The following is a 118,106-nucleotide window of genomic DNA, read 5'->3' as shown; positions in this document are numbered from 1 at the left end:
TGATCTTTAGTGATAATAAGCACTCTTCGTGGAGAGATGGCTCTCATCTCTCCAAAGTCGGTAGAAGCAAGACAATGCATGTGTTGTGCATGAGAGGGAGACGGATGTAACGGCGAAGCTGTAGGGAGCAGAGAAGACAGATGAGTCTAAATACCTAAGGTCAAAAATCCAAAACAACAGACAGCGCACAAGAGAAGTGAAGAACAGAGTGCAGCCAGGGTGGAGTGAGTGGAACCAAGTGTTGGAGGTGATTTGTGACAGAAGGATAGAGTGAAAGGTTTACAAGATGGTAATCAGACCTGATATGATGTATAGTTTGCAGACGGTGGCAATGACAAAAATACAATAGTGATGGGGAACATGCAGGTGACTGCTGTGACAGAGAAGGATGGTGGGAAGGAAAAGGAAGCCACAGGTAAATCGAAATTATGACTTATTGGCCTAAAGTTTTGAGTTAGTTATCTTAAAATTTTAAGTTACTTATAAATAAGTAACTTAGTAGTACTTCTTAACAAGTAACTTATAAATATTTTGAGTTACTTCTGAGTACCTCAATATTTTGAGTTTTGAAATCAGTTTTACTTACGGATAGCAAAAGAAGCAAAAGCAGAAACAAGCTTGCATATCAGAGGTAAAAAAAATTTAAAAAGTAAAAAAAAAAAAAAGAATACAGAAATAACTAATGAGAAAGAAACTTTCAAATTTAGGAGAAAAATATTTAGAGGAAATTCAGAGAGTCAAAAAGGCAAATATATGGAACAGAAACGGCAAATTTACACAAATAAAACTGGTAGATTTACAACAAATAATAGCTACATTTACAAAAAGAAGTCAAGGAACTTTATTGTTTCACTTGTCAAAGTTGAGTTGGAAAGAAATTCTCATATTTCAAGATTCCAGAGCTTTATTGTCAATACAACCGCATACACAGTATGCATTTGGCATACCCAAATGCTGTTTGACCCCAAGCACCCCGGGGTGCATTTACGCGTATATAAATAATTTACAAAACCCGAGTATATAATTTCTAAGTATATTTTATATCTCCCAGAGATATAAAACTAGGAATTACAAATAAATAACATGCAAAATTTTGGTAAAATTAGGGGACAATTACTAACTATATAATACTATACAGTACTATAATGATAACTGTACAATAAACAAAGACAGGACATAGACAATACAAAGTGGATTGTGCAGTAGGTATTGAATACTGGGTTCAAGTTGTTGTCAGGAAATTGTAGACAAGACAGGACGAAGACATGTGCAAGTTCCAAAATGTGCAAATCTAGTATAATTTAAATGTGTTTTCAGTAACTATGTGACTGAGTGAGCAAATAAGCATATTGCTTCCAGGTCCAGTTTGCAGCGGATTTGTGGAGGCTTTTGTTGTTTTTGAGTCTTTTGGTGAGTATTGTGAGGTGTATTTGTATTTGTAAAGGTGTATGTGTATATCAGTCCTTTGGTGGTAGTGAGCTGAGGGCTCTGACTGCTTGCGGAAAGAAGCTCTTGCAGTGTCTGGTCGTTACAGTTTTGATGCTGCAAAACCGTCTGCCAGATGGAAGGAGGGAGAACATTGCACGTGAGGGGTGGAAAGTGTCCTTCACTATGCTATTTGCACGTCAGATGATGTGTTTGTCATAGAGTTGGGAGTTGGGAGCCTTCTCCCAGGCTATTCGGGCCCTGAACCAGGTGTAGGACTGGACTCCCACACACATCACATCACCACACGCAGTCTGGTTTTTCTTCATGCACACTTCCTATAATTTATAATCTTTTTCTGCTATTTGCACATTTTTACTGTAAATTTCTCAGTTTAATCTGCAAATTTTGTAATAACCTGTAAATTGTAAATACTGTAAAACCACTGTCATCTAATGGTCGGGCATTGCATTGCACTACAAGCATTTCACCTCATGTCATACTGTGTATGGTTGTGTGTGTGACAAATAAAATTTGAATTTGAATTTTGAATTTGAGCTTGTGATATAGCAGCAGAGGACGCTCTCAATGGTTCCCTGGTAAAATGATGGGAGGATGGGAGGAGGGAGACTGGCCTTCTTCAGTTTCCTGAGAAAGTGAAGATGTTGTTGGGCTTTTTTCATGATGGTGATATTGTTCAGGTTCCAGGAGAGGTCATCTGATATGTGCACACCCAGGAACTTCACACTGTTGACCATCTCAACAGCAGATCCGTTGATGTGCAGTGCGGTGTGGGTCATTGAGCTCTTGTTGTTATTCTGACACCAGTCCACCAGGTGTTGTACCTCCTCTCTGAATTCAGACTCATAGTTGTTGGTGATGAGACCCACCACTGTTGTGTCATCCGCAAACTTGATGATGTGATTTGAGCTGTACTGTGCAGTACAGCCATGTGTTAGCAGGGTGAACAGCAGTGGACCAAGCACACAGCCCTGTGGCGATCCTGTACTCAGTCTGAGGACTTTGGAGGTTTTATTTCCTATGGAGACAGACTGCGGCCTGTCAGTTAGGAAGTTCAAGATCCAGTTGTGGAGAGCGGTGTTTATTCCTAGTATGTCCAACTTCTTTACCAGCTTTTTGTTGGTTTACTCTACGAAGTGTCATCCTGACATCTGCTGTGGACAGACAGAGTACTTGGTCATTAGGAGAGGGGGGCATATTTGAGCTCCTGGGCTAAATAACTAATAACAAACATTATAACAAGGCCAACAAAGGCCTTTGCCAGTCTAATCATTAAGGCAGACAATAAACTACAAGCCCATTGTCATTAATATGAGTCATCCTACAGCCTGGACTAACAACTCAGGTAAACAACTTAATAATTCATGAGTGACATGAAACTGAGTCAACTGTCTTCAGAAAGTGCTAAAATTGTAATACTTATTGTGAATTTCTTATATTGTTTGTTCTACAAAGATATACTTCTTATACTTCATAACTCATGGTGTAATTGTTCTTTGTGCATATTTTTTGTACAGCTAGAGTTACATACTCTTCAACCTGAAAACACTACGTCCAGATGAACAGAATCAGTTTTTTAGTCCTTACCTTGATGATTGAGCATGCATCAAGAGATATATAACTGGTCATTAGACTAAAAGGCTCCTAGCCTTAATCTTTTTGACTCCAAGGTTTCTTTAACACTCATAGGTCTAAATCATGGAACTCATCAGAGATTATAACCCTAACCCTGTATTTTTGGGAAGTCCAGAGCACACTTTCTGAGAAAAATCTAAATAGTTATTGATGGGTGACAGTAATAATGTTTTGGTTTGGATTTTTTTTTTTTTTTTGTTACCTGATTGCCAAAACTAATAAAAACATTAATTACATGTTCAAATTGCTGAGGGTTACACCTCAAAGGGTCACTGACATAAAAGTACAGATTGACACAAAAGTACAGGTTGAAGTTGGATCCTCAGTCAAAAGTTTCTGGTCTATAGTGTGAAATTTTTATTACTTTAGCAGTGAAGTATATGTGAGGCATGGTGATGTTGTGGTTCACACCATCACATAACGATTCTGGGTTCAAATCCACTGACTTAGATTGGGGACTTTCTCTGAAGAGTTGTAATGTTTTCCCCATCTATACGGGTACTCTGGGGTCTTCCTACAGTTCACAGACACGCATGCTTTCGAAGTTCCTGAGAAGCACTGAAAGGCGGCAGGTGACATCCTGTAAACGCTTCTGGACGATTCACACCGTTCTTTTCCTCTCACTCAGTCATTCTTTGGTCTGGACAGCCTATATGTCGCAAATGATGTGGTGCAGGTTTCACAATGACTAATTTCTGAAAAAAAAATGAGAAAGGAGCTTGAGTTTTTTTAAAAATAATTTATCTTTTACCCGATCACACTTTTGACTGACCATGTTATTGTCGGTTTTTTTGTAACCTCATGTCCAGTTTGTTCTCAGTTGCTGTCAAGCTGATTTTAGTTTGATAAACAAAGAAGAAAAAGACATGCTAAAATACTTTCCATGATCACATGAGAAAAATAACAGGTTGGCTTAGTGTCATTCAGACCGCCTGCATACTTGCTTTTCACACCTCTGCTACCCCACTGTGTTCATCCTTTGTTCTCTGCATATAAAAGATTATATCGTGACACTGCTGCTCACAGTCTGATGCGTATGTGCAGCGGGAACACACAGAAAGTGAGTAGTCTTACCTGTAGAGTTGCTTGATACATTTTGGGGAGCTTTTTTGAAGATTTTTCAAAGTGCTAAGGAAAAAAATCTAATTCTGGGGCTTATTTTACTTAATAAGATGGCAAAAATCTTAAAATTAATAGACATCTTTCAGGTTTAGACAAATCAAAACCGTGATTGAGTTTAACCACAAATGATATGTGGTCTTTCAGGACGCACTATATACTACAGAACTGCTTCACGTGTCTGTTTATTTACCTGAAATTGTTTCTTTTTCAGCTTTCAATGACACAGGCTCATTAAATAAATATTTCCAGCTCAGTAGCAACATGTTTCACGTGAAAATCTGGATCTGTGCTGGCCTCCTGCTGTCCCTCCCTCACTGCACGTATCAGTCGTGCACAGAAGGGACACCAAAACAGTGCGCCGATGCAGAATTTGCTCCGGGAGCCAATTTGGCCGGGGAGGGCTTTGATATCACCAAAATGGAACGTAAAGGAGCCTTTGTGCTCGACATGAATCAGTGGAAACGTAAAGATAAAACATGCATGCTGTGTGCCAACCCTTTCTTGGAGAACAAAAACCAAAAGCTACCCCTGACAGTGGTGGACTGGAGGGCAAAGCAGTCCTGCAGCGCCAAAGTTTCCACCAAACTTCACAAATCCAGCGAGTCACTTCTCAGTTCCAGCGTTTCTTCTGTTGAAAACAACTGGAAGGTGAATCTAGATCTTCAAGCGGGGAGTAAAAGTGCGTCACTGATGCTGGGTGGTACCAATTCTCATCTCTCGAGTTACTCCATGGAGAAAACCAAGAATGACAAGTACAGCTTCGCAAGCCACAGCATGTCCTGCGAGTACTACAGGTAAGAATACGAGTACTCTGATGCGCTGTCTCTTTTTTATCAAGATAAAAATGCTGAAATGCAATTCTGATGTTTAATTGTTGTTCTGAAATCAGCTACAGAGTGTCCAGTGCTCCAAAGCTGCACAGAGAATTTCGCAAAGCTCTGAAAAAACTTCCCAAAACCTACAGCGCAGAAACCAAACAACGGTTTTACAAACTCATTGATGACTTTGGGACCCACTACATCACCAAGGTGAACCACAATAACAACAGTGCACCTGAAACACAGCAAAATTGTGTCAGTCATTTCTGAGTAACACATGCAAATTGTGTTGGATTATTTGATTCCAGGTGAAACTGGGGGGAAGTATCGAGTCTGTCACCAGCATCAGACAGTGCCAGGCCAGCCTTCAAGGGCTCAGTGCCGAGGAAGTGCAGATGTGCCTCGAAGTTGAAGCGTCTGCCAGTATTAAAGATAAAAAAATAAGTACTGAAGCAAAACACTGCAAAAAGGATATACAGCAGACAGACAGTAAGTCTGCCTTCTCCAGCCTCTTCAATGACAGGTATGTAAAAGTTTTCTCAGATATTTCTGATTTGTTATCTCTTCTAACCCCAGCGAGGTGTCAGACTTGTTCTTCCATTAACTAAACCATAATAATTAACAGCTATATTATGCCTTGTTTCTGGTGGCTTCAGAGTTAAACTCTTTAAAGACTGACTCCTCCAGAGTTGTTATGATTTCTTTCTGTCGCAGCTGTTCAAGCAACTCTGTGCTCCACAGGTTCACAGAAATAAAAGGTGGTCATACCACAGAGCCAGACCTTCTCTTCTCTGCGGACAAAAATCCAGAAGCCTACAAGGGATGGCTGAGCACATTACCACAAAACCCAGATATCGTGTCATATTCCCTGGACTCTCTGCATGAGTTACTACCTAGCACGAACAAAGTCAGAAAAAACCTGCGCTCTGCCATTAGCCATTACATCCTGGAGAAAGGCCTGTGGAGAAACTGCACTGATCGCTGTAAGGCTGGAATTAGAACCGACTCGAGGGATGCCTGCGTCTGCCAGTGCCACAATGACCCTGCCGTGAACCAAGATTGCTGCCCTGTTCGTAAGGGAATGGCACGGGTCATCATAACAATACAGCGGGCTTCTGGTCTGTGGGGCGACCACACCACCGGTACAGATGGATACGTGAAGGTGAATTTCAACAAATTAGAAGTCCGGCGTTCTCCTGTCATTTATAACAACAACAACCCACACTGGGGCATGGTCGTCGACCTGGGCTCAGAGGATATTTCATCAGCTAAACTGAGATTTGAAGTTTGGGATGAAGACAACAAGTGGGATGATGACCTATTAGGAGCATGTGAGCCACTTCTGACTGCTGGAGTTAAAGCGGATCTCTGTAATCTGAACCACGGCCAACTGTTCTACAAAGTGGATGTGCAGTGCGCTCCAAGTCTGAGCGGAAAGTCGTGCACGGACTATAAACCTTCACCTATGAATTCAAGTCTGAAGAAGTTCTATGTGTCCCGTCATGCTCGTCCTATTCCAGAGGCCATCCTGTCAGAGATGGGTGTGTTTGTGGACCAATCAAGTTCAGGGAAAAATGTTGTTGCCGAGAGTCCCAAATATGATGTAATATTAGTGTGATGCGGTGAAGAAAATTGGCTTCGCTAAGACGATGAGTTATCAACAGTTTTATTTTAGTCTTGATGTTTTTGAAACTTCTTGTAATGACTCTGAAAGGTAGCAGCTGAAAGTAGAAGAAGTTAAACTTACGTGTCAAAAAAGCCCATTGGCATAATGCAGACATGTAGGCACTCTGCGCAAGGTCCTACTATCTCTTTAGCTTTATGACGAGGTGCTTCCTTCTTAAAGATTTGCGCAACAGTGTGGCATACAGCAGTTTATTCAGTGAAGTGTGAACAAACATGACTCCCACACTACGAGCCACATGCAGTTCTGATGGCTCAGACTGATGTCATTACTTCAGTCTAGGTGGCTTTTAACCCACTTGCATCTGGCTTTAACGCCTGGCTAGGGAGGCTATGTCTGGGTAGCATCTTGCACCAAGGCTAAGGGTGTGTACATATAACTGCGGTTACAAACTTACATATGGTTCACATGTCCTACTATGTATAAATACGTACCGGTATGTATATATATTTTTCATAAATAAATATGGAAAATGTAGTGAAAATTTTGCACTTTGCTTGCTTGGGGTTGGACCCCTTTTTCCCTTCAGAACTGTGTTGATAACAAAGATTCAACAAGGTATTGGACACATTCCTTAGAGTTTTGGTCTATACTGATGAAATACTATGACACAATTTTGGTGCCGTCCCACTCAAAGTCAACTGCCGTTACATACTTATATATGGTTCACATGTCCCATAATGTATAGACATGTAAAAAATAAATAAATCATATGCACATATGGAAAGTTTGTAGCCTGAGTATAGATTTAAAAATGACAATTTGTTCTTGTATGCCACTAGTAACAAGTGTATTAAATACATAGAAGAAACCTGTTATCCTTCAGTAATAATATTACAATAATAGGTTATATATCCCGGTATTTTAGAGAAATCCAGAACAAACTTTGTGCAAACAATGTAAATAGTTATTGATGTGTGAAACATTATTCTCTTTGATGAATGATTTCTGATTGATAGTGGTGCGTGTCTGCAGTTTGCATGTTTTCTTTCCCTCTCCCTTTGCTCGCCATTTCCCTAGGTACACAGACTGCAGGCTGGTGTCAATTTGGGGGTCTCCAGCTAATTAGGGGAAAGAGGCTTTGAATGGACAAACCTGGAGTCCACACCCTGATAAGGAAACTCACCTGTGGCTGGAGGCGTGTCTCTATTCCTTGTTTGGAATTGTTTGGCACATGTGTAGAGCTTCTCTGGTGCATTTCTTTTGTTAGAAGGTTGTGGTGGGAGTAAAGAGGAGTAGGTAAGTCTGTAGACCCCATACACTTACTGACGTAGAATCTTTACTGTTAGAAACATTAGGTAAGTTGGTTGGTGCCACCCATGTCATTTTTGAGCTTGTTTTGAGTTGAGGATTAGGACTTTTTTTCCCTCCTAGATTTTCGAGGGTAAGAGCTCAGCTAAGTTTTGGTTTTGTCTTTTTTGGTGTTTTTTCTGGCGCAACCTAACTGTCCCTTTCTCCCCCACATTTTTTGGGTCATTGTTTTTTGTGTGAAAGCTGCCATTAAACTTGTCTCAACATATAACACTTGTAATGAGTTTCTGGAGTTGCTGTGTTACCCCCTCCTGCCCTCGAGGAGGCGTAACAATAGGTAAACCCACTAATTCTATATGCTTAAGTGCTTTCTGTCTAACATTCACACAAGTTCATGCTTTAATGCATGCATCCAGGATTAACTTGAGGTTAGTATCTTGCCCAAGGATATTTGGCATGAAGACTGGAGCTGCCAAATGACCTGCTCCATCCCCTCAGCTGAGGGGATGGAGCAGGTGTGAATAAGAGCGTAAATGGTTTCCCCTCTGTTTTGTAGCACTGCAACAAACTGGTAACCTCTCCGGGCTGTACACTGGCTTTTGCCACATGACAGTTGGGATAAGCATGAACCTATAATATGGAATAAAAATTTAAAAAACAAAACAAAAAAACCCCCACAGCTAAATAGTATAAATCACCCAAGAAATGTAAAAGTGGTTTCACAGATCAGCAGGTGTACTTGCATACAGTGTCTTATAAAATGTTTCAAGTGTTGCACTCCTGAGTTGTCAGACAACTTTATATGAGGGCTGAACTGTCATCATCAGGCCAACTATGCTATTATTACTGCACAAAGATAAAGGACGAACTTGGAGTTCTGAGGAGTACTCGAAGGGAGTAGGTGATGTCCTGTAAACCTCTCATTAATGAGAACTGTGGAAGATCTGAACAATTTACACCACCCCTTACCTCTGCAGCCATCCTGTGACATGTAGCAACTACAATCCCACCTCTGTGCAGGCCACATGCGATGCAAATCATGTGGTCCAGGTTTCACTATGACTCATTTCTGAAGAAATGCAATGGAAAGAACAACGTGACATTTTTTTTAAAAATTTCCTTATGTTTCCTTCAGTTCCACTTCTGTCTGAAAAGCTGTTTAACACTTGACCTTTACACTGATTTTATTCTATTACCTTGTGTCAAATGTATTCACAGTTAATGTCAAGCAGATATTAGTTTGATAAAGCTTTTGTACGTGGGAAAACAGTTGCAAGAAATGAAGCATCATTTCCTCTCACCTGTGGCCAGTGTCCACAAACACACGAGACAAATAGCAGGTTTAGTTTGTGGTCACAAACTGTTAAACCAGCCCCCTACTTTTTTTTCCAACAGTATGACCTCATCATTTATCTTCAGTCTTTCTTGTTTGTCTTTAAAACGGTATACTAATACTGATGTTCACAGTCTGATGCACTTGTGAAGCAAAAGCACACAAGAGAAGGTGAGTAGTCTCGACTTTAGAGTATGCATTTAGGCTAATGACCAAATTAGTGAGCCTGAAAATCTGGGGTTACTGAAGCTCTGCAGGGACACTTTTCATGCTCTTTAAATTTATCCAACTTTGTTTTAAAAAAGAAGTAACAATGTTTTTTTAAAGGTACAAATCTGATGTTAAAAATCTGATTATAATTTGAAACCAAAATATTTTAACTTCTGGTTCTTTTCTACTTCGTTAAAACACCTTCAGTAGATTCTGAAATGATATCTTCATAACCTTCTGTACAGACTTTTTTTAAAAGATTATATTTGTATAAATCTTTTGGTGTTTTTTTTATCTATATTCAGGTTAAAAAATTTATTATTTATACAAAACAAACCAAATCTACTGATTATATTGCACTCATTCTCATTCAGCTTAACAGGCTCCCATTCTTTAATGTAGACTCAAGACTGCTGCTCAATACAAGATTTCGCTACTCACCTTCAAAGCTGTCAGTGAATGGGCATCCCCATATCATCTGGATCTCCTTCACCCATACATCACTTTGTGCTTTTCGCTGAGCTTCAGCTGCTCTAATGAGTCCTCGTTTGAAACATGGATCTCGGACCGTTAGCTGTGCTGTGCTTCGTCTTTGGACTCATGATCACCTTCTAGGGGCTATGAATACAGACGCCCAGAAGTTGAAATTTTCAGTTGTATTCAAAATAAAAAGAATGAATATTTAGGCATTTAATTTGACAGATGAAAACCATCATTGACTTTAAGCACAAGAAGGTTGTTTTAAGAAGTTAGAAATAACAGAACGTACTATATACTGCAGAACTGCTTCAGTTCTCTGTTTTTCACCTTAAATTGTTTCCTTTTCAGCTTTCAATAACACAGGCTTTCAATAAATATTTCCAGCTCAGTAACAACATGTTTTTTGTAAACATCTGGATCTGTGCTGGCCTCCTGCTGTCCCTCCCTCACTGCACGTATCAGTCGTGCATAGAAGGGACACCAAAACAGTGCGCCGATGCAGAATTTGCTCCGGGAGCCAATTTGGCCGGGGAGGGCTTTGATATCACCAAAATGGAACGTAAAGGAGCCTTTGTGCTCGACATGAATCAGTGGAAACGTAAAGATGAAACATGCATCCTGTGTACCAACCCTTTCTTGGAGAACAAAAACCAAAAGCTACCCCTGACAGTGGTGGACTGGAGAGCAAAGCAGTCCTGCAGCGCCAAAGTTTCCACCAAACTTCACAAATCCAGCGAGTCTCTTGTCGGTTCCAGTGTCTCCTCTGTTGAAAACAACTGGAAGGTGAATCTAGATCTTCAAGTGGGGAATAAAGGTGCATCACTGATGCTGGCTGGTACCAATTCTCATCTCTCGAGTTACTCCATGGAGAAAACCAAGAATGACAAGTACAGCTTCGCAAGCCACAGCATGTCCTGCGAGTACTACAGGTAAGAATACGAGTACTCTGATGCGCTGTCTCTTTTTTATCAAGATAAAAATGCTGAAATGCAATTCTGATGTTTAATTGTTGTTCTGAAATCAGCTACAGAGTGTCCAGTGCTCCAAAGCTGCACAGAGAATTTCGCAAAGCTCTGAAAAAGCTTCCCAAAACCTACAGCGCAGAAACCAAACAACGGTTTTACAAACTCATTGATGACTTTGGGACCCACTACATCACCAAGGTGAACCACAATAACAACAGTGCACCTGAAACACAGCAAAATTGTGTCAGTCATTTCTGAGTAACACATGCAAATTGTGTTGGAATATTTGATTCCAGGTGAAACTGGGGGGAAGTATCGAGTCTGTCACCAGCATCAGACAGTGCCAGGCCAGCCTTAAGGGGCTCAGTGCCGAGGAAGTGCAGATGTGCCTCGAAGTTGAAGCGTCTGCAAGTATTAAAGCTACAATAAGTACTCAAACAAAACACTGCAAAAAGGATATACAGCAGACAGACAGTAAGTCTGCCTTCTCCAGCCTCTTTAATGACAGGTATGTAAAAGTTTTCTCAGATATTTCTGATTTGTTATCTCTTCTAACCCCAGCGAGGTGTCAGACTTGTTCTTCCATATCTAAACCATAATAATTAACAGCTATATTATGCCTTGTTTCTGGTGGCTTCAGAGTTAAACTCTTTAAAGACTGACTCCTCCAGAGTTGTTATGATTTCCTTCTGTCGCAGCTGTTCAAGCAACTCTGTCCTCCACAGGTTCACAGAAATAAAAGGTGGTCATACCACAGACACAGACCTTCTCTTCTCTGCGGACAAAAATCCGGAAGCCTACAAGGGATGGCTGAGCACATTACCACAAAACCCAGATATCGTGTCATATTCCCTGGACTCTCTGCATGAGTTACTACCTAGCACGAACAAAGTCAGAAAAAACCTGCGCTCTGCCATTAGCCATTACATCCTGGAGAAAGGCCTGTGGAGAAACTGCACTGATCGCTGTAAGGCTGGAATTAGAACCGACTCGAGGGATGCCTGCGTCTGCCAGTGCCACAATGACCCTGCCGTGAACCAAGATTGCTGCCCTGTTCGTAAGGGAATGGCACGGGTCATCATAACAATACAGCGGGCTTCTGGTCTGTGGGGCGACCACACCACCGGTACAGATGGATACGTGAAGGTGATTTTCAACAAATTAGAAGTCCGGCGTTCTCCTGTCATTTATAACAACAACAACCCACACTGGGGCATGGTCGTCGACCTGGGCTCAGAGGATATTTCATCAGCTAAACTGAGATTTGAAGTTTGGGATGAGGACAACAAGTGGGATGATGACCTATTAGGAGCATGTGAGCCACTTCTGACTGCTGGAGTTAAAGCGGATCTCTGTAATATGAACCATGGCCAACTGTTCTACAAAGTGGATGTGCAGTGCGCTCCAAGTCTGAGCGGAAAGTCGTGCACGGACTATAAACCTTCACCTATGAATTCAAGTCTGAAGAAGTTCTATGTGTCCCGTCATGCTCGTCCTATTCCAGAGGCCATCCTGTCAGAGATGGGTGTGTTTGTGCACAAATCAAGTTCATGGAAAAATCAGAGCATTACTACCGAGAGTCCCGAGTATGATAGTGTGATGCGGTGAAGAAAAATTGGCTTCGCTAAGTAGTTAAGTGTTAGGATACCTGGGTGGTTGACCCAGTGTTTTCAATTAATACAGTTTTGAGTCTTGTTTATTCATTATAGTTGCCTTGTATCTTGTGTTTTTTAGTTTAGTTTGCTTACTCTCTTGAATTTATTCAGTATTCTTAGTTTAGGTTGTCTTGGTACGTATATGGTCCCGTTGATGTCTTTGTCTTGTCTCTGTGTCCTTCCCTCAGCTTTGCCCCCATTAAATCAGGCTTGTCTTCATGTTTGCCTGGTTCTCTACTTTCACACTCGTGTTTCTATGTGTGTGTCTCTCTGTCCCTCGCCCTCTCCGGTTCTGTCAGTCTGTGTCTCAGTGTGCGTGATTCTTGTTTTACTTGGTGGTGTGCATCATGTTCAGTTTAGCGGCCCCCTGTGTCGTCTGCTAGATTGTTGCCAGCCGTGTTCCCCAGGTGTTTCCTCTTTGCCCTTATTCCCTCTTGTATTTAGGGTCTGTCCCGCCCCCCAATATCCCTTACTCTCAGCTGTGTGTTCTGCCTGGTTGTCTAGTTTCCAATACCTTCCAGTTTAGTTTTGTATTTCTATAGTACAGCAATAAAACTGCTTTTTGTCATTTTGGGTCCTCCAATCCTGCCCACTTCACACAACACTTGACAAAAAGGTATCTTTAAATTTTTATTTTAGTCTTGATGTTAGTTGAAACAGTTTGTAATGAGTAAATCGAGCAGCCGAAAGAAGAAAAAGTTAAATGGGCCTAATGCAGCATGTAGGCTGGGAAGGATGCCATTGCTTCACTCTAGGTGGCTTTCAACCCACTTGCATCTGGTTTTAACGCCTGACGAGGCGACCCAACCCTGTGTAGCATCTTTCACCAAGGTTAAGGGTGTGTACATATTCATAAATAGCTGTTGTGGTAAGCACCATGACTCAGAGTGGTGCCTTCTCATTCAAAATGAACTGCGGTTACATACTTACATATGTTTCACATGTCCTGTTATGTATAAATACATATGTACATATATATATATATTTCATACATACATATGGAAAATGTATTGGAACATTTGCACTTTGCTTGCTTGGGGTTGGACCCCTTTTTTCCTTCAGAGCTGTGTTGATAACAAAGATTCAATAAAGTATGTGACGCATTCCTTAGAGATTTGGTCTATACTGATGAAATACTATGGCACAATTTTTCAAATTTGTCAAAGGCAGATTAATGATGCAAATTTCCCATTCCACCACATTCCAAAGGTCTTCTTTTGGATTGAAATATGCTGACTATCGATGCCATTTCAGTTCAATGAACTCATTGTCTTGTTTGAGGAACCTGTTTGAGATGAGTGCCTGGAGTGTGCCAAGAAAATATCCTGATATTACACCATCAGCAGGAGGTTAGCCTGTATGAATTGTAGCCTCAGATTCCTGTTCTTAGTTAGCAGATGATCTTCAAAGATCATAGATTATCTTCTGCATACCTTCATTGCAACAAGTCAGTGTTTAAGTTACTTTTACCTTTCTATCTGTTGAAAGATCTCTTTTGACTTGTGGCATCACCAAGGGTTTCAAGGATATTTAAGCACCAACAAACATGCCATCTCCAATGTCACTTCAGTCACCCTTCTGCCCCATTATGCCACATTATGATGCTCAGTTTGCTGATGCATAATTCTAGAATAATATAAAATAATGTAGATAATTATCATCAGTAGGTTATACAACCTTGTATTTTAGAATGTAGAACAAACTTTGTGAAAAAAAAATGAAAATAGGTATTACTGTGTCAGTAGGAAAGATAACTTTACTTTCTCGAGAATTGTGGAACATGGCTTTATACAATATGCCTCATTCACCCATTCATGCAAGCACTTTTTTCCTATACGCTTAAGTGCTTTTGATCTAACAATAACACGCATTCATACTCTGATGGAATTATCAGACGGTAATCTGGGGTTAATGTCTTGCCCAAGGATATTTGACATGCAGACTGGAGCAGCCAGGGACCAGCCTTCTGATAGTTAGGCCTGCTGTTGACTTACTCTACCCCCTGAGTACAGCCACCGAAGGTGTGAATAGTTTTCTGTCTGCAGCAAACTGACAACCTCTCCAGGCCGTATCCTGCCTTTTGACAGCTGGGATAGCCTCCAGCCTACTGTCATCATTGGGCCAACTTTGCTATTATTACTGCACAAAATTAAAGGATATACTTTGAGTTCTCAGGAGCAGGTGACGTCCTGTAAAGCCCTCATGATCGAGAACCGTGGAAGATCTGAACAATTTACACCACCCCTTACCTCTCAACCCACTCTACTGTGACCACCTTGTGGCATGTAGCAACTACAACCCCACCTCTGTGAAGGCCACATGCGATGTTAATCATGTGGTCCAGGTTTCACAATGACTCTTTTCTGACGAAATGCAGAATTGAGAGAAACAATATGACTTATTAATTACAATTCTTTATGTTTCACCCAGTTCCGCTTCTGTCTGAACATCTGTTTAACACTTGACCTTCACACTGATTTTATTCTGTTTTCTATTACCTTGCATCCAACTTATTCTCAGTTAATATCAATCAGATACTGGTTTGAGAAACATTTTGTACATGGGAAAACAGTTGCAAGAAATAAAGCATAATATTTTCACACCTGTGCCCGTTGTTCACAAGCACACGAGACAAATAGCAGGTTTAGTTTGTGGTCACAAACTGTTAAACCAGCCCCCTACTTTTTTTTCCACAACACGAACCCATTAGTTATGTTCAATCATTCTTGTTTGTCTTTAAAACACAGTACACTGATACTGATGCTCACAGTCTGATGCAGGTGTGAAGCAAGAGTACACAAGAGAAGGTGAGTAGTCTCGACTTTAGAGTATGCATTGAGGCTACTGACCAAATTAGTGAGCCTGAAAATCTGGGGCTACTGAAATTCTGCAGAAGCACTTTTCATGATTCAACTGACTTTATTTGAAAAGCAAAGACAGAAGGAAAGATGGTTTTTATGGTACAAATCTGATCTTAAAATATTTTTGGTTTCAAATTAGAATCAGATTTTTAACTTTTGGTTCTTTTCTGCTTCATTGAACTACCTTCAGTAGATTAAAAAAATAATATATTCTTAACCTGAATACAGATTTACAAATTATTTTTATATTTTTTTGAGATCCCACTAGTAAGAAATATTTAAAAATATATATCTTTCTGATTTTTCTCTTTCTGATTGTGGGATATGCAAATAAGTTGTCGTAAATAAAGACTGTAATAATGAAAAAGTAAGTTCCTCTTATTCCTACTGACGTGGTATTAATAGTATTATGATTTATTTTAATCATAATAAATCTAGGTATGAGGAAACAAATTCCGTTATAGGGAAAAAACATTCGACATATCATCGGAAGACTGAAGCTGGTTTCTTAGTGTAAAATTCCTGGTCTAGAGTTGAGAATAGTAATAATTTATTTGTTCTTACAAATACATGTGAGGCATGGTGTTATATTGGTTAGCACCACTGCAACAAGACTCTGGGTTCGAATCCATTGACTGGATGGGGGCTTTCTGTGTTTTCCCCACCTGTGCGGGTGCTCTGGCATCCTCCCACAGTCCGAACCCATGCATGTATTAGGTTAACTGGTCATTCAAATTTGGCCGTGGGTAAGAATGTGAGTATGAATGGTTTTCTGTCCGTGCGTTAGCCCTTCAACAAACTGGCAACCTGTCCAGAGTGCTGACTGGATGCCCTTCCAACTGCCTTGATCAAAGACTATCTTCCTACACTGTAACCGATCATAACTACAAAAATTGAACCTAACCAACTATCGACCCATTTCCAACCTCCCATTTTTCTTTAACGTTCTGGAACATACAGTAGCATCAGTAGTAAACCTTTATGAGTCATTTCAGTCTGGTTTCCATTCTCGACACAGTACTGAACCAGCTCCTGTTAAAATCACCAGTGACCTCCAGCTCACATTCAATGCTGGCTTTCTCACCATCTTCATCGTTCTTGACTTCAGTGCTGGTTTTGACAAGCAGCACTGAAGCTCTTTAGTTAGAACATCTGAAAATAAGTACACAGCACTTAAAGTGGTTTACATCCTACCTGTCTGACAGAAAACTGACAGAAAAACGTATACCAAAAGGATGTCGTCCATCATTTTGGTATACATTTGGTATACAGAACTTCCCCCTCCTGTCCTCACCTCCTTCCTACAGGCCATCATCAGTGGGGTCACAGTCAATCAGCTAAAATTCCACTGGCAATAAAAGTGAAGTTCTATAGTGTTCTATAGATGGATATCAGGTACAAAATTCACATAGTGTCAGAAGTCTTTGAGTCATTTTGGAGAATACTCTCTATCAGTGAGATCTCTCCATCTTTGTAACTTTTCAGGACTTCATCCTTTTCCTTTCTAGTTCATGCTTTGATCACCTGTTCTTTGGAATACTGGAATGCCATTCTCTCTGGCCTCCCAAAATAACGCCATAGTTTGCTCCGCATGGTACAGAACTCTGCAGCAAGCGTCATCACTCAAACCAAGACTACAGACAATATTACTCCCATTCTCATCCAGCTTCCACTCAACGTGGCACCAAGACTGTTGCCCAGTGTGACTTGAAACCTCTCACTGACTTGGCACCCCCATGTCTTTTAAACCTCCTTCAACCCTGCACCCCTTCCTCTGCCTTTCACTCAGGTTCATCTGCTTTCCTGACGCCTCACTTCAAACTTGACACTGTCAGTGCCCGAGCCTTAAGCTGTGCTGCACCTCATCTTTGGAACTCATTATAATTACACCTTCATCAGCTAGACTCTTTAACTCAGTTCATATCACAGCCCCAAACCCACCTTTCTCCATTCTGAGGAGCTGGTGTTAGTTTTAAAGCCGTTAACTGTTAAAAGAGTTGCAACAGATACAATGTTTTCTTCTCACCTTTGATCGGTGTCCACAACCACATGAGAAAAATAACAGGTTCATTTTGTGGCAACTGTTAGACCAGTCTAAACCCCCCTACTTGTATTTGTTTTTTCTCACAAAGTAACACCATCAGTTATGTTCAGCCTTTTTTCTTTGTCTTTATAAGGCGACATTCTGGCACTGATGCTCTCAGTCTGATGCTGGCGTGCAGCGAAAACACATGAGACAAGGTGAGTAGCCTCAACTGAAGAGCTGACTGGTTTGAGTCATAAAGTTAACTGTTTTGAGAAGACATCATCTTATGTGGGCTATAAATGAAGTTAATTAAAATGCAATATTGTGCTAAATAAGGTAGAAGAACGTATTCAAAATAAAAAGAAGTAAATATTCAAGTGTTTAATTTCAAAGCTGAAAACCATGATGGACTTGTGAAAACAAGTATGATGATTTAAGATGTTAGAAATGGCCTTCAGATCTTCTTTTCTACCATTGCTTAAAACCGTTTCACTTGTCTGTTTTTTTACCTTGATTTTTTTTTTCCTTTTCAGCTTTCAATGACACAGGCTCATTAAATGAATATTTCCAGCTCAGTAACAACATGTTTCTTGTAAACATCTGGATCTGTGCTGGCCTCCTGCTGTCCCTCCCTCACTGCACGTATCAGTCGTGCACAGACGGGACACCAAAACAGTGCGCCGATGCAGAATTTGCTCCGGGAGCCAATTTGGCCGGGGAGGGCTTTGATATCACCAAACTGGAACGTAAAGGAGCCTTTGTGCTCGACATGAATCAGTGGAAACGTAAAGATAAAACATGCATGCTGTGTACCAACCCTTTCCTGGAGAACAAAAAGCAAAAGCTACCCCTGACAGTGGTGGACTGGAGGGCAAAGCAGTCCTGCAGCGCGAAAGTTTCCACCAAACTTCACAAATCCAGCGAGTCTCTTGTCGGTTCCAGTGTCTCCTCTGTTGAAAACGACTGGAAGGTGAATCTAGATCTTCAAGCAGGGAATAAAGGTGCGTCACTGATGCTGGGTGGTACCAATTCTCATCTCTCGAGTTACTCCATGGAGAAAACCAAGAATGACAAGTACAGCTTCGCAAGCCACAGCATGTCCTGCGAGTACTACAGGTAAGAATACGAGTACTCTGATGCGCTGTCTCTTTGTTATCAAGATAAAAATGCTGAAATGCAATTCTGATGTTTAATTGTTGTTCTGAAATCAGCTACAGAGTGTCCAGTGCTCCAAAGCTGCACAGAGAATTTCGCAAAGCTCTGAAAAAACTTCCCAAAACCTACAGCGCAGAAACCAAACAACAGTTTTACAAACTCATTGATGACTTTGGGACCCACTACATCACCAAGGTGAACCACAATAACAACAGTGCACCTGAAACACAGCAAAATTGTGTCAGTCATTTCTGAGTAACACATGCAAATTGTGTTGGAATATTTGATTCCAGGTGAAACTGGGGGGAAGTATCGAGTCTGTCACCAGCATCAGACAGTGCCAGGCCAGCCTTAAGGGGCTCAGTGCCGAGGAAGTGCAGATGTGCCTCGAAGTTGAAGCGTCTGCAAGTATTAAAGCTACAATAAGTACTCAAACAAAACACTGCAAAAAGGATATACAGCAGACAGACAGTAAGTCTGCCTTCTCCAGCCTCTTTAATGACAGGTATGTAAAAGTTTTCTCAGATATTTCTGATTTGTTATCTCTTCTAACCCCAGCGAGGTGTCAGACTTGTTCTTCCATTAACTAAACCATAATAATTAACAGCTATATTATGCCTTGTTTCTGGTGGCTTCAGAGTTAAACTCTTTAAAGACTGACTCCTCCAGAGTTGTTATGATTTCTTTCTGTCGCAGCTGTTCAAGCAACTCTGTCCTCCACAGGTTCACAGAAATAAAAGGTGGTCATACCACAGAGCCAGACCTTCTCTTCTCTGCGGACAAAAATCCAGAAGCCTACAAGGGATGGCTGAGCACATTACCACAAAACCCAGATATCGTGTCATATTCCCTGGACTCTCTGCATGAGTTACTACCTAGCACGAACAAAGTCAGAAAAAACCTGCGCTCTGCCATTAGCCATTACATCCTGGAGAAAGGCCTGTGGAGAAACTGCACTGATCCCTGTAAGGCTGGAATTAGAACCAACTCACAGGATCCCTGCATCTGCCAGTGCCACAATGACCCTGCCGTGAACCAAGATTGCTGCCCAGCTCGTAAGGGAATGGCACGGGTCATCATAACAATACAGCGGGCCTCTGGTCTGTGGGGGGACTACTTCACAGCTACAGATGGATACGTGAAGGTGATTTTCAACAAAAAGGAAGTCCGGCGTTCTCCTGTCATTTATAACAACAACAACCCACACTGGGGCATGGTCGTCGACCTGGGCTCAGAGGATATTTCATCAGCTAAACTGAGATTTGAAGTTTGGGATGAGGACAACAAGTGGGATGATGACCTATTAGGAGCATGTGAGCCACTTCTGACTGCTGGAGTTAAAGCGGATCTCTGTAATCTGAACCACGGCCAACTGTTCTACAAAGTGGATGTGCAGTGCGCTCCAAGTCTGAGCGGAAAGTCGTGCACGGACTATAAACCTTCACCTATGAATTCAAGTCTGAAGAAGTTCTATGTGTCCCGTCATGCTCGTCCTATTCCAGAGGCCATCCTGTCAGAGATGGGTGTGTTTGTGGACCAATCAAGTTCATGGAAAAATCAGAGCATTACTACCGAGAGTCCCAAGTATGATATAATAATAGTGTGATGTGATGAAGACTATAAGGTATCAGCAAATTTCTATTTATGTTAGTTTAAACCACATATCACAATATTGATGATAACAATAATTAAAAAACTATAGATTCTTGGCCCTGGATGAGACTCTATTGAAGCTTTGGAAAGAAAGAAAAATTTATCGTGAACAATGTATTCCATATTAAATATCTATTGATAATCCATCCATTCATCCATGGCTGCTGGAGCCTATCCCAGCTGGTTTAGAGTAAGATGCATGTTACACCCTGGACATGTCGCCAGTCTTTCACAGAGCCATTTGCATTCACATTCATGCCTATGTGCAATTTAGAATCACCAATTAGCACAACCCCACCAACTCATATATGAAACTATCAACTGATGATAAAAGAAAACAAATACATCTGTGAAGAAAGAACTGGCTGAACAAAAGATCAGAAAACATATTTTATATCTTTAGTTTTCAGTGAATATGTCTGTGACAACATCTTTAGCAGTTCAAAGTAAAGGTTATACTTCTGCCCACTGGTAATAAAGCATGAGCTATCTCATTATGATCACTGCAGCTGATCATATTAAAGCTGAAATCCAAGCTTAATTAAAAATCATATATATGCATTATTTTAGCAAGTGTTCATTTTTATTTCTTATGTAGAGGCACTTATAACACGCGCTAGCCTGTTTTATTCATTTTAGTTGCTTTGTCGGCCATTTTTATAGCGTGACTCCCATTCCTTAAGGTAGTGAGAGAATGAAAAGGATTCACAGTTAGATATTTTTCATGCAGTGCTGTTGAATTTCATAGGTTTCCTTTGTTTAATAGTTGTTCTTTTTTATATTTGTGCAACTTAGATTTACTTTTTTTAATTACTGCAAAATAAAATGTCTTTTCAAAATACTCTTATGCTGTATGAGGCCTCATTTTCTCTTTCTACAGATTATGTGTGTTTCTTTGTCAGTATTTGCTGCTTAAACTGTTTCCTGTAATAAGCTTTTGTGAGACCACGCCACTTGTACAAAGTAAAGAAACCTTGGTTCTCAGGAACCCACCACTCCCTCCCACCACTTCAGAGAAATGATAGGTTTGTGGTCTCTGGTTCCTCACTGACTGGAAAGCCAGTCGAGCTTTTATGTTGTCACTACTTGTGCAAGTGTGTCTGTAGACCATCGTCTCCTCCCCCTTGTGCTCGGTAAGCTGAAGACCGATAGAGCTATTAAAGCACTGTTTGTTTCCTCTCTGTTCTTTTAAAGACCACTGTCACTTCATATCACACCCCCTCACCCCACCCCCATGCCCTGCTTTTGTGACTCTTATACATTAAGCACTGGTATTCCTGCTAACTGCTGTCAGTTTCACAGTTGCACTGTGAACCATCAAGCTGAAGGTGAGTCTTTGCTTATGTGCTTACATCGATATGATCTTTTTCTTCACTGAATGTATGCAGCAATATGTGTATTTGTGTGTGTGGTGGTGGGGGGGTCATATCATTCTGCGTTCTGCAGCAGAAGCAATCGTGTGGTAGAGTTTAGTCATATTGCATCTTTGAAAGCAATGCATTTAAATGTTCAGCGAGTTGCTATGTGTAACTCAAGTCCATTGCAACACGGAGCTCGTTTAAGCGCAAAAGATGCTAAACCACAGTCGTCATAGAAGGTTTGGAGACTCAAAAGCTCTTTAATGAGGAAAAAATACAATAATTCTGGTTTTTAACAAATCCAGTGCAGTAAAAAAAAGAGATCAATGGGTAAGGAGGATGCCACAAGGTGGAAGAGCCACAACAGATAACGTCTGATCACATCTGCAGTCTGACTGTGCAAAAGTCTTGGCCGACCCCTCTTTATAGTTTGCTGTGAAAATAATAAGTAGATGAAACTGAAGTACGTGCAGACATACATGGAAATGCAGTACTTAAGACAAAAACAGATGTTGCAATAAAAAAATATTCCTTAGGAACTGGTGGGGTACAAGGACTGATTGAAAACCACTGTGAAAGCAACAAGTGTCCAAAGAAAACCTTTGAAAGACCTTCAGAAAGCCTGAAGAACTGTATATTTAGCTCCTTGTAAGTAGGTAAGTAACATTTTATTTGTATAGCACCTTTCAAAATAAAAATCACAAAGTGCTTCACAGAAAAGCTGAAATATAAAAGTAAAAATCAACCAAAAGCAAGTTTAAAAAGCTGAGTTTTAAGCTGTTTTTTAAATGAAACCACTGAGTCCACAGATCTCAGGCTCAAAGGAAGGGAGTTCCAGAGTCTGGGGGCCTCAGTTACAAACGCTCTATCGCCGTTCGTTTTCAGCCTCGTATGTTGGACAACCAGCAAGCCCTGATCACTTGACCTCAGGGACCTGCTGGGGATGTACGGATGTAAAAGATCTCTGATATAGGTTGGTGCAGGTCCATGCAGAGCCCTGAATGTCAAAGTCAATTTTACGGGGAGCCAGTGCAACTGGATCAGCAGAGGTGTAGCGTGAGAGTATTTAGAAGACTTGGTCAGAAGCTTTGCGGCAGCGTTCTGAACAACCTGCAGATGATCCACAGAGGCTTTACATGAACACGTGGACAAAGAATTACAATAATCCAAATGAGATGAGACAAATGCATGGATGACCATTTCTAGTTCTGAGCGTGATACAATGGGACTCAGCTTAGCAATATTTTTAAATGTTAAAAACTGGAGCGAACCAACAAATTAGCATGAGTGTCCAAAGTCAGAGCTGAGTCACCAAGGTTCAAGCTTAGGTTTTTTTGAACCAATAACCAGGGACCTCACCAGAAACCAATGAGGTATTGATAATTGTAAGCACAGAGGGACCGACAGACTGAAAGACATTTTTAAACAAAGATCCAGCTAAAATATCAAGAGAGCAGGAGGACGCTTTCATCGAATTAACTCATTTGAGCAGCTGAGATAAGGACGCAGGTAAGAATCTTTCTAAAAGAACAGGCCTAGGTGGAGTTGGGGCAGACAAGACAGACATTATGAACTTTTTCAACAAAGAAAGAAAGAAAATTTTCACAATCTTCATTCGAGGTAATTCGAAGTAATTGAAACAGCAGGTGGAGCAGGAGCAACAATATCACTAATGGTGTCAAAAAGTACCTTGGGGTTACCTCTGCTCGTTGATACTAGGTCTGAGAAATAGGCAGCCCGCGCATCACGAACTGAAGTGTTAAATGCAACTAAAAGGTCCTTTACGTGAAAGAGAGGAGTGTTTTCCTCCATAGTTGCTCAACTTTGCGGCAGGAACGCTTTAAACAGCAAATGTTGTCATTTATCCAGGGGGACGGCTTAGAAAGAGGAGCTAATCTGGTTTCACAGGACAAACGTTGTCTAAAGTAGAGAGACAAGAGTTCTTAAAAAGATTTGTTAGTAAATCCACATCGTTATAAGGAGGTAAAACTAACTTGAAAGCATCAGAAATTTAACAGAGGAATTTGTAATGCGAGAGCTAACCACATGACGAACAGGAGAGAGGGACAGAAAATATATAGAACGCTTAAGACTTTTACACAGTTCTCTATATTTTTGCAGGAGAATTTGCCCAGAACATCAAAAAAGTTTTGGGATAGAACATACTTGTGCCGATCAATGTTGTTCCATGTGTATAAAAAAAACCCCACGATAATAATAAAATCAGGATCGGCTCTTAGCAAACCTCAAGCAACACAACAATTAGTTTTTAAAAGTGTTATTTCAAAATAATCTTAGGCTGACTCCCAGTCAATTGTGAAGAAACATTTTAAAATGCTGGAAATGTTGGTTGGACTACTCACAAAACCCGAGAGGCTGACTAATATGAAAAGGGTTCTTTCATTCTCAGTTAGCTAAAGGAAACTTTCAGTGCTCTGAAATTTAACATCTTTGGAGCCAAAGTCAGATCTATATCCTTAGTTTTCTCTTAAAAGATCAAAAGTTTTATATTACCCCCCAAAATAACAACCCCCAAAAAACATCATAGCTGACCTTGTTACAAACGTACCAGCCTTATTTATATATTTAGTACTTTCTAAAACTAAATGCAAGTCAAAGTGTACTGAAATAAAACAATTGGTCCTTACTTAAATAGAGCTTTGAGGTAGACCACAAAAAAGAAGTCTCAAAGCAAGATGTAATATAATCAGTCAGAAGTGAAACTGATCCACTTTGATGATAAGATTTTAAACCACAGGGCTCTGCAGACTACTAAAGCACCAGTAACATCCAGCAACATTAAAATAACGCTATCTTGTCTGAAGCCACCAAATATGCTTTATGTAGGAGAAAAACCTGACTGGAACTTTTCAACAACAAATGCTGTTGTAGTCCTAAGCTATAAAAAAAAATCAGCTTTGAAATACTTTAAAAAGGCCTTAGAGAAGTGACCGAATGCACAATTACACATCTGAAGAGGGCTCACGCATTATTATAGATGATAGATGTTTATCTTGACTGAAATATTGGGGATTAAACAGTGTACAAACAGGAGTCTCTGATTCAGGATTTTTAGAGAGACTGAAAGCTCTGGATTGATTTGGAGAGTTTCAGTCAAGGTTTCCCCAACTGCTGCTGTGACTCAGTGAGCGTAAAGAATAAATACTGCCTAGAGAGTGAGGAGGTTTGCAGTCTCAGAGTTCTTCTGGTTTAAAAATGGAAAACTCGATATCTTGTCAGTGTAGCTGTTCTTTTCTCTGCACTTGCATTTTAAGTTTAGTTAATTTTTCAAAAACGGAAGATGTAAGACAAATTTTTCATGCTCTGTCTTGAAAAATATTTCTTGAATTTATCATTAATTTGCATGTGCTGTTTTATTGCAGTTACATTGTTAGTGTTCATTTTCTTTAAGCGAAGATTTGATATCGTGTCAGGTCTCGTTTAGAATTTAAAAACTGGAAGGAACTCTTTGTGTACTAATAAACATACTTGTTTCTATTTAACTGAAAACCTTCATTTGTTTGTTTGTTTTTAGCGTCCACATCAGCAGCAACATGTTTCAGGTGAACATCTGGATCTGTGCTGGCCTCCTGCTGTCCCTCCCTCACTGCACGTTTCAGTCGTGCACAGAAGGGACACCGAAACAGTGCGCCGATGCAGAATTTGCTCCGGGCATCAATTTGGCCGGAGAAGGCTTCGACATCACCAAAATGGAACGTAAAGGGGCCTTCGTGCTCAACATGAATGTGTGGAAACGCAAAGATAAAACATGCATGCTGTGTACCAACCCTTATCTTGAGAACATAAAGCAAAAGCTACCCCTGACAGTGGTGGACTGGAGGGCAAAGCAGTCCTGCAGCGCCAAAGTTTCCACTAAACTTCACAAATCCAGCGAGTCTCTTGTCAGTTCCAGCGTCTCCTCTGTTGAAAACAACTGGAAGACCGATCTAGAAGTTGAAATAAATGACAAAAGTGGCTCTGTTATGCTGGCTGGTACCAATTCTAAACTGGCAGAGTACTCCATGGAGAAAACAAAGAGTGACAAATTCAGCTTCACTAGCCAGAGTGTGTCGTGTGAGTACTACAGGTAAGGAACTCCACCCTTTATGAAATAAATGCGATAGTGTCACACGCTTGTTTTATACTCTTTCTGTCTTTTCTCTCTGTGAACAAGCTACCGAGTGTCAAATACTCCAAAGCTGCACACAGAATTTCGGAAAGCAGTGAAAGATCTTCCCAAATATTACGCCCCAGAATTCAAACAACGATTTTACAAACTGATTGACAACTTCGGTACCCATTACATCACAAAGGTAAAGGAAAATATGTAAACACAGTATCTAATCAATAAAAGTTGGCATTGTAAAAGGAAGTAAACTTTTCTTTATATGTCTTTCATGTATCATCCCAGGTAAAGCTCGGAGGAAGTATTGACTCTGTGACCAGCATCAAGCAGTGTCAGGCCAGCCTGCAGGGACTCAGCTTGGAGGAGGTGGAGCTGTGTCTGGAAGCTGAGGCGTCTGCGAGCATTAAAGCTACAATAAAAGCCGAAACAAAACACTGCCAGAAAGCTTCAGAGAAGTTGGAAAATAAGAACTCTTTCTCCGACCTCTTCAATGACAGGTAGAGAACATTACACACTGATCAACAACAACATCAAAACGTCCTGTCCAATATTCCCCCCCATCGATGACTGATTGGATTGAGACAAGTAATGGGAAAGGCGGGAGCTCGAGTGAACACCTCCAGTGCTTTGTTTAGTCGTTCCTGAGGTTATGTGATGTTGCATTGTCCAGCTTGGCCAGGCTACTTTCAGTCACATGCATGTCTATTTTAAACTACATGATTTCACTTTACCTGAAATGTTTTATCTGTTTTCACCCTTTAACAACTCACGCTAATATTTTCAGCTAATATTTCGGCACATCTGTTTGAAATAGTCCCCTCTTTTGCAGGTTTACAGATATAAAAGGTGGGCATACCACAGACACAGACCTTCTCTTCTCTGCGGAAAAAAATCCAGCTGCCTACAAGGAATGGCTGGAAACCCTACCAAAAAATCCAGATATCATTTCATACTCCTTAAATTCCCTTCATGAGTTGCTTCCTGCCACAGCCAAAGCCCGGAAAAACCTGCGCTCTGCCATTAGCCATTACATCCTGGAGAAAGGCCTGTGGAGAAACTGCAGCGCTCGCTGTCAGGCTGGGATTAAGAGTGACTCGAGGGATTCCTGCGTCTGCCAGTGCCACAATGACCCCGCCGTGAACCAAGACTGCTGCCCAGCTCGTAAAGGTATGGCACGGGTCATCATAACAGTACAGCGGGCCACTGATCTGTGGGGGGACCATACCACAGCTACAGATGGCTATGTGAAGGTGCACTTTGCTGGAACAGTGGCTCAGCGTACTCCTGTCATTTATAACAACAACAACCCACACTGGGCCACTGTCATCGACCTGGGCACGCAGGATGTCTCATCAATTACCAAATTCAGATTTGAAGTCTGGGACGAGGACAGCAAGTGGGACGATGACCTGTTGGGAGAATGTGAGCCACTTTTGACTTCTGGAGTTACAACCGATCTCTGTCCTCTGCAGCACGGCCAGCTGTTCTACAAAGTGGAAGTGCAATGTGCTCCGAGTCTGACTGGAAAGTCATGCACGGAATATAAACCCACTCCTATTAATCCAAGTCTGAAAAAGCTGTATGTGTCACGCAACACTCATCCTATTCCACCGGCCATCCTGTCAAAAATGGGCGTGTTTGTGGACAAATCAAGCTCATGGAAAAACCAGAGTTTTGCTCGCAAGAGCTTCACGTATGGCATAAAATAACACGCACTTACGAATTTGGTAAGACTTAAAAGGGAAGATTATTTCTACCTGGGCCAAAGGGGGTGATGTATTGATTTGTTTGGTTATTTATCTGTTTGTCTGTTTTTCAGGACTGAAAACAGATCTCAGGATTCACTTAAAAACCTAACCAGAAGAGACTCGGCTTCGACGTGAAGGATTCGTTCTTTGCTTTCATCTTGCAATTTCTAGACTATACCTTATCCGTCACTAATATTTCTCCATATAGGATCATTTGTGCAATGTTTTAATGTTCAAGATGTCAGAAAACTGGATTAATATATTCAAATACATTTAATAAATATTTTGTGTTTGTTTATGGATGTATGCATTGTATTCCCTAAAGCCAGTTAGATATGAAGACATTATGTGGCCATGTCTGTTGTAGATCATATAAAAGTTTCTGCTAATCCGGCTCAACCTTAATTTATAATGTTATTATCCCTCATTAATTATGATTTTACCTACATCGTTAGCAAAATGAATTTTACTGCATTCATTTTGAAGCAGTTTATGTGTCAGTTCAAGTATTTGCACAATGTTCCAATATACCATATGTGTTTTATTCTCACTATAAATGGAGCTTTATTATGCACAATAAACATATAATATCTGAACACTTTGTTCTTGTCGATATTTCACCCTGCTTTTGGTGGTAGTGTTTACTTTTTCTTTGGCAATGTCACCTAACTCGAAAAGGGAAGTGGTAAAACTTCCTGTGTGCGGATGAGGTTTCATTGTGTCTATTAAAGAGCACACTATCGCACACAAAATGTTTTGACTCAGAAGCTTCTATTTAGCGTCACTGGGTGATATAATTTATTGGATTAAAACAGAACAAATCATTATTCCAAAACAAAGGGACATATTTCTTGCATTTCACATCCATTTATGTTTATCAATCACCACCAAGCCTTTTTAGCACTGCCAGGAACAAACCCGTGGGTGCTGCAGGTTTGAGAGGAGGGAGACAAGCAGACAGACATCTGGTTTACAGATGTCCGTTCACAGAGAAGGACAAGGTGGATGAGAAGAATGAAACAAAAGACATACAGACATGACAACATAACAAAGTAGAGTAAATCACACAGAAAAGCTCTGCAACCTCATTGGACTGAACACTTTATGGTAATGATCCACTTGAAGAGGTCAACGTCGTGGGAATTAGCCTGGTTAGACACAGACACAGAGGAAAAGGGGAGAGCACAAAGATCATTAATACGGAAGAGAATCATTAATCACACAAAAAATGTGTGAAAAATGTACAAAACAAGCCCATCCTATGTCTAATTTTCACATTCAAACCCACATAAACCTACATATTCAATAACGATAATTAATAATGACTCAATCACAAACATAAACATATGTGTACAGATTTATTTATTCATGCTTTTATACCATTTTATACTTTCTTTATTAAAACTTCTTTTCTTGTACATAGAATACAAGTTTACGAATAGTTATACAGTTTTCTTTGCACTGAATGGAGCAGCATTTGCTTTTGTCTTAATGACAATTAAATATTCTGATTCTGATACTAATAAAGGGAATTATTGTGCCCATTTCCCGTAAGGTTATTATTGGACTCTATTAGAGTAGCTTTGCATAATTCACAGTTCGAAATAATCCTTATGTATCTTGTGCTTTACCTTGGTGCTCATCCACTGTCTAAGAGCTAAAGTTTTCACCCATCACCTTTGTACAGTTACAAACTAAGCAGGTTCAGCTTTTGTTGCACAGCTGTTCTTTTTCACATGCAACACCCAGAAATAAACATTATACACTCTCGAATACGGCTTATGGTTTAGCTTTCTGGGTAAACATGTAAGAGGTGACACACGTGATGGTGGCAGCGAGGCTTGGGTAATAGGACAATAGGACAGCATACTGTAGCTCAGGAGGACCAAAGTATTCTTGGGTAAGATACTGAACCCCAAGTTCAGATGTGTTTATTGGAGAGTGAATGTGTGTGAGTGCTAGATAGAAGGCATTCACAAGACGTAGAAGAAAAGTGGTGATTCGCCTCTGTCTCAGTATAGTTCAGAGCAGCAGTGTATGTTTGAAAACAGCAGAAGAAGCAGTTTTAGTCACCTCCACCTTAAAGGCCACCGTCCACTTAAGCCAATTTATATATTATTGGCTGCCAGTGGCAGAAAGAAAATCTAGATAGCAAGCAGATGGGCTCGTTTTCCTGTCTGGTTTGTCAGTTAGCCACAGGTATGGCATTAGAAAGACTGGTCTGTCAATCTATTATTGTTCAGTGAGCAGACCTTTTGTGAAGAGGTACCTAAACCAGCCTTTCTATCTGAGTGTAACCATTTTTTTTCACACCCTAAGACTAAGTGAGTAGTATTTGGTAGCTTAATTTCAGGGTGTGAAATAAACTAAATGAACTAAATATATATCTCTAAGAGAAAAAGTCAGACAAAGGGACACTAACTATAGTCAAACGTGTGACAACTCAAGCGACCTAATGCAGACTGAAGATCTCAACAAAGTTGTTGTTATCTCTCAGTTGCCAAAGGACATGATAGCATATGCCAGGACGAGAAGGCGCTCCTCTCGCTTTAAGCCAACTGTAGCTGACAACCCCTCATAAACAGCAGATTTGCGTCTGAGATGACAATACTGGGAATATCCACTCTCTGACATCACACAGATCAAAGAGTAGAAAACAATTCTCACAAACCAGTGGGAAACCTGAGGTTTTGACTCACGGGTCATACACTGACTTCACTATTTGACCATGTTTAATACAACCATCTGTCACTGTAACAGTAAATATATACGGAGACCCGCAGGGGACATGGGAGAAAAAAAAATTAAGACGGACTTTTGCGAGATCTCGCAAAACTTTTACGAGATCTCGCAAAACAAACTCGGGATCTCGCAAAACTTTTGCGAGATCTCGCAAAAGTTTTAGCCGCATTCTTCGGCCTTCGACCTCCCGTTAGCTTCGAGCTAACGGGAGGTTGAGACCTACTACAGCCGGGAGGAACACCGCTTTCCCAGCACATCATGCCTCGACCTCCCGGTCGGCTTCGAGCCGGCGTCCGAAGAATGCTGCTAAAACTTTTGCGAGATCCCGAGTTTGTTTCGTGAGATCTCGCAAAAGTTTTGTGAGATCCCAAGTTTGTTTTGCGAGATCTCGCAAAAGTCCATCTTAATTTTTTTCCTCCCATGTCCCCTGCGAGGCTCCGTAAATATATGACAGAAAACAAGAAAAAGTGTATTAACTCCACTTTATTAGTTAACCAGACCTTCGTGCACTATTTCTCACCTTTGTATCCGTTACCCAGGGCAGCATTCACTCGATCATATTTGCCAGTCTGCTCTCCTGTTAAGCAATCGGCACAGGTCAGTGTTACCAATTCACTAAAAACGAAACTGTTACATTGAGACAAAGAAATCTAACAGCTATGTGTTAAACCTGGCAAAAAAAGTAGCATTAGAGGACTTAGCTATCACACTATGCAGGTCACATACCTTTCCTAATGAGGGATATAATGCATAATACATGCAGCTGCACTTTCAGTGTGCAAGCTACTTAAGTAAAAAGAATAACAGTGAATAAGGTTTTTTTTTAAACTGCATCACATTTGTGTTGCTATTCTTATTTAAAAAGAATCCAAGTAAAGGACACTAATATTTTGACTCCTGCAAAATCACGTGATTATTATATATGAAGGCATTTTTCAGCACAGTAACATCTGTTGTATGCTGTCTGTTGTGCTGCGATATTGTGCAAAACGACATGACTAATAAGGTAACCAGAAGCAGCAGTAGTGGTAGCTCATCACAAATGAGGAAGTGTCGGTGGTTTTCTTACCCAAAGCATCTTGAGCTGGCCCTAGCTGTGCACCGAACCCTAATAAAACACACACAACAGAAATTACACCTTTAAGGCCAGGACTTGGGACGTACGTATCTGCAAACATGCCAGGAGTACACTCTGAGAATTTAGGAGTACACTGGAAGTACTTTGAGAGAAAGAGTGCATTAAATTGAACCTGCTTGTTGAGCTCCATATCCTGCACCAGGGCCTGAAACAGCACAGAAAAAGGGCAACAATAAAGAGTCAATATCAGGCAGGATCACATAGAAACAGCCCTGCAGCTTATCTGCACTCACAATGCTTCTGATGAGTTTTATTTTTCACTATCTCTGAGGCTTTTGACCTCATTGGTACTGAACTAGAAAAAAAGAAAACCAAAACGACACAGTTTATCTGGCCGCATGGTAACTTTCCACTTTAGAGTTTCTCACACTTTTTTTCTCACCATATTTTGCAGATTTAGCACCTTCAGCTCCAAGACCAAGCTGCTGTGCAGCATACGGATAGCCGCCATCACCTGTGGGCAATGAAAGAAATTGGTTAAATGTGACTATTTAGCAGTTCACTGAGCTTTAATACTGTGATAAACTGACAGGATGTGAGAAAAAGAGAAAATTGTAAGCCTTGTTGATTTATTTGTTTATATACTTTATACTAACAAGTATACCAAGGCTGGGGCTAGGCCAGTTTCATTTTGGTTGCGTGATCATTGTTTATGCAGCATTTCAAGGCCCCTCAAACAAAGATGATGTCCCAATAACCTGCATGACTGGATTTTTCACTTTATAAATTTATAGTGAAGTGAAAAGCGTCCTCATATAACAAGATGCAAAATGACTCAAAGACAAAAGGGGAAGCCTACGATCTTCATATATGAACAGACTTTCTATGATTATTGAGTTATTTCCTATTACTATACTCATACTTCCAGTTTACAGCAGTTACCCAGTCATTCATCTTAATTAAAACACTGCTGCAGCTGCTGCCCTAACAGTTGAGACCATTCAGATAAAGGCTTATTCGCTCTAGACTTTGATAAACTCTACATCTAAATCATCCCCTCATGCCCAGATCAAGAAATGTAAAGTACACTGTAAAAAAAAAAGATAATTTAAATGAATTTATCAAATAAATTTTACAGAATTTTACTCTTATTCTTAAATACATAAAATATCAATAAAAAATTGTTTGTGAAACATTAATGTTATGTCAAATGTAAAATAACATGAAAAAATGGTGAGTAATCGTGATTTTTACTGCAGGCTGACTGCTGTAGTATTGTCTGCTTGGCTGTAGAACAACTTTACCAAAATTTAAAATTTTACGTGCTTGTCTTAAAACTCAGACATGCAAAATTTATTAAGACTTAGAGAGTTTTCCCTTCCCATTGATGCCGTGTGCTTGCTCAAAGGTGGATCATGTGCTTATTGGGGTATATTTCTAACACTGTAGGGTCTTTAACGTGTAATATATAGGTATTTGAGATGGTTGTTGCACATTTGGGTGATATAAAATGCAATAAAATTGAATGAATGAATTCAAGTTCAGTATATGGTCACTTTGATTGACAGGTGGATATCATGATAGCTGGCTGTAGCAGTTAGCTGCCTACTGAGCCTCATCTCTGCTAACAGGATTTTTTTCTTGAAGTAATTTTAATAGATTTCGCTTTTAAAATGTATAACTTGGAGAATAAATTATATTGGTCCAATAAGTCTGTGGTCATGGTAATTTCTAGCATTTTATTAGCCTGTTATTTAGCACTAATAAACAGATACCTGCCTGTGTGCTTATTGTAAGCTATGCTTGCTAGCATAAGCATATAACCTAGCTTCTGGCCCCAAACCGCCAAAATGGGGACGATGCTAATGTTGAGACTTCAAAATGGGTTCAGAAAACAATGGGTGGCTACATCTATTTCCCTCTTTTATCTAAGTCTATGATTTTTTTTTTCTTTAGTCTGCAGGACTCAGAATAAGCCACATTCATCTACTTGTAATAAAGTCACTAAGTCTGTGTTACATTACATTTTCCTGTTATTTTGTACCATTTGACAAGAAAAAACCTCTTTAGTGCAGGACAAAAATGTCTCTATATAGACAATATCCTGAAAGTGTTTAGTGTAGCGTGAAAGGACATACAATATCTTCCCATGATGTGATGTACTGATCTGAAAAAGTGTAACACTACCTGTTAATAGCATGGTGAAGCTTTTATGATGTGCAAAAGTTTGATATAATATACAATGTTGTGTGGCGCAGGTATTTTGCAATGATTATTGTTGCAGCTATGATATCAAGCTCATGTATCTACTACCTTCCAGTCCAGCAGGAAGCACTGGGGCATTACCATAAGGAGCCTGACCAGCTCCTCCTCCTGCAGGGGGAAGAAGAAAATCAAATGGTCAATCTGACTCATACATCGTCATTTCTCTCTCTTCACCCTTCGACCTCCATGATTAATCAGCAAGCTGTGCACTCTCTACCACTGTAGTCTGAGTCACGTGTGGAAACCCACGCTGACAGTTGCCTGACTAATAGCATGACTGAAGGGCGAGGTGCTGTCACCGTTGCTCACCATATTTGCCACCAGTTGATTCCAGGCCTGCCCCAAGTGCTCCTGAAAGAGGACGAGAGGGCTTTTTGAGTCAAGACTTCACACGTCGCAGAAAGCACATGTAGGCATCACTCCTTGCTGGTAAATGCAAGGCTTATGTTCCATGCAGGGTGTTTACTGGTTTGAAATTAAATTCAAACAGATTTGGAGGAGAACAGATGCTTTATATTCTATAACCAAATGCTTTTGAGCCCTTCTGTTTACTTCTGTTGGTTTATGTGAGAGAGTTTCCTTAAATCTCCTACCATAGCCCCCCTGGACCTGTCCAGCATAGCCTCCAGGACTGAGGGCTGAAAAAAGACAAACATAAACACACAGGTCAAACATTCTTGTGTCATTAATCGATTCAACCGATTAACTAGTTGTTAGTTTTAAAAGCATCTACGGGAGCAGGAGGGCAGAAACCACCAGATTTAACTGGTCAGCTTCAATAAATCAGAGACAATAGCTACACCCAGTGGATAAAAAAAATCACACTGAGCATATTAGAGGAAGCCGTTTCTATTGACATCTACTTTGTCAAGCTATCCAGTATCATGGGTTAAGCCTCTAAAGGTTAGTGCCATCACTCCTCACGGGTTTTTTAAGCAGGTTATCGCTCCTCAGAACTGTTACCTTCACTCTTCCCTGCTTTTTTCTCAGCACCATCGGCTAACTCTGCAGGGTAAGCAAGGTCTGAAACATAGTACTAATTAGCACTAATTATGTTGTATATGTCGAGAGCTAGACTGACTTTCACAACACATTTTGCTCCAGTAATATTCAGGCTTCACTCACCAGCTCCATAGCCATCACCATTCCCGTAACCTGTTGAGAGGAGAAATGTAGAAGCACTTAAAAGATTGCAGTTATACATGAAAGAGAGGGGAAAAAATTCAAGTCTGTGATCGTGCTAGACAAAGCTTTTGCAAAACTGCCTCAGCCTACAGTGAAACACAAAAGTAACGCCAACAAAGAAAAAGTCCATCTTGACTGAATATCAACAGCTTTGATGCAGGCTGTCTTTGACACCAAGCAGAGTGACGAATGATTCTCTGCCAGTGCAGGTTAAAGTTTTCCTCAGTGTAAATACTCTTTGATGTATACTTCTCTAACTTGCTGAACTTACCCAGGCCGTTCCCTGCCACAGCACCAAGATATCCTGTTGCTCCATCACCATAACCTGTAATAAAACACATTCACTGTTTACTTAATGGGATGATGAGTATGATGTATAGATTTAAGTCTCTATATAGATTTACATGACTGAAGTTTACCTAAATATAAGTCTTTTTTCTTGCATGTAAAAAAGAACAACTGTATATTAACAGGAGAGTTTAAAGATGGCTGACACGTTGATTGTTTTACTTGTTTTTGTCTCTTACTTATTAATCATTCATCTGAAAGGAAACCTCTGGTGTGACCTTGAACGTAAGGTAGAGATTTTTTTCTTTACCTCCTCACATACAACTGACAAGCAAATGATTGGTTTACAGGGCAAAGTAGGAGTTATGTTGTCTGGCTTTGAGGCCTTACCTCCATTCACTTCTTTAAAAACAAAATTCGAGTAGGCAAATGACTTCGTATTTTCTTATCAAGCATATCCTCAAGTCTTTTCTGACAAGCTTCTACATCTGCACAGGACCCCGGGGTCTGTGGGAGAGACCCATGAATAGGCCTCCATTTCTTTGCCATGAGTTTAACTGACAGCCTCTGTTTAAATTAAAGGCAGTAGCCAAACAGCTTAGCACACAGACTGAGAAACACCTGATTATTAAGATAGTCTGGAAATTTACTGGCTAGTCTGGTGAGACAACAGCCTGTTTGGGGGCATGTCCGTGAGATCATTGTCAGTGGCTAGTTGTTTGCATGTCAGCAAATGCACGTTTTCTTTTGTTTTATACATGAACTATTTACCTGCATATAACCAAAGACTGTGCAACTGTGACTGGCCAACAGAATTTGGTGTGAAAACAGACTATAAACCAGACCAGAAAGCTTCCACCAGAAATGTTTTTCCTTGCCTACATGTGTTCCATGCATACAAGGATAGGGCCACACCTCTTGATCTTTGAATAAATGTCACCACATCTCTATTGACTCAGTAACTACAGTGGTCCAAACCTCCTCTGGAATGAAGAGCGACACAAAAACTGTGTGCCGGGATCTTCGTGTCCTGGGTGTCTATGGCTGAGCAGCTCCTGTAGGTGTAACGGGTAAGCTGGCCTAGTAATTTGGTTCAGATAGTGTAACTGTGACCCAAAGGTGCTTTCAAATTGCATCCAAATTATTATCTAGCAGGCCAAGAAAGCATCCTGCTAAAAGTTTTAAACTGTTCAGTGAAGCCTGGGGAAATGATGCCGACAGAGACCAAATAAATATGTTACAGCCTTACCAGTCGACTTTCCTGCAACACCTTGGGGATAACCACCCTGCCCAAGTGCAGCAGCAGCTAAAATGTAAAAAAAAATTTTAGATGAACAGGATGAAACACAGAATATGAGATGCAAAACATAATTTCTTATCTCCAAGCAAAGAAAAGACAAAATAAGGAAAATTTACATGCATACCTCCAAGTTTTCCAGCTGCTCCACCCAAATACGCTCCCTGTCCCAACCCTGCTGGCAACACATCGGAAGTCTTTACCAAAGTTGTAAACCTACCTCTCCATCTGCTAAAAACAGCAGCTAGTCTTCATGAATTATGTGTCATTGCCCAGCATTACCTGCTCCATAACCCAAAGCGCCCAGGCTTGCTCCCATGTAGTTTCCCGCTCCACCAGCATAACCTGAGGAGAAGGTAAACAAGCTCAGCAAAATCACCCGAGATTTACTTTAGGCTAAACGCACTTCACTTTTCCTTTCCTTACATAATAAAGACAGTTATGGAACGCTTTTTCAACCTCATCAGGCCATAAATGTCTTCATCTTTGTCAGACTTGTATTGGGAGATCCTCTCCACTGGACTGAGTCCTAAAAACCACAACGACCACCTAAAATCACTCCCTAAGTCACAGATACCCAGATGAAAGACTGAGGTATTTGGGATTTTTTATGTTTTACTATTGCTCCCAGCAAAACAAGTTATAAATTCCTGGGTTCCAATCTGGATAAATATGAGTTTAGATATGGTCTAATTTGATTAATAAAGACTCCAGCAATATTATTACACACAGACAGTAAACCACACACAAAACCCGGCTGTGAGAAGGAAGAATGTACATGTGACATATATTGTTTTAGAGTTAAATTTCATACAAAACGAGAAAACATAAAAACAAATGAACAACTCAAAGCTCCTCCCAGCACTCGATGTAGTATGATCAGAAGCCTGTTACCAAGAACAATGCAAATCTCTTACTGGAATGCACATTAGCATAAAAAACAGGCTGAAGCCACACTGCTTTCAGTTTTGTGTCGTGTAGCAGCTTCTGGATTTGAACATGGAAACTAAAATCTAATCAATGATCACTGCTCTCACCAGTGATTAAATCTTGAATTTCCCTCAGTGCAATGCCCAGATTGACTATTTTCAGTATCACTGGCAACTGCAGCCCAAGAGATCTAAGCTACTAAGATAACAAACAGCTGTTTACTATGGCTCAAGCGGTGTGCACTGCATGTGTTTTGACTTTCCTACAAAATGCAAAGATATCCAAACAGACTTGAAGGTGCATCAGAGCTGAAAGCCAAAATCACAAACCTTCACCAAACCGAGGTTAGAAGTCATGATTCAAGGTTTTCCAAGGTGATTGCTCCACTGCCTTGCAGCTTATATTTATCATGTTAATATGTAATTATTGTGTGTTATATATAACGCAGTCTAATTTGTTTATTTATTTTTTGGTTAATTTGCAAACTAAATATGAACATCTGAAAAAAACAACACTTTTAGTTGAGAAAAGGTTTTCTGGCCAAAGCTTGACTGCTTTCATGCAGGGTTTGACCATCATTAAATAGCATCGATAGTTTTTGGTTGCATACACTTGGCTACTTAATCATAACGCATTAAAATATTTAGGTGTAACTGGGGTGAAAACAGCTCAGTCGCTAGTTTTTCAGCATGAATTTTACATTTGGTCACATTAGAAGAGGGAAAACCTTTCAAAAGTGCCTCTTTTGTTTGACTAGTTCAACTTTTTTAAGCCAAAAAATTTGAACTTGGATTTTGGCAGAACTATACTGGCAATTAGAGTCACTAGTTTAAAAGACTGACTTGGTAAAGTGTTTTGTTTGACTAGTACAGCAAAAGTCTCAATGCCAACTAGCAGAGGAAACTAAAGTCTGTTTAAAAGCATAGACATCACACAAACAACAATCTGAAAGCCAGTCTCAGAAATATGAAATTGTTTCTCAAAAATCTCAAGAACGGACCACAGACAGACAGATATGAATCAAAAAAGACATTTAGATGGTGAAAAAGCTTTGCTCTTACTTGGAGTCTGGGCATTCCTCCCAGTCTGCCCTGGGATAGGGAGGGCTTTTGGCTTTTTGACATCATGTTCAGTTTGGGAATTCTGTTTAGCACTCTGATCATCTCCATTAAAGCCTGGAGCTTCCTGTCCATCTCCTCTATTAGAGGCACTGCCTACACTTAGGGTTCCACTAGTACCTGGGATCACTGCTCCATAGCGCCTTCCTCCTTTTGCTGGAAGGTTTGCAGTACTATATCTGCCATCTTGTACCGTAACAGTCCCACGGATTCTGATTCCATTTGCGTTTTCAGCTAAAAGTCCTTTGACGCGCTGCCTGTCTGCCACAGCAGAGAAATAATCTCTTATTCTCTGATCCAGTGGAGTCGCGTAAATACGTCTTCTTACATCCTCAGCTTCTGAAAAAGGTAGTCGAGAGGTTTTGTCTTTTTCTTTTTGTGACGTCGTGCTACCAAGATGTCTGAGTTCTTCACCAAGATGCGGCTGAGCCACTGAACTTTGACCCTTTTGAATTCCTGAACCTAAGCGATTGTTTTCTAGTAAATTAATAGGAGATCCACAGTTTTCCACTCGCTGATTTTCACGTTTGGATGAATCATAGTCTCGGGCACTCTGAGATGAATAAGAACCCAGACTTTGGATGTTGTCTTTATCAACAGGCAGTTGTCTTCTCGGACCTCCAGCTCCCAAAATGACTTCATGATTTGGGGCCAGCTTTCTTTTGGGTATTGCAGGGTGGTTACTTTGTCCTTGATCAGTAGGTGTTGTGTGTCCAAGACTCGATGACTGGACTGTTGAATCAAAGCTTTTGACCTCCTGCTTTCCAAACGAGTCTAGACCTCTGATTTTTTCTCGTTTAAGATCTTGAACAGCTTGACCCTGACTGGCCATCTCAGGTCCAACCAAATGTTCTGCAGACACACCTGGCAGAGAGATATCAGCATGCATTCACAACTTCATCTCACCTCAGAGACAACAGTGTTTCTTTGAGGTCCAGCAGCACACTGTAGCAGCAAACTTCAAGCCTTTCTTTGAAGTTTGTAATATAAATCGGAGCATCCACAGAAAAATCAGAACCAAACCAAGGATAGAATCAGTGGGAACTCAGACAGACTTACACATTCATTTAGAGTAATGACACCAACACATAAAACGTGACATGACAACACATTGTTTCCTTCACAAATTGTTGAAATGTCAAAAAACACACCAGCGTTCAAGCACAAGACAAAAGGATATCCTGACTCGAGCAACATCTGTGTATGACACACAACAACAGAGCTGAGTGGGCATGAAAGCAGAAGCCTGCAGTCCACAGCAAAAGCAACTGAAATTTTTCTGATTCTTAAAGTGAGGTTTTACTCATAATATGTGTTTAAACTACAAGCATATTTACATTTACTATGAGCCAGAACCAGAGTCACCAAGCAGTTTTAAAACATATCTCAAAGGCAAAAAACAAATAAAGTGTGAGTGTGAGTAATTTCTTATTTTGCCTTTAAACCATGTGTGTGCAGCATAAGGAATAATAAGTAGCCCACAGGTGGGGGCTGGAGTGGTGGAGGGGAAGGAAGCCAATGTGGAAGTGTCTTAAAATTGCATTCTTTCTAATACCTGGCAGTGATGCTTCTGGTTGCATAAAAGCTTAGGGTTACAAAAAAGTCTATGGGAAAATGGCCCTCACTCATTTGCTCCCTTGCTGACAAAAACATATATTTTAATTAGTAAATTCTTGCTGTTCTAACAACCACAAATGAGGACAAGTCATTGGCTAACAACATGTCAGCCACAAGTCATCAGCCAATGAGCATTCGGTGATCTCAGTCAGAGCTTTCTCAGGACATCTGGTTTCGAAACACTAGGCTGAAAGAGCCAGGAAGTCATGCAACATGCAGTCAAGATGAAACACCAATAGACACGATGAACTGTGCGCACAAAATAAAACAGACCAGCTTCAGATGATAGTAAAATAGATACAGATGATCTGTTTTCATGCACATAAAGACATGAAATCAACATCAATAGCAGTGAATCACAAGTCAGCAAAGATGAAGACAGACTGATTACACAGAAACACCACAGATTTTACACCTGCACGGGTGAAACCCATAAAGCAGATGTCACTGATAACAGCAGCATCGCAGGCCAGCGTATTACAGTTTAGGAGGTTTTTTTTTTTTTTGCAAAGACACAATCTCTGCAAAGTGCTTGTGTCACAGATGTGGGCGTATTATTATTGTACTGGATAATGTATTAAGACAGCTTCTGAGAAACAATCTCTGCTGATCAGCTTGATAAGGCTGATGTTTATGCATGCCTCTGCATCAAGTCTGGCAACAGGCCTAAAACAGTTCAAAGCTAAAAGAACAGGACATCACATGAAACATAGTTCATCACTTACCTGGTCGTGCTCCAAGATAGCCAATGCCCCCTAAAGATCCATATCCTGGCAAGGAAACAAAAACAGCTCATCTTTAAATAAATCAGCACTGGGGTTACGTCACTGACATCCTGGGTTTCTCTCAATACTACAAGGACACATAATCCATTAGCTGAGATGCAGTCTGCCCCATATACCATGTCCACTGACAGGTTGACAGGGTCCAACTTATTGTGTTTATTAAACCAATTTCTTTACTCTCATTTGTGCATACAGCACAAGGAAACAAAAGTGTTTACCTGGAAGTGTTCCCAAGCCAGCACCATAAGCTGAAAAGTCCCAAAAACACAGAGTTAATATTTCTTTACAAAGATCCCTGCAGCTGCTATCCAACCGTTTGTTAGATTCATCCTCATCCTTGCTGTGTAATATCTGTAAAAGGTGTGACATGAGTTGTAGCAGTTCAACCTTTCACAAAACTGGTTGCATCTTAGCCTTCTTGGTTTTCTGCCAGGATTTGCATGCAATACAGGCTGCCAAGATTTCTGCTGCTAGGTGTGAGCACAACTAAAAATAACCCCAATCTTGCACCAGACCACACTGGGAGGCTTAATATCTTAAGTACTGAGAAAATAATTGGTCGCATTGTTAATATGATAATTATGATGAATCATAAGAGTAAAAAAATGTATAAGGTAATTTGCAAATCAGAACAGTGAGGGTAAAGTTTCAACAACCTTGACATATGTAACACATGTAAGCAGCACACATAGTTATTTATTTCGAGTAATAAATAACGACCAATAACAAAAACACAAAGTAAAGTAAATGGCTCCCTAAAGAAGAAGATATATAAATAGGGCCTATTAAGTCTTTCTTTATATATCAGTCTTACCACGTTTTCCTCCCTGGCCCAATCCCAGTCCCAGTCCGTTTGTGAGCCCAGCCCCCAGCCCCATTCCTGGGCCCAGACTGGCACCTAAAGCCACAGGGAAAATTTATCATACATTTTTAATAAACTATTATTTATTTCATGAACTAGACTGACCACATCCAAGAGAAAAGAATGAAAAAGTATGCTGTGAGGGTTTGAGTGTGTACCATAGGCTCCCTGGTTTCCATATCCACCTTGCATCAGACCAGCTCTTCCTCCTAATCCAAGAGATCTGTAGCCTCCTGAGGGCACAATGAAAATAATACATATACAGAATATAGTTAAAGTTATAGTTAAAGAATATAGTTTTTAAACCAGGTGCATCAACAGAATCTTTCTGTGCATAGTAAATCCCAAGTAATATCATGGTCAAAAACATCTTTAAAAACTGTGTGATGGATCCCTTTTAAACAGGAGAAATTGTTTTTGCATGTTTGATTTGCTCACCAACACCAAGCTGGGCTGCAGGATAACGTCCAACTGAAATATTTAACAAAGTAAAAGTTTAAATATCCCCCCTGTATGGTTAAAGAGACATAAGAGGCAGAAAATCAAGCAGATTAAACCTACTTCCAGTCTTCATTGCTTTGTTGCCATATCGGCTACCCAGTGCTCCAAGGGCACCAGTAACTGAGAGGAAACAGAAAAATTATTTTACACTTTGCTTTTTTTTAAAATATTACTTTAGCTATTACAGTTTTGACCAAAATAATTGCCATTAAGATTTTTACCATAATTTATCAGCCCTAGTCACTCATAGAGTTAATGCCCATCGAAGGAATAGACTACAATATGTGCATTTGTGCATCCAAAGACACAAATCAGCCAGAACATTGCTAATGTATGCTGTATGAAAGACTTACCTCCAGGTTTCACGCCGCCGATTCCCACACCTCAATAAAACAAAACAAAAAAAGACACAAAACCGGGAAACAGTTAAAGGCACATAAGAAAATTTCAGAGTTTAAGGAAACAGTGTATTTAACCTGTTATTTTTTATCTAAATGGATAGTTTCGCCCTTTGTAACAGAGTAGTATAAATTTTTTATAACTTACCCAACACATAGGGGGGTGGCTTCCAGCGATAGGCCTTAGTGCCTCTAATTTGAGTCACTGAACTCCATCATGTTTACACTGTTGGTGCCTTTTGCAGCATTTTTAATGGATTTATCTGACAAATATTACAACCTGTGCTGTGGTACAGACTCTCCGAGAAATTTTGACAATTTTTTTGCCAGTTTTGACAATTTTTTTTGTGCTAAATTATTATTTGTCTGTTGTTTAGGACTAATTAGCATAAAAATGTGTACATGGATTGCAGCAATACTGATGATTTAAGACATTTGGAGTTCAAAATCACAGAATGATGTCACAGTGGCTGTCCATCTTTTATATACAGTGTGTGTGTGTGTGTGTGTGTGTGTGTGTGTGTGTGTGTGTGTGTGTGTGTGTGTGTGTGTGTGTGTGTGTGTGTGTGTGTGTGTGTTTAAATTAATTAAACATTGAAATAACTTAAAAACAATTTGAAAACGTATAAATACCTCTGGCTGGAAGCACTCTCCCCCAGGAAACACTTTGAGGTTTAACCCCTGAAACATTAAAAAAATTTGAACAGTTTTTCACCATCACCATGGTTACAGCCTGTCAAACACCAAACAGTGTAATGATAACAATACTGTTGTGTTAGTCAATGAATCTGTGATTTATAGTTAATTATACTTATATTTCTAATGAATCTAACTTATAATAAAAGTGAGTGAAGATGGTGAGAGTCTGTAGCCACATATGTACCAAAAACAAAAAGAACAACTACAAAATGTTTTATCGAGAGGATATAAATGTTTCACCTACAAATATCAGGATATCTACTGGGATATTTTCGCCTCGCTATTTTCACTTTATGCAACTGATTAAAAAATGCAGATAAGGAAAATATGATATGCATAACTGTAAAATACATATTTGTTTCACAGATTTACTGCATAAACTTTTTTCAAAGGACATTAGAGGTCCTTCAACAAAAGCATTATTTGTTTTGTTTTTTATTTAAATTTTGAATTTTAGGCCAACACTATCACTGTGTAGGAGACTCAAAAGATGACCTTAAAACTGTGGGAATTACAGTTTAGATGTCAGTTGAGGATTACATCAGTAGTGGAACCTGATTGGACTAAAGGTGCGAGACAGACAGATATCCACTGATGCGACCAGAGCACGAGATCAGATACAGCGCCAGTGTGGAGCCTGTTAGTTCTTCTCACAGTTGGATGTGACATTTTGCCTGCTTATGCCACCTTTTCATTGCATCCTTTGAATCAGTGAAATTAGATCATATAAACCAAAGCAACTTGGCGATTACTCTGCTGTTGGAGCCCAGAGTCCATGCAGTCCTCCCCTCAGTCTCAAAGAGATGAGATCTAACAAGTGAGTGAGAGGGACTCACTAAAGATGCTAATTCATCGGGACTTTAACTTGGACCAAAATATGATATGATCTAATTCATTTGTCAGCTAAAGATACAATTCATCTTGACGCTAGACAAAATGAATTCAATTTTGACTAAATAAAAAAGCTTTTTTGTGCAGCATTTCTTTAGATCATGTTAAATATCAACATAAATTATTTTTCTTCCAACTAAATTTAGTAACTTCTTTACATTAAGTTGGATTATGCCAGTTAGACTTATATTAATCTTTGTGCAATTCCAATTCCAATGTTTTTAAAGCAGCAAACACAATAATTAAAACATGAATGAATACTTTTGTTTTAAAGCTCATGGATCTAAACCATTACAAATGTAAAAAAAAAAAAAGGCCAAGAAAAATAGTTCATAAAACTTTAGACTTTGTCCCGTGAGTTTCTTACCGCCTTGCAGAGTTTGCTGAGCCAACCAGAGAACCAGCGAAGTCTGGAGCAGAGCTCGAGCCAGCATGATGGAGGAGGCACTGTGCAAAAACCAGCAGCACTTAAAGAGAAGAAAGAGATGTACAGAAAGACAAATACAAGTCTGGTACTTAAAGCACCGCAGCCTCTTTCATATGCTTTTATACACTCCCACTGGCAAGTCCTGCCCTCTGAAAACACACATCAGTCTGAATGGGCAAAGCCAAAGACCCATTTCGCTCCATTTCCTTTAGGTGAGAATGCAGACACACACACACACACACACACACACACACACACACACACACACACACACACACACACACACACACACACACACACACACACACACACCATTTTAATGAGTGATAATCAAATCTACTGTTTTCACTGTTAACACATATAAGGAGCCAAAGATTCAGTAATCTCTTATACATTCACACTTATAATGCAAAGTGTAATGAAATGCACTGTGGTGCAATGCTAAAAGCTTGTTGTCATAGTCTTTGTAAATATTCATGGCTCTACTCTTATTATCCTAGTTTTTTTTTCTATTTTGTGGGGCTGAATATTGATTCTTGGATGTTTGATATCCTTAGTTATTGTTTTGCCGTTGCTATTTTTTCTGTGTTCCCTTGTGTCTGTATCTAAGTTTGTCTCTCTTTCAGTTGACTTAATATTTCACTTTGAAGCTTAGATGCTCATATGATTTTTGAGGGTTTTACTTCCCTCATTTGTTCTTTTGACACTTTATTTAGTGTCTGATTAAGTCCACTGGTTCTTTATTACCCCTTCCCTTCTTCTGTGTCTTGTGTTGTCCTTGTTTTCTCCTGCTGGCTCTCTGCGTTTCTGGATTTTTCCTATTTGCCCTCTAGATATGTTTTTCCTGCCAACATGGCAGTTACCTTTTTTTGTCTGTGTTTGTTTGTTTTTCTGCCGAACACCCTGAATAATATGAAAAATATGCAAATGCGTAATGTATAAGACAAGGCAAGCTAAAGATGCTGTACAAAGCAGAGTGGACAGAATTTGGCTCATTGAGCTGACAGGGGGTAAAGAAGAGCTTTGTTCTGTGTCTGTTGGCAATTCCCTGAACACATAGACTGTCATGGTTCTGCTTTCTTTATTGACATTTCAGGTGTTTCCAAATATCTCACGTATTTAAATACAGGCTGTCTGCTCCAGTGTCCATTCTATGTATAGTCTGTCTATCTGTGTACTCTATATTTTATTTATTTTTATATTAAGCCTTTATTTTGCATCTGCGGTTTTATCATATCAGCCTTTAAAATCTACTTTTTGTTTTTTAACCTGCCACTTTGTCCTTCATGTTGATCCTCTTTCCCAAATCCAGGATAACAAGGCTTCAGTCTATTGGTCCAGAGCAGTGGGATGCTTCATAATCTCACTATCTCCGGTTCTCCACCTTCTCCACCGATCTCCTGGGATCTAAGGTCCAGCAAACCGTCTCCCAAACCAGCTGCTGATGCTTTCTTTGTTTTACAAATTTGGATGCTTTTCTAAACAGCTCAGACAAAAGGCCACTGAAAAACACACAACAGTGTTTTCTCCATACCGACTCTCTTCAGTTCGAGGAACAACTATGAAAAAAGCTGATGACACACACACAAACTCAATTTCCCTGCTCACTAATGCAAATACAGCACCCATGCCCTGGAAAACATTTATATATGAAAGTGAAGACAGATGATTTGCAGATAATTATGACACATCTGAACTCCTTTTCCACATAAACTAAATAATGTTTAACAGCAGGCCGGTTTTTCCTGCTTTTTGTTAGTAGAACAAATACTGCACCTCCTAAACAGAGGGGGGAAAGGAGTATACAAAAAGAATCTGTTCGTATAAATTCAAATATCCCGGTTAAAAAAGGAACTTGGAAATTGCAGACTTAATACATGACGACATTATTATATTTGTGTGCACAAGGTACTGCTGTGTCTCCAGTAGTCTCAAACCTCAATTAAAATGTAATTTTAAGAACTTTTCTACAGGGGAGCATTGTAATCTCTTAAAACAGGCTGTCAGCTGCCATCTCTGGGACAACATAGACAGCAGTGTGTGCCACTACAGTCTGTTGAGACTGGGCACAAGAAGCATTAACCCATGGCAATATCAATGCCAAGCTCAGGATCATATAGAGTGTGTGAGGTCCTGTGCATGAAAGCCATTTTTTTAATGTAATGTTTAAGTTTATGTCTTAACCTGAGGCACGGCAGCGCTCGATGCAAACGTCTGACTGGAACGAAGAACCACATGCGATGTTTTTGCTTTTAAAGACGCCACAGAAGGAAAACTGAAGTCACACGTGCAGACCACCACATCGTCTCCCCTGGTGGTACCGAGCGTAAGACAATAACAGGAGCCACGTCTGACTCATTACTCGTTCACCCATGATTCACCTCCAAATATTTATCTGTCTACACATTTGAGAGGTGCCTTTAAAACAATGCATTTATAAGGAGTGTGCGAGTTTATCACGAGGAGAAGTCAAAGCTCTGAAAAGAAGAGCGGGTGGTATGAAGTGTGTTGGCTCATTAACCGAGAGAAGAGTAATATAACTTCAGTTTGGAGAGACACATCTGGACGGTGTGTTCAGTGTGGTCGGTAAAACACTGTACCCCAGTATATACATATAATGTGCCATGTGTTGCCCTCATGTGTCCTTTAAGAAGAAAAGAGGAGAGCACGAGTGACCTGTACAATTGACTTTTTAACAGCTGACACTTTGGGTAAGAGTTGAATTGAGGACTCTGATTTACCTCCTGGTAGATCAGCTGATATCCTATTACGCACCCATTAGGCAAATCCCACACAGGGAGTATTATATAAGTTACTTTAGCCCATCTACTTTTGCTGATGCACCTGCAAGCTGCTTTGCAACCCCCTCTCTACATTAATCCCCCTTTGCATACTCAGTCTGAGTTATGGGCGTGTTACGGTTTCAGCACATCTGCTAGGATCCCCTCTGGTCCGAGTGATGCAGCTTTCATCGTCAGACACTGAGCGTAAGGTTCCACGCAGACATCTACAGAGATGTTACTTTACAACGCAGCAACTACGCCCTTCAGTCGGACTTTAAGCAGACTTCAAAGAATTATAACAGGAATGACTCGTCCATGGTGTCTGCAGCTGATCGTGTTTGTGTCCACAACAGGAAATAAAAATCGCTTTAATCAGTGTCGTGTTTGATGTCATCGATGCCTGCTCCATAACTGTTGTGGCCAAAGGCTTAATTCTGGTCTCCATTTCACTATTTGTTGAAATTAAAATGCACATATGACACATTCTTGTCAATAAGAAGCAATCAGGTAGCATTTAGAAAGAGTCACGGCTCCATTTTCATTTAAAATAAACAACTGGTTCAAAATCTCTGCACACCTGAATGAACAACAGATGCATAGGAGAGAGAAAGAATTTTTACAAACTTACTTACCACTTTTTTTTAATAAGTCACATTGTAAGTCAGATTGTATGCATTTTACATGGCTTCTAATACATCGTTTTGTACCTGATGAAGGTCAGTTGGACTGAAATGTTCTGATTCAGTAAAATAGTGGTAAGCAAGACACTTAAAACAAACAAAAATGCTCAACAGGAACTGTGAAACCAAACTTAAGCATTAACAAAGACTTGGATACAATGTAACGAGGGCACATGGACAGTGAAAAACACCTGAGTAGGTTTAAAGTCACCTTTGATATTAAGTTTTCCAATTGCAGCCAATAAGATGATCAACTTGGTGGTCTTGTGTAAATACAAACACATGGAATTACTTATCATTGCTCGTAATGTCAATATCTGTCATCAGAAAGGAACAGTTTTGTCTCAGTGAAGTAAACCTTCACCCTGGAAAAACAACCATTGTTTACTCTTTGTAGACTTTCGCTGTGGCAGTTTGGAACAGAACTGTTTATTGGAGGTTTTATGCTCGTCTTCATCCAGCTTGTGAAGCACTGTGGGTCACCTCCAGGGGGGCTTAATATTAGTGTTAAGCTCCATGTAGCATAAAGAGAAGAACACAAAGACCTGCCGAGTGACTGTACTGGTGCTGGTTTTTAGGGAAGGTGTTTCAGCTAAAAGTTCGGTCAGTGCTTGTGGAGGGCTGAAACCTCTCACAATTTATTTATTTTTTTGTGTGTCTTTTGAAGACGTTACATACACCAACAGTATTTAATCAGGGAGTCTATCATAAAATTGAGCTCCCAGAATTTTTCAAAATAACTGTTTGTGAAAGAAAGCTGAGAACATTTCTGGAAACCTGATGATATATCAGTTTAGGAACTGTTTTTGTTTGAAAATGTTAAATGAAATTTGACTATATGGAATGAAACGTATGTATTATGTATTAAATAGCTTGCAGGCTATATTGAATCACCATAAGGATCCTAGTTTCATTATTAGCATGCTTTAGTTCCAGATATATATCTTGGTTATATTTAACGTAACCACAAGCAAAAGAAAGTTTTTGCATGGCCCCGTGCAGTCCTTTGAAAAACTGAGTGCAACCCATAATTCAGTAGCTTGTAGAACAAACTTTATCAGTGATAATTTAATAATTGTTCACTGTATGACTTCATCAGTCTCTCAGATGGATGTGGAGGAATTTTTGCCCACTCTTCTTTACAATGTTGCTTAGTTCATTAGTTTACAGGCAGTTAGTTTTGCCTCGGCCATTGTTGCACCTTGATTCTTGTTATAGTTCAAAAACATTCGCTTGAAGATTTTCTGCTTTGTTTAGGATCATTGTCCTGTAGCATAACCCAGTTTGGTCCAAGCTTTAGTTGATTTGAGGTACTTTTGATTATTTGCTGTGTTTCTAAAAATGTAGCCAAACATCTTCAGTTTGGTCTCATCTGCATAAAGAACATTATTCCAAAAGTCTTGTGGTTTTTTCAGATGCAGCTTTGCAAACCTAAGGCATGCTATCATCTTCTTTTTCGAGAGAAGAGGTTTTCTCCTGGCAATCCTTCTAAAACAAGCCACACTTGTTCAGGCTTTTACTCAAAGTACAGTGAGGAACTTTAACATTCAACATGCTAGCTGAGGCCTTGCAGAGGCTGAAATTGAGCTCTTGGGATTTTTGCTGCTTCTATTAGCTTTGCATGGTCTGACTTTGGGGTGAATTTGCTGGAGAAAACCAATCCTGGGAAGACTGTTGCATCGTGTTAATGCATGCTTCAATGCTCAATACCAGCAAAATGCCACAGCTTCTGCTTTTGCAAAGCTGCTCACACTTGCTGACTGCTACATAGGGCTGCCCAGAGTCCTGTGAACAACTTCAGTGTTCAGTAGCATTGAACATTTCCACTTGCAGATGAAAATTAAAACAAAAACACCTTGAACAAGTCTCATACAGTAAAACCTGAGTGGCACATAAGTGTGCGTGTTATGTCAAACTGTTGGAAAACATCCATACAGCAGATAATAGACACACAGAACTTTCCCTCCACTCATTCTGTCCACATGGGCGCTGCTCATGTGATGGGTGTTATATGGAAGTTTCCACTGTGGAGAAACACCGCTCGCGTCACTCTGGATCCCCTCCCGTCTCAGTCATGGTGGGGCAATACTGATGGTCAAATCTGGCTTCTCACGGTTTGCTCAAGTGTCTGCACCCAGTCACTCTGCAGTCCTGTCTCACTCATATTCATCCCATAAGAGAAAGGTTGAACTGTTTCCCCTCAGCAGATTAGCTCATACTAGACTCTACTATCGTACTTTGCACTGTAAAAGGCAACGATATTAGGCACTGATAAAAGTTGCAATTAAAATATGAAAACATACTAAAACTGCATGACTCTGTATGCACTGGTTGACTCATGACAATGAGCAAGTTTCACACAAAAAAACAAAGCAAAAGCCTTGCATGTATTTTTCTATCTAAAGCCCCAAGGAGAAGACTGCACAACCAGAGATTGGGACAATACTAAACAGTGGCGACACACTGAAAGCAAGTCACCCATCCCTAAATCGGGACTCTCAAATCTGAGCCTTCAGTTTTAATTAAATGCAAGGATGCTTAGAGTTGCATTGGGAGCAACAAGAATAGAAAGGATTAGGAATGAGTACCTCAAAGGGCTAGCTCAGGCTAGACAGTTCAGGGATAAAGTAAGAGAGGTGAGACTGAGTAGGCATGGACATATGCAGGTGAGAGATACTGGGTTCACTGGGAGAAGGATGGCAAAGATGGAGCTGCGAGGCAAGAGGGAAACAAAATGCAGACGTGATGAGAGGGAGCATGCGGGCGGTTGGAGCGACACCGAAAAATGCAAACGACAGCAAGAGATGGAAACAGATAATCCGCTGCGTTTCCTTAAAATCAGGGCAACAATGAAAGATCTGCTTCAGGAGTTTTCAGACCGGAGAAGGTTTATTGAGCCATTGTCAATTTTTTAACTGTTATTTTCTTTTATTTCCAGTTCACCAAGACACATTATCCTCAGTCGCAGGGGCAAAGAAAAGAAAAGAAAAGAAAAGAAAAGAGGCAGTTTAACAGACTTTTGTCTGTGAAGAAGCAGATGCTTTCTCTCTAGCTGTGTCACTACTGAATAAATCCAATCAATGCCAAATAAGCAAACTATGCACCTGCAGATTTCTCTTACTGTTTCACTTATAATGGACTGTATATGTACAGTACTGTGCAAAAGTTTTAGGCAGGTGTGGAAAAAATGCAGTAAACAATGAATGCTCTTGGAAATATAAATGATTGTTTACTGGCCCCAAATGTATTCTGCAGCAGAAACAACAACCCCAACCACAAAGCCAAAGTCATTTAGAACTATCTTCAGCATAAAGAAGAACAAAAAGTACTGGAAGTGATGGTGCGGCCCACACAGAGCCCTGATCTCAACATCATCGAGTGTGTCTGGAAATTGCACAAAGAGACAGAAGTATGTGAGGAAGCCTACATCCACAGAAGATCTGTGGTTAATTCTCCAAGATATTTGGAACAACCTACCAGCCGAGTTCCTTCAAAAACTGTGTGTAAGTGTAGCTAGAAGAACTGATGCTGTTTTGAAAGCAAAGGGTGGTCACACCACATATTGATTTGATTTAGATTTCTCTTTTGTTCATTCACTGCATTGTGTTGACTGATGAAAATAAATGATTAACACTTCCATTTTTTGAAAGCATTCTTTGTTTACAGCATTTTTCTCGCCCCCCTAAAACTTTTGCACAGTACTGTATATGTACTTGTTCTGTTACTACTTAAGGGGCAGCACAGTGGCACCGTGGTTAGCACTGTTGCCTCACAGCAGAATCTCTGCACCACCATCTGCTCAGAGGCTTTCTGTGTGGATTTCTCCCAATCTCTGTGTGGGTTTTCTCTGGCTACTCCAACTACATCCCACAGTCCAAAGACATGCAGCTAGTAGGGTTAGGCTAATTGGTGATTCTAAATTGCCCATAGGTGTGAATACAAGTGTGAATGGTCGCTCTTATTTCTTTGCGTTAGCCATGTGACAGTGTAGCGACATGTCCAGAGTGTACCCCACCCTATAGCATTCGGTCCATTTCCATCTCTTACTTCCTATTTTAAGTGATTATTTCTCTATACTTTCAATATACATATAATCAAAGGTAGAAAAACTGCCATTCCAAAATGATTTGTAATCCTGATTTGGTTTGCTTAATGACAGAAACCGTAGCCTTGAAGTTCTTAATTCAACAAAGCGCTTAGGTGTGAGCTGTTCTCATGTGAACGCATGTGAGACAGGCTGGCGGAGGTTCTCTTCGCTTCTGTCCAACATCTCACACACTTATTGCATTGCATACAATCCACCGTTGTCTTTCTCTTGGCAGGAAATATCCACAGACTCAGCTGTGTGGGTGTTAAGGGATGTCAGGAAGGGTCGAAGCACCTGAGGTTCCTTTTTTTAAAAAAAATTTCAGAACAGTTTGATGGATGTTTTAAACCATTTGTTCTATAAATGCAAAACAAGTATAAGTGGAATGAGACTAATTACAAGACTATCACCTCAGCGATGTTTGCCCATATTTTTAATTTACACGTGCCTCTCCATGTTTAGTCTGCAGTGTTTCCTCTGGCTGCCTCCACACACACTACTGAAAGGCGCTGTTCCTGAAGCTTGTGCAGAAAAGCTGTTGAATCAGTTCAATCTGCGTGCAGCTGTCCTTCATCCTGCCTACAGACAAAGGTGCTGTGTTCAATGCTGGAGAGACACTTAGCTCAGATAGTGAGAATTCAGGCACAGCGCTGCTAAGCAGGAGTAATTTTGACCATGCTCAGTATCGCAGTAGTGCAGCTTAGGCTAATGGGATTATTATTTCTTTGAAGTTATCAACCTTATGATGGCACTAGAGGAAAACATAAATGAACAGCCACGTAAGCCAGTGTGATTCATAATAACGAACATCACAAAAAGCAAATTAAATCTGCCAAACTGCCACACTCCCTGGGTTTTGTGTTGTTTTTGTGATACATTTGAGATCAAAGTAAACGGACCATCCAAGAAACTGATCTCATATTCCTTGGTGCCACCTCCATGGATCTAAAGCAGTAAAGTACAGTAGAGCTGCAGAAAAATGTGAAAACCGAGAGGGTTTTTTAATATGAACTAAACTCTGCCCACCTGAATAAATAACAGTTGCATAACAAAAAAGGGGATAACACCAAAAACAATGTAATATATGTAATATTTTAGTTTAATTTGTTAAATCTGATTCTCTTGCACAACTTTTGGAGCGTCTAAAGTTCTGCAACAGTAGACTCATATGAATCGTGAACTTCTATACCGAATACATTTTGTTTCGATTTGAATGCCTGTTTACAGATACTTATCAACGCAGAGCTTTGATAGGTCAGTGGGCGATTGAAATAACATCTCTTGAGGTTGACTGCAGTTTTGGCCGCTTTAACTTCAGCACAGCTGCAGCACATGCAAACCTCAGTGTGTGCAGTGAGATGGCGCCTAACCTCTGCCCAAAATAACACAAGTGCTAGACGTTCAGACAGGATGCTTGCATGTCTGGCTGACATCACCGCTGGCTCTCGCTGCTGTTTGCTCTGCAGCCTGAAGCCGTCCAAACAGAGACGACAAAGCCATTACTGAGTGTGAAAATTGCAAATTAACACTCATGGAGAGGAGAACTCAAAGTGGAGATGCTACCTTTTTATGGAGATATTTTTTAATGTTAAAAAAGTTTTTAAAAAATGTGATTTATGACCCGACACAGGTGTAAAACAGACTCCGTTAACACCATTCGGCATCCAAGCTGTGTGCAGTAAATCAACCAAAATCGATACATATGACAAAACTTGCAGCAGTCTAATGAACTCTAATGAAACTGCTGAACTTTCAGAGGGAGGAAGTAGTGTTCAGTGCAGAAATGAAAGTGTTTAACATTACAGAGCAACAGCACAGGAGGCCTAAAGGAGCGTTTAAGGACAGTTTGCTTTTCACAGCAGCACTACCCCATCTGCTGGACAGTCTGCTCTTTTTCTGTGCACTGACTGCCAAACATCTCGCAGCAGAATAGACGCACTTTTTCATCAAATGCTTCTAACTGTGGCCAGGAACTTTGATTTAAACGTTATTTATCCACTCATCAAGAAGTTTACTTGAGGACTAGAGCTGACCTTTGTCATGATGTCACAGGTAAGGTTTTCTATTACTGACTTTCTCACATGGACCCACTGTAATCATGAGTGGAAACGTGTGCCACCACTCACGTGAGATGCTACACCAGGCTTGCAGCAGTTTGGGGCTTTTCTTTTCAGCAAACTTGCAGTTTTATCTCAAAGTTCTCTTCATCATTAAGATCTTGTCTTGACTTCCACAGTTCGTCTTTAACTGCATTTCTTAATGACATTCTGGATGCCGGAAATTACAGAGTGAAAGCACCTTAATGTCTTTTTATAGCCTGCTTTTGAAGGCATTAATTAGCTTCATTAACAGATCCTCAATCTGAGCCTCAACTCAATGGTCGTCCTTTGTTATGGCAAGATTTGAAGACTCTGAGGATTTATTAAGCTCTGGAAGTTTCATCAGCAACTCCTAATGACAATTCTTGACCTTTAATGCTTAAGTTCTGACGAGTCAATTAAGACCTAACACATTAATGAAGGGTTTTACAAGTAGATTAGAGCCAAAATTAAACTGCATCTATGACCTGGTGTGCGTACATTTGGATTTAGGATGATATTTCTGCTGCTTCCTTGAGTCTATCAAAAAGATGCACACCTCAGTCTGAGGTACCAATATAATGACACCAAAAGACTAGAATTACATAAGTAAATAAAAGCTCCCTCTCATCTTCTTAGTCCTGCCTCTGTGGATCTGGTGCTTCTAACCACTGGCAGGATTTCCTTCCTGTCTGTTGATGGTACATCCCATGCATGCTTGGTCTTACATGACAGGACCTTCTCTTATTCATCATCACTGCTGCCTGAGGCACTCTTGGAGAAGCTCATCTGCCATCTTCTTGCTGTACTCCTGGATGTTTTGTGTTTTTATCCTGGACTGTGACTCTGACGCTAGCTAATCCTCCACTAATCTCCTGTTTCTAATGCTCAGAGTCTCAGGATGCTAGACTTTCCATGCATTAAGAAGAGTGTTCACAACAGTAGCATCTACAGTGCCACAGGAATTTATTTGCCTCCCTTCTGAATCTGATTTCTCGTTTTTGCATATTTGTTTAGATGTTTCAGATCATCATCTTAGTCTAATATTAAAATTTATATTAGACTAAGATAACCCGGGTCACAAAAGAACCCAGGATATCATCTAAGGAGCTGCAAGCCTCACTTGCCTAAAGCCTCACCTGTTAAAGTCAGAGATCAGGATTCAATAATAGGAACGGCAATAATGGAGATTTCCAAGTAGAAAACCACTGCTGACCAAAAAGAACTGAACTTATCGCGAGGTTCTTAAAAAGAACTTCAGACCAACACTCAAACATAGTCGTGCAGCGTGATGGTCTCGGGCTGCTTTGCCGTTTTAGGACCTGGACGTCTGTTGTAATTGCTGGAACCATGAATTCTGCTCTTTACCAGAAAATTCTGAAGGAGAACGTAGGACAGAGATTTGAAGAAAGCGTGGCTTTAAAAAAATAAATAAATAAATTGGAGTGGCCTAGTCAAAGTCCAGACTGATTGAGATGCTTTTGCATGACCTTAAACACACCGTTCATGTTAGAAAACCCAAACATTTGATTGCAGTTCATGCTGGCACCGGTTACACAACCAGTTATTAGGTTTAGGGGCAGGTTTGGATGTCTTTCTTCTCTTAAAAGATGAAATCACCATTTTAAAACCACTTTTTTAAAGAAATCAGGAAAGGGGCAAATACTTTTTCACAGCACTGTAAATACACAGATAAATTAAAATGTGTGCACTCGAGTCCTATTTTTAAAGATGTCTGCAGATGTCAACTGATCATTAAAACCCCCAAATCACCAGTGCATGCATGTGCACGATGTATGTAAACTGCTGATGTAAACTGATGTGAATATAATGCTAAGTGTAAATAAACTCCAGACTACTTTGAACCTTCGACCCACAGATGAACCAGTGTCTCTCTCACTTTCACCGCTATGCTCCGGATGAAACTACATATGAAAGCAAACACACTGTTTATATCTAAAAACTCTGAGCCCTTCTCATGCAGGCTGAATGTGCTCTGCAGCACCTCCTTCCTATCCCCTTCGTCATGTATATCAGCCCGCCTTTGCACTTGACCAAATATAAATGTTTCTTGGCCCGGCGTCAGGCTGAAATGGGGAGGAGTCTGACAAAGAGTTCAGCTTAGGACAGACTGAAGGACAAACGGGGAGGAGAAAGAACTGGTTTGATATAAAAATAAGAGGACAATAACGAATACTGAGCACCATCTACCTGAGGAACAGTAAGTTTTTACCAGATTTTACTGTATTTTAACTGAAAAAGGGGCTGTCAAAATTCTGGACATACACCAGCAGTGGTAGGCCTTTGCTCAAACGTGCTTTGTAGCTACTTTGTTTGGTACTAAAGCACATGACACACGTGGTTTAAATAACCTTATCACTGCATGTTCTTTTCAGCTGATCTTTAATTTCTTCTTAAAATTAAAATAATTAAATGTTGCTTCATTTTACTTTTTATATTGCACATAAAATTCCAATAGTCAGATTCTGTCTGTTTCTACGTGCACTCTGGTGTAAAAAGTGCATTATTTATATCTACAGCTGCTATTAAACTTTGTTTTCTCTCATTCCACCTGTTCAGATGTCGGCCGCCTTAGCCGCTCGCCGGGTGCTTGCTGCTGCGTCACATTCAGGCAATGAAGGAGGAGGTCAGCCTGTCCTTTATAACTAAATACCATAATGGTTCAAAGCCTCCCCATTAGAGATCAAAACTAAGGCACATTTACTTTTTAGTTGAACATTAACTGAAATGTCTGCAGAGCCGACAGCTATCCTTGCTCTGGCAAATAATCACAAACTGACCAATAGTGAGGCAGGTCCTGTGATTTATTCCTCGTGCTTTAACAAGTGCTTCACTTGTGTATTTCTGTTGTTTCGGACAGCAAAGACCTGGAAGATACTGACCATCGTCTTGGCCTTTCCTGGGGTTAGTGTCTGCATAGCCAATGCTTACATGAAGGCCCAGGCGCACTCACATGAACAGCTCGAATTTGTGCCATATTCTCACCTGCGTATCCGCACCAAGGTGAGTCTCTGGTTAATGTATTAATTAACAACCATTTCTAACTATAAATGCTCACTCTTTCAATATCATTTTCTCCAAAATACTATATGTCCCCTTCCAGAAATTTCCCTGGGGAGATGGAAACCACAGTCTGTTCCACAACCCGCACACCAACCCTCTGCCTGACGGCTACGAGAGCTCCCATCACTGAAAGGATCGGCTCAGTTTCTCGGCTCTATCCTGCTGCATGCTTCAAACTCCGGTCTGCAGTCTACTTGGTTTAATTAAAACGGCTGAGGGGCCAAGTAGACAGCCAGGAATAAAACCACTTTGTGCTGTATTACCATGAGTGCCAGTTCATTTTTTAAATTGGAGAAGTGCTCATTTTAATTTAATCAATACACAAAATATGTGTCTGTGTGTGGTGCTGTGATGAAAGTGTATTTACATTTTAGACCGATGTGATTGCAGATTGCACTGAGTTTTTCCATGAGGGGTGCCAAATTTAGAAAGATTAAAATCCAACATATATCAGGCTTTAAATATAAAACTATTATTCTATCAAACATCAGTTTTTTCCTATTGTTAAACAATAAGTAGCATCAAGTATCATAAGTGACCTGACTCGGTGGCAGATTCCACCGTGTCATAAAGGTGCATTGTTTTCCACAAACTATCCAGACGACTGCACTGGCACGTTGCTTCACGCCAACTCAAGCCCACATAAAATTTTTGGCAACTGTTTCCCCGACTGAAAACTTTTATGCATGACCAGTTTTTAAAGACACAGAATGCTGAGTTTCCGTGAGCCTGGTCACAACAGTTAGGTTAACTTGACATTTACTAGCCTAATTGAGGTGGGTTAACTCTCCGGTGTCACCCCCCTCTCTCCAGCTGTTCTGTCTGCAGCGCTGCACAATTATACTGTAGTGATAAATGTAACAGCAGGGCTGCCTCTGAAATGCACGTATGGCTGGACTTCCATTGGACTGGAGCAATGTTACGATGCCCAACACCACCACCTAACCTAATGCATTTACTCTAGTACAATCTTAATGTATTTGTGTTTTATTCCTCTGTTACACAGCTTTCTACTACATTATATTATAAATGCAAAATAGCATCAATTTTAAAGCTTACTTGGGGAGATTTTAAACTAGAAATTATTTTATGTTGGCTTATTGATAAAGCTATCCAGCAGTAGAAATAAAATCTTCTCCAGCTGATCTACACATTCACGAATTAATGGTTATGATCAATTAATATAATGTATATGATTCTGAATAATGAGAACTTTTGGTCAGAACCAAATATCCTGATTGCCTGCAGGTCCTCAGATTCCCACTCCACTGACAAAAAATTGCACTACAAAATTTTGTATAATTCCTTGTGTTGCCAGGTAGATAATTTGATTAGTAGAAACCACTTTTTGAAAAACCAGAATAATTTTTCAGGGGGAAAACAAATGTTGGACTGGAAGGAAACAAAGACAGTGGGAGGTTAATCACCCACCTCAAACATGAAAAGAAAGTACTGTATACCTATATCTATGTGAGAGCATTGAATGCTTTTGTTAACTGTTACGTGCAGTCCAAAAAAAAAAAAAAAAAGCTGAACAGGTACTTGCCTGCTTCTTTTACCCATAAAAAAAATCTTTAACCCCAGAAACTTTGTAATGCAGTAGCAGAAACCCTGAAAACACCAGAGTCATCTGGAGAGCTTGACTTTCTCTACTGCTAGTTATCCAAGTTAACCAAAACTCAATTAACTTTCAAGGCTTTAGGTTTTCCCTTTTTTGTGTACGCACACCCTCCCACAAGAAGAAACTGAGACCAAAGTGATGTTCCACCAATATATTTACTGGCATAAATTTATGAGCCATTTGAAATGTATATACGTTGCTTATCTGCTATTCCACTTCATCTCCAACAACTGGCTCTCAGACCAACCTCATAATTTTAGCTATTTTTATCAAATGCATGACAGACATCTGCTTTAACGTTTCCCCGGTTAAAAAAAAAATAAAATAAAATAAAATATCACCAACAGTAAATTATAGTAGATGTACATCATGCTGGGACGTGCTACATTTACATCCAAGCTAAACAGAAATGTATTCTTCAAAATGATCAAAATAAATCAACATAAATCAGCAGTTCCTTCTGTAAGTGCTGGAGCAGCATTTTTTAAGGTAACCATGCTGCTGTAAACCACATAATCCATGTGCTTCCTAAACGTATGACAATGGAAACTCTAGACACTTAAACTCACGCTGTGCCCCTTTAAATTATGTGATCAATCAGTATTTCGATCCTTGCTCAGGTCAAAGCTACGGAGACCAAACTTAACAGATCTTGTTTGAGAGTCTCTGCACAGTCAGCTTCTCTGGCCAGTCTGCGAAGGCAGTCCCCAGCAATGGAGGAGGACAGGAAGGGCCGAGGACAGTCCTGACAGCCCAGCAGCAAGGACAGGCAAGCCCGGCCCAGTGCTGGGTAGCTGTACCGCTGGGAAAACCAGTACAACTGGGGCAGCAGAGCAGCCAGAACACCACCTTCAGCAAATGTTTCCGAGGAGCGAGAGCCCTGAGCCGCAGATTTAGGAAGCTGCTCTGAATCTTTAATCAAGCTCTTTGGTCTTAAAGTCAGCTCTTCTGAACTGACTGATTTGTCCACTGTTTTCTTACCGTCTGTCTGTTGCAGGGAATTTGGTTTCTTTGTTTTTTCAGTTTGCATCTTAAATCCTGTCAGCTCTAGCTCTGACGTTCGATTGGCCAGGCTTTCCTCAGCAGACTCGGGGCACTCGTGGTCCATTTTGGATGCATCCTTTTCAGCGTTGGCCTCTGTTGTAGTCCGATTAGCGGCTTTCGGACAGCAGGACAGGAGAAACGACACACACAGGTCCTCTAAGTCTCTCTGTAGCTCACTTACCAAAAACCTGCAACCTCCAATCATCATCTCACATAACGGAGTTTTCTGGAAATCCACATTTCCTTCCGAGCGCTCCTCTGTCTCGCTTTCATAGAGACTCAGACCATCGAGCACCAATTTGTCCAAAATCTGGCACTGTCCACTCTTCCTTCCTTCCTCCCTTTCCTTAATTGTTTCTTCACCCTTAGTAAAGCGACATCCATGCAGATAATGTAGCACTGGTAATAATGCACCTCTGCTGACATCTTTAATGGGGATAGCTTCTTTTGAATTGCCCTGAGCTTCTCCAAATCCACCTCTCAACAGGGCCCTGAAATACTCAGAGCCAACCCCACCTGTGCCCTCAACCCCAGCTACAGCCTCCCTGCAGGCTGGGACCTGGGTCCCATCATCCAGCAGCAAGAACAGATCAAAGTTAGAGATGCTGTAAGGGCATGTGTCTGCTAGCCGAGCTTTTTTAGAGGGAGGCGGAGAAAAATGACCAAGGCTACTGATCGACTGTCTTATAACTGAAATTGAATGTTTTTTGTCGAGCTCGGTTTTAATGGTACCTGTGAGAGCAGACAGGCATCCAATCAGGAGAGAGAAGTACAGCGAGTGGAGATGTGAGGTCACGCCTGAATGTGGAGAATTCAAAAAGTCAGAAAGCAGTCTTTCACATTCAGCAGGGTGGTCTTCGTCCGCACCATCATCGTCGTCACAGCTGAGGGGCCGCAGGGCCAAGAGCAGCCCGCCGCTGTCCAGAAGAAGTTTCTTCAGCAGTGACTTGTTGCTGTACGAGAAAAAGAAAAGGTAAAAACATTAATAGTGAGTGTTTATTGTCTATTCTGACCTTCTTTGTTCCCTCTCATATACACACTGTTACAATGATGGATACTCCTATTCAAGAAGGAAATTGTTTCAAATAATAAGGTCAGCATATGTACAAGTAATCCCTGAGACAAAAACCTCACACTACAGTAAGCTTATTTTCAGGCTTTTCTTTATCTGATCTACAAGATGTCAGGATGTCTGGCAGTTTCTAATATAGTTGTTTCAGGCACGCAGGTAAGAGAACAGAAGCCCCGCCTGCCTGCTGTTCAAGCCTTCTGTTTACAAGAAACAGGCAGTCTGAGGATATTTGGTGTAAAGGTTGAAGAACTACAACAGCTTGTTTCAGATAGAAGATTTCCATATTTCAGAAATATAATGCAAGTAGAATAGAATCCACTATATTTGGTCTACTTCAAAATTCATCACAGATTACTGTTATGTGGGGCTGCAGCTATCGATTATTTTACTAATTGATTAATTTATCAATTATTCCATCGATTAATCGAGTAGTAGAAATATTTTTGTCTTATTAATGAGTAATGCGGAAAACAAAATACAGGTTTTTTTTAAAACAAACTGCTCATTGTGTTCCCGTGTTTTTTGTCTTATCCGTCAACAAAACAAACCCTTTTTTATTTACGTTTTAAATTTAAAAAATTGTCTTAAATGCAAAAATATATTTTAAAAAATACTCTCAAGTATAGTCAAATAAAATAAGATGAATATGCAAAATAAACTAAGGCATAAAACATGAATCTTTACTGTCTTCTTAGAAGGCTTTTTGAGTTTTTCTACATGTGTTTTTATGTGTTAAAGTGTGCAAGTGAATGACTGAGTTTGCGTCTGTAAGGAAAAAGGAAAATGTAGTGGCTGCAACGAAGAGAAGCAAGCATATCTGAATATTTTGAAGTTTGCCCCGTGCATTGATGCAAAGCTTTTGTGTTGCTGAACACAAGAGGTTATGATGGTGTAGATAATGAACATTAACATTCACCATCCAACCTAAGATCCCTCGGGTCAGTGGCTCAGAGTTTTACTGGCCCATGTACATTTTTTTTGGCTTGTGAAAAAAAAGCTTTCATTTGTATATTTTTAAATATTAACGCAATTTAATTGAGACAGTATTTCAGATTATTTCACTTTGAATCTGAACAATGTAACATAAGCTTTGAAATAAATGGTCTAGTGCACACCATGCCCCCGTTTAGACTCACCCCTGTTCGCATCCATGTAAAAAAGGACAGCTGCCGTCAGCCGTCAGCGAGCTGTATAATCTAACTAGTCTGGTATCAGACTAAGTTACCAGTTCATCGGCATATTTTAATACAACTCCTGGAGGCTTGCTGCAGATTTTTCTCTGTGTAAAACAAATGGCGGTGAATGGAGCAGCTACAAAGATAGTTTTTCTTCATATCACAGTTTGTTGATGAGTTGGTTTGATGAAGAGCCTGCTGTTTTGGACACGAGAAACACGTTTTCTTTCAATCAACCTGAGCTCACCGTCGCGTAATGACGCCGCCTCTTTGCTCTTCGCGGGATGTAAACAGACTCCACCTCCCCATTAAACTGTGGTAGCATGATCACTGCTGCTGTTGGGTCATCTGTGTTTTTGTTTAAAATTGGGAGCTGAGTTGTTTTTTTTTTTTCACATGCTGCTCCTAAATATGTTTGTATTGCACGTCTGTTTTTTAAGTCACAAGTCTGGGAGAAGCGCTCACGTTTCCATGGTGACAATGTTCCGCTACAGGGCCGTGCCTTAAACGAAGTGTCGAAGCAAAGAATGTGTGCCGAGAACTTTTTAGAACTGAATTTTTCGAAATACTCAATAAATCCTTGCAGCCCTACTGTTATACATTTAGTATTTTTTTATGAATACATTGTCAGTATACATCCAATAATTACCTGCTGATTAATGGCAGAGACAGTGCACAGTTCAGCTTATCTGAGTCAGAGCCAGACAGCATCACATGTGCAAGAACCCCAGAGCCAAATCCAGACTCACACTGGACACGCAGGTTATTCAGAAGGGCCACACCTGCAAAGTCAGCACACAATTATAAACTCTTTAGTCTTACATAAAAAAACAAAAAGACCAGATATTATATTTGATCGAACAAAAGACGGTTCCTGAGATAAATTCTGATCAACAGCGAATCAATATCGTCCCTGTAGTTAACCAAATGTGACCAAGCAGCAATTGAATTAGTTGAATTTTCAGTGTATCCGTGTAAAGTTCAGGGTTACTTGTTAGGAGTCATTTCACTTGTAGCCTGGCTTTCTCAGTTCAAATAAAAATGATTCCAATAAAGCAAAATAAGCAGATTTTAAATGTAAAAGACTAACACTGCACCTCTACCCTGTGAGCATATTTAATTACTTATGTGTGCATTATTTAAATCTTGTATAAGGTTTCACTTATTTTAACATGACTGTGTTCATCTCACCAAGCTGTTTAACTTTGGCTTTCACTCTGTCCGTCTGCCTGTCTCCTCCTTCAAATCCTTCTTCTCTCTGGCAGAGATGGTGGCGAATGAGCGCTACAGAACCCGTTCGGAGAAGCGACTGCAAACAGTTCGGGTTGCAGCTCAGCCGGCAAAGCATGCGGAAGCACTTGCTGCTGGGATCCTCACGCTGGGTAAGGTAAAAGAGCAAGCCGGACATGACGCCTGAGCTGACCAGAGCAGCACTTGGATCGGTGGCGTGGGAGAAGCGCGACAGCAGCAGCAGGATGGGTGACTCTGGCGTCCAGGGTTCGGGGTGGTAAGGGTGATGGAAAGCTAATGCGCGAGGCACAGATGGAGGAGTCTCAAGTGTGACTTTAGTCAAAGACGTTGTTGATTGAGCCCGCGGCCTGCGTCTGAGTGGGGATGAAAACTTGGATGGAGAAACGGGGGTTTGGCTTGTTTTAGTGGGAGAGGAGATGGTGGAGGAACTAGGCTGGGTTTGTGGTGAGAGCGTATTGGAGGGAGGCAGATTGGTGACTTTTGATGATGATGAAGACAAAGGCGAAGAGTGAGGTGCTTTTTTAGAAGCAGAAGAAATAGCTGAGTTGGGTGAAGAAGAGTTTTTAAGAGAGGAACTAGAATATGGGTTTGAGGAAGGGGTTTGAGGTGATGAAGATGGCGGGATCTGAAGACTCCCCCATTCTCCATCAACATTAGAAGAATCTAGAAGGTCCCCTTCAGAAGCTATCAAACCCTCAGACACCAACCAGGACCTGGAGAAAGGAATGAAATTGTAAACAATATCAAACAGAAGAAAACAGTGGATTGGGAAAACTAAATTTTAAAAAATAAATTTCCTTTTTCCATACCTGAGACTTAAAAAGCTGGATGAGCCCTGCTCCCTACCAGATTCTTCCTTTTTGTGTCCCTCGGGAGGAGGAAAATCAAAGGAATCAAAACATAATGAAGACAGGAGCTCGGTGGGAGACGTACTAGAGGAGAGGCTCACGTCCATCTTCTCAGTCAATGGCTCCTCTCCTCTGGTGAGCTCAACTAGCCGTGCAACAAGAAGAGGAACCAGCCCCAACTCCTGCAGCTGCTCCATGGCAGATTCATCAAAAACAAAGTCTACACAGGCCATAAGAGCGAGACGGGAAAGAGGATGACTCTGATGAGCCGACAAAAAGCCAATCAGTACCTCCAGTCCGCCGCTCTCTTTCACCTTGGCCCGGTTCACGGCCTCTTTGCAGCACAAGCACAGAGCCTTGAGGAAGAGTCCTGACTTCAGTGGGTCCCTTTTAACCTCCTCTGTGAACTTCTGGATGACTCCCAGTGACCCCACGAGAGGGCGTAGGCAACCCTGAGAGCACATATTGGCTAATGTTTTCAGTGCCAACTCTTCAAAGGGTTTACCAGACTCTCCTGTCACCATGACACCCAGCTGAGCGAGGACCCCGGAACGAGACACCTCCCTGGCACATTCAACACCACAGCCCCGGGTGAGCTCATGGAGAGTCCTGAGAGCTGCTCGCCTCAACCCCTGGGGATACTCTGGTGCAATAAGAGGGGTGAGCGCAGATAGGGTCCCTTGGGTGAGCAATGAAAGGCGATTAGAAGGCGTATCACAGAGGTAGAGAAGGGCTCGAGTAGCAGACTGAGCACACTCAAGTTTGGGACAGGCATCTTTGGGTGGAGCAGCTGTGGGGGAGGACGGTGCAGATGAAAGAGACACGCAGAGAAGGAGAAGAGGAACACCACCTGTGTGATAATAAGAACGATTTATAATCAGAGGAGAAATTATATAGATTCACAGGTCAAAGAAAACACATTTTGATAGACTTGCTTTTATGTGATGGCATTACATGTGATATCTTTGTACTGTCTGGTTATCAGCTTTCAGTTTTTTTGTTTGTCTTCTTTCCCCTGTTTGACCTTAATGATCGACTTTAAATCTGCCCTTTGAGCACTCTACTTTTGCCTGTCTGTTACAGCACTTATTATTATTATTATTTTAATATATCTACAACTAAAAAAGCCCATTTGGAAGCTTTCAAGCTCATTTTAAATGCTGTCAGCTACAAAGGTGGATGTGACACACAGAAGCAGGTCAGACATACCTGCAGAGTGGATGAGTGCAGAGCTTTCTGGATCCATGGCCAAGTTCCCTAAAGCGCGGGCTGCTCGGTTCAGGACTGTTTCCAGTGACACATTTTTCTTAAGGATGTCCACTACAACAGGCATTTTTCAGATATAAGTTATGATAAAGATTGCTTAAATTTAAAAAGTATAATATATAGTATAACAATAAATCACCACTTACCTACAATATTTATCCCATCAAGTTTACGCACCTGATATTGTAGGAAAGTAGGAAAACATTTTAAAAGTTAGTGACTTTAATAAACAAACTCATCTATTATTTCTTGTCTCACCTCTATTCGTGTCTCCAGCTCAGTGCAGCAGTTGCCCAGGATGCTAAGAGCGAGATCCAGAGTTTTCCTCGAGCACTCTGGGTGTTTAATCAGATCCAACAGGTGCCGGAGACCACCCTGACCTCTGAATCTGGCAATGCCAGCCTTGCCGCCCTTGATGTGCTGCGTCCTAATAGCAACAAGCGCTCGCCACTGGGAGACTTTGGACCTCTTGTCCGTTTCTCTGGCACCGCCTGAGCCTGACTGTCCCTGACGCTCAGACCCCGATCCAGATTTGGAGATGTGAGTCAAGCACCAGGTCAAAGAAGACTCTGGTGATGGTTGTCCTTCCCTGGAAGGTGTTCTCGGGTTTTTTCTGTCACATTCTGCAGCCATGGCCCCCCGGATTTCCAGGTAACAGGTGTACTTATTTTTAATTTGTCCTCCTCAATTAAAACAAATATCACAGGCGCCGCGAGGCATCACTGGACGTTTCCAGTAAAACACCGAGAAATTATATACCATGTCCTTTCCACTTAGATATACTCAACTCTTGGTTTAGTTCATTGTCTTTAAAGTTTCCGGAAAAAAGAGACTTGTGTGGTAAGAACTACAGATACCAGCATGAAAAAGGAAAGTGTTACCGCCTGACGCCGCACTCCCCGACGGGATATGGAGTTCCGACGGCTTCGGTCCGCTCCCTTTAAAACTGGCCTATATCGTAAGAAGGCCAAGCAAACGTTAATCGACCAAGTGGACGTGTATTTTCTCGGTGTAATATATTTTTTACACACAAAATGACGAATTAAATCTCTATTTTATCAATGTTTTGTTACCACTGGCCGAATAATTTTTGTGAAACAAACTGCAATCGAGTGGGTTAGCCGCTAACGCCATCTTTAGCCAAACAACAAAACAGGGTCGGCCGAGGGAGGGAGCAGGGAGTGAAGAGGTGGGTCGGTTAAAAATACTCTGGGACGTGTAGTTCGAATTTGATAGCGCCCAGTTCCTCTTATGCGAACCATCCTTTTGAAAAACTACACCCCCCATGATCGCGACAAATCGTAACCTACGTTAAAAGAGTCAAAGAGTTTAGGGATTGTAGTTCATCCGCTAGTCCAGAATACTAAAAAGAATAGGCGTAATAACCAAAATGAACTACAATTTCCAAGCTACCAAGCGACGTTGTTATAGTCATCGTCTTTCTCGACGCGAGAGAGGGCATCGGTGACTCTTGGATGTTGTTAAATTCCGCGATAGATACACCGCTAGTAAATTAAAAAAAACAACTTTAACTGTAATGGTTGTGCTTTTAATAAGATGGAGGTAATCGAGACAATTGTGATTCAAAACTCCGAAGTGGAAGGAAAGGAAACGGTCGTGTCCAGTGTGGATACGGATAAAACAAAAGCAGGTTAGTACTCAGCAGGAACGTTTCCAGGATTTTTTTTTCTTTTTTTGTATGGGGTGGGGTGGAGAATGAGAATGGGGGGGGGGGGGGGGGCAAGAACAACAACAACCTGGTTTATTGCATTAAAAGTAGCACTGCACAAAATTTGTATTCAATAAAAACTGCTTTGCAATGTAGCTAAATATGCATTTACACACCCTTTCAGTTAAGTAAAAGTTAAGCATACAAAGTACCTACAATAAAAGTACTTGATGTAGTACTTAATACAAAATCATATACCGGTACATTATTTTATGGTTGGTTTTATTAGTATTATTATTGGAATAGTTTTATTTATATTTTTAAACTTAATATGTGACTATAGCTTTAAAATATAGATCAAGAACAAGATATGCATCCAAAATATAGTGCAGTATACCATAACGCAGAAAAACTTAATTGTAGTTGTATTGCAGTTGTAGTTGTACTCATGATGTTCAGCATTTTAAGAAAAACTGTACTGTAGACCAAGGCATTGTCTTTAATAACTCCAAAAAAAAGCAGTCGATCTGATCATCTACCTTTTTTCACTCCTAGAATTTATCTGGACAGTTCAGGCTACATGGCATCTAGTCAATACCCGGCTTGAAATGGATCAGGCCTTTGACCAGCCAGTGTGCAAGAAAAAGAAACTCTGGGAAATGGTTGCAGAGAAGGTCAATGCCAAATTGAGGGAGTCAGAGGTCACTGATGTCACTGTGAAGGCGTATGAATGTGATCTCAAGTGGAGAAACATGCTGGCCACATACAGAAAAAACGCAGAGAGGGCCAAGAGGTTGGGAGTGACCAGCGTCCACTGGGAGTTCTTTAAAGCTATGCACGAAGTCCTGGGTAAGAGCAGGGAGGAGATCGAAGCCCAGCGCAGGGCCAAACTCAGCGGGACCAAAGTAGGAAAAGCTATAGCGAGCAAGAGGTTTACCCCTATCCTCCCTACGCCTCCTGCAACAGCTGCTCCCTGCCTCACCAGGCCTCCGCAGGATGTCCTGCAGCTGTACATGGAGCTGCAGGAGAGGAAGATGAACATGTGGGCGCAGCAGAAAGCACTGGAGGAGCGAAAAATTGAGGCCATCAACAACCTGGCCCAAGCCATCTCCAGCCTGGCTCAGAAGAACGGCACACAGACTTCAAAGGATGGACATTAGGAGAGAGGAAACGCGAAATTACCAAGACCTTCCAACACTGCATGAGAAGAACAGCTCGTTTGCAATGTCTAATGTTTGTAGACTTTTTCACATTTTTACCGTTACAGTTTACAGAGTAGCTTGGATTAGCAGGTGTACAGTATGAGGCCAGACTCACCTTTAACACAGCAGGCAGATTACAGTTCTCTTTAAACCTGTCTCTTTTTTCCTCCTGGTGCTCAAAATAATGTAAGAATCTTTTATTTTTATACCAAAATAGAAAACTTGGATGAAGTTGAAGAGTACACACAAATGGGGAATCCACCCCCATCTGTTAAAGAACTGTACGAAAATAAACTGTACGTAAATAAAGTAACCATTGCCGGGCCAAAAGCAGTCAAATACAATACAGATTTCAGTAATGGGATTAATGAAGATACTGGTATAAATGTTAAAGTATTAATAAGATACTCTTTGTTTATAACTCTGTCTCTGTTGTGTGTTTTTTATGCTGAAAGCTTCCTGCAAATCTTTCCAGCACATATAGTTATTTAGTTTTAAAACAAATTATTAGCATAAGTAGCAATAATGCAGTGTGAGCATTAGCACAGAAACAGGCTCTGGCTGTCTATTACCTTAGAGAATGGTACAAAAAATACTGGAAGTTACCCCCGTGCATCTTCTTATTACTACTCTAATATGACAACTTGCTCAAGCTAGAGGTGAAATATGCAGGGGGAGAAGACCTAAACACCTCATAGGTGACTGAGTGTGTGAGACTGCAAGGGCTCTAACTGAGGAAAGTAGAAATGGGACAGCGCTTTGCGACATATAATGTGACGATACTTTCATGACAGAACACATTTCATGCTATTGTGGTTTCTAAACTTTAAATTTAGGCTCTTTTTTAGGTCTTCCTGTCTACCAGGTGCCTGATTTGAACACAGAGAAGAATTTACTTATAACTAACTTTGTCAAGGATTAAGAGTAATCTTCTTTCAGCTGCTCCTTTATTCACAAAGGGTCACCGCAGTAGATCCACATATTTGACTTGCCAGATTTTTACACACAGTGCCATTCCTTTTTTTTCCCGCCTGTCCCATTTGGTTCTTTTGCCATCAGAATTATTGTCTAAAGGCCAATAAAGATGCCCAACAGATTTACTTTACCAAATGGACCATCCCGGCCTTGCATACACTACAGCGTGTATTAAAAAAATATATAAACATTGGTGTCACCTTCTGGTTAGTGAAGAGCTTGACAAGTTGTTACCTAATGAGCACATCTTGGATGATCCTCTTTTGACTCTTAATATTGACAGTGATTTACATAATAAATTTAATGCTGTGTTCAATTTAACCTGGAATGTGTTTACTGAAGTCTCAGAGCGAGGGAGGCCCATTTTCCCACAGAGATCCCTTCACCGCTCTCGCTCTATGACCTCAGGGAAACCTTTGCTGTTGATTTTTAGGGGTTCAGTCACTACCTTCAAATGTTAATGAATGCAACATGCCAGGATCACGAGCACAACTGAAGTTTATTAACAAATTGAAATGTTCACGCGTTTCCATGATTAAAGCTTTTAAACAGAAAATCTGTAATGGAGTCACGTCTGCATACACCCTCGTCATCCGCCTCCCCCTCTTCATCTTGGGGTGTGGCTTCCTCCTTCTCTCCTTGAACCGCCTGTCCTAGGTCCAGAAACACATTATGCAACACACAGGCAGTCAGCACAACAGCTCTGGCTCGGTCATAGTTTCCAATATCCAGATACGTGAGCCTCCGAAACCTGGCTCTCAGATCGGCAATGGCCTGATCTAGGATCTGAAAATGCTCCTCCAGCGTCTTGTTAAAGAGCGCCTCTCTTGGTCCGTGACTTCCTGTGTACGGGGTAAAAATCTGATCAGTAAGTGGGTAGCCAGCTCTGGCCACAAGGCAGGAGCTGGAAGGCATTAGGTCAGGGTTCTGTTTGAGTTTGTCTCTTAGAGCACGACCTCTGTCCACATGAGATCCTTTACTGATTCTGCAGTGCAAGAACCGGCCTCTAATGTCACACACAAGCTCAAGGTTTAACCAAGAGTCAGGAGGGGCCTCCATCTTCATTCTCTTCACCTCAGGTATGGTGCTCTCCACATCATGTTTCCCTATAGGCAGGCGAATAGGGATCCGGGTGTGTCCCAACACTCCCAGAACCTGAGGAACACCTTGTCCTCCTTCTACTTCCTTTTTTCCAATTAGATTGGAGAATGGGAAAAGTGCCTCTACAGCCTCTTTCCCTGAAGAACAGAGAGAAAATATTATCATCATCATAATTTGCCCACATATGATTAATGACCCAACAAATTAACACACCAGCTGGCCATTTGATGTGCCTCTCTTCCAGCATGTTTATGCGCTGGCAGAAAGAGAAGAAGATCCTGTGGATGTTTCCCTTCTCCAGCTGGAAGCGGCGGGACACAGTGCGGTAACTGACTCGCTCGGACAGCAGTGTGAGAGACAGGAGGACAGTGTGGGACATTGATAAGCGAGCCCGTCCAGCCATTCGTGTCCTTGATTTGGAGCTTTGAAGTAGGTCTGAAATGTACTGGTGAAACACAGAGACACAAACAAAATACAACAGTATTTAATAGGCATGTATCCACTTTATTCTCCTTCCGGATCATGCAGAGTTTCTGGTTTTCTACTGGGATGTCAGCCACATCTCAAAGAAAAAGATGAATTTTCCACTTTTTTTGGTGAGATAAAACAAATGAATCCAGCAAAAAGTTATAAGATTAAGGAGTAATGACAAACATATGAAATGCAGAGCTTATAATTTGATTAAAGGCATTGTTATACATGATTGGTACACTTTAGAAATTCCTTAGTTTATCTCATATTCAGGTTCAAATTCTTTTTAATTGATTTTTGAATATCATGTTAAATTTGAGTTTGAAAATTAAAAAAACTGGCCAAAAATTGTCACTATTGTTTTTAATAGTAGTTGAAAACTGTAAAACGCTTTCTCAGAGGAAAACTAAAGCCACAAAACTACCTTGATCGCTGGATTATCCACAGTATCAACCTGCTCCTGGGACTCTGCAGCCTCCTCCTCTTTCTCTTCCTCCTGCTCGGACGGACTGGATGTTGTTGCTGTGTGTAAAACTTGGGGCCCCACCTGATTCTGTAGTAACTGTACGTAAATAGTATTGGTAGGAGGAGGACGACGATGGGACTGCTTTTCCAGTTTTGCCAGGAGCTGTGACTCCAGGATCTCTTCCACCGCCTGGTCCAGCCTGTGCTCCAGCTCGCCCGCAGACAGAGGCTGCCACTCCCGTTCCACCATGTCCAGCACGGCCCTGCCTGCCGATAAAACACATTCACTGACATCCATTTTTTTAATACCGGCGATAGAGAAACAAGATGCTTTCAGAGCATGGAAGCCAAGCAGAGGTCACCGGTCCTTTCAAGCAGTTGCAAGCCCATTCTGTTGTTAGCACTATGCTAATCTAGCCCGCTGGCTAGCTAGCTAATGTTTGCTGCTTTCAGGGACTGTCGGAATTTTGGCAGAGTCACTGAGACGTTGAAAGACAGTGACCGTATGAGCACACTAAAGTTTTTCTTCATCATTATAAATAGAAGTGTAAAAAAATGGTACACAGACAATAAAAAAAGTAAATTAAATAAATCAAACAGTGAGCAATACAGAGACAGAACAAGGACAAAATAAGTCACATTACATTAAGTGGAAAAAAAAAACAATTCAAAAACTGATTTGAGAGATTGCTAAGCAGCCTTTCTAATACTTATTAGAAAGTTCATTAATCAAAAAATCTGTTATTATTTTACTAGTGTAACTTTAAAAATTGTTAATTTGTATTTACAATATGAACACAATAAATATTATACACATTTGGTTTTGGACTGCAATATGAAAAATATCTTTTGAGAAATTTTCAAACATTTTCACAAATTAGTGTTTGTATTAGTTTGTACAGAGATGTTTCTGATGTCAGTGCTCTGGCAAAGTTGAAATGTTGATAGTTATCACTTTTTTTGTCTTGATTTATTTACCTCTTGAAAGTAGACCCAGCATATTTAATTACAGTCACATATTGTTTTGTTCATTTGAATACTGCGTTAAAGAAATATGTCTCAGAAAGTTAAAGGTGAAAATAAACAAGAATGGTCAAATCTATTTTTAAGTCAACAAGAAGATTTTCCTAAAAGGAGGTTATTTACACCACAGGCAATAAAAAGTCCCAACTTCTTCTGTTATCGTCACTATTTTGGTTGTTTCAGTCCAATTTTGATGCTTTCCAGTGAAGTAGATGGTAAATAGAAAAGAGCCAGAACATTATATAACAGAAAACCAAAAGATTGATATCCATAATTATAGCAGTAATTAAAAGACAGGATAAATAAGAGACTGCACTTCGCAGTTTAGTGGTTTAGATTTTTAGACGAAGCAATGCCCAGTTCTGGGTCCTACTATCATTCAGAGTAAACAACACATATCCTGCCAAATTACATTCTGGCTGAATAAAGTTCCTTATTAGTTAGAAAGCCAATTTAATACACACCAGTAGAACCTGCCCAGTGCTGGACGACGCCAGATTAAGCAAGACGTTGGTCCTTAAAAAACAGAAACAGTGCTACATGATGTATAACACAAAAAATGAGCTTGGCACATAAAGTAAGTCCTTTGTTACAACAGCGCTTCTCGGCAATAAATCTTATACCATCGGACAGCCTGCTTATTTCCTCTTAAATCAGGGGTGGGGAACTCCAGGCCTCAAAATCTGGTGTCCTGGTTTTAGATATCACCCTTGGTCAACACACCTGAATCAAAGGATTAGTTCATTAGCAGGCCTCCGGAGAACTTCAAGACATGTTGAGGAGGAATTTAGCCATTTAAATCAGCTGTGTTGGATCAAAGACATCTAAAACCTGCAGGACACGGGTCCTTGAGTTCTCCCACCCCTGCCTTAAATGGTGGCACATTTGTAAGGAAAATCCATTTGTGGATTTGATGAATTGCTGCACAATTCATCAAATCAAACTTCTAAAGCTGGCTTCAACAGATTTCAATGTTAAAATTCACAGATTTACAGCCTGGCTCAACAATGGCTTTTGGCTCCTATGGATAGTTTCGTCATTCATAACAGCTTTACAATCTGTGTGTTTAAATAAGTCATCCACTTGTCAGATTTCCCGAAATATGATTTTCTGTGCGGTACAGACCTCCTAAGTAGCTTGTGGTGTTTTAACAGCAGCTGCTAAAACACCAACATCGTGGCTTCATCAAGGCCACAGTGGCTGTGGGCAACATTTTACACCGTCTATGTTCAAAGATCACTTTAAATTGTACAAACACACAACAGTACACAGATGTGAAAAACAATTCTTTTAATGTTAAACCAGTTACAAGTGCAACTTTGATCATCACATCCCACTGTTTAACAGCCTCAATCTTCAAATATGCTTTTAAATGTAATATTAAACAGCGTCTTTTCCCACACCCACCAGGCCATTACATCTTCTTCCTGTAATAACAGACTTTTTTTTTTTTTGTAATCATTATTAAGTTTCTAGATCATGAGACCCAGTGTTACACCATAATGTGAAGTTTTGATGTGCAGAAGTGTTTATTTCTAATACAATTTTATTTTTATTTTTTGAAAATAATACGCATTATGGTATTAACAGTGTAAAATACAGCACAAACTGCAGCATGACATAAATGAGCTATGGTTCCGGGATAAATGGGAGGCAAAATAAGCAGCCAGGCACAGCTCATAATTTAACCACGACGTGTCACCTCTTCACTTCAGACTGTCAAGCAAGTCACAGGCTACAACCAATTGTTGCTGAGGAAAGGTGAAGAGGTCTCCATCAATGTTAAGAAGGGAAAAGTAAAGAACAATCGCCACAACTTGAATTTTGATTGCTGCTATGCCTGAAGACGTGTACTGAAGATTCAAATGAGTCATTCAGTCTCAGTAACTTAGATATTCACAAACTCCAAGCTATTGCAGCAACACATATCCAAACCACCCCCCAAAAAAGTTAATCCTAGTAATATTTTAATAAAGAAACACAAACATAAAAACCTAAAAATGCGACACCTTGTCAAATCCCACTCTGAAGCCAGCAAATTAAAGAACACAAGTAAGGCAGCATCAGCCTTACTCCAAATAAAGACTAGAATTCATTAAATACGAGGTACAATTATTCATGTTCAGCCTTTACCAACCCCGTGGATGACTGACAGTGTCGTGACAAGTCCGTCAGGTATCTCTGTGGGGTCTTTTGTGTAATTATCAATTTATCTAGCATGCGTTCGCCGATTTCAGGACAAAATGAACCACTTTGAAGCACCCTCACATTTACACCAAGGGGGAATCCGTGTTTGAAATTGTTTACGCCCAGCTGAAGATCGGTCGTCGGCAAGGCAAAACTTCACCCGCTGAGGCATCACTTCCCAAAAATTCAACCCCTCCCTTCGACCCCCTGTGTGTCCCTCTCGTTTCCCCCGCCTCTGAGCTCACTGTACAGCCTGCTCGTTGGCTGTGCTGCCTGAATCCTGGGGCTTCATGACGTCGGGGAGCTCAGGGGGAGTGGAGAAGGGCTCAATCCTCAGCTGCTCAAAGGAATCATCTGGGAGAACGACAGAAAGTTAAAACACAGAGAGAGACAAAAGAGACATTAAATTCTGGAAAGAGATCAAAGTAACATGAAAGGAGATCCAAAGAAATGAATAATTTTGTATCCAGGGGGACCTGAATTTTAAAATAACAGTTTTTAAAACGCCAAAAAGTCACAAAGTGTTTGTTTTGGACAACTAGACCAATGTTGAACACTGAATAAGTTAAAAAGTATTTTCCTTCTTCCACTGGAAAAAAAATGGCATTTCCTGAGTGACAAAGAAAAACTCTTTGAAAAGCTCTGGCAATCTTTTCTGGCAACATTCCCATTTTTCCTGTTTTCACTTGTATTTTAAGACCATCTCCCGGCAGTCGGTTTCTCTCAGAAAACTCCCAAACCTGCACGACTCTTAAACTTTACCATGAATAACTGGAATACACGGATCAGTACATTTTGTACATTGAGCCAACTTTGCCCAATTTGCCAGATTGTCTATGAAATGCACACACAGTACACACTCCAAATACAATTTCAACCCATCTGGCGGCACAAACTGGCAACCCGATTCAAAGGATGTGCCTTGCCAATCTCTACACAGACACCACAGCTGAGTTCTAAATAAATTACCTCTTTTTACCATTTCATCTTTCTTTACTACAAAGACGCAGTAAAATCGCAAGACATAAACAATGATGAGTTCAGCCACATATGTACCCATTTCAGTGTGTGTGACACAGGGTGATGGACTTTGCTAAGTTGGACACATTTACCAAACCGAGCTTCCAGAGTTAATAACACATAATCAAAAACTTGTAAAAATATAAACGCCTCTTTCCAACTGTAGACAACAAGTTGCAACAATTTTCTTTAAAAGCTGGACAATTTAACAGAAGTGGTTATAGCTCACATTTGGCTTGAAAGAGGATAACATATTACAATAACTTACAGTTCAAACAGCAAACTATGACTAGCTTTGCTTACCCATTAGTTGTGGTGGGAACATATCCTATTAAAGTTATTCAGGAAAGTACTTAAAGCCTTTACATGCTGGGCGTGAAAGATTCTTGCGAGCATTTTGGTGCAGCCAGTCCCACCGACTGCGTAATTTTATAGTACTAATTTTTTGGGATCAAGCTCAATTTTTATCATGTGAATGAACAGGCGTCACCAATCAGACCACTGCAATTACCAACAAGTGTGCTTGTAGCTCCAAATGTACACCGATACTGAATACACAAATAGTAACATAATACAATTTCAGCTCAGACACAGCTAAACGCCGTTAGTCGGCTCTCTGAAATGATTTCTTTGCCTCCTCAGATGTGGTCCCAACTCTGCCAACAAGGGTTCAAACTGCCCCACTGACATCGTGATACAGCTTCAACTCCTGTACCAAACCATGAAATTCTGCCTTCTTATCGGAACTGGACAAACCTGGAATCTCCGGTTCTTCATTTTCTTGTTTAAAAACAGCAGAACCAGCTCATCTTTGCTTGATGCAGACTCATTTTTTTTTTTAGTAGTACATTCTTTTGAGGACAAATTTTTCACAAAAAGCAACATTTTGGATATGTGCATGTACGTTAAACCAGCGGTCCCCAACCTTTTTTGCGCCACGGACCGGTTTATGTTCGACAATCTTTTCACGAGCCGCCCTTTAAGGTGTCGCGGATAAATACAACAAAATAAAACCAGTACCGGTACCCCAAAAAAAAGAAAAAAAAAAAAAAAGAAGATTTATTCATAACACACGAGAAAAGACCCAGGGAAACCGAGTTAACTATAAAAAAAATAACGTTAAAAAACCCTGAAAACCACAAATTTCACACCCAAGCATCAACTTGCGGTATGATACCAAACGACTCACGGTCTGTGGCCTGATATATATGCTACAACAGAACTACAAACTCCCAGATTTTGAAACTTAAATGTTGGTAGGTATGTTTTTGGAACTTTAGAGATAATTTGGATTGTATAGCGCATCGATGTGACAAGTTGCTTAGTGTAAACCAGAATCCAGAATGTAGAATTTGGCTGTTATCTTTTTTTCCCCTAAACCTGAGTTCAGATCAAGCGAATAAGCTCACAGTAAAATCTAGTATTGAGGTGGGTTAGAAGAACTACTCACCACTCAGACGAAACGCTAATCCCACCGTGGCCGGGGCCTGAGGCCGGGCTGTCTGATTTGTGAAGCCGCAGTTTCCAAGAGTTTGACTGTCATTAAGCAGCACGTCATCCTGAAGAAGAAAGAGTTAAAAGAAGCAGACATCTTCAGAGATTTGCAGGATCAAGTTTGCAGGACAGACTGTTTTGTAACAAAGCGAAAATGGCGAGGCCTTGTTCTCTGATGTGAAGACTGCTTGTACTCAACAAAAAGCCAAAGTTTGAGGAAAGGAAAAAAAGGAAGCCCAATGATGTGTTCAGATAGAACCTGAACCAAAGTAAAAATATTTAAACTTTGTAAAAACTTTGATTTTTTTTTTTTTTTTTAAATAAAAGATTAGACTTTCCTGACAAACTGAAATGGAGGACAAGCTTTTTGTAATTGACATTGACTCAACTTCACTTTTACATTGAGAGGGGAAAGGGGGGGGGGGGGGGGGGGGGTTGAGGAAATGTAGGACTTCCTTCTAATTTCTGAAAATATGTTACTGTCACTTGATTTCAGTTATAAATTATAAGTTTGCTCCTGTCCGCTGACTGCTGGGGCTAAACATTCAGGGGAGACTTCAAGTAACAAAAGAAAACTTTGATTCACGTTTTGTGAGAACAGCTTTGTCAAGTGAATAAAGGACAGGTATTAGAGCTCCAGCTATTATTTTGATTAACAATCTTTTTTTGAGACATTGCTTAGAGTATAAAATTGTAAGGTTAAAAAAATACTATTAACAAGGTTTCCAGGTAATTTATTTCACCTTATAAAGCCTCTGATCTTCAGGTGGCCTCTTTAAAATGCCCTCCACGATGCGCTTCAGTTCGTAGACTGTGGTTGACTCTTTGGCATCTGTGAAGATGGTCGTCTTGTGACGTCGGATCATTAGAAACACATCCTGCAGTGAGATGAAGTGACAGGAGAAAATCAGATAGTGATGATAGTGATAAATACTGTAACCCTGATTCTCAGAAACACACGTCCTGTCTTACTGAATTAAGCTCAATTCTGTTTTCTGAGCATTTATATCAGATACTGCTCATCTCTGTTGAGCCTACAGAACGTATCCAGTGCCATCACCATATAGATTTATCACGTGAGAAAAAGCTGGTTAAAGTTTGAGCAAAACAAACAGACGGTAGATGGGCGTTTATAAACTGAAACAGTCTCTGCTTAACCAGGTTATTCTGTGTGGGAACACTTTGGTAACTTTATGAGTAAGCCAAGTCACTTCTCTACACCTCACGTTTTAAATAGCCGCAGTGACACATAGCTTAGCTAAGGCAGTTTTAACCAAAGCTTCAGCCATCTGTTAACGCCAGCTGTAGCGGCTTCCTCGATCAACTGTTTTCACAGACTTGAACTATAAAGTTGACAGTTTGTGTTTCAACTCCTCTAACTTTTAAAACAAGCCCCGCTCACGCTAAACAACCATTTTTTATCTAAGTTACATACATGGCAGCGTTAGCTGATAACTTTAGCCAGTTAGCTTTTGTGCGGCTAGATGGCTATTTGAGCCACAAAAATTTGGATGATTTATCTCGAACAACAGTCAGTTCGTTCACATTGATCGGACCCCACTGTGCTTAACTTGCTATCAACTTGAAGAGTATAGCGCAACGAGCCACCATGAGCTACTGTATTGACTAACGCAGGAGAAGCTAGCCAATGCTAGCAAAGGTTAGCTAAACAAAGACATTCGTCTCTGAGTGATTGCTTTGTGACCAGCTTAGCTGCTCAAATCAGGCATTTTACCGCTCTGGGGAGGGTTTGCCGGCTGACCTAAAGTCGGTTTTTCGTAGTCAACAGGCCACTATATTCTGTATGTGTTTTCCTCACTCACCATTTCTTGCGGTTGGCTGCACACAGTGGGGAGAAAAACTGCACTGCACAACGACAACTATGAGCTCAGAGCAGCATCAGACAGCCACCGCTTTAACTCCACCATCCACCAGCTGAGGGCAGCGCGCACAGCGCCGTCACTCTGTGCATGCACAAACTAATGCAACAGGAGAATATCTGTCTGAATGTCTTATTTCTCTTCATAACTGCTTAAATTATCAGAGTTAATCGGAGCTCCCGTTTTATGAAGGATTGCACCACGTTTTTCCCCACACACTGAGACGTTTTGTTTTGCAAAAGTCAACACGTGAGCATGAATACTGAAACTCTGGGCTTAAATAAATGTGGAAAATTAAAATTTAAAATAAAACAATGCTTTTGTTAATTCACAAAAAATCAGAAATTTCCATAGTAAGTGGGGCGAAACAGGAACTCTGCCATTTAACGGTTTATCTGTTACTTAATTACTTTGGTGTAGTATGAATGGGTGAGGTCCTTATCAGCATGAAAAGTTGTAAATCTTATAAAAGCACGGTTAAAAGCTTAAAATGAGTGCCCTGCTTGAATATTGTTCAAAGCTAACCTGTGGGTCGGGTTGGAGTCATTGCTGGCCAGATTTTGGTCCCTGGGCCTTGAGTTTGATACCCCTGCCATCGATGGTTAGCAGACAGATTAGTAGATGATTTTACAGCTGATAGTTTTAGCAGTCACTAGAGTTAAAAATACTGTTTTTAGCAGATGAGAATAGTGTTCAAATACAAAATTATTTTATAAGTGCAAAGATTGTGTGTGTGTTTATCTATAAAATATTTATAATTATTCTGGATATTTATAAATGAACTCATCTATTTTGTTGAGATCTGGGGTAGGTCAAGGAAATCTTAATTTCTTTTCAGATTTTTTCTGATCTCGCAAGAAGCTTCCTCCTTTTGGATTCAACACAAGTAAAGTTTTGTAACATCGACACCTTTTAAACTGTTTCATCACGCCTTCCTTCCCTCAGAGATGAGTGGGATGACTGACCTGACAACAGCTGAGGTTTGGTTTTCTGTCTTGACCCTCAGGAGTCAGCAGTGTCTAAAAACAGTGCGACAGAAAAACACACACTTCTCTTTACTGTAAAATAAGAATAGCAGAAGTGAGTTGTAGGCTCGTCAACTGATTCTTGGAAAACTTGTAAATCAGCTGTTTGTGAAATTATTGTTAAAAAAAAAGAAGAAAGTTTTACTTTGTTTTTTTCCAGTCTGGGTCCTCTTACTCCAACAGTCTGAAGACATGCATCGGGTAACTGGCGAGTCTAAATTGGCTGTAGGTGAGATTGTAAGTATGAATGGTTGTCCGTCTCTCTGTGTTATCATGCGATAGGCTGGCAACCAGGGTGTACCCCTCTCTCACCTTAAGGTAGCTGAGTTGGCCTCAAGAACCCCCAGATTGGATAAGAATAACATGGATAGTCAATAAACAAAAACTATTCACTAGTGATTAAAAATGATATTTAAATAAAGTTTATTGGCATCTTTTACCTTTTTACAAACAGAAAACATCAACGATCAGCAGCCTAAACCTTACCAGTGGAGGTGGCTGAACTGCTTGAAGTCATAAAAATAATAATGCTATACTGATCAGTCTCCTATGGCTCAGAAAACTGTCTCGCCTTCCTAACCTACATTTAGCTTGTTCCAGTCTCAACACTGCAGACATGCTGCTATATATTTTAAGCAAGACATTTTGCTGCAGTGCTACAGCAAAAAACTGAATTAAAATACTACATCCAAAAATACTTGCGAATGAAAAATAGGTGGAGCATCTCAGTGTATCACAGACAAAGTGGAAAATGCTGTCGAAATGCACAGCTTCATCAACAAATCCTCTCCACAGAACTCAGTACTAGAACATCCCGGTCCACTCATCAGGGTTTCCACCAGAACGAATACCTCCAGGACTGAACACGTTCTTCTTCCCTGGTTTGCTGCTAAAGCAGCTCCAGTTTGTTTCCAATTAAAGTGACCTGAAAATAAAACTGAGACAAGTTGAACATCACTGTTAAGTCAGTTTAAAACAACACAGTGTAGTGTCACTAAAACTGGCATAATATTTTAAGACGTCTCACTGCTGGATTTGAAGTCGTTCAACTGATTTCTGATGCTTGTTAAAAGAACACCTCAATAATCTAACCGAGAGAAAATATAAACCTGAATAATTGCTATAGAAACAGTAATTACCTAATCCCAGTGATATATTCCACAAATGCCCCATATGCTTCACACAGTTCCAAACAACAGTAAAATACAGAATATTATATTACAGTGTGGTGCACAACTCCACATAAAACTCACCGAATAAACTTCTATCTAACCACAAAGGCACTCTCTCGGATCTTGGAAAGTGGAAACTGTGAAAAAATGGATTACACAGAAAGTCATTTTACTTTACCTGTAAGATTTATTAAAGATTTATTAGAACTCAAATTTTAAAACCTACACTTACATCCAGTTCTCTGGGGAATTGAACAGGCTCTATTCCCTTACAGCAGAGCACTGAGAAAGGCCTCTCCTCGGTCTCTGAATGCTCTTTGAAGCACAGACTGAACACTTTGGCAGGCAGGTAAACATCCCAGTCAGCTGCATGCTCCTCTATTAGATCGTTCACCATCCTGTTTGATTAGGAACATTACAGCACTGAGATGTTACTATCATGACAGAACATCCAGGTATTATGCGCCGATTGTTTGTAATAACAGTTTGGTCCACAGGTGCCAGATATTTTATATTTTTGGTGTTATTTATTCCTTTTTATCTCATTGAGAAAAAAACATAAATACTATTATAAAAGACAACTACATCATCAGCAGAAAATTGTTGTTCAAATATTCCTTTAGCTCCCAACAAAACAAGTACTGAGAATCCACAGAGAGTTCAAAATTGTCCAGACTCTTTCAGCTCCAATAAAATGAGCGTGACCGCTGTTTCAATAAAGTTTCATGTCCAGACATCCAAAAGTAAAGAAGAGCTAATTTCCATCTGAAGTTGACAAAATTCTCACTTTAGTATATTTTTTGACAAAAAAGAAAAAAGTAGAGCTCGGCTATAACTTTCGATGTTAAGGTAGATGGAAAAAATAACAGCAGCTTTGGGATACTTGACATATGCTTTACTACCAGGTGGCTAGTTATGGTCGAGCTGATAGAAACACATTAGCACAGATCTGGATAAAACTATTCTCAATAAAAGTTCACGTTGAGGGTCTCCCACTATCATCTGGTAGGAAGAAGATGATGAAAACGGACTATATTTCAGAGATGATCCATCAACAACACAATGCATTAAAACATGTTCCTGTGTGGTTTGAATGACTCACTATGAATAATCCTGTTACATCACCACTTAACAAACAGATACTGATGTTTGCCTGATTTATTGGTGCATGCACAGTTATAACTGCCCTAAAAGCACGAATGCATCTAAAACTATTAACTGCAAAACCAATATGGTAACAGAAAACTTCAGAGACTTTAGCATTCGTGATATTATTAATAACCTAAGTGTTTTAATCCTGTGTTAAAAGCTACAAGTTTTCACCTGCAACAACAAGAGAATGAACTTTGTAGGTCATCCAAATGACAAAATGTATTTTGGTAAAATTAATCAAATCTGGAAAAGGACCAAAAGAAACAAAACTACAGGTATAAAGGCATAACAAGACTATAAAATGTCACAAAAAACAAATATTAGCACACCCTGGCTTTTTACAGACCTGTCTATCAGCTGTGGTGTGATCATATCTGCGATGCCCGTCTGCTGATGATAGACCACAAGAGCAACAGCAACCTTCAGCTGATCTTTCAGTTCTCGGTTGATCTGTCATCGGGAAGACATTCACACAGTATACAGTTGTATGAAACTGGACAATGAGGACACACTATAACATTAGTTTATAACAAAAAAAAGTATCATGCATTATATTATGAGCTGGAAGACACAAAGGGCTTTTTCAGCTGGTGGTAATTCATTTCCAGTATAACATGTTATACTGGACAATTCAGAGTATATGTTTAATTTAACAAAAATAAAACCAATATTATTTCATTAGCATTTAATTATCATGACATCTCACAGAATAGATAAAGTTTCATTCTCAGCACCATATTTTTATACTGGAACTCTAAAAAAAACAACTGTATTCATGCAAGTACCACAAGACAAAACTGTTACCCATTTGGAACAAACCACAACAGTATATGTGTGAAAGAAAATAAGGAGGAGTATATTAGCTTCTCTTTATGCATTATATGATTGCCGAGTTGGTCTTGTGAAGGTTAAATATGCTCTTCTAAATTAAAAGCATGTCACTATAATAACTACACATGGGTTTAACTGCCTTGGGTTTGGTTTTCAGGCACTAATTCCAAGTCAGATTTATAAGGCACTTTAAAAAATGCAAGTTTCTAAACTTCAACTACATTTTTGATGTTGATATGAAATCAGGTTTTGCAAAACAGTCCAGGCAGATTAATCAAGTGTGCGCGCTCACTTTGTGGACTATGTCAAGAGGCAGTCTAGAGAGGATTCTCAGTGGATATCCAAAGTGCGCAATGATGTCCACGACGTTCTTTGCCACATCTGAAGGGAGGCACGCTGTCATCGGCACAGCTTCCACCCATTTGGAGTAGAAGTCGGTCACCGTCAAAATGTATTTGTGTCCGTTTACTGTTTGAGGCAGCGGTCCTCGGACATCCAGAGCAAGCCACTCCCATGGCTCCTTCACCTGCAGTCAGGACAATGCATCAGGCAGAGGGACAAAACCACCCAAAACCCTGGTTTGGATTTGGAGTAACACCTGCAGGTAATCGTACAACAGACGTACCTCTATAATGTTTTCATTGTCTTTATCCTCAGGCTGTAAAAATGACAAAAGAGGAGGTGAATTAAGTGCTCCACGATATAAAAGACAAACCTTTACAGATTAAAGGGGTGTAAGAATAATGCAGCAGAGACAGGAAACTGTGACACAATTGTGCGCAACACTTAGTGTCCTGATACCCGTGTGGAGCCCTTGGTTAAAGCTAGTCTGGTGAATTCTGTTTAAAAATGTCCCAGTAGTGGGTGAACTGGAAATATATGAGAATAAAAGTTTATTTTTTGTTTATGATCCAATCAAGTGATCAGGGTTGTGGTTTTAGTGTTCATCCGTTCATCCAGTTTCAGAGAATTATTACATCCCCAGTAGACTGAAAATATTCTACTTACACTGAAATTATTATCTGGAGCCCAGTGGATACTCTGTTGATGCAGGTGGAAACACACACATAGATTAACTCGCACTAATGAAGATAAACAACAAGATAAAACATATCGGATATGCCGTAAATGCCATAAGATTAGCTAAACATAAACTCTTAAGTTATCCCAGTGATCAGTATGTATAAAATACAATTCCATTTACCTGTGGTACACAGTAATCTCCATGAAAAAAGTGTGGAAATGAATCGATCTTCATCAGTGCTTCATCAATTATAATCCTCCATTTCTCTGACGTTTTGGGATCTCTAATCATTAAAACAGAAAAAAAAGTTAAAACATTAAGGAAACGATAATATATATCTGTACAGAAATTATTAACAAAATAAATAAAAAAATTTAAATTTATGAAGGAGAAGCACCAAAGAAACCTCTCTGGTGTTTGATTTGATTTTACCTTTTTCCAAGAGAAAACCTGTGATCGACCAGAAAGTCATCTTTGCCAACACAACAAGTCCCAAGGAGACCTTTGGTTAGGTCTGAAAACTGGTTTAGTGACCTAACCAGTGGGCAGATCTCCAATGGACCAATACAGCAAACCACCATGACTGTAAATTTGTTTTTAAATGCGTGTACAGCAGGAAAATGTCATCTTAAATGCTTTTATCAGCTTTTAAAAGAAAAAAAAAACAACAACTTAGGTTTGACATTGTGTTATACCTGCAAACTGTACCATCCAAAACAACCTTTTTGCAAGATTACTGTGGTTTTTAGGCTTGTGCATTAAATATATATCAATTTAAAATCTGAGGCGTTTGTATAATGCTAACTGCTTCTATAAAGACATTTATGAGCCACAATCTTTCAGCAGGTAGCAGCTGACAAACCAGATTGTTTTTATACCTCTGAGAGAAACTGACTAGTCAGAAGTAACATGTTTAGTCCTTTTATCCTTTTTAATCTTTTGCTTTTCTTCTAAAACTTCTAACAAATCTTAAATGTCCCTCACTGAGCACAAAACAAATATTTTTCTCAGCAAATAAATATCAAGCATCAAAACCACGCAAAGAAAAATGCTTTGTTTTCAGAATTTATGTGCATATTTGAATGTATAGCTTATGACTACAAGGCAGCACTTTTAAGTACACCTGTGTGAACGATAAGAAGTGCACTAAAACTAAACTCGAGACTACAAGTTGGTCAGCAATATGGCTTTCTTTCCCAAACTACACGGTCACTATAAATATACAGTGGAATATAACTGAATCAATCTGTGACACCTAGAAACTGTTTCTCATAACCTCATTATGGTGTGAATGTTAAAAGCTCAGCAAATATATAACAAAAAAGTTGCAGATTCAGTGAATTAAGGAGCGATGAGAACAGGAGGAAGTTGGTTTTAGAGAATAATATGGAATATGCTGCTAATATTATTTACCACAATCTAAATTTTGATCTCTAAGCTCATCCAGCCTTGTTTCCTTTATTGAACAAACACTGCAAAAATTAAACCTTTCTTCATTTTAAAATGTTATTAATAACATATAAAGCCTTACATGGCTTGGCTCCTACCTATACAGCAGATCTGCTTAGACTGAAGAGGGTAATCTGGGTCTGAAAAGGTCTTTTAACTGTTTTACGTCTTTACTTTAAAACCAGAGGTAATAATGCTTTTGAGGTTGCCACTGCTAAACCTTCCTCAGCTTATCAGGTTGGCTGAATTTTTTATGGTTGGTTTTCAGTGACGCTTCATAACTCCGCTTTTCCTTAATTGTTTGACTGTTGTTTTTGGCCCTTGGTTCTTTGAATGTGTGTATGCAGGAATGAATGTAAGACTAACTGCATGTTTAATTATGTACACTTATCCTTAATGTGTGGTTTTATTCAAACGGTTAAGCACTTTGTAAATATGCACTTTACAAATAAATGTATTATTAATAATTAACAAGCAAATATGCACAAGAAGCTAATGGCAGTCTTCAAACTGTAAACACTGACTTATTAGACGTATAATTAATGATTTAAGAAACTGGCTCCATAGTGTAGCTGTTCACACATTTGCCTAAAAAGTGAAAGATAACAAGGAAGAGACACAAATCCCTCATGAAGGGCATCCGTACTGTGCATACTGAAGCATTACTGCTTATTATTGATTTATGAAAAGAGGACTAGGACAGTAAACGTCTCCTTGTGTGTAGTTACATACCCAGATGTCTCTTGGTCTGTCTGGCTGGGTTCTTTGGCCCGGACACTGTCGTCTGTTGCAGGGAGAGCTGATGTTGCAGATGCAGCCAAATCCTTCTCTGAGCTTTTAGCACCAGGTTGCTGCTTTCACAATAAAATAAACAACACGTAATGCATTTAGAAAAATGAATAACATTAAACGTTAAACAATAAAAAGCTAACTGTCTGGGTCAGCTCACCTTGTGTCGTTTACGTCTCGGGTTAATGGCAGCCTGTATCAAGGAGACAGTAACAACACCTTTATTTTTAAAAAGCCGCTGAGGTTTAAACAGAAAAACAGGAGGAGTTTCATTATGCAGCTTTAAATATTTCACAAATGTTTTATTTCTAAATGATGCCAACAATTATCTATGATACACACTAACCTTCTTTTTCTGTGTGTTGTCAGTCGGTGTAAATATGGTGGGAACCGCATCTTCCCGAAGTGTCACACTTTTGCCCGTTTTGTCAATGTACTGCTCCTCAAAGTGATTGATGCACAGAACAGAAAAGCGAGTCGGCGTCCAGTCCTTCCACTTCATGTTCAGTACCCATTTTTTAAGTTTTCGGGGATTGTACAGGGGAAACCTGCATGCACACACAGAAAACATTTTTTCCCGTGTGAAAAGTAACTCACTAAAAATTGTGTAGAGTTCAGTAAATTTTACCTGTTGACTAACTCTGTTAAAACTAATTATGATATGCTATATGTAATATAACACTCAGTATTTCCAGCGTGATATACTGAACGTAAGCTAGATAATTAAACTTAAACAACAGAAAAACATAATAATAAGAGCATAATTTACTGTTAAAGATCTTAATCTGGAGTATTTTTGTCTCATAGATGTAATTTAGAGGATCTTAAGTGGTCTTTTTTCTTCTTCTTTTTTCAGTTGCTGCCTTTAGGGGTCGCCACAGCAGTTCATCTGCCTCAATCTCAACCTATGCTTAGCATCCTCCTCTGTCACAGCAACCCTCTGTATGTTCTCCTTTACCAAATCCACAGCTCCATGTTAAGCATCGTTTGTCCAATATATCCACTGTCCCTCCTCTGCATATGTCCAAACCATCTAAAAAAATGCAGCTTTCTAACTTTGTCTCCCAACACTCAACCTCAGCTGTCCCTCTGACATACTCATTTCTAATCCTGTCCATCCTGCTCATTTACAATAAAAATCTTAACATCTCAAACTGCGCCTCCTGTCTTTTTGTTAGTGCCACCATTTTCAAACCATAAATGATAACATGTCTCACTAGCATCTTGTAAACCTTCCCCTTTACCCTTGCTGCTATCCTGTCAAAAATAAAAAATAAAAAAAATCACCCAACACTTGTCTCCACCCACTCCACTCTGCCTGCACTCTGTTCTTCACCTCTTTTATGCACTGTCTATTGTTTTGGATGGTATGTAAACTCATCTATCTTCAGTACATCTACTTCTTGCAGTATCACACCTGTATCCCTCTCATTTCTCTTCTCTCTGAAGTCCACATCTTCACACCTGTTCCTTACTGTCAGTATAGGTCACAATGTTCCCTGCATCACAGTCCATGAAAACTATGGACTATGATGTTTGTTGCTGAAAGAAGCACCTCAGGGCTGATCCCTGATACACTCCCACCAGCACCTTAAACCCTTAAGTCACTCCTACAGCACACAGCTCACAAGTGGTTCTCAAACGATTTGACTTAGAATTTAGTGTGAATAAAACCCCTCTATTGCAACTGCATAAAAAAAAATAATAATGCTGCAGCAAAATGTACAGTGATAAACTTTATTTGTTTATGCCCTTTTTTTGCTTAGTGAGCTTGTGTACACGTCTCGGTAACTTTTCCAGGTGCACTCCGAACTGCACTCCCATGTATACAGAAAAAGATCTAATTATGTGGGCTTAAAATGTTGAGAAAAGGTGGAAAATTTGAGTCTTAACACTGATACAAGCCTAGTTCTGTCAGCCACTGTTACTTTACAAACGTGCTTCTAGCTGTCTGTTGGTTTAGTTTAACCAAAAAGCAGCGCTATTGTCGAAAACTTACTTAAAAAACTTTACGTCTGGATCGCTCGAGGTGTCGCAGTTGTAGGCACACGTATATCTCCCCATTTATGGTCTAATTTCGGTCAAGCTGGAACCACAAAAACCGATTTTGTTGTTGCTAACGCTAAAGTTGTATGAGAAACGTCTCCAGCTAACAACAATTTGGACACTTCAACATCCGGAAGGACATTTCAAAATAAAGGTCGCATTTATTCTTCCTTAGAAATATGTACTTTTTTTTTACATTTATCATTAAAAATTAATAATATTTAGGATTGATAATTAATATGATTTTTGTTTTTTCAAAAATCGTGGTATTTGTGAAAATTCCTGATATTGAGATTATGTTTAACCATATGGTGAAAACTACAGAAAATTAATTTGCTGGATCCATAAATGTGATATTTCTTTGAAATGATCTCCTAAACTAATAGCTTTTTCTTTTTGGGGGTTAAGTCTACAATTTCGTGTTATCGTTCAGCAACTGTGGTTTCCCCAGAAAGATATGTCCATAAAATCACTTGTCTTACTGTATGTAATGTAATAAATTGAATTTAGGCATTAAAAAATATATATATGTACTTTAAAACACAGCCACAATTCACTAAGACTAAAATTGACTGGGAGGACTGAATTATGTATCTATTATGTTTACATTTACTCTTATAGTGATTTGTCTCATTTTGTAAATTCACTTATATTTTAATCTACTTTTTCAATTTTTTTTAAATGACAAAAAAAACAAAGTTAAGAACAATAAGTAAGAAATAGCCCTGTGGCATGTAAGAAAACTTCAAGTATTATTATTATTATTTTGTGTTTACGTACTATTAGTAAATTATAATTTTACTCAACGATGTTTCGAACTTGACATATCCGCTTTGCACCGGATGTTGTTGCTCCCTCTTCTTTGTTGTGCCTTGATTGGTTAAGGCAGTTTAATACCGCCCCCTTCCCTACCGTTTTGTTTTTGCATCTATACTTTGATATTTTCTTCAAAATACCCACACAAAAAAAGCTCCAAGATCATTTTCTCCGTGGTGATCTGCTGGGTTTTTTTTTTAATTACTTAAAATATAAAAATAAATAAAATATTATTCTTGTAAACATATAAACTATTTTTCTCTGGAGAGTTGGGGCAGCTAAATGAATCAAATCAGGCATACTTAAAAACACCTTTGTTTATTTAAAGCTTCTCAGCTGCTTTTTGTTTTCCACTCGACTCTCCACTCATCCCAGTCGATCAGGGTTCGTTTCATGTCCCATCCTGCAGCTTCAGCACCTGAAGGTTACATTTCCAGAATCATGCTTCCACTAAAGGAATCAGAGAGGATGATTGGTAAGTTAAAGCAGTTTTGCATGTGCTCACCCTTAAGTAATGGATTGAAAATGGCATCCATCAGCTTGTGACTCTTGTGCACCATTTCCCAGTGACCTTCTAAAAAGAAAAGAGGAAGTTTTACAGTTCTTCACATTTAAACAGTTAAACATGGAAAGAGGTAGAGGCTCACTTTGTTGTTTCGGTGCAGCCCCTGTAGCTTCTCTGGAGTTTGACGAGCTCAGCATGTTGCCGAGTACTACCGCCTGGCACATCGCTCTGATTTCGTCACTCACTGAAGCTTCTGGTCCCAAACAAACACATACACAGCCTGCGAGAAAGACAGGAGGTTTAAAAATAACTTTCCAAGTATGTAAACATGCTGCTTTTCTTTGCATGGGTGGAAGACAGCATACCATTTCTGACTCCTAACAGGTAAGGCATGCTGTTTTCCTTCAAAGCCAACTCAAGATCTTCTGGGCTGCAAAATGAGCAGAACGATAATGAAATTCCTTTTAGTTTTATGACATGTTTCCGAAGTGTTTTTAACTTCAACATATAACAGACCAGTGGCTCACAGCTGGAATACACAAACTGTGGCAGGAGGAGGAATCTTTAAACAGCTCATCGTTTTTATCCATAAACTGTTTCAGTTATTTAAGATCATCAAACTTTCTGCCCGTCACGGTTTCTGTGTGTGATTTAAGACAGACTGATTTGGGGGTCAGAGGAAGGTGGACAGAACAGACAAGGAGGCACATGAAATGAGAAAAGCCTTCTTCTTCTTTGCTTCCTCCACTTGCATTGGTGTGAGGAACTAAGACGCAAGGAAAAGAATCGAAAACATGTAATTTGAGAAATGAACGTTTCAGCTTTTCAGTGTCTGACTTTAACTATTTAATAAAAACTTCCCTGTTCTGGATTTTTCCTCCTTGTCTCACTCTTCCCCTGCATATTTTCATTGCTACTGCAACATTTAAATGCGTGCAAACCAAGTTTTGAAATCACCTCTGTGCAATCTCCTGCAGCCTCACTCCAAGCTTTATCGGCACAGTTTGCCCAAACTCTAAAACAAAATCAAAAGCAAAACAGAAGACAACTTAATAAGATTTACAATGACTCGACACAGGACTCTACCCTGCCAGTGTGATAGCACAAAAAACTTAATTCTTACCAAAGAAAACTGGTTCTCTCTGATTGGCCTCTGGTGGACTCAGGATTCGTTTGTCCTTCAGGTACTGCTGCAGTACAATAGAAAGCCGTGCTTCGTTGAAGGTTTCCATGACAACTGAACGCACAGCCTTGTAGTTGGCAAAAAGATGAAGCACGGTGAAGAGGAAGAAGAGGCAGAGAGTCAATCTAAACAAGACAGAAAGGGAGAAAGAGACTGAGGTGGGTGATGTTAGAGGCATGAAACACTCTAAAGCAACAGTTCACCCACATTATTTACTATTACTATTTTTTTTTTTATTATCCTATACTTTGATTATCATTTTTTTGTTCTTTTTCTTTATTTTTTTTTCTCTTTGATAACTTTACTTGCTGTGCAGTCGTTTAAGTCAAATTTACTTGACCCGATCCTTCTAGATCATTTTGTCTGGGTTTGGAAGTACCAGCTAAGGAAATGTCCACCTTGTCTTATAATATAATAAAACTGTACCACAATCACCTTGAAGGCTCAAAGTGCCAAGAAAAAAAAGTTTTTCTCCAAAACTAGAACCTCACATCAAAACAATCATAAACAGCATTGCAGGCTGGAGCAAAAACATGTTTTTTGGGTAAACTGACCCATTAAGAATATAATTAGTATTTGAAATATAGCAAAACTTACACTGGATTATCAGTGACGAGGGGAATGAGTATCAGACTGACCAGCAGTCCGGCCAGATTCACTAAAGTCTCCTAAAGGAAAACACAGAGATGATGATGTTATGATGGCTTTACAGATTTGCTACAAATTACCTGTTTTTTACTGTGTGTCTCTGGAGATAAACATTGTGTACATAATAAAATGTATCTGCTTCAGTAGCAGGGACCTGAAATGTTGCTGTTATTATTAATCAAACGTGCTTTACCTGGTTTAACTTAAAACTACCATTAAAGGGCTTTTTGTGCTTCTTTCTTGTGCCACACCAAAATATTGTATACAGAATATATCCTTTTCTAATTACCATCACATTAAGTTTCCATCCTGGTACATTTGAAAGATTGAAAACATGTAGACAATGAACAGTGTAAAACTGCTCACGTTGGTTAGCTTGATGATACACAGTGTGATGAAAGTAGGAAGTGGCAGCTACCTGACTGCCGTCTTTGGCAGAGATGTCAGCCATGTTGTCTCTGCGGGCCTGATGAACAGTGAGAGCCGCTCTGGTCGCACCACCTGCCACTCCAACAATAGACTGGAGAAGACAAACACAAATGGATGACATGCAAGATAACGCAACGTAACGTTTTATACTTTTTCTGCATCCTTGCACCTGGGCTGTCCTTGGTCAACTAGACAGGAATTTCATTTTTATATCACCTATTTAGCAATGGGAATAGCCTTTTAAATTGTGGTGTACATTAAATAATTTTGATCAGAATTAACCTGTTTTTTGTTTGTTTGTTTGTTACCTTGAATATCCCTGCAGTGCACACAATGAAGGTGAAGCAAGCAGGAAAGTAAGGAGCCAGTATTTCCATGAACATGGCAATGTCATTGAGCACATCAGCAAAAAGTCTAATTGGGAATTAAAAAACAAACAAAACTCAAATGGGTTTCCTGTCGTGACTGGAATGACTTGTCTTACACATTTATCACATACCTCCATTTTTTTGCTTCAGAGTCCAGCTTACTCCTGGAAAAAGACGAAGAAACTTACTCTGAACATAATTTCTATCAGAACAAAAGCCAATTTTGTGTGTGTGTGTGTGTGTGTGTGTGTGTGTGTGTGTGTGTGTGTGTGTGTGTGTGTGTGTGTGTGTGTGTGTGTGTGTGTGTGTGTGAGAGAGAAGAGACTGGCAAATGGCATTGAAGGAAATACTGATAGAATCACTTCCTTAAATTTCCTTAAAGCACTGAATTTTATGCACTTTAAAAAAAATTTATCATCAGTGGCCACAGTTGTAGAATCTAAAGTATTTGCTTTTGCACACTGGGTTAGATCTTCTCATATAAGCCTTACCCTTTCTGCCAGGCGAAGAGGATTCTTCCCAACATGCCAGTCCCATCTGCAGGGAGACACATTTGTTTGTTATCGAAACACCAGTGAGGTCAGCACGAGCTGTGCAGGGTTAATGTAAATGTAAATGTACTTTTCCACCTTTTAATAACCAGGTAACAGTGGCTGCAGCTACGGTGGCCTCCTGGTTTCCAACACCAACACCTCTGAGGGAAGCCTGAGTGGCGAGAGTCCCTGACAGGGAACTGGAGAAGGCCTGAGAGAGGAGGAACAGCGTGACTGAAGGGGTTTAATGTCACAGATATGTAACTATCCCTGTTGTATTACCCACTGTACCTGCATTGTATCCCAGAACTGGTACTGCAGATAATCATCACTCACACTCTCTGGATAACCTTGAGGCAGAAAGACGCTCTGAAATCAAAAGTTCAAACTTCAGGTTGATGTTTGCAGTTAGCGTAAGCACAATTAAGTTCACTTGTGCCTTACTTTAAAAACTCCAAAAACCGAGTTTCCTCCTGAGTGACCTTCACTCCCATCTCTCCTCCTCTCCATCACTCCATCTTTTGATACATACTTCCAGGATTCTGCACTGCCATATCTCTCTGTTGCCAAAACCACACCTTTGTCCGTCTCCATTTATACTTTTAAGAGCGATAGTCGGAGGGATGTAAACGATTTTTTAAACAAACTGAGCAATTCTGCGGCTTCAGATCCACTGGAATGCATTTAATTAAAGCCCAGCTAAAAGTGGACTTCAGCGTGACAGAGCCGACGTGTCCTGTTTTGTTTTGATTTGTGACGTTTCCGGGTTTGCTTCCGCACTCACAGTTTCCCGATCACTCATTGGTGGATTAGAAGTTCAAGGCGGAGCCCCAGCGGAGACGCTCAAATGATGTCAAAGAAACGAGAAATAGATTTTTTTTTCTTCGCTTTTTACGGTCTTGCTGGAGGAACAATAAATATTTTTCATAACCATGTGTCAGTTAACATGAATGAACTCAGATGATAAAAAACAAATACTGTCAAAAAAAAAAGCGTACACAAGCAGGATAAATAAATAAAATATAAATAATAAATAAAAATAAAAATGTGATACCAACATTGCAATGCACATTCATTTAAGACAATATCTACAGTTTCTTTCCCCTAAATTTCACCAACCTTGTTTCATACGGCTCATGCAATGAACTTCACGTAATTTAACCATTTTTCCATTCTTTAACTTCCAGGTGATTTAAAATTAAACATAAAAGTATAAACACAATACATACAGTTAAATAAATAAATAGAAATGGTTCACCCTGTCTTAGTATGGCACCTGCTTTTTCTCTCTCCCCTCTGTGCAAGTGAATGGTGATTAACCAATCCTTTACAGCAGTGGGTGTGGTGTCTGATAACCCAGAGCAAGCACACCTGTTGTACACCTGAGTGATCATCCTCATTATTTAAATTCAGAGTGCTGCTCAGGACCGGATTGTTAAACAGTTTTTGTGGTACTGTTATTTAGAGGGTTTAGTGCAATTATGAACTGTTTGCTTGGGTTTAACCTGTGAGACACTCACCTGCCTTTCATTTCCTGTGTTCCTCTCTGGAGAATCTGGACTAATCCACGTACCTGCCTTGTCCATTCCCCCTTTTACCAGCTGGAAAATAACCTGCCTAATGGAAGCCAAGCCCAATCACAGTACTTTGCAAAGACAGGAAGTTGGTGGGAGGTTTTCCTGGTCCTTACTGGGGAGTTAACCCACATTCTGAGGAAACAAACTTCACTGCTGCAGAAAGCAGTAATCGAACTTTTGCACCTAAGGACCATTTGCTTAACTACGAATGGTTTTTCAACCAGTTTATTAACCAGTTAATTCTTGAGTTCCAGTTGTTTATCTTGCAAACCCACCTGTGCTCTGCTGTATTTACTCCTGTTTTACTGGTATTAAAGTCAAGTCAAGATACTCAGACTACCACAAACGTTATAGCTGTGACACTTAAAATTGATTTAATTCAATTTCATTTATGTAGTGCCAAATATAATAACAGTTGCCTCAAGGTACTTTATACTGCAAGGTAATGAACGTACAATAACACAGAGAAAATCCCATCAATCAAATGACCCCCTTTCACCAAACACTTGGCAACAGTGAGAAGGGAAAAGTCCCTTTTAACAAGAAGAAACCTGAAGCAGAACTAGGTTTGGGGAGGGGTGACCATATGCTGTGACAGATTGGGGGTGAGGGAAGAGAAACAGGACAAAAGACAGACTGTGGAGGAGATCCAGAGTTTAATATTAACTAATGATTAAATGCAGAATTAAATGCAGGTGTGTAAACACACAGTGAAGAAGAAACAGTAATGCATCATTGGAAGCCCCTAGTAGCCTAAGCCAATTCTAAGGCAAGAATCAGGGTCACCTGATCCAGCCCTAACTATATGCTTTGTCAAAAAGGACATTTGTAAGCCTAATATAATTCAGCCTGCGGATGTAAGAAAGACCTGCTTCATGTGAAGCACAGAAGTTAAACTGATAAAGAAATAGAAATTCAACAAGAAACTAACCAGCAGTAGACCAGTAAAAATGTTGAAGCCAAAGCGTGTCTAGTGTTCATAAAGACCTGGGTTCATAGTTCATCCATCATTTTTATGAGCATGCCAGAGAGCTACTGAAATATAAAATCCAGTATTAAAACTTTAAAAGTTTTAATACAGGATGGAAAGTGATTTATAAAACTTTGGATGCAGAAGTACATATAGATAAATATATTTTTTCAATTATAAATAAATAGTTATAGTAGTTACATAGTTAAATATTTACCTATAATTTTGCAAGCTGTGGCTTTAGTTGTTCAAGGTAGTTTCTTAAGATTCCTGTAAGCAGTGCATTGCAATCATCCAGCAAACTAGAGATACATGGATGAGTTATTTAGTTACATGATAACCGCTGAATCTTTATTATATTTCTGTGGTGATAAATCAGATTCTAACAATGTTCATGATGTGGCCCAGGAAATCTGTAAAGTGAGGTCAGCATCTGTGAGACTCCAGTGGTCAGGACCGCTTTCTGATCAAAGTTAAACTGAAGGCGGTTTTAGCCATACTGTTATCAACATCAATGAAACTGATAGTGTGTCAGTCAGCAGACTGGGAACGCTGTGTCAGGAGCATAGTTGATGACACATGCTTATGACACACTCAATTAACAACCACGTATTGTGATTGTTAATCAAGTGACCATGGTAACTGGTGTAAGTTAATAATTGTCATGGGGTATGACACATGAGCTAAAATTCCCAAGACAAACACCAAAATCCCACCCTCCATTGGCCTGCCCACCTCTGTAGTTACAACATTGCAGAAATCATTAGAAATCTTCATAGTTTAGTGTCAGTGGTAATTCGTGGATGGGTTTTTTTCCCTTAAAATTCTACAAAGTAATGTAACATTAGTTATGTGTCTGCAGTTATTAATAACAGACAGATTTAGACTGTTTTTCTTTAAATGTGGTTTAACAAGATTTAAGTAAGGCAGGAAAAATACCAGACTGTCACAAGGTGTTTACAGTGGTTAAAATGCCCTTATAAACAGCTAAAAGTACAAAAAAGGGGGGTGAGGGTGGGTTCAAGTGAAGACGTGGAACTGTTAAGACTTTGAATGCTCTGATAATCAGCCTAGACCTCTGTAAAATTAGTTGCAATAAGTAAAACTGAGTTTGACCTAGTGTCAAAAATAAATAAATAAATAAATGAGAATGATATATTCAGATAGCAAAGGCTAAGGTTTAGATTCATTACCATAGGTGAGTTAGATCTCATAGGGTTCAAACTATTCTTATATGTCATCATTTTATTGCAGTTTTTGGGGAGAATGTAAATATATTTACTGTACAACTTGCACCTAAACATTTTTATTGCACAGAACTGTAACTGTGCATCTACAAAACATCTGTTGTTTTATCGCACACAGTTGCAGTCGTATTGTTGATGCAGGAAAGGTCAAGGAATGTGGGCGGTAACAGGTCACAGGTGGTTTAAATGATTCACCTGGAGAAGAAACTTACCAGTCGCATTCTTCTAGTATTACTCAGCCACTACAGGATATTTGCTCACTGCTATTTTGCAGCAGACTTATAGGCTGCTTGTACTGAACCCTGCATCCTGCCTTAATTACCTTTAAAATTAGAGGAAATCACACACACCCTGCTGATGGCAAAAATCATAAAAAGCCTACTCTGACTTTGTTTTGCCATCATTCAATAAAGTTACTGTTTACATATAACAGCAGTGTTTATCTTATGTATCTTCTCTGCTTTAGTTGATCCAGTTTACTTACGTAGATCTTTCAAATTTGAAGAATAAACAGTTCAAGGTGTTTAAATGTTTCTGTGGGGTACCTTTACTTGTCTCCAGATTCTGGCTGTTTTCCATTATTTGTGTTACAGAGTTGCATATTCCTGCCAGAAGCTATTTGTGGATGTAGGGCAGTGCAGATGACTGCATCACTTGTATGTTTTTGTTTCTCCGCTCCTAGACACAGCAGAGGTTTTTCTTTTAACAGGACAGAATTTACCACAAAAATTCTATGTCATAAAACTTTATTGTAGTTTGTTTGTATACTTTCATTTGAATATTTTATTCAGTGATCTTTCCCCAGTCTAGGTTTGCTCAATTACAACTCTGTAAACCAATTTTATTGCTTTGAAACAGCCAGCTGTCGCTATATTTAGATATATGAAAGGGTCATTACATTAACTGTAGTAAATGGTAAATGGCCTGTATTTGTATAGCGCTTTTCTAGTCCCTAAGGACCCCAAAGCGCTTTACACAACCAGTCATCCACCCATTCACACACACTGGTGATGACAAGCTACATTGTAGCCACCCTGGGGCGCACTGACAGAGGTGAGGCTGCCAGACACTGGCGCCACCGGGCCCTCTGACCACCACTAGTAGGCAACGGGTGAAGTGTCTTGCCCAAGGACACAACGACCGAGACTGTCCGAGCCGGGGCTCGAACCGGCAACCTTCCGATTACAAGACAAACTCCCAACTCTTGAGCCACGATCGCCCCGTTGTAACATATTGGCAGTCTTCTTTTTTTTCTTTTTTTTTTTGAAATGCCTGGCACTATGACACAAAACAAACAGCACCCTGATTGTAACGTCACGGCAGGTTTTTTAGTCTCAGGGAACAGCCGTATTTGTGTACAGTGGGTGGGGTCAATGTTGGAAAAATGCTCTCAGGTTGCATCAGTGTTTAAGAATGTATCTTATGCGAAGGTCAGAGAGTAGAGGGGGGGTCAGGAGACTGGAAAAAAGCAGGGTGTGTTAAAAGTGATTGATTCTGCTGTGATGAGCAGAAAGAAAATCAAGTGTACAATCAGAGGAAAGGGCAATTTAAAAATAGATAGCAGACTGGAATCTCAGGTTTACCTGAAGGCATTACAAGTTCTGACACACCTTTCTCAGCTCTTCTGGAATCTGGTATGAAATAAGAAACAGTTGTAAGTCTGTGCATTATGTATCAGTGCGACTACTGAGGAAGAGAAAGGAAAATCTAAACTGAAATAAAATATGAGAACTAACGCAACACTGTGAGGTAATAACAAGCTGACACATTTTATGAGTGGGAGTGGAGACGGGGGGGGGAAAGAGGGCAGGGCAGTAAAGGGGAAATGGGAGTGGAAGTCGCAAACAGAGTTTCACCAAAGGCTATTCTTCCTGTCATTCAACAGCTTGTGTAGAACAGGAACAGATCAGGTTTATGTCGTCTCTCTACAATCACAGTAGCGCTCTTTGGATGTCCATTTATAAATATTTAACTGAAATCTTCACATATTAAAGGAAGGCAGCTTGAGTTGGAAAAGACCTGCTGACCATCTCAACAAGGCTTTGATATCACTCTGAGAAGAAGCCGGACAAACTTTGAACAAAGATCAGACTGAGGAGTGGATTCAGGACACTGCCCTTTAAAACTTGCTCAGGTTTGTACTTGATTTCAGCCTTTGAATGCGGTCTAAGTGGTTGTCATAGTGATTAAAAAAATCTTATCTCCCTAGTTGTTAATACTCTGTTTGCCTTGTAGAACCACCTTTAAGATTTTGGTGTACAGCAGTGTTTGATCAAAGCTTACTTAATCGCCTCATGTTTACTGTTGTATTCCACTTCATGTGAAGGGTGGAGGACGGAGTTTTCTCCCTCTTCACTACAAATGATTCGCAGCCCTGCATGTGTAATATTACACTCGGCTCATACATTTTCTCATCTCTTACCAAAAAATGCACAATGTAGGTGTCGCCCGCCCGGCTCTTTTAAATCAGAGGCTAGATAAGTAACACTTCAGGCTTCAACTTGCCGTAACAACCTGCCCACCAAGCTAGTTTTTCAAGCTATTACTTTATTTTTTTATTTTTTTAGTAACAGGGGAACACTGTTACGCACGCTGCTCACTGTATTGCAACATTCTTCAAAATATACTTTCTGTTTCTTATGGAAATACCCAGTCCTCACTCACATTCTCAAGAATACACTACATTTTTTTGCAGAGCGTGTTTAAACCCGTGGGAAACATTTATTTTAAATTCTTTTGAATCTGAATCGAAATTGTTTTGTTCAGTGGTGGAGAAAACCGGTTTACCTGAGCAGGGTTTGTCCTTTGAAAACAAACTAGTTCCTTAAAGTTGCTTTTATCTTGAAAAATCAAACATGTCTATCAAGCAGCCGTCAAACTGTCCGTTCAGTGTTTCTGTGCACACAAAATGTTTAAGCGTGTTTGAGATGTTCGTTTTTTGTCTTTTGGGTCAAACTTTCCCTAACTTTACGTCATATTTTGCAGAGATGTCAGAGTCATCCCAGAACCATCTAAACAACCTTGAAAGTCTTCCACTGACTACTGTAACAGGAACAGGTCTTCAACAACCCGAGGAAACCTGCAGTCAAGTAATCTGTGAGGACTCTACTGCGTCCTGCTGCAATGACAAGTACCACAGGAAACTGGCCGTCTGTAGCATCATCTGCGGGTTTTCCTGCTGCGGAGTCCCAGCTTTGATTTATTCTGTCAAGGTACTTTATTTTAAGTCATGTTCTGAGTACATGCAGGCGTCTCTTATGAGAATAACCATACTTAGATTAACTGTCATGGCTGGTTTGGGATGCTTTAGTCAAATTTTATCTGACACAAGACAAGGGCAAGTAATTCCTGTTGGAAACCAGATTTCTTCATGCAGCTCTTCTTCAATTTAAAAGAGTTTTTCAGCTCTACAATCACCTGTTCGTACAGGTGTGTTAAAAAACTTGCCCTAAACCAGGCACAGTGCAGTGAATGAGGGTATGATCCTCATGTTGTAAGAAAAGCAATGTTCTGCGGAAGTTATTATTCATAATGTGCACTCTGGATTTGTTTCCAATCCTATGAGAACAGCATCAGAGTGTGCAGCAAAAACACAGCTTCCACTTACACACAGCTCATTAATGAGAAACATCTTAACCTTCACATCTCCTCAGATCTACATATTCAATTATTATGTTCCCTTAGAATAAGAGAAACTGAAATAAAATGCTTCTTCTTTTTGATTTCATCTTTAAATGAAAAATATTGTCATGTGTTTACTTTAACAGGCTGAGGATGCTGAAAAAGCTGAGAAGGCCGAGCCGACGACAGACAGGAGAGCTCCAGAGTATTTAAGACAGGCCAAAAAATGGGGCATCATCTCCATCGTGACGTGGGTTTCCGTTCTAGTGTCAGCTCCATTGCTGCTGGCACTGGGCTCATATCTCGCCACTTTGATTGACTGATCAACCTCAAAGGAGAACAGCCAGAGGAGTGTCTCTGCTGATGTTTAAGGAGACGGACAGTGGAGAGCAGGAAGCTGTTGAATCAATGGCTACGAACACCAAAGCTGTGGAGAAACTACAGGTTACATTAAATGGAAAAAGGCTGTCTTGGTTTTTCTTACGCTGAAATGGGTGCTGTCCTAATTTATACTTTTCTAGCTCCTTTAGTTTTTACACAAAGAACAAACATCTTTCAAAATAGTATTAAATGTCTAACAACTGTTTTTGTTATATGCTGTGATATTTATTAAACCATCTGTTGACCCGTGGACTATACGAACGTACATGTATATATTATAGATTGAAGACTAAAGCTGTTATATATAATATAAAGCTACTTAAATGTAAAGCTGCTCCCGTAAAGACTCAATCCTTAATATTCTTACAGTTATACTTTAACTTTCTTACTGTAGATGACTACAGATGCTATATAAGTTAATCAATCAATCAACAAGTCACTTTAAAATGAGGCAACTTGTGACTTTAGGATTGAGTCTCTACTGGAGATAAAATGCGAGGCAGTGATTGGGGCAGTGCTTTATCAGGACATTATGAGGTCCTGTTCTTGCTATTTTAGTTTATTAATGTCAAATGTATATATATGCTGCACTTTTATACAAACATTAACAAACAATTTTATAATAAAATGAGGAAACTTTTATGGTCTTCATCCACTTGAAACATTTTAACATGTACTCATTAAAAAAACGTTGCCATGGGATTATTGCATTGTTACAATATTTACTTCATTAATGTCAAATGTATATATATACATGTTGTACTTTTATACAAGCATTAACACAAGCTGTTTTCTAATAAAATGACAGATTTTTTTATGCTTTGATTTGATTGAAGTATTTGTGCGTACAAAACAAAATATTTTAATAGTTTTACAGTATCTCATTATCATTTGACAAAGTTTTTTTTTTTAAATGTATAGTGTTACTTGTACTGACCACATTCTTTTAATAGTTCAGTCTATCAGGGCATTTGGAGAGGTCACCCATGTGGCTGGGTGACTTTGGCTCCCACATTTGGGTGAAGGAGGACTTTCTCCTCATCAACAATTTATCTGGGGTTCATGCCTGTGGTTGTGTGAGGTGTAATCAGAAACTGGAACAGGAAAAACCAGTCCATGCAATCCAAGATTCCCGGGAGTCCGTCAGTAGTGACTGGACCCATTATGTGACCCATATATTGGCCAGCAAAACCTAGGTGGAGTCTGGACCATGAATGGCTAGACCACTCCCATGGATGGATTGGAGGTGGTGCCTGTATTTGGTTTCTCTGAAATTGAGAACCTACTTTTACCTTTTCCTCCAAAGAGCTCTGCATTCCCGGACACCACACTAATGATCTGGCAACGTTTTTTTTATTCAAGAAATGCCTGGATGAGCTTCATGCAGCACTTCGATCATCTGTGTTCATCCTGGGGTGGAACAATGACTCTGGAACCCCACATGATGCATCCATCTTGAACACCGAGCTCCTGCTGATGCTTGGCACAAGGTTTGCACCCTCCTGCTCAGCTGTTCCATTTCCTGTTTACTATGGTGTGATGAGAAAACCTAAACAAAAACATTTTATGATTTAATATAAACGTCCCAGTCACCAGAAATCTGTTTGTGCAGATTTATTAAACCTGGTAACACAAACTAGACCGAACTCAAGGAACTACCTCAAAATGTCACGACCTCTGGCCAAATCAGAACCATTCATGCACCTCGAATATCCAGCATATTGAAACACAAGTGACAGGTTACAGTCAGGGGTAAGGTAATATAGTACAGACTGTATTATGAATGACACACTTATTTTCCTACTTATTATAAAGCAATTTAGATAGAGCTGATTCAGATAACACGACCTTTCCTCTGGTGCCACCTTCAGATTCAACCAGTTACAGTCTTTATCAGGCGCGGCTTCATTCCTCATGCACAGTCCTGTCATTCAGAAACGTACATGGTAGAAGCACAGGTTTATGTCGTCATCCTACAACCAGGTGAACGGTGTTTGAATGACCATTTGTGGACATTTTTAAACTTCAACTGACACGTTTTAAAGGAAGACACGTCAGGTTACAGAAGGAGGAGAGAACATACCTGCTTATCATCTCATCAAGACTTCGATATCACCCTAAAAAGAAACCAGACAACCTTTGCTTCACTGAAGGAGTGACATCAGACCGAAGAAATCAGGTTTGTACTTTATTTAAAACCTTCTCAATCAACTCATGTTTACTGTAGTATTTCACTACATTTGAAGATACAGGCCATAATTTAGTTGCTGTTTATTCACAGAACTGTGTAATATTACAGTCCAACACTCAGCTGATACTTTTTCTTGATTGCACCAGCCAATCAAGTTTTTCAAGTTTTTGGTTTGTTTTAGAGAGGAGGGAGTGTTTTTCTTTTGTTTTGTTTTTAGGTAACAGGGAACATGGATACCTATCATCCTCTTCATGTTACACTTTTCACGGGATACTTTTTATTTCCTGTGAAAATACCCACTCCCCCAAAAAATTCTCACACGCACTTAAGAAAATACACTACAAATTTTGCATATTTTGCAGAACATGTTTAGACTAGGGTGAAGAGAGGAGCGGTGCTGATCTGATGGTGGGAAAGGATGCTGGACTAACCTGGTGTACACGAACATATAGCAAGAGGGTGCTGGGAGGTGCTGGGAGCACCTGGTTCCACAAAGTCCTCAATTCAAACCTCCAGCAGAAATTTCAAAGGAGGCTGGAGGCATTAAGTCTAAATAGATACTGTTCTGCTCCTTCTTTGCTGATGGAGCTGTGGCCATAAGGTGGTTGTGGCCTTTTGGGGGGAAACCCCAAATCAGATGGAGGTGAAGAGAGCTGTCAAGCTGAAGAAGGGTCAAATCTGATTGGTTTGTGGGACTCAGGAGGCAGATAACGAGTGCCAGCACGCCAAGCCAGTGCAGCTCTATCAATAGCTTAAGGAGAAACTTGGGTGTGGGGGGAGTTTGGTCAGAGCATGGACAGGAGAACCTCAACTGAGCATATGGTGAGAAAGTAGAAGGAGTACTTTTAATGTCCTATATCCAAATTTTGCTTAGAGGAAAGAGAGTCTGGGAACAAGAGGGATGGCTCGTTCACTACTGTGGCTGAGTTCACCAAAGTAGTTAGAGATGTGCACGGGCAACATGAAATCTACCCCCATGAATTGACTTGTGTTATTATTACAGGTTATTATTCAGCTTTGGACACACCAGTGGGTAGTGCCCAAAATGAGCCTTCTTCCTTTTTGAATTTTATCTGAGCTCTCCTGTAGTGATGAAGTGAGAAGCTCAGTCATTCAGGAGGGACTGTCTACTAGCTGAGATGTTTGGGATATGTCCCAGTGGGTGGAGGCAGCTCCAGGATACACTGGAGAGATTATATTTCTCATCTGGCTTGGGAATGCCTCGGTATTCCCAGGGAAGAGGTGGTCACGGAGAGGGATGTTTAGACATGCAGAAGGCATTTCATATAAAATTCTTAAGTGGGATTTTGTACAGCCTTGTAGGAAATTAATTATTAAAGCTGCCCCAAGCTAACTCATTGTAACACAAGCCACATGGTCAGCAACAACAGTTCACCCCGAGCGCTCCAGTTTCACAAAGGAAAGACTGATTTGAAAAATTAAGGACAATATAGCTAAAAGAATTAATACATAAAACCCTTTGATGATTATTTGGACTGTTCTGTCTGACTATTAATGCAGTGTGATAAGTCAAAAAGCCAGAGCAATAACAAAATAAACATTTACCTAAGCAGGGTGAAACCAGCAGATAGAATGAAACCAGTTCCTTAAAACTCCTTTTTATCCTTTAAACAAACATTCATATCAAGCAGCCACTGAAACCATTAACTTATCCTTCCAGTGCTGTTGTGCACACAGAATCCTTACATTGCTTAAAGTTGTCTCGCACAGCTTACCACGTCTTGTCTTTGAGTTTAAACTTTCTCTAACTTGACGGCATATTTTGCAGTGATGTCAGAGTCATATCAGTTAGATGCACCGATAGAGGAAGCGCTCCCGCTGAACTCTGTACCAGGAACAGGTGTTCAACAACCTGAGGACACTGGCAATCAAGTAATCTGTGTCGGTGAGGACTCTCCTGCGTCCTGCTGCAGTGACAAGTACCACAGGAAGCTGGCCATCTCTAGTATCATCTGCGGGTTCTCCTGCTTCGGAGTCCGAGCCTTGATTTATTCTGTAAAGGTAAGTTATTTTCTCTGCAGGCAGGCAACCTGCAGCAAACCAGCATTTGAAAACTTTCTTATGAGGATAAGCATGTTTATATTTGACAAACACCTTATCTGCTACATCTCTTTACAACTATATACACTAGTCATTCATCATGTTTGTTAGGCATGATCTTTAAATCAAAAGTATTGTCACATCTTTACTTCACCAGGCTGAGAATGCTGACAAAGCAGAGAAAGCCAAGCGGACAAGAGAAAGGAGAGCTGCAAAGTATTTAAGACAGGCCAAAAAATGGAGCATCATCTCCATCGTGACATGGGTTTCCATCCTGGTGTCAGCGTCTTTGACACTGGTATTACTGGTGCTGGTCCTATCAAACCTGGGCTTTGATTGACAAACCTCAGTGGAGCACATCCAGGGGAGTGTCTTTAAAGATTCTGATCAACTAGATCACTGAAGCTATGGAGTAACTAAAAGTTACAATAGCCTTAAAAATACTGACTTTGTTTAGCTTGTGCTGAATGCGCTCTAATCAGCCTTTACAAGAACAAACAAAGCTGAAAATCGTATTAAATGTATTAAAACTGTTTGTTATATGCTGTAATATTTATTTGACATTATATGGACATGTGGACAATTCCAACTGCAAATGTAAAAATCCAGCATTGCCTATAGTTACAGAACATGACACAATATTACACATATACATTTGTAAATCAAAGATTACACCTGTTACGCTCCAGTAATTACCCAAACTTTAATACTCTCCATTACACTTTAACTTCCTTACTGTAGATAACTACAGATATTAAGAAAGTTAATGAATCAATCAACAAGCCACTCAATTATAGCAAAGAATAACTTCAGGATTGAGTCTCTACCAGATATAAAATGCGTGGCAGTGATCGTGGCAGTGTTTCATCAGGACATTATGAGGTCCTGCTCTTGGTGTACCACATTGGCATTATTGCATTGTTACTGTATTCGCTTTATTAATGTCAAATGTATATATGCTGCACTTTTATACAAACATTAAACAATTTTATAATAAAATGACTTTTGTGCTCTGAGTTGCTGGAAACATTTTAACACGCACAGAAAAAACCCCCACCAATGATTACAAATGTGCAGACAAAACACCTATTTAAACACATTTTTACAGTTAAGGCAACCCCATTAACATTTGGCAAATATATAATAAACACATATAGGCTGTTTAATGACAAGTTAATACTTGCAATGCAAATATAAACACCACGGAAAAACAGCAGTGGACACTTCCAGTAATCATTAGAAATGCTTACTGGAGAGTCATATTGTCTTTATGGCACATTTAATACAAAAGAAACCTCCACAGTTATGAAATCACGAACACAAACATTTCACTGAGGCTCTGCCCTGAGCTGAGTACAATGACGTATGCAGTCCAAACTACATGTAGACGACTGATTGTACAAAATGTGGTTGTGAAACCGAGTCCAGTGACTATGAATCTCCACCTGGCACCTTGAAGAGTAAATTGTATTCGGCATTTAGTTAATTAAAAAAATAATAATAATAATAATAATAGCTGCCTATATAACCACTTACAATGATGTGGTAAGGTCACAACATCTAAGGTGATTGACTGCTTTCTTCCAAAAACAGACAGCTGATTAGGATTCTGTGTATTAGGGCCATTCTCGGTGAATAGGCTAGCGAGGAAGTCGTAATCCACAAGAACACCAAAGATTAAATTCATAAATTTACAAGAAATTTTAAGGCTGGATCAATTTCATCATATCACAGACTGACACGAATAATTAAGAACTATATAAATGCTGGCAATTTAAGTCGAGAACCATATTATCATCCATCACCCAGACAGACAGAAACAAAACAAAATACAAATTGATCGCAGTTATGCGTTGGGTTTTGCTGCACCTCCTCACTGACATTTGCACCTAAGATTCGCTCTTTACATCTCTGGTGTAAAAACGTAGCCCATTCTTCCTTTGAGGTTATGATTTCAGGCTTTCAATTTTCTTAAAACTGTGACACTTTAATCTCCTTTCCCCCTAAACATAAAAATTTAAATCTCAGGTTTTTTTGGTTTTTTTTTTAAAGTTGCACCTCAAATGGCCCAAATGCACTTGAAGAAATCTGACACAACGTGCATTATCACTTGTCAAACACACAGTTACTGTAAGTGAATGGCACTGAGTCACCCTGACAGGGAGTTTGGCTTTTCATATTGCTGATTTTTTTGCTGATGCTAACAGTTTTCATCCATCATGGACGGATCGTAACTAAAAGGAAGGGACAGCGACGGCAATGATTGAAAAACGACTTACTCTACACATTCTTAACCACGTTTATGAGGCAATACTTTTAACGGCGCTATCATGTACTGTTCTTCAACTTTCAGGCTACAAACACTACAGAATAAACATTCTTCATTTAGAACTTGCCACCAAAACATTTATACAGACTGTGTTGACAAAAAGAGTTGCTGGCACACTCAATCTTCATGTTGAAATATTTATATAGACAGTATTATCTGGTTTTTAATGGCTGCCAAAACAGTCACCTGAGAGGCATCGGTCAGCTGTCTTTCTGATCATGAATCAGCCACAAATTGAGCTGATCCAGCTTCGCACAGAGCAGCGAGTCCACATCCTGCACGCTGAGGGACGGTTCGTCTTTAAGGAAGCCCCCTCGTCGGGTCCTGGAAGTGGAAATACCTGCTTTACTCACTCCGACAAGTGGCTTCTTTGGTTTTCTGACCTCGCCGACCTCCAGGAACTCTAAAAATCGTTTCACACGCCTCTGACCAAACCAGGACTCAGAGCCATTCCTGCGATTGAGAGGCACCTCCTCGAATATGGTTTCCAACCGGCTGAAATGCAAGTGAAAAATTCCAGTCAGGTCACTGAGGTAAAGCAGCAGAAAATTGATTACACACACAAACACACTCACCACACCTTTCTAATAATTATATTAATTTCTAATAGAATGATTCAGCTGATTTAGATTATATGACTTTTCCTGTGGTGCCACCCTCTGGTTAGACTAAGCTTCTTTACTAAACTATACTGTGTCCCAAGCAGGATTTGATTAATGCAGCAAGTTTATACAAGATTGATAGTGATATTTCAAATATTAGGCAATACACAAAGAATATGAAAGTCTGAGAAGTAGTACAAATTTGACTAGGGCTGTGCGATATGACCAAAATTTCATATCTCGATATAAGACATTTATCGTCCCAATAACGATATAAGTCACAAAAATTGAACATTTTCTGTAAATTCTGTGACTCTCGGGCAGCTCGACTTGCGTGAAGTTTTTCCAGCTGGGCGTCGTGTACATGGAGTAGAGTGTTTTAACCGATGCATGAAACGATACATTTTTAGACATAAGTTGTAACGGCTACTGTTTTTTTTGGGAGTATTTATTACACGGCGTGCTGCGGGGAAAAGCCTGTTCTAACGTTTGAGTCTAAGGTTTATTTTTTAGCACCTGGCGGCTCTTTTTTGCTTCTCATCCGTAAACACTCTGCATACTCTTTCATGTGATTCAGTTCATTTTGAAAAGTCTCAACAGGATCTTGAGCTTTATTGTGAAAGGTTTATGTGGAACATAAACAAGCGGACACGCGACGTTTTACCGTCGCTGTTGCTAACGACAAAGCATAAAAACGGACGCTTGTCCGTCAGTAGTGTGGTTATATTAAATATAAAAAAAAACGAGAGAACTTCAAGAAATTAATATAGCCACTGCAGTCACCATCAAAACAATGAAAAAAAAATATTGCCGTAAACAGTTTATTTTGCGACACAACGAAACAAACGATATCGTAAAATGAAACGATAGATGTTTTAATATCGTCATCCGATATATATCGTTATATCTAACAGCCCTAAATTTGACTGTTTTTAAACTCTGTTTGACTTTAGCCATTTATTTGTTATAAATTCCTTCTTCTCCACGGCAAGCAAGCACCAACAACAGGACAAGCAAGCGTAGCACAGAGCTGCAGATCCTGCATGCTGGTGACAGTAAACAGCTGCTACAAATCAACAGAAGTCTGCAAAGCTGCCTGTAGGCTGTGAATAGGACCACAGCAGAATCTTATCTTTGCCTTAAGGAAAAGAGTGGCGATAAGACGTGAAGCAGACATATTCAGAAACGGAATAATTAAGGGAACAGTGGTTGCTTCTCTCAAACTTACCTTTCAGGGGGTTTGTTGAAATTCTTGTTGGTGTAAATTTCTTCCAAACTGAACTCCTTCTTTTTCAGCCTGTAATGTAACAGAACAAAAAGACAAACCACTGCTGGAGCATCTCTATTGATCAAAGAGACATCAATAGAACTCACATGTACTGAAATGCACTGACATAAATTTCCTTTCAGTGGTAGATCAGTCAGAATCTGTCCTACTTTTTTGTCCCAACTGAACTGGAGCTAGGAGAAATCAATGTTTTTTTTATTTTGAAGCAAACCATAGATCCTGAATTTACCAATATATATAAATTTTCTTCTGTGATTAATAAATCCCTCTGGGATAAAAAAAAAAAAAGTCTCTCTGATTCTGATATTGACATATTTAAAAAAAAAAAAAAAAAAAAAAAAGGATAAAATTAATAAAATGAAAATTGCGATGCATTTACCCCAGTCTCATTTCACTCATTATTACATACTGCTCGTTTATAGCGAGCTACCCCTTTCACTGCAAGTTTTACTTCAAGTACACTTTCTCACACATATACTTAAGTCAAGATACACGCTTAAGTCAAGATACACGCTTAAGTCAAGATACACGCTTAAGTCAAGATACACGCTTAAGTCAAGATACACGCTACATGCTAATTGAAATCAAAGCTTGCAAAATAAATAAATAAATCATCATCTGAGCTTTTTGTGCCCACAGTTAGCTTCCATCCTTCAAGTGTAAAAACGCACAACATAACAAAAGAAAAATGCTGGCAAAATATTAAATTTGTTAGTGTCTTAATCAACATGTTTAATAAATAGCACCATGTAATTAAAAAATATATATACACACATTGTGTATGTATACACACACACACACACACACACACACATATATATAAAAACGTGTAACATAACTGATGCCTAGTGATGCTTGAAACAGTGAAATAAAACCTGATACCTATTTATATAGAGCACATACCTGATGGGTTTGGGCAGCCCCATGGGTGTGAGGTTATTTTGAGGCTTGGGTAAAGTTTTCCGAATTCTGATAGAAGACACCTTTCTTCGTTCCTCATGCTTTTGCTCCATCTGTTGAGATAAACAAAGAGATTAACGATTATTTAAAAATACAATAAAGCACAAATAACAGCGGTGATCTCAGAAAAGTATGGCTGAAAGTGGCAACTAACAAACTGTAAATTGTACTGTACACATCTGTAAATACCCCGTCACCTTATTTTAAATAACGTGTACCTTAATTTCAGAATCAGAGTGAGCCTTTTCCTCTCTTAGCCCACCATCTTCAAACTCCTGACTGGAAGAACTTGTCTCCTCGCCATCATCCTCCTCCTCACTCTGTTGTCTCCTCTCAGTCTCACACTCCAATGGATTCCCACTTCAGAGAAATTGAGAGTTAATATTAGCTTGGCATTAACACCTCCGAGCATACTACAGACTTTAACGAACAATGTTACCTGCTGCTAGAATCCATGGCAGCACCAGAGGAATCTGTTCTTGAATGGTGCCATGTGGAGGAGCTTAATGGGGATGTAAGAGATGAAGCGGAGGAGGGAGCGGAAACATGGCTACAAGTGCTGAGACTGCCAGCAACTCCTTTGCTGTCAAACCTCTTAGAAAGGAAAGCCAGGGGGCTCGAAAGGAAGCAGGAAGCAAGAGCAGAGATGGAGGTGCTGGGGGAAAGTGCAATACTAGGAGACAGGTGATGAGTGACAGGGTCGTACAGGGTAGATCTTCTAGATGGGTACACCTCTTTACGAAGACACAGGGGGGCGATCTCCCTCTCCACCTCCACGCTGCAGACTGTGTGTCGTCGAGCCCGCCGCAGGGATTTCTGCGCCTGAGAGACAGAAGGACTGTGGGAGGACTGGTGTGATGTGAGAGCCCTGCTGGGATGTGGTGAGGTCCAAGTTGTGTCATGGGGATGGAGGCAGAGGATTTCTGGGCAAGAGTAGCTGCGTAACAGGCGGTGTGAGAAGTCGTTTTCTGATGAGCGTGCACCTGACGTTGCTAGATTTACATCATCCATTGTGACAGAGTTTGTCACCTCTTCACTTTTGCGTGTCCTACTGTGCAGAACTCGGCATTTTCTCCTTTGGTTATCTGCTTGCCTGGGCTTTATGTTAGCTCTTCTTGTGCTAGACCTTAGCTTAGAGAGACTGACACCCCCATCATTAAAAACTTCAGAGTCCGTGTGAAATATTTCTTCTGCCACAGAAGCTGAACTCTTTAGATTCTTCTGAGCGTGCCTATTATCAATATCATTGTTTAAAGGAGAGTCCACATGAAGTTGTGAAGGTGAAGGAAGGGGTTGGAAATTACTTTCAAAGGGAGTCATTTCAAAATATACAGTCTCCGTTGAGTTTTTACTTTTCCTTTCTTTAGACCGACTCTCTTGAAGGTTGATGACACATTGCTGTGTCTCTAGAGTCCTACTTGATACACATGATTGAGTAGCACCTCTAAGACCCTTTTTGGGTCTCTTAGACAGCTGGCTCAGCCCTCTTATCAAGTCCTTTCCTTTTTCAGCATGTTGAGAGGTATTAAAATCCTTAGGCACAAATTCCATTAGGCCCACTGACAGTACCGATGAGGTAGACACCAAAGAGCTGTCTGATTCTGTCACTGAACTTATCTGATTTGCCGATTTCCGTTTCTGTGGCTTCTTGTTAATATTCCTGCACTTACTTGTATTCTGGAGCTGCTTTATACAAGGACGGACAAGCGCTTTGGACGACGGCTCATCTTGGTTTGTAGAAGTGATTGCTACAGTAGTTTCAAGACCCATACTGGCATCAATATTTACATCAGAATTACTAATAACTATTCTGTTCTGCCTTTTGCATGAAGTAGTAGAGCTTGCTTTGATTTGGCAGCTCATGTGGTTGTCTTCTGCCACACCAGTGCTTTTATCCAGTGAACAAACCAACATAGCATCAGGGGAACTTTCAGTTTGCGAGTGCAACACAGCTTCATTGATTGTACCAAGCATTTCTTGACCAGATTTTCCTTTCCTAGTCGTTCTTGTTGACACAAAAACAGACTGTCTCTGTCTTCCAAGCTTCAGTGCTTCTTCATTAATTAACTCGATTTCTTCTCTCCCTGAAGCTGTGTTTGATAACTCTTGCTTTTGTGTAACTTTTGTATGTGTATCTGGTGTCAGTCTTTTTCTTTTTACAGAGTCTTGGGAATGACAGTTCAGTTTCAACCCTCTCTTTTCTCTCACAAAACCAGAAACTGAACACTTGTCCTGATTTAGCCGCCACTCCTGTTGTTGCAGATCTAAAGTGGACCTCAGAGTCCTTTTATTAACACTGTCATCGAGACTCTTTTGGAGGTTTTCTTGAACCAAGCGGCAGCTTTCTTCAGTCTCCTTCTTTTCATCACCATCGGGCTGAAAACAGTCCATGCCAGGCTGAGGGTAAGAAACTGAGAAAGATGAAGACAGCATTTTTTCAGTGTCACCTGAGTCCAGGCTCTGGTAAGAAAGCTGCTTCTTACTGACCTCTGGGTCAGACTCTTCCTTGAAGTCAACCCTCTTCAAGCCAGATCTATTTCCTGCACGTTTTCTGGAAAGTGGTTTTAGACGAACAGAAGTCTTGAATTTCTGGTCCACCAAAACAATGCACATCTTTGACCTGGATTCACAAGAGGCACTTACACTTGCAGAGGACCGTAAAACGACAGAGGAGCCAACAGACTCTGAAACATCAAGTTGTGAGGGGCAGTGTGGCAAAGGCACTGAGGCAGGTGAGGTTTTTTCCTTCTGGTGTACTGCAAATTCATCAACGATTTCTGAACCTATTGTTGAATCCTCATCAAAATTTAATGTTTTAGAATATTTAGGAGAAACAGTTTGTGTGTTTTGTGCATCTCCTACATTAGTGAGCTCGTTTTGATCAGCTCTGCAGTGCTGATTCTCATTTTCACTTTGTCCTTCAGGATGAAGCGTACTGCTTGGCTCTGAACGCTCAACATCAGCTGTTCCATCAGCCTTTAGCTCATCGAGTCTGTCAGAATGGTCCACTGACGGTGGAGGACTGCTGGCTCGGAAAAGTTTAACAGGACTCATGACTATCTCTGTGAAACTGGCCATCTTTGACTTGAACGACTGAAACAATGGGCCGATCACCCATCCCTTTGGGGAATATGCATTTTCAACAGTGTGTCCAGCAGCCACATCCCCGCATGTATCCATGTCAGATTTGGCGGCATCAAGACTCTCTGGGACATTTTCATCCAACAGTTTAACAACATTTTCTCCTGGAGACAGATTTAATTTCTGCTCTGGGAGTTTTTGGTCCTTTTGCCTATGACAAACAAAAAAAAAGTCAATTTTGATTTCCAGAGAAAGTCAGGAATTGTATAATATCCAAATATAATAACATAATAATCACAGAAATAGAGATTTCTACAGTACAGATAAATGCATTTCATTATCCATGTCATCAGTGATTTTCCCCCTGGAAAATCACTACAAATATTTTATTATTCACTTAATGAAGTTGTAAAAGATAAGATAAAAAAGAAGGCCTAAATCAAGACTACTAAATGGCAATGCACTATACATACTGTGAAAAATCATCAGTCACACTTACCTATTTTGCCAAGCTGCTGTAAAGCCAAAATCAAATCCATCCTGCAAAATAAGAACATAAATATTTTAGAAATAATTTGTAAACATTAAGGTGTGCTTGGCTGAGCATTTATACTAACAAGCTAACATTTAGCTGCTCCTTATAGAGGGAAAGATTTTCCATATAATGTTTTGCATAACTATAACAAATTATTGGGTCTCATGTCCCTCCTTCCTCCCCAGTTTTCCCTTCATATTTCATAAAAATAAATAAAATCACACTGCGTAGATTAAAATTAAGAGAAGCTCATTTTTAAAAATTTGGTGAGACAAAATCGGTTGTAAACAGCTGAGACCAAGTTTGGTAGCTCAGTAACCTATTTAGTTATAAGTGTTGGCTCTGGATTTAATTGTAATACAAATACTCTTCTGCAACGAAAACATTGTTACATTAAAAATCTGCGGTCTGCACAGTATTAGGTCACATTATAACACTCGATTGCTTGTCTATGTCGAATGCAGCAGACCATGAAGGAGGATTAAATCGCTCAATTAACCCTCACACCCAATTCACTGTACAGATCTACTGTACAGCGTCTGTATGCAGAGATTAGACACCGAAAAAAATATAACCGAGGACATGCAGACAGGCCGTCTCAGTTTGTCTTTTAATCTATTCCTTACAGAGCTATGTGATAAGAAAACGTATCTCAGAGAATCAGACAGTTACCTTGTTTTGGCTGTCGTGTGCATCTGTTCCTTCCACTCTCGACTGCTTAGATTGTGCCACTTGCACCTATAAATGAGAGAGATGGTGTGTTAACTGTGATTTATTTCATTACCTAAGACCATCAAAAAGACTTTATGTAAGAGTCCTACCATAATCCCACTCTCTCTTTGTCTCTTTGTGGGGGACGGATTCTGTTTAATCGGTCTCTGAGCCGCTTGACTGTCTGTGTTACTTTGTTTTTTAGGAGTCTGAGCTCGGATGCCTTGAATGCGACCACTCCTTCTGTGGCCAGATATTCCATCATGTGGACGGCTGTGAAAGGATAAAACAAGAAAAAAAAAAGAAAAAAAGAAAAGAAACCCATTTATCCAAGTTATGATGAAAGACATGCAGTGTCACGGGAATAGAAAAGATGCGAAATCCAGCCTGCATAAATATGATAGCTACAAGGCCATCTGACAATTAAAGTTCAACATCCTAAACAAATTTTACACCAAACCAGGTTAACAGATTCTGCCATTTAAATACGTATAAAAACACAGATAATCCCACCTAAGCTCGTCTACCTGCAAGCTTCCACAGATCCACCTGCTGTCTGGAGAGGCTTTTTAAAGCTAAACACTAGTGGTTGTCTGCACTTTAGGGTGCGACAAAGCAAGTTCAACACTATAGCCAGGCTCTCTTTGCATTAGCTGCCTTGACAAAACCTAAAACTTAAGGCTGAAACAACAGGCATCACAACTGTGGGTATGAACGGTCTGTTAACCCAAGGTTCGTGCTTCACGGTCTGTGCAAGCTCGCATAAAAGAAGGCTTTTGATGTATTTTGATCAACCTTTTTTCACACAAAAAAGTGATGATGAACAGAAAATATATTTTCTATCAAGATAATTTTAAAAGTACATATAAAATGACAAAATGTAGTGATATTGCTGCAAAAGATGAGACAAAAAAAAAAATCAATAATCTTGTGAATGAATGGTTTATTATATTTACTTTTCCACTCAACAGTGCATTAGAATTCTGAAACTTTAAGCATTTGAAATTACAGGCTGCTCAATGTGTTTAGATCTGATTCAGACCCATGTCCTGATGAAGGTGATATGGATATCACTTTAAACTATCACCTCATCCGAGTGAAATTTTTTTATTCAGTCAAGAGTATGGGCAGGGTTTGCATGGCTTTATTAGATGGTATTAGCAGGTAAGGTTCAACAGGTTACTTGTATAAGATGAAGTCCTTCATAAGTTAATCTATATCACACTTTGAATCTGTGAAATTTTAAACTACAACTCTGATCATAACCTGCTCTGGCTAGAAAAAAAAAGAAAAAAAAAAGGAACCAACTTCGTGACATTGAAGACTAACTGGAAGCTTAACCCATTGCTTTTGATTCATACTACACCCCTCAGGTTAGGCAGATTGTGCCATTTATCCCAGGTGGCAGCTGAAGACACTTGGATTAAAAAACATCAGGATACTCAAATCTGCAAAATGCATCGCTGTATAGAAGCCCCTTAAATGCCACATATAAGATGAACATTAACACTATTAGTAACTAAAACTGTGAACATTTAAAGATATTAAAGGAATCTGTCATCATTTTAATCTGCGTAATCCCACTATGTGTCTACAGATCATAAAGTCATTGTTTCATAAAGAAAAAAAAGTGCCCTAATGCAAGAAGGGGAAATTATACAAAGAGCAAAATAAAGCAAGAGGTGCCAGGACAACTATACCTGGGAGTGATGGAGGAAAGGGAGAGGAAAGGTGGTGCAGGTTCACTGTGGGGAGGTGCACTACAGAAAGGGTTTGGGGGGATATCATCTTCATCCATTGGACAAACTATCTGAGTGAGTGAGTCAGAGGGATAAGTCAACATCCCCTTGCTCTCTCGCTCTCTTTTTCCCTCTCCTTGTCTGGCCTTCTCTGTAAATAACAATAATGGAAAATAAAACAAACATGCGGGGCACCAAAACAGCACATCATCATTTGAAAGTAAGTCTTGAAATGGATTTTTCACTTACTTTGCTAAACTCTGAGATGGGACTTTATTCTGCAATTGAAAAAAATAATAGCATAAGTTTTTAGAATATATACACAAAATGTCTGACAATAACATAGCATCACAGCAGAAGTCTAGATTTAATATCATATAAGGCCAGGAAAAAACACAGTTAAACAGAAATTTTGGATATTTGATATTATAGCCTACTAAATGATTAAATAAAAGCAACAAAACGTAGATAGGGGCAAGTACAAATAATATAGTTAACGTTAATACAATACAGCAATCACTGAAAACAATAATTGATTATTGTGCATTATAAAAATTCCTATCAACGTGGTGAAAAAAAGATTAATTTCTCGTAGTAATTTTATGCTTAGTTATGACGCAGAAATAATTAGATTTTAAGTGCAGCATTGGCCAGACGTGCAAATAAACGTTTGCTCACAGTACATCATTTTAAAATTGATAAACGCCAATTATAATAGTTGAAATTGCAACGATGCAATTAATATTATAATAAAAAGTACAATTGGAGGCAAACCCTCGGTTCTCAACCTTTGAATTTCAGCTCCCAATCTATGCCAGTCATTGTGGTTGGCATTCCGTATCCTTTCACTTGCGCCTCGAGTCCGTTAGAGAAAAGTTGTCTAAGCTTAGATCTAACATAAGTTGATAGAAACAAGAAAGCAGTAAAAGGGAAATGCACCGTAGTTTTATTGCTATTCCATCACGAAGGAATCCAGTCAGCGGTTTTAATCGAATGGAAACCATCAAAATTGGGTGAGGTCTACTTGCTGGAAATCACAGATTCACATTTAAACTTTTATTTATGAGCCAACGAACGAAAACTACAGCAAATCTTGACTCAACCACTGAAATGGTTGTCGTAATAAAATACTGCGTTTTATCTGAAGTGGAGCCTTAAGACTACTCTGCCAACAATGCATGCCTTGGCTGACGCCGATATTCACAGTGTACGGCAGTCAGTTACGGCACCAGGCAATAGTCGTAGCCAAAGAACTGTCATCTCCAAAGGTTCGACCATTTTTTATCGGGGAGCTAAACTTCTGTTCGTAGTTTAGCCGCAAATTGTTATAGCAGCTAAACAGGATTAAAGAAACTTACCTGAAATGATAAGCTGGACCGCAGCGTAGCGAACTGACCTCACCGTAAACAAGACATGCAGTAGCGACGGCGCCCTGCAGTGACTCGAAGATGTTATCCGTTTGTACCAAACATCTTAGGCAGACGGATTGTCCAATCACAGCTCAACTTCTTTTCCGCCCGGAAAGTCCTGTTGAAATTTGACCAATCAGAAGAAGATCACAAGGGTCGTCGTTTGAGGGCAACCAATAGGAACGCAAAGACAAATGGCTGCAAAAATTATATTTTTAACGTCCTCGGGTGACCCAGTATCTTATATGGCATCGAATCAGAATGTTGTTCTTCAGGGTCAAAAAATATATTTAACAAATACGTTTTTAACCAGTTTAATTAATTTCTTTCTTTTACCTATGCTTTATCT

The 118,106-nt window shown here is 39.9% G+C and overlaps 13 protein-coding genes and 2 long non-coding RNA genes across 27 annotated transcripts; 8 read left to right on the top strand and 7 right to left on the bottom strand.

The window, feature by feature from the left end:
• Positions 1-4,117: 4,117 nt before the first annotated feature.
• LOC105940927 (perforin-1) lies at positions 4,118-8,232 on the top strand. The gene is made up of 5 exons (XM_014408061.3): positions 4,118-4,141; positions 4,415-4,997; positions 5,093-5,231; positions 5,330-5,544; positions 5,763-8,232. The coding sequence occupies exons 2-5, from the start codon at positions 4,465-4,467 to the stop codon at positions 6,637-6,639; spliced, it is 1,764 nt and encodes a 587-aa protein (XP_014263547.3). The 5' UTR covers positions 4,118-4,141; positions 4,415-4,464; the 3' UTR covers positions 6,640-8,232.
• Positions 8,233-10,375: 2,143 nt separating this feature from the next.
• Positions 10,376-13,246, top strand: LOC106674807 (perforin-1). Its single transcript, XM_014408062.3, has 4 exons — positions 10,376-10,908; positions 11,004-11,142; positions 11,241-11,452; positions 11,670-13,246. Exons 1-4 carry the CDS (start codon positions 10,376-10,378, stop codon positions 12,550-12,552), a joined length of 1,767 nt encoding a protein of 588 aa, XP_014263548.3. The 3' UTR covers positions 12,553-13,246.
• Positions 13,247-17,677: 4,431 nt separating this feature from the next.
• Positions 17,678-21,034, top strand: LOC112434734 (perforin-1). Its single transcript, XM_024802188.2, has 5 exons — positions 17,678-17,701; positions 18,020-18,602; positions 18,698-18,836; positions 18,935-19,146; positions 19,365-21,034. The coding sequence occupies exons 1-5, from the start codon at positions 17,692-17,694 to the stop codon at positions 20,245-20,247; spliced, it is 1,827 nt and encodes a 608-aa protein (XP_024657956.2). The 5' UTR covers positions 17,678-17,691; the 3' UTR covers positions 20,248-21,034.
• Positions 21,035-21,512: 478 nt separating this feature from the next.
• Positions 21,513-28,122, top strand: LOC101476239 (perforin-1). 3 transcript variants are annotated; one of them, XM_024802127.2, is made up of 7 exons: positions 21,513-21,622; positions 22,189-22,300; positions 25,188-25,739; positions 25,827-25,965; positions 26,064-26,275; positions 26,608-27,505; positions 27,598-28,122. In XM_024802127.2, the coding sequence occupies exons 1-6, from the start codon at positions 21,529-21,531 to the stop codon at positions 27,485-27,487; spliced, it is 1,989 nt and encodes a 662-aa protein (XP_024657895.2). In that variant the 5' UTR covers positions 21,513-21,528; the 3' UTR covers positions 27,488-27,505; positions 27,598-28,122. The 3 variants fall into 3 exon arrangements, with proteins under 3 accessions (XP_024657895.2, XP_004552527.1, XP_024657896.1); XM_004552470.3 differs by lacking the exon at positions 22,189-22,300 and having other exon boundaries at positions 21,535-21,622; XM_024802128.2 differs by lacking the exon at positions 21,513-21,622 and having other exon boundaries at positions 22,246-22,308.
• Positions 28,123-28,295: 173 nt separating this feature from the next.
• Positions 28,296-44,926, bottom strand: LOC101475554 (uncharacterized). Of its 3 annotated transcripts, XM_076883406.1 has the most exons (24): positions 44,550-44,926; positions 43,226-43,273; positions 42,548-42,577; positions 42,255-42,314; positions 42,132-42,164; positions 41,852-41,926; positions 41,646-41,729; positions 41,050-41,079; positions 40,772-40,816; positions 38,373-39,293; positions 36,664-36,726; positions 36,509-36,556; positions 36,334-36,390; positions 35,068-35,121; positions 34,737-34,766; positions 34,575-34,634; positions 34,205-34,249; positions 33,921-33,962; positions 33,660-33,719; positions 31,789-31,860; positions 31,519-31,551; positions 31,338-31,376; positions 30,789-30,845; positions 28,296-28,674 (listed from the first exon to the last, which is right to left on the bottom strand). In XM_076883406.1, exons 1-24 carry the CDS (start codon positions 44,614-44,616, stop codon positions 28,670-28,672), a joined length of 2,058 nt encoding a protein of 685 aa, XP_076739521.1. In that variant the 5' UTR covers positions 44,617-44,926; the 3' UTR covers positions 28,296-28,669. The 3 variants fall into 3 exon arrangements, with proteins under 3 accessions (XP_076739521.1, XP_076739522.1, XP_004552524.1); XM_076883407.1 differs by lacking the exon at positions 34,575-34,634; XM_004552467.4 differs by lacking the exon at positions 38,373-39,293.
• An 11,391-nt stretch (positions 44,927-56,317) lies between these two features.
• cox6a2 (cytochrome c oxidase subunit 6A2) lies at positions 56,318-57,660 on the top strand. Its single transcript, XM_024802247.2, has 4 exons — positions 56,318-56,458; positions 56,818-56,884; positions 57,119-57,261; positions 57,362-57,660. Exons 2-4 carry the CDS (start codon positions 56,818-56,820, stop codon positions 57,449-57,451), a joined length of 300 nt encoding a protein of 99 aa, XP_024658015.1. The 5' UTR covers positions 56,318-56,458; the 3' UTR covers positions 57,452-57,660.
• A 1,418-nt stretch (positions 57,661-59,078) lies between these two features.
• On the bottom strand, positions 59,079-66,740 carry armc5 (armadillo repeat containing 5). Its single transcript, XM_004552463.3, has 7 exons — positions 65,857-66,740; positions 65,745-65,775; positions 65,542-65,652; positions 64,294-65,182; positions 63,425-64,197; positions 62,883-63,015; positions 59,079-60,939 (listed from the first exon to the last, which is right to left on the bottom strand). Exons 1-7 carry the CDS (start codon positions 66,229-66,231, stop codon positions 59,559-59,561), a joined length of 3,693 nt encoding a protein of 1,230 aa, XP_004552520.3. The 5' UTR covers positions 66,232-66,740; the 3' UTR covers positions 59,079-59,558.
• Positions 66,741-66,914: 174 nt separating this feature from the next.
• On the top strand, positions 66,915-69,574 carry si:dkey-66i24.7 (uncharacterized). The gene is made up of 2 exons (XM_004552464.6): positions 66,915-67,249; positions 67,823-69,574. The coding sequence occupies exons 1-2, from the start codon at positions 67,156-67,158 to the stop codon at positions 68,425-68,427; spliced, it is 699 nt and encodes a 232-aa protein (XP_004552521.2). The 5' UTR covers positions 66,915-67,155; the 3' UTR covers positions 68,428-69,574.
• Positions 69,575-69,924: 350 nt separating this feature from the next.
• Positions 69,925-73,191, bottom strand: LOC101474213 (putative nuclease HARBI1). 3 transcript variants are annotated; one of them, XM_076883404.1, is made up of 5 exons: positions 73,128-73,191; positions 72,969-73,020; positions 71,441-71,748; positions 70,759-70,990; positions 69,925-70,682 (listed from the first exon to the last, which is right to left on the bottom strand). In XM_076883404.1, exons 3-5 carry the CDS (start codon positions 71,729-71,731, stop codon positions 69,964-69,966), a joined length of 1,242 nt encoding a protein of 413 aa, XP_076739519.1. In that variant the 5' UTR covers positions 71,732-71,748; positions 72,969-73,020; positions 73,128-73,191; the 3' UTR covers positions 69,925-69,963. The 3 variants fall into 3 exon arrangements, with proteins under 3 accessions (XP_076739519.1, XP_004552519.3, XP_004552518.3); XM_004552462.6 differs by lacking the exon at positions 73,128-73,191 and having other exon boundaries at positions 72,969-73,108; XM_004552461.6 differs by lacking the exons at positions 72,969-73,020; positions 73,128-73,191 and having other exon boundaries at positions 71,441-71,976.
• Positions 73,192-73,779: 588 nt separating this feature from the next.
• Positions 73,780-80,390, bottom strand: elob (elongin B). 2 transcript variants are annotated; one of them, XM_024802246.2, is made up of 5 exons: positions 80,256-80,390; positions 80,051-80,104; positions 77,949-78,083; positions 77,162-77,270; positions 73,780-75,045 (listed from the first exon to the last, which is right to left on the bottom strand). In XM_024802246.2, the coding sequence occupies exons 3-5, from the start codon at positions 78,069-78,071 to the stop codon at positions 74,933-74,935; spliced, it is 345 nt and encodes a 114-aa protein (XP_024658014.1). In that variant the 5' UTR covers positions 78,072-78,083; positions 80,051-80,104; positions 80,256-80,390; the 3' UTR covers positions 73,780-74,932. The 2 variants fall into 2 exon arrangements, with proteins under 2 accessions (XP_024658014.1, XP_012774888.1); XM_012919434.4 differs by lacking the exons at positions 80,051-80,104; positions 80,256-80,390 and adding an exon at positions 79,029-79,183.
• A 119-nt stretch (positions 80,391-80,509) lies between these two features.
• zgc:153292 (uncharacterized) lies at positions 80,510-88,692 on the bottom strand. 2 transcript variants are annotated; one of them, XM_076883403.1, is made up of 12 exons: positions 88,527-88,692; positions 86,874-87,075; positions 86,688-86,720; positions 86,471-86,589; positions 84,470-84,572; positions 84,274-84,306; positions 83,891-83,923; positions 83,558-83,791; positions 82,781-82,884; positions 81,515-81,680; positions 81,364-81,419; positions 80,510-81,047 (listed from the first exon to the last, which is right to left on the bottom strand). In XM_076883403.1, exons 1-11 carry the CDS (start codon positions 88,589-88,591, stop codon positions 81,375-81,377), a joined length of 1,137 nt encoding a protein of 378 aa, XP_076739518.1. In that variant the 5' UTR covers positions 88,592-88,692; the 3' UTR covers positions 80,510-81,047; positions 81,364-81,374. The 2 variants fall into 2 exon arrangements, with proteins under 2 accessions (XP_076739518.1, XP_012774887.1); XM_012919433.2 differs by having other exon boundaries at positions 80,510-81,035.
• Positions 88,693-89,688: 996 nt separating this feature from the next.
• rusf1 (RUS family member 1) lies at positions 89,689-94,690 on the bottom strand. 4 transcript variants are annotated; one of them, XM_004552454.3, is made up of 14 exons: positions 94,576-94,690; positions 93,347-93,424; positions 93,152-93,266; positions 93,014-93,059; positions 92,654-92,686; positions 92,463-92,568; positions 92,144-92,245; positions 91,675-91,745; positions 91,018-91,202; positions 90,852-90,909; positions 90,260-90,324; positions 90,037-90,174; positions 89,895-89,963; positions 89,689-89,807 (listed from the first exon to the last, which is right to left on the bottom strand). In XM_004552454.3, exons 1-14 carry the CDS (start codon positions 94,639-94,641, stop codon positions 89,722-89,724), a joined length of 1,218 nt encoding a protein of 405 aa, XP_004552511.3. In that variant the 5' UTR covers positions 94,642-94,690; the 3' UTR covers positions 89,689-89,721. The 4 variants fall into 4 exon arrangements, with proteins under 4 accessions (XP_004552511.3, XP_004552514.3, XP_004552513.3 ...); XM_004552457.6 differs by lacking the exon at positions 94,576-94,690 and adding an exon at positions 94,314-94,387; XM_004552456.4 differs by lacking the exon at positions 94,576-94,690 and adding an exon at positions 94,175-94,315.
• A 4,037-nt stretch (positions 94,691-98,727) lies between these two features.
• On the top strand, positions 98,728-101,676 carry LOC101472244 (uncharacterized). The gene is made up of 3 exons (XR_191223.4): positions 98,728-98,983; positions 99,835-100,061; positions 100,617-101,676. It is a non-coding gene; the product is annotated as an uncharacterized LOC101472244 (long non-coding RNA).
• Positions 101,677-102,755: 1,079 nt separating this feature from the next.
• On the top strand, positions 102,756-105,639 carry LOC143418406 (uncharacterized). The gene is made up of 3 exons (XR_013098406.1): positions 102,756-103,030; positions 104,832-105,064; positions 105,261-105,639. It is a non-coding gene; the product is annotated as an uncharacterized LOC143418406 (long non-coding RNA).
• Positions 105,640-107,344: 1,705 nt separating this feature from the next.
• Positions 107,345-117,851, bottom strand: prr14 (proline rich 14). 2 transcript variants are annotated; one of them, XM_004552452.2, is made up of 11 exons: positions 117,707-117,851; positions 116,598-116,626; positions 116,310-116,499; positions 114,720-114,882; positions 114,571-114,636; positions 113,863-113,903; positions 110,722-113,574; positions 110,501-110,642; positions 110,226-110,335; positions 109,263-109,331; positions 107,345-107,927 (listed from the first exon to the last, which is right to left on the bottom strand). In XM_004552452.2, the coding sequence occupies exons 3-11, from the start codon at positions 116,450-116,452 to the stop codon at positions 107,633-107,635; spliced, it is 3,882 nt and encodes a 1,293-aa protein (XP_004552509.1). In that variant the 5' UTR covers positions 116,453-116,499; positions 116,598-116,626; positions 117,707-117,851; the 3' UTR covers positions 107,345-107,632. The 2 variants fall into 2 exon arrangements, with proteins under 2 accessions (XP_004552509.1, XP_076739517.1); XM_076883402.1 differs by lacking the exon at positions 116,310-116,499 and having other exon boundaries at positions 117,707-117,849.
• Between the last annotated feature and the right edge of the window lie 255 nt (positions 117,852-118,106).

Source organism: Maylandia zebra, linkage group LG4 (assembly GCF_041146795.1).
Source record: "Maylandia zebra isolate NMK-2024a linkage group LG4, Mzebra_GT3a, whole genome shotgun sequence".
Lineage (NCBI taxonomy): Eukaryota > Metazoa > Chordata > Actinopteri > Cichliformes > Cichlidae > Maylandia > Maylandia zebra.
The sequence above is the reverse complement of the archived record's forward strand: the minus strand, read 5'-3'. Positions and strand labels throughout refer to the sequence as shown.

Coding starts and splice junctions, on each gene's coding strand:
- LOC106674807 (XM_014408062.3), top strand. CDS start 10,376: ATGTTTTTTGTAAACATCTGGATCTGTGCTGGCCTCCTGCTGTCCCTC. Junction 10,909..11,003: donor ATGTCCTGCGAGTACTACAG/GTAAGAATACGA, acceptor TTCTGAAATCAG/CTACAGAGTGTCCAGTGCTC. Junction 11,453..11,669: donor TCCAGCCTCTTTAATGACAG/GTATGTAAAAGT, acceptor TGTCCTCCACAG/GTTCACAGAAATAAAAGGTG.
- LOC101476239 (XM_024802127.2), top strand. CDS start 21,529: ATGCCCTGCTTTTGTGACTCTTATACATTAAGCACTGGTATTCCTGCT. Junction 22,301..25,187: donor AACTGTATATTTAGCTCCTT/GTAAGTAGGTAA, acceptor GTTTGTTTTTAG/CGTCCACATCAGCAGCAACA. Junction 26,276..26,607: donor TCCGACCTCTTCAATGACAG/GTAGAGAACATT, acceptor CCTCTTTTGCAG/GTTTACAGATATAAAAGGTG.
- prr14 (XM_004552452.2), bottom strand. CDS start 116,452: ATGTTGACTTATCCCTCTGACTCACTCACTCAGATAGTTTGTCCAATG. Junction 114,637..114,719: donor AAAGAGAGAGTGGGATTATG/GTAGGACTCTTA, acceptor TCTCATTTATAG/GTGCAAGTGGCACAATCTAA. Junction 113,904..114,570: donor CACACGACAGCCAAAACAAG/GTAACTGTCTGA, acceptor CTTATTTTGCAG/GATGGATTTGATTTTGGCTT.
- LOC105940927 (XM_014408061.3), top strand. CDS start 4,465: ATGTTTCACGTGAAAATCTGGATCTGTGCTGGCCTCCTGCTGTCCCTC. Junction 4,998..5,092: donor ATGTCCTGCGAGTACTACAG/GTAAGAATACGA, acceptor TTCTGAAATCAG/CTACAGAGTGTCCAGTGCTC. Junction 5,545..5,762: donor TCCAGCCTCTTCAATGACAG/GTATGTAAAAGT, acceptor TGTGCTCCACAG/GTTCACAGAAATAAAAGGTG.
- elob (XM_012919434.4), bottom strand. Junction 77,271..77,948: donor AAGATCAGAGGCTTTATAAG/GTGAAATAAATT, acceptor TTTCTTCTTCAG/GATGACGTGCTGCTTAATGA. Junction 75,046..77,161: donor ATTAGCGTTTCGTCTGAGTG/GTGAGTAGTTCT, acceptor TCGTTCTCCCAG/ATGATTCCTTTGAGCAGCTG.
- armc5 (XM_004552463.3), bottom strand. CDS start 66,231: ATGGCTGCAGAATGTGACAGAAAAAACCCGAGAACACCTTCCAGGGAA. Junction 65,653..65,744: donor TGATGGGATAAATATTGTAG/GTAAGTGGTGAT, acceptor TGCCTGTTGTAG/TGGACATCCTTAAGAAAAAT. Junction 64,198..64,293: donor TCCAGCTTTTTAAGTCTCAG/GTATGGAAAAAG, acceptor TCCTTTCTCCAG/GTCCTGGTTGGTGTCTGAGG.
- LOC112434734 (XM_024802188.2), top strand. Junction 18,603..18,697: donor ATGTCCTGCGAGTACTACAG/GTAAGAATACGA, acceptor TTCTGAAATCAG/CTACAGAGTGTCCAGTGCTC. Junction 18,837..18,934: donor GGACCCACTACATCACCAAG/GTGAACCACAAT, acceptor ATTTGATTCCAG/GTGAAACTGGGGGGAAGTAT.
- LOC101475554 (XM_076883406.1), bottom strand. CDS start 44,616: ATGCTGGCTCGAGCTCTGCTCCAGACTTCGCTGGTTCTCTGGTTGGCT. Junction 33,963..34,204: donor ACAGGTCCAGGGGGGCTATG/GTAGGAGATTTA, acceptor GTCCTCTTTCAG/GAGCACTTGGGGCAGGCCTG. Junction 31,552..31,788: donor TGCTAAATCTGCAAAATATG/GTGAGAAAAAAA, acceptor GTGCTGTTTCAG/GCCCTGGTGCAGGATATGGA.
- cox6a2 (XM_024802247.2), top strand. CDS start 56,818: ATGTCGGCCGCCTTAGCCGCTCGCCGGGTGCTTGCTGCTGCGTCACAT. Junction 56,885..57,118: donor TTCAGGCAATGAAGGAGGAG/GTCAGCCTGTCC, acceptor TGTTTCGGACAG/CAAAGACCTGGAAGATACTG. Junction 57,262..57,361: donor ACCTGCGTATCCGCACCAAG/GTGAGTCTCTGG, acceptor GTCCCCTTCCAG/AAATTTCCCTGGGGAGATGG.
- LOC101474213 (XM_004552461.6), bottom strand. CDS start 71,779: ATGGATGTCAGTGAATGTGTTTTATCGGCAGGCAGGGCCGTGCTGGAC. Junction 70,991..71,440: donor TGGATAATCCAGCGATCAAG/GTAGTTTTGTGG, acceptor GTGTTTCACCAG/TACATTTCAGACCTACTTCA. Junction 70,683..70,758: donor GCACATCAAATGGCCAGCTG/GTGTGTTAATTT, acceptor TCTGTTCTTCAG/GGAAAGAGGCTGTAGAGGCA.
- zgc:153292 (XM_076883403.1), bottom strand. CDS start 88,591: ATGGGGAGATATACGTGTGCCTACAACTGCGACACCTCGAGCGATCCA. Junction 83,792..83,890: donor ACAATGAAAACATTATAGAG/GTACGTCTGTTG, acceptor TCCTGACTGCAG/GTGAAGGAGCCATGGGAGTG. Junction 82,885..83,557: donor CTCTTGACATAGTCCACAAA/GTGAGCGCGCAC, acceptor TCCCGATGACAG/ATCAACCGAGAACTGAAAGA.
- rusf1 (XM_004552453.6), bottom strand. CDS start 93,649: ATGGAGACGGACAAAGGTGTGGTTTTGGCAACAGAGAGATATGGCAGT. Junction 93,267..93,346: donor AGTTCTGGGATACAATGCAG/GTACAGTGGGTA, acceptor CTCCTCTCTCAG/GCCTTCTCCAGTTCCCTGTC. Junction 90,910..91,017: donor GAGAGAACCAGTTTTCTTTG/GTAAGAATTAAG, acceptor ATTTTGTTTTAG/AGTTTGGGCAAACTGTGCCG.
- si:dkey-66i24.7 (XM_004552464.6), top strand. CDS start 67,156: ATGGAGGTAATCGAGACAATTGTGATTCAAAACTCCGAAGTGGAAGGA. Junction 67,250..67,822: donor TACGGATAAAACAAAAGCAG/GTTAGTACTCAG, acceptor TTTCACTCCTAG/AATTTATCTGGACAGTTCAG.